This window comes from Photinus pyralis, unplaced genomic scaffold (genome assembly GCF_008802855.1).
Source record: "Photinus pyralis isolate 1611_PpyrPB1 unplaced genomic scaffold, Ppyr1.3 Ppyr1.4_LG3b, whole genome shotgun sequence".
Lineage (NCBI taxonomy): Eukaryota > Metazoa > Arthropoda > Insecta > Coleoptera > Lampyridae > Photinus > Photinus pyralis.
In genome coordinates, this window is record NW_022170510.1 from 16277481 (window position 1) to 16421659 (window position 144179).

At 34.8% G+C, this 144179-nt stretch overlaps 1 protein-coding gene across 2 annotated transcripts; it reads left to right on the forward strand.

Annotated features, from left to right (window-relative positions):
• The first annotated feature begins 6133 nt into the window (after positions 1-6133).
• Positions 6134-77751, forward strand: LOC116166653 (homeobox protein abdominal-A homolog). Of its 2 annotated transcripts, none has more exons than XM_031481688.1 (3): positions 6134-7392; positions 16775-16807; positions 75091-77751. In XM_031481688.1, the coding sequence occupies exons 1-3, from the start codon at positions 6738-6740 to the stop codon at positions 75495-75497; spliced, it is 1095 nt and encodes a 364-aa protein (XP_031337548.1). In that variant the 5' UTR covers positions 6134-6737; the 3' UTR covers positions 75498-77751. The 2 variants fall into 2 exon arrangements, with proteins under 2 accessions (XP_031337548.1, XP_031337547.1); XM_031481687.1 differs by having other exon boundaries at positions 6138-7392; positions 16775-16819.
• Positions 77752-144179: the final 66428 nt, after the last annotated feature.

A 144179-nucleotide genomic window follows, 5' to 3' on the forward strand; every position in this document is an offset into this window, starting at 1 on the left:
AATCTCGTGGGTTGAAAGTGGTCTAAAGTGGTGTTTTGCAAATTGTGGCAAAACTATTAATTTTAGACGAAAATGTTCAATGTAAAAATTATATATATTAAAAAATGAGCAACTTTTGTATCTGCACTATTTTCAGATAACCTCCAATTTTCCTAGAAAAACCGGAAAAACTGTTTTTTTCGTTTTTTATTCTTATTTTTGCGAAAAAAAGTCGTAGGGGTTTGAAATTTGGAGGAAACATAGCTTGTTTTATGATAACAAAGGAGATAATTTGTTGGGTCCGTAAAAAAAACACCTCTTTTTCAAGGGAATGAAAAAGTTATTTATATAACGAGGCGAAGAGGCGCGGGGTAGCGCAGGCGTGGAGTTAAAGGCCGGGGGGGGGGCAGTACACTTCTGTCTGGACAGCGTTACCACATTGGGAGACGGGCTACGTTTTATGCCATTTTTGCGTTAAAAAATTCAGTTCTGTGACATGCGACATTTTAGGCTACTAAGTAAATGTCAAATCCCATCCAAGACAGGATTTTTCAACAATAACAATTTATGATGCTTGCTAGGTACTTATTTGCGGTACCGACCTATTTATGCAAATAGCAAACTTTGTTTAGAAATGTCCGATCGCTTTGACATATCCGTTAGTTATGAACTGAATTGCATGAAATTCAGTATGGACATAACTTTAGCCATATAATACGCAATGCCAAAAGTTGAGTCGAATCGATTCAAAATTTACAGTGCCCTTTTCGCATCTCGACCATTTGTAAACCGAATTGCAAACTTTTTTATTTATGGAAGAATTTAAACGAAATTTGATACATAGGCACTTGGAATAAAGGAAAATCAAACCCCATTTTCAAAATTTGGTTTTGCGCATGCGCAGTGCCCTTTTCGCATCTCGACCATTTATAAACCGAATTGCAAACTTTTTTACTTATAAAAGTATTTGAATGAAATTTGATACATAGGCACTTGGAATAAAGGAAAATCAAACCCCAATTTCAAAATTTGGTTTTGCGCATGCGCAGTGCCAACTTTTTTATTTATGGAAGAATTTAAACGAAATTTGATACAGAAGCACTTGGAATAAAGAAAAATCAAACGCCAATTTCAAAATTTGGTTTTGCGCATGCGCAGTGCCAACTTTTTTATTTATGGAAGAATTTAAACGAAATTTAATACATAGGCACTTGGAATAAAGGAAAATCAAAAGCCATTTTCAACATTTGGTTTTGCGCATGCGCAGTGCCAACTTTTTTATTTATGGAAGAATTTAAACGAAATTTAATACATAGGCACTTGGAACAAAGGAAAATCAAAAGCTAGTTTCAAAATTTGGTTTTGCGCATGCGCAGTGCCAACTGTTTTATTTATGGAAGAATTTAAACGAAATTTGATGCATAGGCGCTTGGAACAAAGGAAAATCTAACGTTAGTTTCAAAATTTAGATTTTCTTATTTAGAAAGGCATTGAAATGAAATTCTTTCTAAAGTGTTTCTAAACTGAAATTGAATTAGCACGTCAAAAATGGATTACACATTTGCAACGCTATCTTTCACATTTGTGGCCGGATTTTTACGATTTTAACAGAAGTTGCATCTTACAAATGGGAAATGAATGCAAGTGGAAATGCGCTTTTTGTAAATCGTTTACGATTACTTTTTAACTTGTTTTAAGGTTCCTCGCTTTTGCAACAGACAAGCCACAAGGAATACGTACTTTGATTTTAAGAATTTGCCACCTAGTGACTATTGGAAGAGAGTTATCTATATTCCAATTTTTGACAATTTAATAGTTGACCTAAAATCTCGTTTTGTCATATTTAAGCTTAAATCGAGGCTTAAATATATTAATAGGTACGTACCCAATGCTCGCTTCAGGCCGTCACCGATAATTACGTTTTAATAATAGGTAAATGAGTACGGAGATCTGCTAAATAACCCGTCGTAAGCACAACTTCTGGGTGAAGTGCAACTTTATAAACAAAATTTTTGCACCATGGACATTGTCTACTACAATGCATTACAAGGTCTTCAAAATTGTGGCAAAATTTATTATCCTACCATGAAGAAACTTTTACAAATTATTTGCACTTTTACAATTTCTGTTACAACCGCTGAAACGAGTTTCTCAAGCCTTAGATTGTTAAAAAGTTATTTGAGATCCACAATGATTGAAATCCGTCTTAACTGTTATATATGTTGGGCGCAAAGCCCGAAAACGGTCAATGGTCGTTTTTTTTGTTCAAGCTTAGGACTGGACTATGTAAAATGGCCAAAGCTCGTATTCTAATTCAATTTCGGGCTTTGGTCGTCCTGTAGCAGCCAAACTTAACTTTGAGTAATTAGGAAATAACCAAAGCTAATACACATTTTTAGTGACTCAATAGAAATTCACTAACATTCAAAATCTTTGGAAAGGCAACTCATAAATGACGTAACGCATTTATTTCGCCCCCCCCCCCCCCCCTTCCCTCTATGTAACAGTTTTGCCAACTTCCCGCCTAAAACTACTTTAACATTTTAAAAACCAACCCCTCCTTTTTATGTACAAAAATTTTTTATTTTGATTTCATTCAAAAATTTTATTTATTTTTCATTTGCTTATTATACAGAGTGGCCCAACGAGAAGTATACAGAGGGCTTTTAGGGTACTATTAAATTTAGATATTTCGAAAAATCCTCGAATACGTCAATTTTGTATTCGAGAGGGACAAGTTTTGGAATACAAATCACGAGCCCAAGTCTTCAATTTGCTTTGCTTTTTAAATTCTATTGATTCGTTTCGGAGAACTGACAGGTTCACTTAAGTTTAACAAACAAATTGAAGCGTCAAAATAAAATTTTAATACAAAGTGACTTAGATCGCATTTATTTTGGTTTTTTTTAGAAAAAAACCATTTTAAATGCGAATTATCTCCGAAACGAATCAATAGAATTTAAAAAGCAAAGCAGATTAGTAATCACGATTAAATTGGCTTTCAAATAATGTCCCATTTGCCATAGGATTCCATTTAAAATGTTAGGGGTTAAGCTCCCTACGTAGAGGGGTGAAGACTTGGGTTCGTGATTTGTATTCCAAAAGTTGTCCCCCTCGAATACAAAATTGACGTGTTCGAGGATTTTTCGAAATTTCTAAATTTAATACCCTAAAAGCCCTCTGTATACTTGTCGTTTGGCCACTCTGTATGCCAATTGTATCTGTCATATGAGATATATAAAGCAGTCTATTACGCCCAAGGGCATAATGGATTGTCACCTCAGTATGCCCTCAAACGACCTGTCAAATATATTGATGGAGTAATATTATGTAATACAAAAAGATGCTACTTGATTCATATGAACCATTTTAATGTTGGACAAACAATAATCATTACATTTGCATATTGGAAATGCATTATTTGGAACGATGAAAAATACAATTTTGTATGCAACTCAGGCATTACTCGATATTTAACGATTTAAAGATTGTAAGGTACCTCCGTAACTCTTTTAAATTTCAAAGGTTTTAAAAACACTGATTTTGTTAGATGGTCCTGAAAAATAAATTTATAGTCTCCCTCTGGTCCTGTTTGCATATCTATAAGATCCACCTGCCCTCTTGAGCAGTGGCGGAACTACCGGTGTTCAATGTGTGCGAAGTACACGGGCCCGGGCTAAAATGGGGCCCGGGACCCGGGATTGTCATACTCGGAAATAATACACTGTTCACGGAAAGACGGAAACACGGAACACGGTAAATGGAACCTTTTGCAGCATACCTCTATCACGGCGTGAGACCAACTGCAGACGATTGAGTAATTTTTTAAATTGTACTGAAAATGAAATGTCAATGAAAATGTACTAAATTTAATTTTGTTGTACTAAAATACGCAGCATAACTTCAAGGCTCAAGGGTACACAAAAATTTGCTATAAATTGTCATGAGTCGTGAGATAACACTATAACCGAACGAATGACTTTCTGAATAGTAAAAGTTAACTGAGAAACTCAGAGAAAGTAAGATTCAATTTTCTAAATCTTGGGAAAATGATAAGCGTAAAGCTGAATCCGCGCTCTGACTCTAAGGTTACCACATATTTTTCCTCGTATTTTTCTATGTTCAGGTTCAGGAACATAAATACTTATCAATTGGTTTTTTTGTAGCCAAAATTCATACCTAAATTAATATTGTTATCAATACTTCGTATCATAATGGGGGCCCAGCAAAAAATTTCGCACACCGGCCCGTGGCTACATTGTTCCGCCACTGCTCTTGAGTTCATGTTGTTGCTCAAAATTGGTCTACGTTTCTACGTTTTCTACGTCCCCAATGGTTAAAATGTCATACCTACCTCACACTGACACTGGAACCGAATTTATTAAACTTTGGTCGTTTCATATTTACACGGTCCTAGGTTTGACTGTTTGGAGACGACCGAAGCCCGAAATTGAAAGGAAATTCGGGCTTTGGTCGTTTTAGATAGTCCAATCCTAAGATTGAGCAAAAAAACGACCATTGGCCGTTTTCGGGCTTTGCGCCCAACATATACAGGGTGACAATTTGAAAACTTACCACCCCCCATATCTTAGTAAATAAACGAGATATTTAAAAAAATCAAAATCCGTTTCGGTAATTCGGAGGGGGAATCACAATGACATAGTTGGCGACGCACCCCCTCACACCCCCTGCGCCCTAGCCACCCCAACTTTTAAATCTTAAATAGTGACTCCCCATGTGTGATACGTCATTGGAAAGCTCTGAAAAAATGCTTTCCAACCATACCAAATACCATTACATTTAGGTTAGTAATTATCGTGCAAATCAAAAAATAAACATGGAAATTCGTATTTAACTTGAACTTCCAAAGCCGACTCGACAGCAACTCATTTTTGATCGCCAGTTATAAACTATTCTCAAACTCTTGTCGAACCTTTTCAAATGTTGGTTTTACAATATTTCGACATTCTTGAATTATTCTCTGTCTTAGTTCGTCTATGTTCGCCGGTTGCGTTTTAAATACGACAGATTTCAAATGTATCATATTAGTTTATTTTTTGATTTGCACGATAATTACTAACCTAAATGTAATGCTATTTGGTATGGTTGGAAAGCATTTTTTCAGAGCTTTCCAACGACGTATCACACATGGGGGGTCACTATTTAAGATTTAAAAGTTGGGGTGGCTGGGGCGCAGGGGGTTGGAGGGGGTGCGTCGCCAACTATGTCATTGTGATTCCCCCACCGAATTACCGAAACGGATTTTGATTTTTTTAAATATCTCGTTTATTTACTAAGATATGGGGGGTGGTAAGTTTTCAAATTGTCACTCTGTACATACATTCACAGAGAAATTGAATTAAATGTAGAAAATGTTATAAACCGATTTGCAAATACAGAAAGAAAACTCGATTTTGTTGTTTAAAAATTTTTTGGTTTGATCTTCTTTTTTTAGTTAATTAAGAATTAGGTCATTATATTTTAATATGATATAAGTACATTATATTCGTATATTATGTCAAAAATGTTCTATTCTTATATCCTCCCTAGACCAAATCCTAAATCCGCCACTGGGGTAGCGAAATTTTCGTAAGGACTTACCGGCAAACTGCGAAATCCGGCATTTTGCAAAATGCTTAGGCATTTCGCGAAATGACGAATGCAACAGGCAAAGTAAGAAACGGAGCTGCACTGCAGTTCGCACTTTGCCTGCCTCTCTTTAGGGATTTCGCGATGAGAAAAGTAGGAAATGAATATTTACTCAAAAATCATAACGAGTTCGAAATGCGGGAAGTTATTGTTGGCGCATCTTGCGTGCGCGTTTTGTTGCTGCCTTGAAAGAGTGGGAAGGGAAAGGTTGACGTGCTATAAATAAAATGGTCGAACTGAAATTAATGAATGTCTTAGATTTTAAAATTCAATTAATAGTCCTGGGATACCTGAAATTCATCTTAAAACGTGCGATGTTATTATAAAAAGTATTAATTAAATTTGCCGAAAATAATGTAATCAGGCCTTATACCAGATTGTAACCCCGCCACTGGTTACTAATTTGCATAATTCCTCATCGTTCATAATTTATGTAGGCGAAAATAGGAAATAGTTTAATAGTATTAACGTCACAATTGTATTAAAACATGTTTTTGTTACAGTTGAAGGAAGGAATTCCGGAATCGTAAAGGTAAGCCCTTTTTATGTATGCTTGCATGAATATAAATCATAGTTGGGTTTAATGAGGTTGTAAAAGGAGGTGATGTAATTGTGGCTGTTCACAAGCGAAATAAAATGTTAGTTTATCTGTTGTAAAACATGTACGAAAATATCAATTAAAATTAAGAGAAACTTCAGAGTTAGCGAAGAGCGTGGCGTGTCGTAGTTTACTATTGAATTCTCAGTGTAGTACTGAGGCACTTAGGGGCCTGGCGCCTGGGCTGGTAGCTATCGAACGTCGCGTGGTAGAGAGTCGATCGGCATTGGACGGAGCCGCACCTGCTCCGATTGGCATCGTCATGGAGGGGCGCCATTACCGCTCTAGTAGTACCGCGGATAAGGCATAGAGGGCTATATACTGAACATACATGGGTCATAAAGGATTCGAAGAAGTATTGGAGAAGAGCGTGTAAGAAATTCGCTGCTATAGGGTTAAACGACATTGTCAAATTGCTTTTAAGTGTGCGGTCGTAAAGCGAGTGCGGTGTTAAAACTATGGACTATGACAACCAGTGCGCGGTGCAGTGAACGGAACATTGCCCACCAGCATGAGTTCCAAATTTATTATTGATAGTATGCTCCCTAAGTATCATCAGCAATTCCATCATCAACAATTATTTCAAAGTCCTACTACGTCTAGTATCGAAGCTAGTCTCGCTTCCGTTGTTAATTATAGTTCTTCCGGCTCTCCTAGTGGCTCTTCACCGCAACATTCCAGTAGTAGTGCATCTTCTACGTCACCCGCTTCAAGAATGTATCCCTATGTGTCCGCAGCAACGGCCGCAGCACATCACCACCATCAACAACAGGCGGTTGCAGCGGCCGCCTTCGGGGCCGCCGCCGCCTCGGGTACGATGGTTCCTGGCGCTTTTACATCGAGCAGCACGGCTGCACTAGCCGCCGCCGCAGCCGTGGATGCCGCAAATGACAAATCGTGCAGGTACACGGCCGGTTTAACTAGTAATGTAGCCCCTACAGATTCAATGGTTAATTACACATTGGGTCATCATCATCAAAACGGGGCCGCGGTGTCGGCTGCAAGTTCCGTAAGTGCAGCGTCGGCATCGATGGCCGTTGCCGCCCAATTTTATCATCAAGCAGCGAGCGCCGTTGTGGACCCGCTCAATTCATGTTCACAACCTACCGCACCCGGCGGTCAGCCACTTCCAGATATACCTCGGTACCCGTGGATGTCGATTACGGGTGAGTAAAATAATCGTTTATTTAGCAAACGTAAACTGACCGGATGGTTAATGAAACCGATGCGTCGGCGGCGGGCGGCGCGCGCTTGTCGTATACCGACGGCTCATTCACATCTCGGTCAAGTCCACCAAATTACTCTCGAACAAATGTTTTGTTTATTTGCTATTATCATGTACATCATAACATTACACAATAGGTTTTACTATAAACGCAATTCTCTGACTTTTGTGTTCTAAAATTCCAATAAAACACACATTTAATGGCCACTTAGCGGGCAATAACAATAAAGTTAAGTCATAAAATGTACTCTCAATGCATATAACAACGTCGATTTCAATGCCCATTGCGCTATACATTTCAATCGTTTTCTGCCGTCTTAAGTTGGATTTTTTATGCCTGCGTAATTATTTAAATCGGTTTCAGGTACGGCGAAGCTAATCAATGGTTAGTCATGTCAATTGCGGAATCACCAATTCGTTTGTTTGTTTTTAAAACAATAGCGAATCGATAATTTTCCAACGACATGCATACATAATGACTACAAATGGGCAATAAAATTAGAAACCACCTCGTCCAAATATCTTGGATTAATTAGCATTAAACATCAACTGTAATTTAACTTTCATGGTGTTTAATCTCATTTTTATATACATTATGCATGTAGATCACTATCCATACTCGCCGGTAACCACCATGGCGACAATATACTACCTATTCACAATTCTCCCCCTTTAATTTATGATGGTAAATAAAAATAAATTCTCCCCCATTTTTGTGACATGAAACATGCAAATCCCATTTCGAAAATTTTACGTGATTAAAGTGGCACATGCGCGTACTTGTCACTTACCTGGATAGGTAGTAGCACTTAAGTTCAATACATCTGACTGTTTGTACTATTGCTTTAATGGCCAAATAGGTACAATTAGTTTTTAATTTGTTCTGAAATAGAACATTTTGCATTTTTGACAAGGTGCTAAAAAGCAGGTGTCGTCACTTGGTGACTTGTTCAGCTTTTGTTTTTCCTTGCCAAGGTTGTCTGTGAAATACAGTGACCTTTAGTCAGGTATTTTGTAGCCCCTGTTTTGGATATTTCTATAGAAACAGTGTTCATCTACTGATTTTCTATTACTGAGGTTTATTTGTGCCAGAAAAGGCTTTGTAAATGGTACCATATTTATTATGGTAGTAGGCGATGAAACAATTGCCATAGTAGTAATTATAATTAATTTTTTTTACATATAATGTAATGTTATTTACAAATTTTAATTGTTTTGGTGTAGTTGCGGTAGTACAGGTGCTAAACCATTACTGAAATAGGAAATATATTCAGGCTGATATAGTATTTCACAATTTCGCACATATTCGTCACATTAAATTCGCAGCTGATGTTAATGCATTCATCTGCATTGAACCCTTTCGCTTGAGAGCGAGAACTGGCCTAATCGCATTTAGGTAGGTATTTTATTAGGGAGCTTCTGTAATTCATTTTAATAGTTATACACGTTATTATCGGAATACCTATTTAAAAAAAAAATGGGTTCAAAGTGGGGGCGGTGCAAAATATTCGTCACCTTTGATTATAGGTGAGGAACTCGGTGAGGAATTACTCATACTATCGATTATTTATTCATGCTGCCGTTTCCCAAAGTTTTTTAGACTTAAAATATTTTAAATATGGAGCAGCTCCCGATTATATCGGAAGTGGATTTCTTATTTCCAATTTTCCAATGAATTTTAAGGAATCCGGAGTGGGACCCTCGCTCTTGAAACTGATTCCCGCGTAAACTCACAACGTTATTATTATGTAAACTAGTATTATTGTATGCAAACTGCATGTAAGCTAGTGTAAGAAGTAAGAAAGTTGATATCAGTTGTAAATAATTTAATTTTTAATATAATCTTTTTGTCACACCAATGGTGCACAAATTAAATTGTTTTCGAATGGTAGGTATATCATCTTCCTATACCTACCCATTTCTACTCATATGGCTTACCTAAACTTCGAAATGACAAAATGTACCTACTTATTTTATTTTTTTTTTATTTTTTCTATTTTAAACTTGCGCTTGTTTCAAAGATCATTTGATTTAGTACTTACTTAAAGAATATAATTTTTTACCAATATTCACCTCGACACCGTAAGGTAGAAGAGGAAGGATTATGTATGTATGTATTTCAAAAAGTAGGGTAGAAGGGGCATCGATCGTAAGTAAACATTTTTAAACCATCGATGCAACAAAGCGGATATGATTCCATTAAAACAAATTAATTTTGCACTTGTTTCAACTATCAAATTTCGGGCGAATTTCTACTTTTTGTAATTGAAATTTTTTTTTTCAATCAGAAATATGGTGTGGACCTACGGTTTATTCGAAATTGTCGGTCGCCATAATTAATCTAAAAACATTGAAACAATTGAAGTCAATAGCACAAGTTGATCCCCTTGATATGACTAGCCGACGGTTCTTGTGAACCATCTTGAATGTATAACCGTTCATTTAGTCTCCCTTAAGCAACGCATCATGTATTTGAAGGGTGAATTATAGGAAAAGTAAATACTGTTCCTTAAAAGGTCTTGTTACTCTTTAAAAAAAGAGCCACCCGATGAGATCGTTATGATAAAAGATTGTTTATGTTCGTTTAAGTGTGGTTTTGTTTTGTCTATACCTACGTTAATTAGACTAGGTATATACAAATTACAACTAAGCAGTTCCAAGCACATTTTCATAGAACTTTGTCATTTGGAGGTATCGATATATTTACGACGTATCAATAAATGAAGATTAAAAAATTCAAGTTTGTTAATTACTAAATTATTTTGAATCGTCCGTGGGAGGACTCAAAGCGACATTTAAAGTATCCTTCCTAATTAATTAAGAAATTCTATTATTTTTCTTCATCATTTTCGTTATTTGAATAAGTTACTAACGAACTACTAGTAGAACAGCAATTCCAAGTATTTTAATTTTATAATTACAACGTTTTACTTTTCTACCGTTACCATTTATCGCTTTAATCACTTCACATTCTAATTAATAACGATTGTTTTTTAATTAAAAAAAATGATTGTTATAGTTAAAGATTGTTTTCGCCGTTTAAGGCTTTTAAATGGTGTTATAACTTCAGTAAAAATTATCTTAATGTGTCAAGTTGCATTTAATGGTCTCGAGATCTATATTTGAAAAATCTTATAGTGCATGTGATTGAAATTTAAAAAAAAAGGGAGTGGATGTATAATCCCAAAGAATCGTTATTTTTCAAATAAACCAATAGCTCAAAAGGTTGTGTTTGGAAAATATGTCCTAAAAATTTGTTGTCTCCTATCCATGTTCCATAAAGACCGTCTTTACCAACTTGCGCCTTTAATTATATCCGCAACAGATTTTTTTAAAAAAATTAACAGAAATTATGATTTTGGTCTGGGTGTTTTTCAACATAAAATAACGAGTCCAAAATTATCAGGATATTGTAATTAGGTAAATTACTAGTTATACTTGTATTTTATATTGATTATCGGTTTGATATTAATATTGTTACTGTATTGCCTATATTGTTTATAATATTTATTTTTTATTATGATAATTTTTTCCGGACTATCCCAAGAATATTAGTTGAACAGTTAATATTTGCAAAAACGGTGCTTAATTTGTCTTTTTCATGTACAAAAATCTTTAAATATCAAATTTCATTTAGACTGGAATTTCTCAAATAAGCGGCTTTGCGAAAAGGTGTTCACTATCCGAAATTACTTACTACAATCACTTATAATCGGGGCATAAGTGATTGCAGAAACTCCCTTGATTTTGATGTCATTTAATTCGCGACCAGAGCAACCCTGTGACATTTATGGTGAGCTGCAGCACATTTTTTGTTGGAGTGGACACCATTTGGAATCTGTTCAAAAAATTTTAAAATGTCTGGAGTTTTTGCTCATTCTGTTTGTTCATAAAAATCTGCCTCGATTTTGAATTCAGAAGTCATTTTGTATAAAAATAAATGTTAAATCAAAAGATTTTTTAAATTTTATTTTTTATTTAAACAAACAGGCTAATTTTTTTTCAATGTTAAAGAACGTTAATCGCGCTAAAATACTATACGTAAACAAAATAGTTCCATTTCATTCTGCTTCTTTCTTATTGCAGTATTTGTTTTCTGTAGTATTTTTCTGAATTTTGCCCATGTAATAAAAACACTCGCTCTACCAAAACGAATAATGAAAATTCCTTGATCAATTGTAAAACATTTTTAACTTGAGCAACTTCTATTTGTCTACCAGTATGTATATTTGGTTACAAATTTATGTTCAGAATTAGAATTAAAAGTATAATTTAGCGTTTAGTACAGGTATCAGCTCGGGTATCAGTGTATCGGGCTTTTCATAACCATGAGGTATTGGAAAAATAAAAATCATAATTTCACCTCCGATCTTTCCAACCCCGCTAAAAATCGTTTTTCGATTTGCAAATTATTGATGTATTAAATCAATTTATTAACACTATTAAATGAGTTAATATGTATGCTAATGACAATGTTTAATTCATGGAATAGAACCCTAATTTCTCCGAGATAGAAATTTAAGGAATTCAAAAAAGAAATAAATTGTTCTCGAAATTGCTTCATCGCCATCGGGGAGATTTATTTATTAAGCAGCAGAGCAAGATTTATAGGGGAGTCGATGGTATCCGTCTGTCCGTGAACAAGATACGCTTCGAATGGAAAATGAGCCAAATCCAATTATCACCGAGGTGCTCTGCCGTTTTTTTAGATCCGCTTTAGGTTTATTATTTTTGGAGTAGGACGTCGATCAAAAGAACAATTGTATGCGTTAGTTTGGAATATTCTACAAATGAATTTCTAGGTTGATTATGCAGGGTGTTACGAAATCGCGCCCACAGAATAGGGGCATCATTCTGAGATACCTAAAACTGAAGAGAAAACCGAGGAGAAAACCCTATTACACTTTTACGATCATACAAGATACCGAGGTTGCAAAACAATTAGAAAGAAATGAAGAATTATCTTTTATTTTAACTAATAAATTATATCTGTTTAAAATGTCCACCATTTTTATTATTTTCTAGAAAGTCTTTTGTTGCAATCTCGTACCTTGAAAAGTTGAAAAGTATTTGTCGCAAATGTGTAACAGGGTTTTCTATTCAGTTTGGTCTCAGAATTAAGCCCCCATTGCCTGTGAGCGCCAATTTCGTAATTGGTCCATGCATTATTAACCATAAGCATCTCATTTGGCCATTGCAGTTTTATTATTTATCCGCTTCAATAGCAACAAAGTAAGCAACAGCGTCGACTTCAGTTTAAATACTCTGTATAGGTACCGGATGAATATAAAAGCCCACTCGGTTATATCTGAGAAAGTAATAAATATAGGGTTTTCTCATAAAATTTTCGTAAAAATGGCAAACAGAAAATGTGGGATTTTATTTTAAATTTTACACGATCACCTCTGTGGGGCGCAACCTAAACTCCAGAGCAGAAAATTGTAGATGTCATAAAACGTGACAATTTTCGGACAAACTATTATGTATAATAGGGAGAAGGGTTCCGTTACATATTTAATGATCTCATCTAACCCCCCTCCTCCACATTTCTTTACTAGAATCTAGATGGCAAAAAATGAATAGCATTTTCTTCTCGAATTTTCGAAAAACCAATTCTATTTTAAATTTGTGAAGAAATGCCCAATTAATTTAATCTAGGTAATTTTATATTCTGTCTTCGCATTTTTTTAAGATTGTTATATCCTTACTCCCTCTCACTTTCATTTGTAAAACTTTGGCACGGTAGCCTGCTCCATCGTCTGATCGATTTTATGAAACATAAATTACGAAAATATTTTTTAATAGTACTATTCCAAACTCGTGTATTTTAAATTAGCATAAATTTTGTAGGTGGCATATTACTATGTTTTTATCTCCATACTAGGTTTATATGTCTATAATTTTATGTAGAATAACTGGCAGATTAAACCTTTTAATTAAGCTAATAAATTTAGATAGTGTGGATAATTATGCTTTAACTTAGAACGAGACTATTACTTTTCACGAAACTTCTTTTTTACAAATGCATTCTGCATATTTGAAATATATTTTGGATTTGAATTTTCTCACAACGTATAACGCATTCAGGGCATTCACCATTAAGGCACACGTGATGTGACTGTACATTATTTAACCATATTAATTACATACTTTTGCGTAGGTGCCGTTTCAAAGTGACAAACATTATGCGAGACATAAGATTACATTCGAAAGGGTACACTATAAGGTACTTCCCTGATAGTTTAGAGAATCCAATCCAAAATTTGTACCTCGATTCGAAAATAATCAAAACGGCGGAACGTTTTGTACTTAAATCAATCATCATTAATAAATAAAAGTGATTATAATTATAATGGCGGCATTCCCTTCGGAGAAATACGGTAATAGTGGTAATAATAATCGGAAGAATGTAATCATAAGTTGTTATAATTACTGATGGAGATTAATAAAAAGTTGCAGATACAGTATGTAGTGAGTATTATTCGCCATAATTACAAACACAGGAGTGAAGGTTAGAGTTCAGAGGTTATCATTTTACATGTTTTAAGTTTTTTCACTGCAGTTATATGTTAATGTTCAATTGTTCTCTGAGATAAACTTAATTGCCTATACCGTTCCATTGGCTTTTTGTTTGTTTACGTTTTATCCGTATTTATATCCGATTTATAAAGATGTTAATAATATTATCGGTGACTTGACACTGCAGTTTAGTTTAACCATTAGCGTAGATTAGGGGAATCGCGATTAGGGGGAGGGGAGCGGGATTTTCACTTATAATTGCACAAGAGGTTTGTATTTTACCGAATAAATTTGGGTTGTTTAGGTAATGAAAATCTGTTGCCTAGCAATTAGACGAGAAAAACTGTCAACTAATAAAAATGCGACACACAAACAGATTTGAATTCCAACAACACAAATTTACTCGGTTTCAATACAAACTTGGAGTGTAATTCGGCAGGACAATTTAACGAACAAGAAATTCACAACATCAATCAATTATTGACAAATGTCATACTATAGCGCGTTCGCACCTCCAGATGCAGTATGGGGTCTTGTGGACTAATGTCTCTCTTACTAGTTTGCGTCATCTTCGATAAAACTATCCTTGTTTCTAACCGCATTGATGTCGAATTGACTTATGATTAAATTGAAGTATTAAAACAATACATAATCTCCTTGCGCTGTCATTGTCACGTTTGGCAACTGGCAAGCATGTACTGTATGTCAATAATAGTCATATCGGAACGGATAATGCGATAATTGGTTAGAAATTGAATAAGTGAAAAAAACACTAGTGCATTTGTCGCTGGAAAAGTTGCAGGTAACTTTTGCCGCTGTCAAGGTGACAATTGCACTGCGACTTATGCGATTTTTTGTACATAAATTAAATTGTCATCGAAAAATTGGTGATGTTCTCAAAGTAGCAGTGATCAAACATTGGCAGGAATGTTTTGTGGATGAGAGGGTGAGCAAAAATTGATAATGGGGAGAGTAGGGCTTATGACCAGAGCTACGCCACTGTGTTAAATTAAAGCATGCTTTAGTTGGTTGAAATCCCGTGCGCTGAAAAATAAAGGCAAAATAAAATATAGAAATTAGTTAATCTTTTTTTGTATTTTTATTCGGATGTCAATGTTGACGTTAATTTTCTCTTTATATTATCCTAATCGTACCGCGAATGGAAAATTAGTGTGCTACAAAACACGGAAAACGTTATACGTACTAGCGCGTATTTCGTTGTTTATCGCTTGGGAATCGCTGTTAACACTAGGCTAAACACAATTCAATTTGCTTACATAACAAACAAAAAGCTTTTAGAGAAGTCTCGAATTAGCATATCATATTTCATTAAAAGAATAAGTCGCGTCCACTTTCATTCCTTATCGCCCTTGACTAATCTTTTTTGACGTGATAACGGCTTGATATCGCTCTAGAAAATTCGCTATAGTGTATCTTCGGAAATAACATGGAACCAGGTAGTAATTGTTTTTGTTTTCAGTATCTCTTTCTGTGAATAAATTTTAGGGGAATTTATCGAAAGGAATTCCCCTCGAAAGTCCCCTTATGTGATGGTTTTGCCCGTCCGTCTGTATGTCTATTCCTTGTCTAACCCGACAAAGAAAAGAGACAGCGACCTTCGCCGTTCGACTTCTACGAGTTCAGGGAGCAGTGGTATTGAATATGAGCCGGATTAAAAGTTGTGTTTCTAAATGCGAGCTCCGTAAAAATTCCCCTGCTGAAAATTGTATGGGATTCTTCATATGTTGTTTAACGGTGTAATGGTTTTCAATAGGTCGCATTTTCCTCTTAAAACAGTTAAACAAATATCCACATTTTTGCTTTCTCCTGTTACTACATCTATTGATCTCGTAGTTAATAACAAGAAAGGTCTCGAAGCAGGTTTACTTCATATGTTTATGTAACAAGCTGTAATAATTGTGTTTACGTTTCACGAGTGTTTAATAATTGTTCTAGTAGCAATCAATGGCTGTGATTTTCTCTTTTTTGTATAAATGTAGGGCCGTCAAAAAATAATGGTTTGGTGTCAACTGTCAACAAATGTTAAAGAAACAAGCATATCCGAAAAAAATTTCATGAAAAATACAGTTTTGGATTTTAATTCATAAAAATCCACAAATTCAAAAAAATCCAGCACATAAAAAACCTCATGTAATAGCTTTTACAATGTGATTTAAGCAATACGTTTCTTGTGGCAACTGCCAGTACAGCCTATGTTACCAAAAAAAGACTATAACTGCAAGTTAAGTAGGTATAAACAAATTCACAGATTTCGCAATCCATGCAACTGTCGGACACATTGGAAATGGCAACCGTATAACGCCATAATGTAAAACACAAATAATTCTTATTCAATCGGGTCACTTGCTGCATTCGCTCGTGTCTCAAACCTCACCCTTCTGAAAATAATAAGCGCCGTAACATTCTGCGAGAATTTTACATTGGAATTAACAAAACAATTCTATAAGTAAGTACCGTATCAACAGTATTCGCGGCTGAAGGAGTACAGTACTAGTACAGTCGTCACTTAATGCGACTCCGTTGTCTTTTCTGCTTGAACGAAACTCGTAACTGTATACTCATATACGAAAATATAAACATTTCCAAGGTTAAAAATTAAATAGTAAAGATGCACACTCTTAAATAACCTTCAATCATTATATGAAAGAAAGTAGTGAATAGGCGATAAAACATACTTTAGGAAACATAGAGGCTTTTTGAGGGCTAATACTTGTGTTTTGTTACAATGTACATGATATTGCCAGTGGGAAAAAAACTAACAAAAATATTTTGGTGTGTTACAGATTGGATGAGCCCATTTGACCGAGTGGTATGCGGTGAGTACAATGGTATTGTAAAATTTTTCTTTATTTTTCCTTAATTTTAAGCAAACTGTATTGAGTGAGCGCATACGTTTTTAATTTTGTTCACATTCAGTATAGTACTAATTTTAAGAACTCTTTAATTAATTTCCACGTTTATACCAAGATATTTATTTCGATCAATAAATCATTTTAAATGTTTTAACGATCGGAAATAATTGAGTTTGGTATTATAATTTTTACCCGGGTGGTATTCTAAATGGTAGTTAGGAATATTTTGTTAGTATCGGAGTGGAATAAAGGCAATCGGTTGTATAAATTATGAGCCATGAATGTCATAAATTACAAAGATTGCTAACGGTAATAAAAAATATTTATTGCCAAGTCCCACTTTATTTCTTGCTAGAAATCGAATTGTCTCTAATTATAGAAAAATGGAAAATCCGAAAAACATTCGTCTACTGGAATGTTATCAGTCGTTTGAAATATTTTCCCTTTTTGGGTATAGAAAACAAAATTTGAATATATTAGTGACTTTCGGTAACCTTCATTAACCGCTATTTCAACGTGTTTTGAATTAAATCTATTTTTTATTTGTTGGATTAGTCAAGGATAAAAAATTAATTGGTGGTAAACATCTTTGTATTTCACTGTTATCCAAAGAATCGAAGTCAAGTTCTTAGCAATACAAAATACCATGACTGTATGGATTGCAAGGTGCAGCAAGTCCACCAATTACTAATTTACCCTATATAATGTATAATTTTTACTTTAACAAGTACAATATACAAGTGGATGTCGATGAACACTGTTTTAAAAGGGAATTTATCTTGACATTTTTGCAGTATGGTAATTTACTGTTAATTTCTAATTAAAATTTGACACTACATATTTAGAATGGTAAAAATAAAATTGCACTACGCGTCATATATTAGGCTAAAATTATGCTAAAAAAGCTGTAAACATGCATAAACTCATTACTTGTGTGCTGCAACTGCTTGGGAACTGGGAACGTGCTGATGGCATGTAATAAGCTGTGAAATGTCATTAGCGATTCATAAAGTAAGTTTCAGTATTCGTAAAATGATCTAATAGTTACGTAAATTCAAGTGGCACATCTTTTGGTGGTGCTATGGCGTCCACTGCCATGTTTATACTCCTTATAAATTTTCTGTTAAATGCAGAGATCAGCCAAAAAAATGATCTATAAACATTTCCTCGAACATTTCATATCAATATCATTTTTAAGTTATCAAGACTCCACCTTCATGGCTATCATGTCCTTTCTTTGAGACAGAAAATGAGAAAATTATAACGTTATCCTGTAATTATTTTTGTCAGTATATTAACAGTTGGGGTTAGCATTTCCATTCATTTCATTGGTGGCTATTTGGTTAAACGTTTTAATAACGAAAAGATAAATAAACAAGCATCTGTTTTTTGTTACATGCGAATCGGTCGCGTGTTATTATTATTTGTTACTAACCACTAAGTGGTGAATCGTAGAGTAATTGTACCAGTACAGAGCTTGTATATCTAAGGAGGTTTTCATAATTATGTAAATGGAGCGATAATTTTTAAGAAATTCTCGATTTAAATCAACCGCCGACGAATGGAGTGTTCGACTGTAATATGCTTCATTAATGCCCCATTTGATATATAGGGTGTATAAGAAAACATGGAGAATATAGTCGTAGTATAGAAAACCAACCTCCTCTAACCCGCTAACTCGTAAAATGGCCCTAATTAGTTTTTTTGAAAATTCCCACTGTAATTCTTGATTGATCGAAGAACAGAAATTATCGGAATTTCTTGAAATTTACTGTATCCACACTTTATATAGTCGTAATCCGTATCTCCTAGCTAGCGTACTTGTGCATGCGCAGATCGATTATAGGAATATCGCAATATTTATAGTGTGTTTCTAGGAATTTGTAGTACAGCTATTTTATATGCAATGGTACCTACTACGAGATCAGAAATGTTTCGCAACTTCTTTTAGAGTACGTAGATAAGTAGATTGGTGTGATTCTGGAACTTTGCTTACAAAATGAAAAATGATTATCATAAAAACCTAGGATTCGTTCTATATTAGTATTAGAAAAGGGAAGAGAAGAAGAATCGCACATTTTATGGATTATCGGGGCGTAGGGGAGCGTTTTGCAGCTTTGGTATATTTAAAAGTGCTTGTTTTGCTCTCTATTTTTTTTGCAGAGCTAACGCCCTGTTCACATTTGAGTGCGATGCTCTAACTTGGAATAAATTCAGTCTCGAATTCAGTAAATTAACGGAAGGTTTTTTTTCGGGAATATGCGCGTACACGTCGGGCTGTGTTTGATGTAATACAATGTTATACAGCGTGTCCCAAATTTGAAATATGATGTCATCGACTGTTTTTTTAAATAGCAACCCTAATTTTTGTATGACTATTGTTAATGAGTATTTCAAGTTGCATATGTGTGCCAATTTTTATTTCTAGTCATTTGATATGTAACAAACATGATTTAAAACGAAAAATTAATTCAATTTCATAGTAGTACCTTTTTGCATTCCACTGTTAAATATTTTCTACATGATAAAAAATAAAAATTTGGTGTAACTTGATATACCTACATAGGCTTTAGGGATAGTCATAAAACTGTTGCCATTTAAAAAATAGTCGATGGCGTTATATCCCAAATTTGGGACAATTTGATACAATATCTAATTATACATAACAGATTTTTGAAAATCTAAAATAAAATTGAATAACAAATATGTAGGTATATGTATAGTCCAGTCAAATTAGGTCTAAAAGTAGTATAAACTGGATGTTGTCATTTCACTGAACGAAATCAAGCGTATTCTATGTAAAAAATCCGCTGAATCGGGAAATCATAGTCCCCCTGCCCGGAAACGCCCGGAACATAATGTTATAGACAAAAACGGAGGAACATTTCACTTCAAATATCTTGTTAAACTATTGCTCTGAGGAAAGAACTGAATAGAAATGAAGTTGTGTAGAATAAAATTTTCTATAAGATACAGTTCGTCTGGAAAATTACTTTGTTATTACTAAGTAAAATTCATTCGATATTTTTGAAAACCCTTAAACAATCTTGTGCCGATGATTCTTGCAAATCGACGGACTGCGCAATTTTTTTTTCAAAATTCGAAGAATTTTCTCAGTTATCAAGTGGAATAATTCCCGAAGTATAACAAAAAAATATAACTCTATACTATAATAGGCGAATGGAAAGCTCTCGGAAAGACCTACATTTAAAAAAATACATCCAAGTTCGATTAATAGTTCACGAGAAATCAGGTTTTCACTTTGAAGCCAGTTTTCGAAACAATCAAAAATGATTTTACGTGTGAAGAGATCTCCTCGTTTTGCATTAGAGCATAAACCGCGGGCAGCAATAAAAACGACTCGGCACATGAGTCGAAGGAGGGTACGCGAGCTGTTAGATGACGATTCTCGTAAAATCTCGCGTAAAATACATAAGTGTGAACGAGTTGTTTGAATTGAAGCATCTATCGAGGCGGCACCACCTCGGCGAAAACCGAGTAACTAGTGTTTTTACGCTTACACTTGATGAGGCCAGCTTCGAAGGAACGCGCCAAACGTTCTAACTTACGCCGAAATAATACGCACTACTTTGAATCACCTACGTCCTTGTTATCAGCACCAGATGTGCATTTTCTTTGAAATTAATTAACTTTCACCTTCAAATTCAAATACAATCATAAATTAAAATATTGTCATATACAAGATGGTCCAGTCATAATGTTTGGTGATGACATGACGTTATTTTCAAAATATATTATATTTTTTAAATATTTAAATAATTCAATGTAATATGATCATTCTTCAAACGAACAAAACGCGTTGTAGTCGCTTCTAAACTGACCATAACGTGTGGTCAATGACCATAAAGGGTACCGCTCACTAGAGTGCAGCGCAAAGCGCAGCGGAACGGATTTTATTTAAAACATAGGGCGCGTTCACCAGACGAAGCGCTTCATGAGCGGTACCTAAGGATGGGAATACTCTAGCAAAATTTCTTGCGCGAGTTGCTGTCTTATAGCACTGTTGAGTTGTAGATACCACTGTAAGTCGGACGTACGGTGATATTTACACTTCGACAGTGCTATTAGACAGCAACTCTCGCGAGAAATCTTGCAAGAGTATTCCCGCCTTTAGGTAGCGCTCATGAAGCGCTTCGTCTGGAGAACGAGCCCATAGTTTTAAATGAGAGTGCGCACACTTGTCGGAAGAGCACCCGATCGGCAGCGCAACGAAGCGGTCTTTTTTTGCTTCTTTGCAGCGCGGAGATTCGTCTTTTTCGCTCACATTGATTTAAATAAGTAAACAGATGGCAGAGTGTTGCTCCGCGTCGCTTCTGAGCAGCGCGCTTTGTGTGTGTAGAGGCACGGAAATGAGCCCCGCTGCACCACCGTGCGATTTGCGTCGCTTCGCTCTAGTGAGCGGCACCCTTAACACGTAAAAACATTTTTGTGAAAGCGTTTCGAAATTGACAAATTTTGATGTTGATTAGAATTTCGAAATGACACTCTTTTAGGCACTAGTGCCTAAATGTGAAAGTTTTCGGCACTAGTGCCTACAAATAAAAATTAAACATAAAAATCAATGAAAATATCTATTTATTATAAATACTAAATGTGCACTTATGTAAACTTTTGAACTGAATGCAATAAGGTGTATAAATTTACTAATCAGTCCAATTCTGTAACTTAAAATATCTTTAGCAACTTATTAAAAAACTTAGTCACTAGACGTGTTGTCTTTGGCTTTGCCTCGTTGGACAATTTTCACGTCGCGTGCCTAAAAGACACTCATTTCGCAACTTATTGTATAAATAGCTATTAATTTCGGTGTTTGGTCATGTACCTGCGACCATAATGCGTTGTGTACGTTATTTTCGCTCATTGAGCTTTTTCGATATTTGTGCGTTATAGGTATATGTTTAACAAAAATTGCAGCTACCCTCTTTGTAAAATTGTACATTTGTACACCGCCGTGGTGCTACCATTTTTCATCCCATGGCAAAACTTGATTAGCTTTACAAATTTAATTTCTGCAGTTGACAAATCGACTTATTATTAGGCAATTGTTTGTTGTAAGATTGATATACATAATTTCCCATTATTCTAATAACAGTTCGAACGCTAAATTCAGAAAAATCAATAAACAAAAAGATGAAACGTTGTCCTAGTACATTGTTCATTTCTGTAGTGTACATTAATGAATGTGCTGCACTAAAGGGGAATGACTGCCATGTTGGCATGCAGACATTCGGCACCATGCCACCACATCGCCATCGAAAATGCATCGTTTGTTCATTTGTTGTGTTTCACAGAACGTGACTGACCTTGTATGCAGCTTAATATATTGGTAGGCACAGATATTGTAACTAGTTACGTGAAAGTTTTAAAATAATACGAGACATTATGACAAGCAACAAATTTATTCGGTTCTTATATTTCAAAGAAACGTCGCGAGATTTAGATTGGAGATTAAGACTCGCCAAAATTTGAGTTACGCTTATTTGTTTTAGTCCGTTGGACCTGGACCATCTTCCATCCATTTACAATGTATCTTGGAAACACTTTTCGTAAAATCTAGATAAAAAGCAGCTTTCAACCGCTTAAAGTATATAAATAAATGCCGTCGTAGGAGGTGTTATTTATTACAATGCATTATATCTTTTAGGAATTCAAACTGTGGATTGCAACATGCGAATCACGTTTATCCAGAAATTCTACCGCCTCGAAATATATAGACCAATTACAGTTTAAATTGGCAGAATGCAAGTGATTGCATAGAAACTGGTGCCTCTGCCACCTAAACGACCTTAAAAACGTTTAATTTATTGCATTCAAGAGCAGACAAAAAAAAATAATGCAGCTGTACGTGGTTTGGTGAGTGATTTAAGAAAAGCGAAATTAATGCCAATGTATCGTGTATCGTCCTTGAACCCATTAAACTGTCTCGTATACTAGGCTCTTGATACGAAACTCATTTTTTAACTGTTTTATTGTTATCAGTACCATCAAATATTACACATAACCGACCTCTATTACACTTAATTGACTGTTTTGATATGAACGTGTAAGATACAGCAAATAAAACACTTAGATGTGATTTTTATTTGGTTAACAGCCAATTTTATATTCAAAACAACTAGTTTTTCTTAACCTTGCATATCTATTACGATAACGAGGCATTATTTCCTTTCCTTTTATCGAGCTGTGGATTTTAAATAATTTAGCATAATTTTATGGCACTGAGTGACTGTCAGAGTTTGCCATCGGTGGATTAGATGTTTGTGGTAAATGGGCAATCAAGTAATCAAAGCAATACGTATGGTCACAAATATTGTTTATGATGATGCTTATTGAGACAATCATTTTATCAGATTTCTGATTTCAATTAGATTTACTGTTGACACCGTTGAGTGAAGGATCTAGGTAGAGAGGCAATGCTTATGTTAAAAGCATAGTGAACGTGGGGTTTGAGATATAGGCGGCCAAGAGTGATCTCAGATCCCGACGGCAACAACCAAGTCGGCGATCCAGATCCGGATTGCATTATTTTATTTTCATATTTTCGCTACCACAATATTAACCTTACAATTACATTATCGCTTTATTAAATTTGCGCACAGCAGCGTTGAGCCAAAGCGAGGGCAACAGGCGAAATATACGGTTACGGTAGGTCCGTATCAGAGGCTGCATGTGGCCCTTGTAAAATTAATTTGTGATCGATGATCGAAACAGTATGTTTACGGTGACCGAAACATATTATTTAAAAGTATTATAATGCACATTTTATATCTAGGTATATTCTATATAAAACAAGCGGCCGCATCAAAAGCAAGCCTTTAATCATGATAGCAGAATAGCTAGATAAAGTTACCAGCAGATTCGCCAATTAAACAAGTTGTCTTTGACCTTCCCGGTTATGATAAAGGAAACACATAAAATAAATGATAATATACATAGTCACAGGTACCTATCATTATAAAATTCAGTAGGTACTGTCTTTTTTTCAAATTGTCACGTTAATTGCGAGAGAGTACCTATACCTAGTAGCGTTATCGGTTTAAAATAAGTCGGTAGTGCCCTAAAATTGTAGGATGAGTGTTGCAAATCATATTTGCGTTTATGCAAATTGCTACATCAGCAATAAACATAGTGATGGGATAAGTTTCTTTAAATTTCTAAATAATACCTACTTTACACGCACAATCGCAAAATACATAAACATAAATGATATACTTTTCGTTGTGATTAGGTAGGTATACTTTTTTGAATTTCGTCCGTACGTACCTGCTGCTTTTAGAACTGCTCTTAATTAGGTATCTGATCCAATAATTATGATAAGGGACTGATATTTTGCAGGCATGAAAATAGAATGACTCATTTTGTTTACGTGTGTTACAACGGTTTTCGATAGTTGCAATTGGAGTTACGCTAAAGACTGATTTCGTTGGAGAGGGCGGCTGGGCGAAAATACTTAATACTTGTAAATTGTAAAGAAGGAAAGCGACGTCGAAATTGTCGGTGGCGTTTAGCTATCGGTGTTGCAAAACGTGGACTCGGAGGAGCAGAGACGCGATGTGCAATAGAGAAGGGACTACCTTAGTAAAAGATCGGAAAGGATGACCGCTTTTCATATAGGCAGGCATTACCACTCTACCTAGATCCTTCACTCAACGGTTGACACATTGGTGTGTCATTTCTCATATGCAACAAGGCTGCGTAGAAGTGGTTTTCAGGAAAATTGTTTTTAACGTGGTACTACTTTGTGCCGCTTTGTGAGAGAATAGGTACATTGAGAAGCCCGAGTCCCATCCCATTGTAACAAATAACAATCAGACGATACCAACTGTACTGGGAATTAGCGTCCGATTTCATCATTATGTACTAAAAACAACTGAAAATTCAAAATTATTGTTTTTGCGCTTTGCAAACTCTCCAGAGAGAATCTTGATGTAGCACCACCAAAAGAAATGGAGTGGAGCGTCAGTAAACAGTAGGTATAACGAATTGGTGGATTACGTATTCAATTCTTCTATTTGATATTTCGAAAATGGTTTGATATTATCATTCTTCGTCCTCCAAATGATCGGTTTAAGCATTTTAGATTTATACTTAGTACCTCTGATTTAGTTTTCCACAGTGCATTTTATTTCAATTCTATTCCAAATGGGAGGCCAAATGTTATTGTTAGTGCATCGAATACCGCTCAAGAAATCAAAGCGATCAATTCTTTTTGTTTTTACTAGAAGTAGAGGTTGTATAGATAATCAGAATCACGTTAGTGATATTTACTATGTCATAATGGCTAGTATACCATACTTAATCATTTGGTATTTGTTGTTGCATGATTATTGATTACGTTTGTTGGTTGATTGTTACAAATTATTAAAAATGTAAATGCAGGTGTCAAGGTAGACTGACCATTTTCGAAATCTCTTTGTTGGAACCATTTGTTCATTGTTTGTTTATTGGTGTCTTTTTTCTCATTTGTGATAGCCTTTTATCTGAATATTGAACCATTTCATGTGATCGCATCTACAAAATAAACAATGTTTTGAATTAATATTAACTAATACCAATACCAATAAAGATGCGTTACCCTGTATATTTGTGTACACTGGGCATGCTGGTAGAATATTCTAGAGATTTGGGCTGTGAAAAATTATCGATAAATCAATGAGAAAGATACTTTCTGTGTTTCTCATGATTGCCCACATAAAATTTTGTTTTTTTTTTTAATTTTCCAAGTTCAGTACCACCAGAAAAAGTTGATTTTCTTCAGTAATTGCAATATCTGAATATATCCATTGGATGTCCTCGGATATCCATGAACATCCTTGAATCTGTACGGTCATCCTTGGATAAATGTTCGATGTGATACACTACAGGAATCATTAGTCATCTTGGGTAGTGTTCGAATGGTTTCATTAGCTTTATCGTTACCACCTGAGTAGTTTCCCCCCACAATTATCTTTCTTTTAGTTTTCTATAGTTTTCAACTATATCAATGAGGAAATCTAATAACTAACGTGGCACGATCTTAGTTTTGTTTAGTGTTGCCCGTATGGGAAGAATTGTTCACTAAATTATAGCTATATCTTAATAGCTTAATATAAACATCTAACAATTTAAATATAATTAACAATTCATAAAAGTATTTGTTTTTCCTTGAAATCGTTTTTACGACTATAATAATTAACAATTGTTACATAAACATTGGTAAACAAAATAAATTTTCAACCTTACGGAGAAAAAAGTGCAGAAAGGTTTATTTCTCGTCTTTTCAATTGTACATATAGCTTGTTTCTTAGCGCTATAAGTTAAAAGTTTTCGTCATAAGGCGAGTAACTTGGGCATTTTCCATGAATTGATCAGTAGTTCCCAAAAAGCCATAGATATGTGCGCTATGTTTTTCCTTACTAGCGGCATATATGGTTAAAATTTCAAAGAAATATCTACATAAATAATTAAGTTGGCACTGACTGTGCATGCGCATATCTAATGTTTGCCATATCAGATATGTTTGCCTTTAACAGAAGCATCTGTGATTAGAATTTCATAAAGATATCTCGATAAATAAGTTGATATTGCGCATCCTGCGCATGCGCACATTAATATGATATTTACAATATGCGATACGTTTACTTTCACTAAAACTAAAAGCATCTTTGGTTAAAATTTCAAAGATATCCCTCCATAAATACGAAAGTGGTCATTGCGCAATCTGCGCATACGCACATCTGACTTTTACTATATGCGATATGTTCCCCTTTACTAGAAGTATCTGTGGTTAAAATTTAAACAAAATATATTAATAAGGTTTAGCGCACACAGGTGTTAATTTTTTCAATTGTATTATCAAACAGTTGTGTACAGTTTACAAAAAAAATAGTAGATATGCAAATTGCCTATTTTCACTTAGTACCTTTGTGCGCTAGACCAACGAAATAAGAAAGTTTACATTGCGCAGCGCCAAGATTTTCCTTGCCTCAGGTGCCAGAGCTATACGCTACCGAATGCAAAAAAAACGAACTAAGTATCTTGGAAACTGTAGGAGTAGTTAAGGCCTCGGCTGGACGGACGGACTGAGAACTCAAAAAAGGCAAAAAAAATAAATAAATAAATAAAGTGGCTGCAATACACCCAACTTCTGTGGAAAATGCCCTAAAATTGACAGCGAGTGGGGGACTAGAACCTCACCAATCGCACCGATCAATATATTACACGGGTGTTATTTTCTCCACAACTGTATTTAATCACACAATCAACTCACTGGGTACTAACTTCTTAATGCGAACTGTCAAATTAATTAATCACTCTAGGATAGTGCTGGTTGACGTAGTGATGTAACCATCACAAATAGAGGTTTGATTTTTTGAAATCACTTTCTGCAGTAGGAATCCCCCGTTCGCAAATTTCCGTTCCCTATACAAGATGGTAATCGGTGGCACAAACTCGTATAGGATATGGAAGTAGTGAATGTATTTACATATGCTATCCGATTTCATGATCGTGATCAATTATGTGTAATGTGAACATTGCACTATCCTCATTTGCATTTTCAAAACATTGGGACCAAGTAATAAAGGGCATTTTGGATAGAGACAAAAAATAATGAAAAGTATGAAATATTTTACGATTTTTTTGGATCTTGGTAATTCCGTCGGACAATCCAGTTTGATTTTGTAACTTTTGAATAATCTTTGATCCAGTTAACTGTATCTACTTCGCAAAATTCGGATCTAAATTTTGTTCGCAGTTCTACATTTTTCTTTGCGTCCTCTTCACTTCACTTCTTTTATAACTTGACACTGTTTATCAAATATGCTATATTCCGCTAGCAAATCACGAAATCGGATAGGATATGTAAAAACATTCCCTGCTTCCATATCCTATACGAGTTCGTGCAACCGATCACCATCTTGTATAGGGAACGGAAATTTGCCCCCCGTCCACTACTACGTTCAGCAGAGAGGTCAAATCCGAATCTGATTATATAAAAAAATTTCTTATTTTTCACTGGTAAATACGCCCTTAAAATGTTTGCACTCAATTTTGAATCACCCTGTATATCTCGTGTCACTTTTGATATGAATATTCATAATGTAAGTTATTTTGGCATTTTCAACGTTTTTTTTCGAAAATACAGAAAACTGCATTACATAATGTTTTAGATAAGCTGTTTTTTTGATTATATTATGTCTGTGATCCATCAGAACTCTAAACTGCTAAAAAAAACTTCAGGAATATTGCCTTTGGCACTTGGAATATGGAAGTCTTTTAAGGGTTGCCCAGAACTTTACTTACCACGTCAACCACATATTTAAAGAAACGTATATTTATTAATAAAATTTAATCGAAATAAAAAATTTTCCAAAAATAATCTAGAATTTACAAAGTTACAACATTCTGTAAACGAGCTGGCAAGATCGCAATATCGCATTAATCATATCATATAGATCCATATTGAAAACTAGGCGATTTCTTGAAGGTGTAAACTACTAAAACGTAGAATAACTTCACGGAAAAATTACACTTTTGAAATTATTTCTTACACAAGACAATCAAGACTTGCCATTAGATAATTTGGTATATTATTACACAAATATAGATCTTTAGATTGACATTTTCTCTCCCAAATGACGGTATAGTTTTAATTTACGTACTAGGTACCCAAATCTGTAATTCTTTCATGTGAAATTAACAAACCACCCCTTCATTTCGGGCTACCCAAACGATAGTATGGAATTTTCTGGAGCTCATTGACCGATTGTTTTTTTTAGAAAAAGGTTTATTTTTTATTGTTAACAGGCCGTGTTAAACGTAATCGATCGACTTTTTACTACGACAAACCATGAGTCAGCACCCTAATGGTAATGATTTACAACTATAACATTGTAAAATCTCAAACTTAAAAATGCAATAAATGTTTACTGCATAAACAAAATCTTGTTATTGTAACGCACAGTCCACGTCTGCTAAATTTATGGGTTTCTTGTTATTCATTCCGAACTAGAAAGGTTCAATTGTGTAGTTAGTTTTTAATTTCACAGATTGTACAGATTACAAATTCCTATTGCCTACCTATGTTCTAGAAGAATATACAACGTACAAGATTCTTATTGTGTATAGATAAGTAACAAATTATACAGAATTTTTAATTACGTGGGATTTCATTGATATGGTACCTGTTCAATTATCTCATACACCTACAAATGTGGGTAGGTAATTAAGAGTGAAGTTTTTGTACACAAACAATTTAGCTCTCGTGATTTTGAGGAGCTAATTGAACATACATATAATAATATAATGTAATTCGCAATTGCTCTCTGATTTTTAGCGCATTTTTGAAAAAAAATACGCTATTATACTCGTTATACCTGGCCGGCTGGCTGTCCGGCTGAGATTTTAAATTTTCTCTAAAAGCTTTCTGTTTGCGTTTATATGTGCAGGCTCTTATCTATTTTGCTAATGAAACACTGATCTGCATTACCAAAAATGCGCTTTCATTATGCATAAGCTGATTTACAACTTGTTTCTAGATGCGTCAGGTATCTAATTTTTTGTGGTTTCGGTGTTGGCCATTTAACAAAGAAAACGATGCTTTTATTCAAACCGCACCGAATCAATCATACATTATCTCGGTCAATAGGTACTAATGCTTCAAAACATGCAATACAACTATAGTAGTGTCCCTATATGTTTACGTTTAATTACAAAGCTTTTCATAAAGATTACGCCACGAATACTTAAACTTCCTTGAATAATATTAAAAAAAGTTTCCTCTCCAGTCATAAAACAAAGAGTGCTTGCCATACTAAACAAAGCAAGAACGTTATTAATTCACATAGGGATTTCTAGGATTTCAAATTAAATTCAATTCATTATTAAATATAATGGATTACATTAAACTAAAATTGTTTAAATACCAATGTTGCTATATTTGAAACGCTGAAGGATTTAATTTATAATGTTACCAATTCTGTTGGATTGAATTACCAACCACGTTGTGATTGTTATCGGACTGTTGGATATGCGTGTAGTATTAGAATGAAATCTTTCATCAGAATTTCGGAGTGGTCGAAATCGACGTAGAATTGCTTTAATGAATTATTTTTGGAAAAATATAGATTTAAATAAATACTCATTCAACAAGAAATGCTTCAGTTGTCGGAATTTTTATGAGCTCACATTTGTATATTGCTATTTGTAATAGGCGGCATCATAAATTAAAGATTTTATAGGTTTCTGTTTGTCAGATTTAGATACAAGAATTATACACCCAAAAAGTAAAAATCTCCATTTTTTTATCCGCAAGGAAAAATAGTGAATAACAACCTGAGTGAAATTCTTGCGAAATTCAAAGTGAATAATTTTCTTCTATCGCATTTCGAATCGTTTCTTTAGGTGCATGTAGTGCGAACTTTGTCATCCCCGAGACGTCTCTCGCGCCCTCTTCAAACTATTTTATAGCCTGCCTCCCCTTTACTCTCCCATGCTTGAGCGAACAAGCTTGATCGAGGAACCGGGATATAAATTACATCCCTCTCTTCCTTCACCGCGTTGCTTGATTCATTTCACGCTAAGAGACCAACCATGTTTTGTTCCTACCTACATTTTCAAGTATCACCTCTTTCTTATGTAAAGCCCACTGTTTCCAGAATAACTCTTTTTAAGTTCATTTATTAAAAAAAAAACTATTTCGCAATTACAATAAAGATATGGTTATCGTTGTAAACGTTACATAAGTATACGCATTGTTGCATATGGAAGTGACATAATTTATATTTGGTGGACAATGTAAAAGCGGCTTCAATTGACTAAACATGTAACTTGTGTGACCATTGAAAAATAACGAAATTTATAGTTTTCTCATATTTTGTTCTTATTTACAAGTTATACAACCGCCTCGCGTAGTTTTACAAGTTTACATTATCCTCAGCTATAAATTATTATAATTTCCTGCTGAGAGTGGGATTATTACATTAAGGATTCCTATATGAATACGAGATCCTAAATCTCGCTGCCCAAGAAGTACAATATTTTAAAATTACTATGCAGGAATAATGTATTGGTCACGTGTGTGCCTTTAGTGCATAACATGCAGACAATTTTTGATATTTTTAACGTTAAATGCATATTATCTCATATAACTTGTACCTATACTTTTCAAGAATAATTTAGCTTGAGTTAAAATGTTAAATTTGGATTTGCCTTCCGTCGAAAACCAACCAATTGAGAACAAACATCAATCAAATTAGAACTAATTATACCAACACGCAACACGTTAGATGTATCTTAGCAATGCGGAAATGACTACGTCAAGTGTTATTCTACTCTTATGTAGGATTCAGAACCCGAGATCTACATATTTGTAACCCAGAGAGTGACGATAATGATCAATGTCAGAAATAAGCTTTTAGTTCTATGTTCCGTGGGTCGGGATGACGACGACATTTTTGTAAATTGGGTACCTACTCATTGTTTTATTTGTTACAGGTTTTTTGTTTTAAATCTGCCTTTACACGCAGATGAAAACTAACGATGTCTGCTCAATGTGGGTTACAGGTAGCACCTTAGCCTTAATTAGTCCCACCCCATAACTTTCCAACCATATTTGTAGGCATATGCATTATAAGTGAATGCCACTCATTCATTCAGTGGTGGTCTCGGTGGTGGTTGTATGTACATATGATCTGTTATCTACCCTATTATCTGTACACCACAAATGCGCATATAATTATTGTAGGGAATAAGTGGATTATATTATTGTTCACTTTTTTAAACACCTAACAAAGGGCACAAGATATCTTGATGTTTAAATGTGATTCGCAAATGCAATTTTTCTTGTGAGAAATCAACACAAAGAAAGCAGTGAACATTTTATATGAACCTTTTCAAAAACTTGTTGTTTATTCACTAATTTTGACAAAAAACCAGATTACATTGCATCAATTCCCACTAAGTGAATTTCATGGCTTATGCCAAAATGTATGTACGTTCGTACGGTGTTCCCTTTGCTCCTCGAAAACGTTTCGATCTTGAGCTCAAAGTTTGACAGGATCTTTAAGTTAGCACCTAATCTAAATTGGTGCAGCGAATACACTTATAAGGTCTTTTTCTATCTTCTGGAACATCTAATCCAACTACTATGCGATCAAAAGAATTTCTGTCGAGTCACCTTTACAATTTCTGATTACATTTTCAACGAAAGATTTATTTTTGAGCTTTTAGAGTTTTAATACAGATTTTGTGTTCTGTTGAAGTAAAGTGTTTTTCTTATAATTTTTTTTTCCTTTTTTTCGTTTTTTCCTGTTCGTGTATTTTATATTCTATCATTCAAAAACCAAAAAGAATTTGATATCAAAAATATATCTATTCATTTCATTTCCCCTACGTGGCCGTAGACGCTTTACGTCCACACAAACAAATAAGAAAGTAACCATATAAAGGTGTTTTTAAAAAAAACGTGGAGGCTGAGAATCAAGATGACCACCGACCTTAAAGTGCGGGAGATATGTGGTCCCGTACGAGTATTTTTAAAATTTGTACTGCACAATTCAATAAGCATCGAAGACTATTTTCGAAAAATTAGAACGGCACAATCCCATATGCATCGAGCACCATTGATTACCATTATTGTTTATTCCATATCTCGAGCCATATCTGCAAAAAACGTGGAAACTAGGAGTCAAAGTTAGCCCCCGAGATTTGAGTGCAGGAACTACCGTGTACCGCAAGACTTAATTTCGACCGGCATAATCCAATATGCCCCGCGCACAATATTCTCTGCCTTTATTACTGATTGCATATTTGTAAACAACGTTAGGGCTAAGAGTCAAGTTGGTTCCTCAGATTTCAGTGCAGGAACTACCGAGTACCGTAAGACCATTTTCCAAAATTTTAACCGCACAATGCAATATGCACCGAGCACAACTCGTTAACGTAGTAGTGAAATTAGGTACCAATTTTTTTTATATTGGGGATGGAATGGAAAATAAGAACACCGATGTCAATACTTACAAGAAGGTTGAAAATTTGGTACTTTTTAACCCAAGTGCTCTTATGCTAAATCTGACTTTGTAACAGATTTTTGAAATGAGTACCTACTTCTTATCGTTCAATATACACTGCATGTTTTGCACGGATGTAAAATCATCTAATCCCACCATTCATCTCATCTCATGCCGTCACGCTTCGTGCGAGCCGAAGGGGAGCTCGGCATTATTAAAACGCATTGGAAAATTATAGCGCACTCGTCGATGTGACTTTGAAATTGACTAATGTACACATTTAAAACGTATTTAATAGCTTATTGACTTTATTCTTCATGGTACTCCCAAAGGGCAACTGGAACGGCAAGACATATCTACTGGCGATGTGAGAACTTAAGTGTCAATATCTAAAAAATAATGTGTAAAAAGAAGGTACCTGCAAAGTGATAAATATAGCATGCTACCTTACCTTATAACCCAATTGTTTAAGTACTAAGTTATTTTGGTTTAAAAAAATGCGCTTTATCTGCACTCTGCACAGGAGTTATGCATATTATACTTGTTTTAAATATGTACCGGGTGACCCAATAAGACTGTTCCTCGGCCATATCTCGAAAACCGTTCTTCATATGACTTAGGGGTAAATAAAATTATTGGGTAAATCGGACATGAAGAATCGCTGGAAAATATTTTCAAGTTCTAAAAATGACCAACAGAGGGCGTAACTGCCATCTTAAATTTTAAAATTGCATTTTCTTTAAATTTTGCATAATAAACTAGAAATTTTTTTTAACATTTTTAAAAAGAACCAGTTTATCTATCGTGTTCGTAAAAACAAAAACTCATCAAGTGCCACTTTCGAGATTTTTCTTGGGGTTAATTTCACAACCGTTTTACTGTATCATTTTGCTATAATACGAATTCAAGCAATTATTTAAAAAGTGCTGAAGCCCCTCCCACTCAAAAATAAAAATAAAATAAATTCAGAAGCTGTTCATCTCAATTAGATTTTAGAGCAGATTAAAAAATCAGTAGAACCATTTAAAACCGAATATTCGTTCCAAGTCTAAAAAAATTTATTTGTCCAAACGCATTCTATTGGGCCCTTATATACATATTCTCTATTTCCAATACGTTTTCACGTAATGATCGACCCGGATCGACATTGAAAACCGTATATTAATCCAATGCGAAATTGTAAGCTAAGAATTTATTAGATTGACTAATCAACTACTTTTTTATAAGGAGTTTTGTAATATTTTCTGATGGTTTTGTTGTATATTGACGAGCGATTATGTAGATTGTTACTAATTAATATGTATAAACAATAAACATCAGACTACCTTGATTTGTCAACACAACTACAAATGCTATATAAAGTCTCAGAACCTTTTGTCTCCCAACTTCGTTTTTAATCTCGATGAGTACTTACTTAATTAGATTGTTTCAAATATAATTTTGCACGATGTACTGGGCCCAATTTTTTCAACACGATTGAAAAAAATTAGTTCAGACATGCTTCAATACAGTATCTATACCAAGCTACGTTCACCCCTGTAGCTTTGGTATAGGTAATTGGTGACACGGATGTCACATTTTTGTGAGTGATATATGAGCAAAAGCGAATTGAATAGTCTGAATATCTACTTATAGTTTCCTTTCACGGACACAAATTTCAAACACCCTGTATACTTTTACATGGTTGACAATTTCATGCTGAATACGCGTTCTTCAAAATGTATAGGTACACGGGGTTGATAAAAAAATAATTAATATTTAAAAAATATTGAACCTTAGATATTAGCAAATGCGAATTATAGTCATGTTAAAAATATATGCCAAGTGTAACCCGGGTGCGCCACTATGATCCTGTTTGAAAAAAAATGGGCAACAGAGTTCGCCACATAGATTTTGAAATTTTAGTGTGGTGGGACGTATAGTAAAAAACTATCATTTCGAGCATTTTATTTGTTTTTACTTATAATATCACGTAATGTCGTGGCGGCACAGGAACATTTCCGGTAGCATAAGAGGTTTCGGTCAGTTGAATTGTGAATGAGAAAACAATCACCACGAGAACTCTATGGTGCACAATTGTTATCTTTTTCTATAACAAATTGTACGAGCTAATAAGTCTTGGCCAAATAATAGATGTGGTTTTCAAAAAATAATTGTTCCTTCACTGGTTTTTTGTCTATTGTCTTTGTAACTTTTGAATTAATCATTGTACAAACAGTAATTTGTATAATACGGCCTCGTAAAAAGGTAACTTGCCAAGGACTTACTACTAACTACTAATCCTATTTGTAAGTAATGAAATCTGCTTTTCCAAAAAAACTGTTGCATCGTAAAGCCAGCAACCAAAACTATTGATTTATTAAAAAAGATGATCCTCTTTATTCGCCTGGTAGGTCGTGGAATTATTTTCTTTCTACTTAGGTATTTAAATCATTATAGAAGAATCGAAGCCTGATATTTAATCGAGCTACGACTGCTGAGAAGGTTAGAAATATTAGAAGTAGTGGTCAATCATTCATCGAAATATTTTATCATACCTACTCTTACATTTTGAACTTATGAAACACCTAATTATATCGTGGCCTTCGCATTTGTTATGATTTTTATCTTATGTTTCACAGTGTTGGAAATGTTATTTTTTAAATATGTGTTATATTTCACAATGTGCCAAACCTTTAACTACCGTAACGTTCAGATTATTGCTTTATAAACAGTTTTATCGCCAAAACAATAATAAATTGTTATGGACGTGTCGTACAATAAGCAGTCGCAAAATATATTCACTTTGCATGCCCTTTAGCCGTAAGAGTGTTGACTTGTAAATTGTTTTAGAAATAAGAAAAGCAATGAACATTATAGACACGTACTTTGCATGCAACATGGCTTGCATTTTCTGTAATACCTAATGCCTTTGGTCCATTTGAGTTATAAATACGCCAATTCATTAACAAAACAGCTTCTCGTGTTTATCCAAAATTAAGAAAAAAAACCCGTGTAATTTTATTATAACTTTGCAGGTTCATAAAATTTTAAGAGTATCATAATCTACAAAATTTACTAGCACAAAATTTTTATGTCCTTTTCAATTTGCATGCAGTGTATTTCTCCAACAAGTACATTGTGACATAACTTTCAACATATTTTTATACTGTCTACATCCCATTTACTGGTTTAATAGCTAATTGTGGCCAGTTTAAAAACAATAAAATTATACGTGATCGCCAAAATAATGCTTTATTGTTACTGACCTATCTCTACTATAATTTATTTTTAGTGACGAACGTGGCAACATGTGTGTTGAATCTAATTTTGCTTACCTTTTTATTAGTACTTAAAGTTAAATACTAATTTACGAGTTTTGTTGTTAGAATAAATTTCCCATAGTGATTTTTAGATTGGATTTGGCGCACTTCATTAACGTAAATGAAATAAGCGTAATTGAACTACTTACAGTTTTATAGGTTCAGTATTTAAACATTGTTACGGTGTTGAATTAATGTGAGGAAAAATTAATTAATTTCCCATTCACATTGATCAAATTATATTTTATCAAAAATTTACAAATACAAGAAAGTATAGTTTGTGCAAATGTTAGAAAAGCGAAGTATTATTGTACACCTGTGTGAATTCCAGTAGGTATCAAGCACCAGGCTGAATCATGATGTACTAAGAATAAATCAAGCCTTTTTGATTGGTGAATTAAATACCAGTAAAAGAAGCAGCAATCTAGAATCTGACCATGAACGTGAGTTCTACACTCCTACAGATCCCATAATGAAGGTTGTTGTAACTCCAGCCATGATTAGGCCTTAACCCAAAGTCTTCAGGTGGGCCCAAAAATAGCCAAATTAGATTGAAAAAGACTCTAGACACTACAAATCTTAACGTGAAGTAGACTTTGATAGAAAAATAAATCACAAGTTGAAAAAACAAAAAAGAGCAATAATTCGGGGTGACACAGTCAAAATAACTAAGAGAAAGAGAATGAAAAATATTGTCAACGACAGTAGCAGTGAAAGTGCGGGCACCTCGGCAGGCACTATGGAATTTATCGACTCAGAAGATGACATAGATCTCGAAGAGGACCACAGTGATTTATATTTAGAAACAAGTGATGAAGGCAGTTGTATATTAGTGAAGTTCGTAGGGAAAAGAGTATAAAACACATCGAAAAATCTGAAGCACTGATGATATTTTCTATATCTTGACGACGTAGCAGTTGTTAAAAAGTTCAACATTGTTTGACACCTAAAAAAACCAATGCATTCTGGTGGAACCAGCCGTACTCAAAATTTTTTTTAACATTTACTTATCAAATTTTCATCATGGCTTTGTCATCAATAACTCGAAACACTAATTCTCTTGTTCCAGAAATGTAAACATGAATGTATTTTTGTATAATGCTCACCAGGAAAGAATGCGTATCATAGAATACCTGATTTCGGTCTACCATCGTATATTAAAGCATACGAATGTAGACTGGCATCAAGTGGTCTGTGACCGGCATTCTCTCCTGGGTCGCGATTCCCGACTTTATTCCTGCAGGAAAGATGGCCGCGCTCCCATGATAACTAAGTTTTGCTATTCTTGAGGTAACCTAGTGTATAGTATATGGGAAACGAATTCCAGTGGAAATCAAGTTATTTTATATTATCTACCTAATTTATTCTGTATTCCCAAATATTAATAAAATAAAATAACTTAAAATGGAAGAAGACGCCGTTGATCAAATGGTCCAAAATTTGGAGGAGGCTGAAGAGTTGTCGAATAATTCGAGATTTTTGGAGTCATTGCACAAATGCTTTTCATACTGCTTAGTCTACTCCTCTTCGCATTTTTTTTAAATATTGATTTCACATATAAGCAAAAGTTCCAAAGGTGACTCGACAGCAACTTGTTTTTGATCGCATAGTACTCAGAAGTAGGTATACAATAAATTACTTTCGGATACCAACGTTGCTCCTATTAGTGCAGCGGAGAGCCGGCGCTAACTCGCTTATTTGAGGTAGTTTTTTTTTTCGGAGTAGAAAGAATTGGGACCCACACCATTTTGTTCAGAAATGTTTGAACTTTCAGAATCTCGCTTTACGACATTTTCCCGTGGTCCTGACAAAAGTTATAGGGCGCTAAAGTTGAACTTTACTCATTTTCGCGCGCGCGACTAGACCACCGAAAATATTTATTTTCTCAGCAACTAAGCGATATACATCAATAATTCCTTTTGTAAAATGAAAGTACATTTATAGCAGAATCTAAAGTATTCATATTTACCTACCTTGTTATGCTCAGTTTTTAGAAAAATGACCGTCAACTTCCAAAATTCGTGTAGCAGATGAAAAGTGCGCACTTTGAACTCTCATAACTTTTTATTTCACGATATCGATTTCCAATATTTATAGCTCATTCGATGCTCCAAAGCATTGTGATTATTTTATTTTCTATAACATTACCGTGAATTTTTCATAATAAAAAAGTTATGGTCATTTAAGTAAAAACCTACCCACCTCGCCGAGTCGGGAGTCGTGAGTGAGACGGAGAGGGAAGGATAGTCAGCAGCGTTCGCGCAACAAGGAGCGATGCGTAAGAGGTTCTACTTTACTAAGAAATTTCTCTCCGAATACCAAAACTAGCTATTTAGGCCGTTTACAAATGCATTCCATCGAGTTGCATTGTAAAATCTCAAACAATTCATTAACTCCATGTATTCGTTTAGGAGCCACCCTCAAAAAAGTGGTAAAGTTTCCATTTCTCCTTTAATTTTTTTCTCAGCAACAGTTACAGAGACTGGTGGTAAGTCTTTGAATAGGTTTTGCTGTATGCCCTTTCCGGTTTTGCAAATAATTTTTCAAAATTCCTACCACAAAAGGGCACACTCCTCAATAGCGGTGCGAAAAAATATTGATTAATTAATAACTTCGACATCAAGGAGGAAACAGTCACAGAATAAGAATAAGTGGGCCATATTCTGTGGAAACAGACGAAAAAAATTCAACGCGCAGTCCTTTTTCAAAAGCGAGACACATCGGCAGAAGAAATCCAAATTCCTCGTTTACCTATCACTAGATAATGACCAGATAACTGACTTTAACAACCTAAGTACATGCGGATAATCCTAAGTAAGTTCCGGTATCTACCATTCAATATATGTATGCCGTTTTTGAATTCTCCACCAACGAGTTACAATACCATCCTAACCATCGTCTAGTGAAATCAAAAAACAAGCCTGAATCTTTGGGACAAAATCATACCGTTGTCACTGCTGATCTGGCAATATACAGCACAGCACAAGAGATACCTATTGTGGAGTAACCTCCAAAATTTACAGGGAAAGGTACCTATTTGTACCTATATATTTCACCAAAGAACTGAGATACATGGAGTTAGGTAATGAATTGTTTGAGATTTTACAATACAACTCGGCGGAATGCATTTGTAAACGCCTAAACGGCCTAAATAGCTAGTTTTGGTATTCGGAGAGAAATTTCTTAGTAAAGTAGAACCTCTTACGCATCGCTCCTTGTTTAGCGAACGCTGCTGACTATCCTTCCCTCTCCGTCTCACTCACGACTCCTGACTCGGCGAGGTCGGTAGGGTTTTACTTAAATGACCGTAACTTTTTTATTATGAAAAATTCACGGTAATGTTAGAAAATAAAATAATCACAATGCTTTGGAGCATCGAATGAGCTATGAATATTGGAAATCTATATCGTGAAATAAAAAGTTCTGAGAGTTCAAAGTGTGCACTTTTCATCTGCTACACGAATTTTGGAAGTTGACGGTCATTTTTCTAAAAACCGCCCACTCAAAAATAAAGGCAAAATAAATAAAAAAATAAATAAATAAACAAGGTAGGTAAATTGAATGCTTTAGATTCTGCTATAAATGTACTTTCATTTTACAAAAGGAATTATTGATGTATATCGCTTAGTTGCTGAGAAAATAAATACTTTCGGTGGTCTAGTCGCGCGCGCGAAAATGAGTAAAGTTCAACTTTAGCGGCCTATAACTTTTGTCAGGACCACGGGAAAATGTCGTAAAGCGAGATTCTGAAAGTTCAAACATTTCTAAACAAAATGGTGTGGGTCCCAATTCTTTCTACTCCGAAAAAATTTTTTGAACGATTTCGCGGCTCTCTCCGCTGCACTATATGAGAAATGCTATTCCAGTTCCGGTCGAGAATCCAAGTGATGTTTCCCATGTGAAACAGCTCCTACTGGGATATTTTCCTATGCAGCCGGGAATCGCAACCCTGGCGAACCTATCTACTTTTTGATTAAAATAGCAGTACCTTCCAGAAGGAATTCTCTTATTTTTATTATTTGAGCAGTGTACCCCGATTTGGGGGTATTTTTAAGAAAATGTATTCTCTTATAATTTTTAGTAGGTGTGATTCAGTGAACTAGTATTCTGGAAAATAAATAGGATTGCATGATACTTTACGCCTACTACAAAACTGGGGAAATGCTTATAGTTAATTAAAAAAATTAAAAGGTATATCGACATCTACACTCATATCTTTACTTTTGCACACTTCATCGTCGTTTTCAAATATTTGCAATGAGATTAGAAACATGTTGCATTGCTAAACATATGCGAACACGTCAATCATTTTTTACTGAACAAGGGTACCTTGCTCGGTACCCTCTATAGAGAATAAAATTTTAAAAATATTATTGGTTGTTGTTTTACAATCCTATTGTCTAAAATATTACCTACAAAGGTTATGCTAAAATTGACGTGTATTAGGCTGTTGTGTAGTTACAAACATTGCCGTCATTCATAAATAATATCGGATTTTAAGATTTTGCAAATACTCTAAACATATGGCCACAGTGCAAGCTAGCGGCGGCTTTGTACATATTTTGCTGACAAGGGATCATAAAGTTAGAAGAATATAAATCTGTTAATCTCTCACTCCCATGGAAGTTTTAAGGTAGTACCTCGAGTAGCACAATAGGTTGTAAAAGCTGCATAAGTAAACAAAATATTTCCCATTTTTCTTTTGGACTATTGCTAGTTTGTGGAACTATTTCCGTGTGGTGTGCTTGTCTCGCTTTGAACATAAATAAAATTTAATTTTTGTAATTCCTTCTTACTAAACAAAAATTGTAACAATTTGTGAAAATTTGAGTGAATTAAAAATAAAATTATCCTGATTTAAAACCAAGATCGAGTGTATTTTAGGGAGATTAATAAAAGATAGTAACTTTCTTAACCACTAGGTACCTATATATTTTACGCATTCCTACGCGCATTTTTATCGCTGATAAAAAGCTACCTAGCTTTTAATCAGATAAAAAATCATTGGTTAGAATTTGCTGATTTGTCGTATATTAAAGGAGCGTATTAATCATATTAAACCATACGATTGTAGATCGGCATATAAAGTGTTCTGTGACGAGCATTCGCTCCTGGCGAGTGGCGAGTATACGTGTTATACACACTTCTAACGGAGGGATTCTCATCCGCAGAGACCCTTTCTTTTTATCTCATAATCCGGATTTTAACTAATAGGTGTTAATGGTGTAAATTGATGCCGATAAATAAATAAACGTAACATGTAGGTAAATAAAACCTTTTGACATAGCTGCAGTTCTATTTAAAAAACATGACATTATTACCACCAAACAGTTATTTATGTATCAAGGACGAAAAAGTTTGAAATTTGATTGCTTAACCGCGTACAGTTACGGCCAGTAAACAGACGAGTCTCCAAAAGGTAGTTTTTCGCGGAGGTGCATCATAACATTTTTCCGTCGGACTCCGATTTGGAAAAAGTGTGACATTGACAGATGTCACCACACACAGAATTGTCAAAATCAAACCATTTCCAATATCGAATGGTTTATTGGGGGCGTACGAAAAGTGTTTCCGTACAGAACAGATTTGCGTACGAAATACACTCAAACAAACGTTTACTTCTTTGTGATGTTTTGTCATTATAAATGATATGTTTTAAGTGTTTTCTAACAATAATTGAATCTTTATTTGAAGAATATATCCAGAATCCAGAACGCTCCACGGTGTTTTCGGGTAGTACTAACCAAATTTCGTAGTAAACTTGAAAGATCGGTGTTTCGGTATTCATAACTTATCGCAAGTATCAATTTTGTAAATTAAAATGGCATTCTTAACTTATACTCCACCAACGTGTCTAACGTTAATTATGTAATTTGTATTTATTATTCATTTTTCGTGCTTATTTTATTTATTTATGCACTTTTATTATGTGTAGGTACCTACTAACATTGCGTATACTCATACAAATTAAGTAATATTAACAACGTAACATGTAATTGATTGTGCAATTTATATCCTATTAATTAATACATCCTACTATATGTACCTAAAGAAAAAAAAACCAATCGTAAAAGTGCATTATGAGAGAGAAAGTAATAATCTAAATTTTGTGTTCGCACCAAAGCAATTCGAAACTGCACGGCGCATATAAATGATCGTAGCAATATAACAATTACCTCTGTCTCAGTAGCTGATTCAGTTGCAAATCAGTTTATGGCTTGTTGACATAGTCACTTTATAGGGGTGTAAAACCATTCCCCACTTTCTTATTCTAACCGTAGAACTATCGCTTTTTATTTCCAAAATGCTATAATTCCTAATTGGAATTTGTATTCAAGAGTCTTTAATTATGTAAATAGGGCAATAAAATGTATATTGAGACCGTTAATATTCCGAAAATGGTCGTTAGTAGAACTTGACATTTCGTATCAAAAGATTTTGATCTACATCGTGTTAGTGCTCAAACTGTATAGTAGACTTTCTTAAAATCGGTCATGTTTTCTTATTCTTTTGTGTTCTTGTAGTAGTGATGCCTCGCTGGATATCTGTGTTTTATGTAGGGTGGAGTTTTTATGAATTACCATCAAGCCCTCTCTCGCGCCTTGTATGCTATAGCAACCATCGTATCATGACATAAATTTATGGCGTATTCAATAAAACGAAGGGTAAATGGATATTTTATAAAGCTGTAAATAAACAAGGCAATTGACAGCTGCCGTGTTATAATTCGCACTTCAAATCCTAACGGCATTAGTGTTACTTTTTTTAATAACATTAGGCAATGAATCTCGACTTCTGTACCCTAAGTTGGATCTTTTTAAGTTTTTAATAAAGATATAATCTCGCTGGTTTAGTTGACCATTATTTGTATTTAAATTTTTATTAAATTATTCAAAACATAAAATGGTGACCATCAAGATCTCATACTGAGCCATCCTCTAACCTGTAGTAGTCGTATGAATTAAGATAGCAGTTGCGAAGATTAATAATATTAAAATTATGTAAATGCAGTCAGTTTATGTTATTTCTTGGTTAAATTTATTCAATAAGTAGTTGTGGGCTTACTGTAAAAAATCAAAGATAATTATTGCGTGGGTGATAATCAAAGACATAAATTTGATTACGCTGAAAACAACGCGTAATTATATAGAAATAAAGCGCTATTAATTCCCCAAACAAGAATTGAGTCAGCGAAAATCACAGCACGGGTTAATTTTTGATAGCTTTTTCATTGTACCAAGTAAAATGAAATCCTTTAATGTTTCAATTACTTTTAAATCTATAATCGATATATAAATATTTGCAGCAGCGTACTTTTGGATGGTAAATGCTTGATGGCACGATGAGGACTAATTCGCGTTCGTTGCTGGTTTTATGGAAATGACAGGATCTACGTGGCGCGAGTGGTTCAACTGCAGCTATAAACATTCCCCTTTAACACACGCACCCGAGCTACATGATATAATTTTCTAGATGAGTCCCCCAGCGACAATCGGGAGCTAACCGACGATTGTCCATCGTGAGCCAAATGGCCAATAGAAGAGATAGTGACCATAGTTTGCATAACTGGCTATGGCTGTATATTTGCCATTCCACGGATCGTTCTCTTTTTATGTCGGATCCCTTCTGCACGAGGGAGAAACCCCTTTTTATCCCGAGGGACTGCAGCTTTGTTAAGCCTGGACGTTGCTACTTTCCCGGCCATTGTTATTATATAATTTAAATCATACGTGATTAAAGATGCTCCTTATTAAGGTGTACAAACACGCATTAGTGGTTTATGGTTCAATCAAAGTAATAGATTATCGATTTAATATTCGTGTTCGGCGCGTCGTGCTTATATGCAAGAAATCACCTATAATTCACCGACCGAAAAAATGTCGTGTCAGGTTGCGTTCTGAAGAGCAAACTTTCTTTTCTATTATAGAATAATTCGCCACACCAACTTTTACCTATTTTTAAAAAATGCGGCGACTCGTTTAGTTTCATACCGTACGAAACCCTTTTTATGGAATCGAGAAATTTAGAAAGTTTTATTGTTCGTTCGTTTTAAAAAATGTTGCACCCTTTACTTGTAGAAGGATTTTGCCGTGATGATATTTTACAACCTACCGGAGAAAAAACATTCTATTGCGGTATTCTCATAATCGAACGTTATTGCAATGTAGCTGTGAACACCCGCCCAGCATAATATAGATATAGGTATGGGATATTGCGAACTTCCACGTTCCACACGGGAGTCGTCTGCAGTAGCAATACCAAGCATTTCATAACATAAACACTCTATTTCCGAGAGCACGTCGATACTAACTTAGTATTTGTATTGCGTTATTTTTATTAGCGAAATTCTCATTGTTTTATTAGTGTAGCAATGGGTCTAAATTGCGGTGTAAGCAATTCCTTAAACCCCCAAATTAATTTGACCCTTTACGCGATGAGTTATGAGCTCGTATCCATTAGATGGCATATTGCCAGGCGATTGCAGCTTTAGCGCAAAGCGGCGTAATTAGAAAGCCTCATCGGGCCAAAAGCGCTCGATAGCAACCGGGAATGTAATTAATAAAGAATTTCGCTGCCACAACTTTCCTGCACCCCTTGGTCCAGAATGTTTGCGACAAGTTAAGAATATTAAAATTAACCGTAATTTACATACATAGTGCTTCCGTATGCATTCTTTAAAAACCCTTCCATTTTTAAAACGGTAGGTGGTTTAATTTTAAAAATTTGCCTCTGCTAAAGTGCCAGATTAGTATCTAATTTTCCATTCTTGGTATTAAAACGGAAAAGCAAATGCAATTACTTGGTCGATTGTCCTTAGTCCCTGGTTTCGCATCAACCCTTGCTGTGACGTCATTAGACTATCAAGAGTCATTATCTCGCACCTCGAACGCACCCCGTTCCTGCTTTAAACTACAGCAAAATGGCGATAAAGTTACACAAAATGGCTCCTTTACGCGTGTTTATGTATCCTTATAACATTCAATGTTCATGTTCTCGAGTAACGTACCAAAGTGTCTAACCTACATTACAGTGGGTTATAATCTACGGCTATCAGAAGCTTAATCAAAACATAAAGTTATGTTACAACCACTCTATTGTTCGTGATTTTTGTAAGTTCGTTTATTAATAATATTGATTAACGATTAACTTACCTATTATCTACCTCTTTTTGCTCATTTATGAAACACCTTTTTGTTTACATTTATTTTTTCATGGAAATATTATGTCCTTAAACAAATCCCTGATTGATCAATTGAAATTTACGGATTTATGTAAACTTGAAATTTGAGCAGTAACACAAACGTAAAATTGTAACCTTGTTCACAGATCAAGATGTGACCGGGTAACAACTTAAGCTGATAATCTCTCCAGGTTTAGTCTTCGAAACAACAGAAGGCCGATTGATTATTTATTTAGGTAGAGGATTATTACAAAAATCTGAAATAGCTCGTAGTGAAAAATGTCGTAATTCCATATCCATAAGTCACTATACATTTTGCATTACTCGCTGCGATTCAAAATCTCTCAGAAATCGCACATTTTTTTGGTTTACCGGTTATACCATTTCTCCTATAAGCAAGGTCTACCCGTAAGTCGGAATGGCAAAGATTAACATCCCAGCATAAATCTCTTCTTAAATGTGTAAGTTTAGTATAAATTTATTTGATTCAGAACCGCCGAGTTTTTGTTTTGTACTTTTTGCGCCAATCCCCTTACCTGATTTCATGGCGGTAAAGAAAAAAAGTTGTTTTTACTATGTCGAAAAATCTGCATCTAAAGTATTAACCCACGTTAGAAAAAATACTGTGCCTACTATAGCGATCTCAAGTCCATATAACTTTTAACATTCCAAGTTGCTACTATATACTTAGTCTTTCTTCTTTGTTTCTTAGCACTATTATCTACAAAAGCTGTTGGTACTAATCTTTTGGTAATGGATGTCTAATTATACAAAAAAATCGCTATTTACTCAACTGAAGTATCAAGTGCAGTTTTTTGACATAGTCTTATTGGAATCGTGGCATTTTCTCCTATTTATTCTATTAATTTTTCTTATGAAAGACGGGAATAGATTTCCATTAACTCTTTAGGCTTATGCTTTTTTTGTTATTTTGTACTGGAAAGAAATCTTGTTGTATTGTTATCGTTTATGGGGCATGAAAATCACAAGGTAAAATGGTTATGCATCCAACGATTTTATTGGCAAAATGTCCTATACAAAATAAATCAATTTTAGGCATAGATTTTGAAGAAAGAAATACATTCTTTATAGTGTGGTTATTGATTTTTTGAGTACTACTTAGATTGACCCTTGTATACGGAAAAGAATGTGTATTGAAAATCATTTATTTTCCCCATAGTATATATATTTTCACCTCCGTGACCCATTTTAAACCAACCAAATTGCCACGCATCTATTTCTGAATGGAAAGCATGTTAGTCGCCGGTTCTCAAATTGGGTTTATTTTTATTGTTTTTGCTTGCGTTTTCCTCACTTGCTTGCCCGAAGTTCGTTTCAAGTAGGTACTACGTGTGATTATGACCTATCCCTTCTTTCTTTGGACCACAATAGTGTATCAAAAAATATAGATTAAATGCTGGACGGGCAGAGCCCAAATAACTATACCTACCTATTTCAATAAAATAAATATGTTTCGACAACTGTACTTATATGGTCAACAAAGAATATATAAACAAAAAAAACTGTTTATAAATCCTTTTTTTAGTCGACGATTTTGAAATCTTTATACTTATAGCAAAATAAAAATAAAATAAACAACATTGAGTAATAGTAGTGGTTCCGGGTGGGCTGATCCCAAATGCACATAACGTCTTACAAAGCTGCATTATGCCAAAGTTGTCAATTAATTTTCAGGGCAGGTTTACTGAATGTATTGTTTACTGTATACTATCGTGAATGTAAATGAGAATATGGCATGAACTGTTTGTACTTATCATTTCATATCATTACAATAAATTCCTTGTTTTGATTAAATCATGATGACTTACCTTAAAGCCTGATAGAAATTCTCTACCTGTACACAGTATATGCCCTGAGTCCAGCTTGTTTCAAAACTTAATATTCACTGTTTAAAGGGTGTTTCAAATTGCGCGTTTTCTTAAAGAATAAATAAAACACATATACTTTCCCTTCATTTTCAAAAACTTTTGATTGGTAATTGAAGTATCAGTTATGACATTTATAGATGTATAGATTGAAATGAAATTGAATTAAATTACGAAAGAACTGACATATTAGGTAGGACTTTTTCTACATATGAAAAATAATAATTCCAAAATGGCCTCCTCTTACAGCCCGACAGAGGCCCCCTTTCTTTGTTAACATTTGCAATGGCATTTTGACATAATTGAAGCCCTATACTTCATCAATGTCACGAATAATTTCATCCCTAAGTTCAGGAATCGTCTGGATTATTGTTATAGACGTGGCTTTTCAGATAAACCCATGCTGTTGATACATTAATTCCAACTTGTTGTGAACGTCGTCTAAGGAACATTTTAGGAACCAAATCAATTTTTTCTTGTGAACGAACGTTACGACTGTATCATTCAGTACTTTGATCTTCCATCGAACCCGTCTAGAATATAGACCATAGCAGCTATTAATTAGCGAAAACTCGATTTTTAATTAATTTAAAAAACCATTGAACATCATACATCAACAGATTCTAAATCCTGATCTGAGTAGATCAGGAAATAAATAATATTGAAATTTAAACAAAATTGTAAGTTTAAACATTGACAAACGTAAAAATTAATTATTATATACTATACAATTATTATATTCTGTGATTACAGCGCCACCTGTTACCATGACAAAAAAATGTTTCGATTAAAATTTTCATCCTTTTTGTGGAGTAGAATAGAGATACGGAATAAAAAATTTGAGTCCGCATTTGAAATGACAAAGCTCCGCTCCCAATTCGAAGCGAAGCTTGACGGGTTCAATTTTCGGGTCATTCGATCGAGAACAACAATATTATTAGGTAAGATCCCTGGGCTATTTCTTAAAAGTTTTGAATCCCCTGGTTATAAGACGGGTGGACGGGTGCTATGAACCACAAACAATTAATACTGATAGAACCCATCTCTCTCGGCGTTTTGAAAAGGAATTTCATAGCAAGGATATGTACAGTCATTGACAAAAGTAATGATCGCCGAGTAGGTAAATCCTGGAGCATACGTAACCAACACTTGAGTATATTGTGCAAATTGGAAATGCGCACCAACAAATTAAGGTATCTCCTCCTTGAAGAAGCCGATGGAGCCCGATGTGATAGGCATGTTGGTTGCTTATGCTGCAGAGTTTACCTATTAAACAGTCATTACTTTTGTCAATGACCGTACATATATCGACAAGTGTATCCTGCAAATAAATAATAAAAAACAATGCAATGTTCCTTTTCCAACAAGGCACAATGTCGCGCAATGTCTTTAGCTATTCTGTGAGCCAGTCGGTACCGCACAGATTTAGGTGTATGTTGTTCATACACACTGATGTTGTGGGGTTTTCAGAAAAAGAACATCCGCTATTAAATAGTATTGCATTGACGTGGAATTTAAACATGTTCTGCTTCGAAAAATTGATTTTGTGTACTTAAGTTAGGCACCGTCATTCTTGCCTCAATTAGAAAGATTTTCTATTTATACATATTTGTAGTAGGTACTTTACACTTTATGTGATTTGCATTGTTTAATATTGCTTGATTAAAAAAGATGGGCTGTTCGAGACCATCTTCATAATAACTCCAATGAAGTTATTTATGAGATAATGAGCTGTTGTCTGTAGTGTTTCCCTTATGTTGTATATAGCGTTACTTAGAGTAAATATGTAATTCGGCGCATTTGCCTTTACCTCATGCGATATGTAAATGAAAGCTCGGAGAAGGATTAAATTCGGTAAGTCACGCGAGCTTTGAAGCGTTAATGGCATCGTAAAGTACCTGGATTACTGGCGGTTACAAAGCTAATGCCATGTAATGAGTCTTGTTATGGTGCGCTGGCCTGCTGGGTCCGTGTGTGTGATAATGTGATAATATTGAAGTGCTATTGAGGGCAATTGGTTTTATTTCATAAAAAAAAGTTATTAGATATCGTCATGCGAAATTTGTGTTAAAGCATTCTCGGCATTAAATTACCTTATATTTATGTAAACATTACCATATCAAAATTAATAACTTATTCCTTTGGGGGTTTTAGTTCAGGATAAAAGGATCAACCTTTTTGGTCATGTTTTATTTATAATCTTTCTCCGTCTTTATTAGCGTGCAAAATTTTGTTCGAAATTTTTAATACCCTAAGTGTATTTGTTGTAATAAATCCTTTTTTCTGAAAAAATTCAACCGTTATGTAGTAAATTAATCTTACCACGCAGATGTCTAATGCAAGTTTAACGCGGGAACCTCAGACTCGTCCAGTTTGCATAACAAGTTTCATACCGCATAGCGTCTCAACTGAATTTTTTATCAGTACAATTTCTACACCATGAGCGTCATAGTTTATCTAGTTAAAAATTCTTCCAACAGCATTGTAATTTACATATCCAATGAAGGTTCCATCATAAATTCAAAACACTTTATTATATTTACTGTTGAAAGATAATTCTTTGTTCTCGTGGTATACAGATCGTTTGCTATGCAAACTGATTCTGCCATTCAGGCAATCTGAATAATCCAGGTTTGCATCTACTTATTAAGTTGATCTCGACGGACCAGTCTTACTTTGGTCCATAAGAGTATGTAAGCCATTAAGTTCTTTATATTCTTACCGCCTTTGTGTTATAAGACAAGGTACTCATTAATCTCTCAGGCGTGGACCTTGCGGTTAAAAGTTCAACCAATCCCGAGTGCATTGTTGGTTCCAAGACTAATGTGTTATCCGGCCCACTCATAAAGAACGGTCGAGACACTGACTCAGGTGTAAGTCGGGACCTCACCGGGGAACCTCGCCCACCCCTAACTCTTAAATCACATGCATTATTTAACAATAGGGAGTGCTTAGCTATCGAATTCCGACCGTTGCAGATACCATCATCGCAATTACAACATGGCGCCTGCAAATTACTTCATCCCCTTCGGATGCACTGATTTACTCTAGCTCACTTTGCGAATTCGTGTTAGGGGAATTTTAATTTTACGGGAAGTAGACGCAAGAGTTGAACAGCTGCATATTTTTCAATTAAATTAAATTTTCATTAATCCCCACAAGTAAACATATCTCTTTTGTTATGTGGCCATATTGAACACTTTGTCTTTGACATCTACGAGTGACTACACACATTTGAAGATTTCTTTGATAGGCTTACTTTCAAACTTTCGATCTCATTAAGTTTTCGAGAAAAGTCAGTAGAGCGCAGAAAGTCGCGAAAAACTTTGTTCAAGTAACCGACCGCATAAGACAGAAAGAGCAAAATAAAATATAAGTTATGTGTTTTAATCTCGGGCCCCGTTACTGTGGGGAAAAGGCCAAACTATGCTATAAATATCACCGGCTTGGCGTGTATTGCTACATATTTTTGTTAGTAAGATAGCGAGTGCAACGGTGCAATTCTTTGCTGTTCGGTAGCCGGAATAAATTCGCCACCCTAGCGCCAAGTGCAGCGCAGTCTCCAATCATCACCCACATCTAACGACCGATGGACACCTTCATTTTTAATGCCCTCATAAAAGTTTCCCGATGCGTGTTTTGCACAAATCCATTTAACACTTACATAAATGGTCTTTTTATTTCATGGTGACTTGCAGTAAGCGCGTTGTTGAAATTCAGATTTTAGATTTATGACATTTTAGACATAGTGCTACAGTTAAATTTAGCTATTGATATTTATGCATTTTCCATCAGCTTTAAGTCATTTCCATGAAGACCGGTTACTTAGTACTCTGAAGCAAGTTCCATTGAACTTACATTTATTTCTATTTAAGTTCTTGTAGCATGAATTGCCGCAACATTGCGTGTAAACGATCTACTTGTGGTTTGTGGAATTACAAATTATAATTTAGATTAATTTTATTTTCTGTAAATTACGCAGTTCTCCATAAATCCTTGTCGATTTTGGTTTTGGTATGCGGGTTTTATCAATTATACAGTTAAGTAATGGCCAGGTATCATCGCATCTTCTCAAGTGACCGATGTCACTTGATATAAAAATCGATTATAAAGGAATGTATGACTTTGGAGATTTTCGGCAATATAAATCGCTAAGATTTCTGGTTTTAGCCTCAAATTTCTCGTTCTTAGAATGTGAACTGGTGCAACATGTATCGGATAACTATTCACATTCTGATTCGAGTGGTTGTACAACTGTAAGGTACGAATAAGGGATTTGTATCTATGGGTTAGGTTTGAAACAAAGAATCCAGGCATTTACGATGCTCCTGGTGGTCGTTCAGCTAGTGAAACATTTGAAGCTATCTGGCTATCGATTGAGGGTGGAAGGTGCTGGGAAAGGGGAAAATTACGACATACGCTTAACGATCTCCGTCGGAAACGATGGGGAAGGATCCCGAATTCGATGTACGGGTTATTTATTTGATGGTTACGGTTGTTTAAGATTTATTTATCCAACTTGTTCAATTGAACACTGCAAGTTTAAAGACTTCACATTCCGTTATATACATGGAAATTATACATGTAGGTAGAAAACCGTATACACGGATCCAAAGATATTTAAAATTAATTAAAGTAATCTGCTTTGTAAATTACGGTCCGTTCGCATCCCTTTTTTTTACTAAAGAAATAAGAACGTATGCCATAAAATATAACTTCTTTCGTACCTACTTATTTGCAGTTTCAGAACTTTTAACCAGTTTTATTGTTTTTTGTGTGCTATCTTTGTAGAACACGGATCGTTGAGAAAACTATATACGATTAGTATAAGTACCTATGGATTAATATATGGTGTGATTTCTTCATTTTACAAGAAACCAATTCCGTCGTGCTGACCTCGTATTGCCTTCATGAGAAAATTTCAGTTTGTGGCGAAGAATATCTCGAAACACCGCCTATCTGCATTTTAAAATCCTTTAGCGCATTTTTCAAAATGAAAGAGGTCTTTTAGTAGCTTGCTTTGCAATGACAGATATAGGTTTCCCATTAAATTAGTTGTTCCAAACTGCTTCCGAATGATGTCCAAGTTTGATCAAAATCCCTATCTATTTTGTCGCGAAATCAGTAAAACACACTGCCTTGTTATCCAAGAGCTCTTTTTTTGGTTAGATTAGTAGAGCAAATTGTTCAGTTCTTCACTAATTTATGTTTAAGACAGCAAAATACCTCGATAGGCAGGAGCATCAAGTTCAATCCTTTCAATTTTTCTTATCCTTGTTTATTTATTATATTGTATTTCAATCTCACTAAATTTTCCTTTATTTTCTTTTTAGACGTGTGTATGTGTAGTACATTGTTTCCATTTTCATGAAATATAGGTACGTTATTATTATAATTATTACTATATCATTATGCGTAATACATGTTGTATAAGATGCGTCCGTTTGTTCATTTGCAGCTTCCAGATCAAAATTGGCGTTCCTTGAGGACCTAAAAGTAAGCATCAACTTGGTCGTTAAACGTTAGTAAGCCATTTTCTACAAATTTAATGAATTTTGTCATCAGAACCTGCAGGAAAATCGCCAAACGGATTGCAAAACTCATATTTGCGACCAATAGCGATTTTCAAATGTGTGAAAAATACATAAAAGCTTTTTTTGGTAAACAGAAGAGAATTTCATGTCTTTTGGCTACAGCAAAATTAAACAGAAAATCTTCCTCTTAAATGCCAACAAATGCTACTGATTGAAAAAGTGGCAAAACATAATTAGAACGGTAGGATCTTTTAAAGGAGAGGTGATTGAAGTGAACTAACAGATATGCCGCGTTCACAACGTCCACTAGCTATTTCTTTTGGAGTACTCTCTTTCGATATCGAGATATATGTGAGAAATTATAAGCAATTTCTCTTATATGGGGTTGGTCTGAGGAGTGGAAAGGATAGTCTTCCCTTTCATACTTTGCGCTTGGTACTTGTCGAAAAGGTGGCCTAAGCCAGTCTCACCATACCACATCTAGCCGTACATACCGAAGTTATTTGTTGGATTTGTCTCGAAAAATCAGACAAGAAAACAAATTTCATTTAAAAAAATCCATGCAGTACCTACTTATAATATTTGAATAAATTAAGGTTAGAAAAAGGAGTTCGACAAAAAATTACAACTTTTTTTTGTTCCCAGAAATTGGCATTGCGCTAGCTAACATTGTAATGTGATGAACTTATTTACAGAAAACTAATTTTGGTAGGCGATAGAGGAGTGTTAGTCGTGTTAGAAAATTTTTGGTAAATTTATTTAATTTTAATATTTCAGTAAGATATTGTAAAAGCGAATTTTCGTGGCCCCTGACAAGTTTCAATATTCTTTCTTTCGTTCGTGGCGCACAAGAAATACGTCATGACCCCCTGGGGCCCATATGGCCCCCGTTGAGAAACACTTAGATAACGTATTACTGCCACTGTCATAGAAGCTAAAATTTTAAAAAGTAGGCATGAAAATGAAGGATTCATCACGATTTTGGGCAAAATTGGTTTCACGTCTCGAAATCAAGGTATGAATAACAATTTTGATTTAAAATACAAGTGATCAACAAAACTGCAGTGAATTTGGTGGATTTGCGTTGACCACGTGCATTTTGGCGAAGAGGTGTTGAAATTGCCATTTATAGATCTCGCTGGGAGAAAGGGGACATTCTCCACAAAGTAAATTTTATGCATTTGCACCCGTCACGTGCTTTTGGACAAAAACGAGGACAAAAATGTGTAAAATCTGTTACTCTTGCATTGATTTACATGGGAGGGCCGAATATTGATGTCAAGAAGTGACTTTCTGGAATATGGCAAAATTTACCATGCGAGTTTCATGTCACAACCATTTATGTTAATTTATGTTAAATCTAATTACTTGCATTGGCACTAGCCTGGGTATCTGTTAATTTACGTACAAGTACAGCAGTGTTTTAAAGTGTTTTGAGCCAACATTACTCAAGAGTCGAGAGTATCGTAATTATTCTGAAACCTTCTCTGCATCCAGGACCTATTTCGTACTACCTACTTCTGTTTGAAACACCATCCTGATACATGACATTTCTCGCAAGAGAAGCGAAATTGAGCAAATACAGAGACGTTGTGGGTGTATGCGAATTTGCATCTTTTACTGATTGAAGCGCATGTTTACATTTTGGTGAACTACTCTAAAAACCGAACCTGGAGTAGGAAAAATCAATAGTAGGTAATCTTTTTTTCGTATGGGAATTAGAGTTCGGTGTTCCATGAACCGCGACAATGCAATGATACGATTATGTTGAACGTGACGCATAATTTGAATTTCCTGTTTCTTGTTATGAATTCCATTATATTACAAATTCAATAAAGTAAGAACGGTAACTTAGATAAGCACGTACTTAACATGTGAATTTATTTATCTTAACACGAAGCCAAATAAGTTCCATAAACGTAAAGTATCAGATACTGCAAGTTGTACAAAATATGTCCGCTTAATGAACCGCTTAACGGTTTCGTAAGTGCATTTCAGAATTTCTAATTGCGTGTACGAATGAGTTGATATTACTTGAAGCATAAAGAAAGTACGAGCACGTCTGCAGTAATAGTGAATTACACTTAGCATAATTCCAAAACTTGCAAGTAGTAGATATGTTTTCATTAGTGGCGAAGTTCTGTATCAGTTGAAATTAATGAATTACGGCGCCATTCCCGAACGAATGTGCATATTTAATAATAGTACGTTAAACAAATAGAACTATTCCTATTACAATAGACCAACATGAGCAGAGCAAATGAAGATAACGCCACATTACTTTACTAATGCGACTAAATTACAGCAGTTTGCATTGCGAACAGTCATCTAGACAGAAATTTCATTATAGTAAATACATATTACGTGTATTGCCAAAGTACCGTACAAAAGTAGAACAGAGATCGCTGCCATAATATCTGTATACGTCTCATTCTCTTTATGTTTAGCAAAATTTTGTATGCAAGCGACCATTGTGTAGAGAATGGTTCATTGCAGCCAACATAATTGGAATATGCAGTAGCATTTTGCCATTTTAGGAATGAACAGTCGCCGCTTTTAGAGAAAACAAACGGTCGCGCTATCACAGAAATAAATCGATAAGTAAATCCGTTTTATAACCACTGTGTGCTCCATCCAAACGATTGGGATAAATAAGAACGATACGCGATTTCAGTGGTATTTGACAGAATATGGGATCAAATAATGGAATATAGTAATATAGTTTCAATGATGTCTCATATAGTGGTAGCATTACATTACAATATTAGATCTAATGCGACACAGATCGAAGAAAGAAGAATATTCGTAAAATTTATTGCACACATTGTAATCTATTTCCAAGCTTTAATAATGTAATCGTGGATACGACATTCGTGAATATTCGCTGCGTGAGTCACGCCATGTAGTTGTTTTAAACGCGACTTTCTCGTACGTGCAATTAATAGCACAACAACATACAGGCTGATAATTTAAATCTCAAAATTTGCATACCAATTTAGTTTTTAAAGATACATCGAAAGAAAATATCATGATCATTTCACTTCCGGTTTTACCGGATGTGGATAGCAACTTTCTTATTTTGAATAGAACACCCGGTATGTTTTATTGCATTTTCGTAACTACATCATCGTTTCAACCACATTTCTCTATACTTAGCATCAAAGGTTTTTGAACATTTTTGACGTTTTACTGCTTTTCTGTTGAGCCCTGTACCTATGACTAAGTTAGCTTGAATTCCAAAAAGTCTTCCGAAATCAACAATACTGACTTGATGCTACATCAGATCAAAATGATTTAAATTTTGATCGCCCTTCTACATGCTTTATTTGCAAACGCAACTTTGGTTTCGAGTTATTAAAATTGACTATTAGTATTAAAACACCATGTAGAATGACGATCAAAATTAAAATCATTCTCATATATAGGACCAAGTCTTATACAGTGCCTATACAGGTTTTTTTTAAGATGGGCCATACGACAATGTAATAATAATAATAATATATTTTAACCTTTTTAGCTATTTAACAATAGATGAGGCAATCCAAAGGCTTTGAGTTATTTAAAATGGGATATACGGAAATTTACATTGAATCAATTGTTTCAGTCATTGTCGTATGACCCACCGACCAAACTTAAGGGTTCCAATTCCAAATGTGAACGTGGAAGTGGTAGGGGCTCTTGAATATTTTGTGTTTTTCCAATTATGCTGGCTGCATAATTAAACTTATTGTACAATATACAGGGTGACTTTTCCGGTCTTTAGTTTAAGGATACCCGAAGCGATGGAAGATAGAGCGAGACGATTGAATGAGAAAGGATTCGCAGTTTTAAATTCCCTTTTTTTTTGATTAAAAAAAAATGCACATCTAAGTAACTCGATATTTCATAACAATGCTTCTTTTTCGTTTGGTGGTGCCTCATTAATGAGTAATGACCCTACAAGAAACCGAAGACACATATGGCGTAGTGCTTCTAGCTGCTTAGAGAAAGTTGTAGGGAATTAAATGCTGCATAATACAGTATAACTGAGATGTTTGTAGGTGTCTCAGATCCCCTCCTTTTATTTAATTTTTTAAAACGAAACAGTCATCAAACAAAATAATGAAACGCGACCATTATTTTCACGTTTTATTTACTTAGCAAGGCATCGAAAAGGGCATTCACATGCGAGCTCGTAAAACTTTCTCTGACTATCCCGCTATCTCTTATAGTTCTCGAGATCTCTATACGGAACATCAACATTTAAAAAAATTGGCTATAAAGACTTCTTCCAAATAAGCCAAGAGTCCAAAATGTTTCGTTGGGGAGTTAACCAGGAATCTTAAAATTTATGTGACTTTATCGTAACGTCTAAAACACATGGAAAAATGGAAGACTATACTATGGAAAAAAATTAAACTTCTACCGAAAATGCTCTCCTAAATGAACATGGAAAGCGTACTAAGTTAGGTACCGAGAGTTTTTTTAAGGTGAAATATTCAATCCCAAATTATTATTTTTTAATTCTAAAAAAATCCAAATAAAATTCTTTGCGAACAAAAAACGGTCAGAATTTTACGACATTTTGAGTGCATTTAACTGTTGTACCTACCACTTTTGAGAAAAGTGTTCGTGTACACGTGTCCAAAATGTGCTTATAACGATAATAGAGTTGTGTCGGTATTCGGTATTTATACAAGATGTGCTTTCCACGACGGAATAATTTGGAATCTACGGCCTGTTTTTAAAGTTTTCGAAAAGCATACCCAAAAACATATGCGAAACTGCAGTTCTGTCATTCTGTATGTTGCGGTGCTTTTGAAAACGTAACTTACAAAACTACTACATATTAATATTTGTAAGCGGTTTTGAAAAAGTACCCATCTTTCCATAACTAAATGATCAGAAGAAATCAAAAGCAAAAACGTAATTGATTTTATAAAAATATGTATTAAACGATTCAAAGAAGGAAACATTTTAATGGCTCTTCGGGGTTTTTTTACTACAATTTTATAAAACCCTCGCCGAGATCTTCCCAGTGGTGCAAATTACTTTCCTTATTTTCAACCTTACATGTTAATTCCGCTTCTCTATTCACATAATTTATTGATTGACAATGACGAATTAACTTTCAAAACATCCGTTACTTCTTCACATTTACACAAGGTCCAATATTTTATTTATATATTCAATGCGTATACTCTCTTTTTAATGCCGCCATAAATAAATGTACCTATCCTTCTGAAAATTCTATCAAAATGAAGGAAGTAATCAGTAATAACATAGCTCTACGTATAGGCAGTATCTCAGATAAACGGCAAGGGAAATTGAAAAACAATTTCCATCATGTACCCACTATTTCGTAAACGCAAGCATCAATTTTATTATAAGTGGATGAGTACGCGTATCGTCAAATGTGGGTCACAAGTTGTATCTAATATGTAATTTTACTGTTTTAACGAAAGAAAATTGTTGTACTATTTTCATATTGGTAAGGTAGGTAAGGTGTCTAGCGCATAGTTGCAAAGCAATAAGTATAAAGTATACGAGATGGTTCAACTAATACATCTGCGAAGTTTAGAATTTATTTTCGTGTCGTAAGATTTTCCTACGGTTCTGAAAATTACTGCATCCTACCTAAAGGTCCATTTCATCTTCCACCCCACCAATCTTGAAAACTCATAAAGAGTGCGAACGGCTCGTCTAGATGGTGCGCACGACCTTGCTTCCTACCTTTCTTCGCACTTTTCATTTCCGTTCTCCCGTTACTTTTATAGTTATCACTTCCTTCACCCGCATCACTCCATATCACTATTCCATTTAGAATTCCTTACACGAGTTTAATCCTACTCAGTATTGAATTTTTTCCAGGCATGTTTTCCCATATTGAATATCTTTATAGAGATTCACCTGTAATTAGAAATAGACAGAGATTAAGATAAAGACGTCCGCGCGCCGCATATTAAACGTTATTTGGTCCCCTTCATTAGTCGGCTATCAGTTATTCAACCGTAATTACGATAAACCTAATTTAATGGCGAGTTTATTATGCAGAAGCTTCTTTCCGATCGTAACATTCATTCAGAGTTACGTATGTAACGACAGTCCATAAACATTCGTTTACGATTAAGACGACCAGTAAATAAAACGGTATGAAATTAATTTCGGTGAAAATGTTGACAGTAGTATACTCCATTGTTGCAATTAAGGGACTGCAAATTGAAAACGTAAACATAAAACGTTCGTTCGTGCGCGAATTTTTGTATCCAATTACGTTTATCCTACACAAAGGTGAATTAAAAATAGAATTATTTTAATGAAAACAAATAGGCTAATTTTCCACACGTTGCTTGCAGATTCATAAATTGTAGGTATTATCCTTTAAATAATTTTTAATCAAATTTGCCTTTTTGGCTGTTTTAGGGGATTGTAGTAGTATATGCATTTTTGAAATACAAACAGAAACAAAGTGCACATTTTTAACATAATATCGTTTTATCTAAGGAATTTACTTTCATTTTTATTTATGCTATACGCTTTCGCCCTTTTAAATGTGCCGCACCTGCTTCATGTACCCCAGTAACGCTTGTGTATTTTCAAAGATTCTTACATCTTTATACAAGGGTGACTTAAATCCCGCTTTGCGAATTTTAATTGAGCACGTCAGTAATAATTACTTTATCAACTGGCAAAACGCATCTTACCCTTTATATAAATTTCAAAGTTTTGTGGCGGAATTCCCTTCCAGATCTACTACAGATGGCTCCGACTTCAATTGCTTCTCTTATAGGTTATTGCTGCATCTGTGAAAAAGAAACCGTTCTGTAAAATTGAATTAGGTCGTTGAAAGGCAAATTTACGATTGAGTTCGCTTGCCTTATGTTTATTGTAAATGTTTTCTACATAAAATTGTCTTTAGTGCTTATGTTCTACTTAACGAAGTTTCACATCAACGTTAGATTCTTTTTAATACATTTCCTATCGATTGCTTGTTTAGCGACAATTTATCAAGGTGCGTTTTTCAGTAATTAAACTCCTAAATTGGTGGTCATAAAAGTGCCATTAATCTTTTTATGATTTGTTTTTGTGTGTCAGAGGAAGCATAAATATTTAAGTAGTGATTTGGTCAATGGTACCAAAAAAGCTAAGCCTTGTACCCTCATAAAAAGTGTTAATGGTGCAGCCTTTTATAACATTAATTTTACAATCAACTTAATAGAATAAAAATAAATTCACATTTAAATAGTCGGAATTTATTTTAATTATTATCTTCTGTCAAGTCATCACTAAAGAATCAGTGACATAATTATATTGTATATACCTTACGCACTTCTATAAATAAAACACGTTGAATGATAATTTCATGAATAGTCTTACCTTTATATTCTACATTGTTCTACATTATGTTACGCTTGCACACTGGTAATGTAATATCAATAAGGTGAAGTTGTGTCTAGAGGAATAATGGGAGTTTTAAAATGCCAAACATTTTACTCGTTGTTAAAGGATATCGTATTTTGTCTGCACCCACCTTCAGTTAAAAAAATGTGTATACCTAGGTATATCTTTTTTGTAATCAATCGCAAGCAATAAATTTCTTTGGTATTTGTCACAATGCCGTTTTCATCTAACGGTGATGTCATATCCCGTTTATTGACGGAAATTACCTCTTATGACTTACGAAGTTTTTCTAGAAATCCAGAAGCTGGCGCAATTAGTGGTGGTGGTGATTCCCTGTGTATGCACTATAAAATTTTACGCAAAATTTTGAAAGATGAAAGCGCCAAATATACCTATATTTCAAAACAAAACCCAGCGAAAAATGTTCCCAACTGTATGTCTGAGGTTATAGAAATATTTGAAATAGGTATTGAACAGCATCAACTTACATATTATCAAAAAGATACTCTTTGATATTATGCATTGATTTTTTTAAATAGGTATACGGGAGTTTTCTAAATATGATGTAGGTATATACGGAAAGGGCTACTTCTAATTCCGCAAAATTTTCGTTACCGATGTATAGGATGTTATAATTGTACCGTACACTTTCCAATTTAAACCTTTAATTTATAAACATAATATGCAAACACAAGATTCAATTTTCAGTGCCAACCAACCAAATAATAAAAACAAGATCTTATTGAAATGAAACCCAAACCAGGCTTACTGTACCACTTTAAAAATTATACTTTCATTTAGCTAACTACCGAATATTGATTTTTATTTTTATTTTCGATAACGGTCACAGGTACGAAACAATTACAAGAGACCAAAAAGTTTCAAAATTAACCAGAAAATTAAACCCGTGTTTCACAATCTACCAGTGGCACACCGAAAAAAAGTTCAGGGGTAGAAAATGGATCATGGCCCCTGAAAAAACAACACCCTGTAGATTCTCACTTAACTTATCAAATTTGAGCGGAATATCTCAAAAACTGTAGGAGATGTACTTGAAATTTTAACACCCTTTATACATCGATAATGAAGCGTTTGCGAATCTATATTTATACATATTATGAACTTTGAGTTATAAAATACGCCAAACAATTAGCCCCTTCCGTATTCCGTATATGCATTTAAAATTTACTTTAGGTATACAAAAATATGCCATTTTTACTAACCAAAGGAAAAACATAAAAGTTTACCAAATGGTTATAGGTTTAGTCCTATTGGGAGTAACTATGGATTTGTATTTGGAAAAACTTGTTCAATGTCACATGGGGCACACTCGGGGGCACTATTAACAGTATTAAGTTCTTAAAGTAAATTTATAAATAAATTACAGAATTAGAAAATTGCTGTCCAATTTGAATTTTTCAACTGATTTAGTACAGTCAAAATGGTGTACAAATTCCCTCGACCTGGGAAAAATTGCAACACCAATGATTCTTTTTGTATTTTTATGTGAAAAGTGTTCATTTTAACATGTTCAAAATCCCTATTAATCCTCGCCCAGGAAATCAGTCAAAATTCAAGATGGCGGCTTACTTGTGTATTTTTCATTTAACGATTTGTAATTTTTGTTCTTTCAATGAAATTTGACAAAAATGTTTAAAATACAAAGATGAAAGCATTACAAAATAACCACTGACTTCATTTTTTTTTCAAAATGGCGGCCATTTAAATATTTCGCTATTTAGTTTTGAAATATTAAAGTGGCGACCATTTATACTTTTTTTTATATATAAATAAAAAGACGATAGGTACTGAATCACTCAAATTGCCCATCATACATCAGAGAAAACTTTATTACACACAAAGGATGGCTCATTTTCCATTATTGAACAAGAATTAAAATTTGTCTGTTTTTCCACAATTATTAATCATAATCTTCATCTGTGCGTATCTATAACTATCTTTGAATGAAACTGTTTAATGTAGTTGAACAACTATGGTGGGTTTATTAATTAGTATCATATTTGATCATTAAGAAATAGCCAATAGAAACAAAAGTTTATTGTGCGTCGCTAGCCAACGAAACCATACATTTGTTTCTATTGGCTATTTCTTTATTATAATAATGATTGCATAAACCCACCATTCGTCTTAATTTAAAAGCGGCTAATATTGACCTGGACCAAACACTCTACGTCTACAGTATACCCTGACCAATTGAGGCTACTTTCAGCTTTGTATTCTTACCCTCTCTCAAGTTTGGCAAGTAATTTGGACCTTCAGCGGTGATAAGATTTTTACTTCCAGGGTATATGTCCTACTAGTTGTATATGAAAACTTAACGTCACAAAAATAAGGAGCTGACATCTTTATCCTTTCTATAATACTGTCCGAGGATTACATCAGCACTTTCACGCAGTATCACTACATTTATTGAGACTACACTTCTAGAGATAATACCTTCTTCAAAGTGTTCAATTATAGATTTTGGCTTATCATGGCTATCATCCGTCTTAGCGTCATGCTCGGAAGGTTAACGAAATAAAATAAATAAGGTTCTGGGAATGTAGCTGGTTTTCTGTTATTCAGGTTATTTTAAAGTAAAGGTTAACGCTATGAAACACCGTACTATATTATATTAAAGGAGATTTGTATAAGATACACAATCGCAGCTCATAGTGAGCATACATTTTTTCAGTCGAGTCTGTATTGAGAAAATGTACTATTAGCGTCTATTCAAAAATCGACTCAGAACTCCAACCCTCTTCAAGAAAATTAAGAGATTTTTCATATTCCAAGAGCCAAAGATAATATGTGAGATCATGATTTGGAATAACGCTCTGGGCAGCTCAGATAGTACTTTCGTACCTATTTGGTTAAAATACCTGGTTGAGAACATTTTTAGTTCACCTGTGGAATCACTCAGGAGTTTTTGCTTCAGACTAAAAGATCTTTTATAATCTTCTAGCAGAACTGTTTTGATGACGTTTCGAGAGCTCCTGAACTATTAACGATATTTTCAGAAAAGGTACGCATTTGTTAACAATGGGTGTTGCGCGAAGTAGCCCCTCCATACTTTCAAAATTATTTAAAAAACTATAAGAAACACTTTAGATTTTTATGGATAGGGCGGTGTGAAATACCTATAAGCCCACATTAACCTTATCACATTTGAATCCAACGGAGCATGGTTATGCTCGTGGCCTAATAAGAGTACTTATTATTAGGCCATGGTTATGCTTATGTCATATGTATTTGTTAAAATTAAGTCTTAATAACATTGAATAAATCATTTTAAAGTTCTTTTCACGAGTCACAAAATTGTAGTGAGGAAAAATGTTATCAACATCCAAGTTTCTGAGAGAAATGGCCAAATGTTAACTTTCAGGGGTTGGAACCCTTACAAAAAAAATTGTTTATTAGGGTCTCGAGAAGCTTCATGCAAAATTTGGTGCGCTTTTATCCTGGGAAATATAATCTAAACATTTTACATTAAGCCTCGCTAACATAAATGTCTGACTGTAACCTAAATAAATACTGTTTCGTGTTACGTGTATTTCCTCGCCAATGTTTTTCCGAAAAAAACACTTTCAATCGGATAAAAAAAGAAAAACAATAAACCCTGACCTGTGTGCGTGATATAGACTAGTCTATTAATAACAAGAACAAGTGACTCCTTACTAGGGGTAGAAAACCCTTTAAGTCCCACATGCCCCATCTATTGGTTGTTCAGGGTGGAAAAATTTTGCATTTCTCACCCTGCAGCGATGTGTTGTTCAGGATGTACTTCTCAGCCTGCAGCGGTGTAATAATTATATTGGTTAATGGTCTTGCTCGATAAACATTCTAAGCGTGCATTATACCAATCTTTATCCGCACGTACTACTTAGTGATAATAAATCACATGGACCGCGGCGCAGGTAGGTAATACGGGTTAATTTGGACGGTTTGTACAAAATGGAATAACGAACGTAAAGGAAAATTAAATAGGTACCTACACAACCCACACCAAAAACAACTTGAAAAGGTTCTGTCTAAACATGATTTCGGTAAAAACTTGAGCTAATTTGAACGAAAACAATCCACAGGTTTGTATTCATTAGTTCTTTGCAACAACAATTGTGATGATAGCATTTAGACAAGGTTCTCTTAGAAGTCAGTGGTGCTCTTCACTCTACTAAGGTCATGGTATGGGTATCGCTCAACCTCCATTTCAGATTTGATCTGTTCAATATTATGACTTCTTGTTATACCAAAAGGTGGCAATCACCCCACACTACGTTATATAAGGCGATTCAAAGAGAATACCACAACCTTTGAATATAACCACAACTGAATTGTATTAAAGAAACAAAATAGAACCATGGGTTAGAAATCAACATGAAGGGTATTCAAATAAGTTTTTTTTCACAAGCCGCGGCCGTCCGGAACATTTCTAAACTAACTAAAAATAATTGAATTTTTTGAAATGACCTTTTCATTAGGCCCATTTGATTGAGATTTTTTTCTTTTTTCGATGATATAACATGTTAGTACCCTTATTCAAGATAATTTTTCAAAAAAATTTAATATACCTAATTAGATCTATAACATTAATCCAGATATCCTACATCAAAATATCAAATCAAATCAAAACAAATGAACATGCACGTTTCTTATACAAAACGAAATTAGCAGTAAAATGGTTTTCATCCCAATGAATGTTCAAAATGTTTACCATTAGCTGCAAGGCAGTGGCATAACCTATCACAAAAAGCTTGAAATAAAAATTAATTTCTTCTACACGGGTGCTAACGTGCTACGTCATTGAAAAGAGAAAGAAAATCTCTATCAAATAGGCCTAATAAAAGTGTGCATTGCTATTTAAAAAGAATTGTTTTTCGCTATTTATTTGTTTTATGAAATAAAAACAATGGAATGCTGCTTTATTATGGGAAATGAAATGTTAAACAACTTTTATATAAAAATATTTTGTATACATTCGATATTTACCGAGATATATACTATTTTGTGCTCTCCTTTTCTTTGCAGAGATTATGGACTTTTAAAGTTCTTGCATTCTTTTTGAATCAGCTTGTATCTGCGGAAGCTTTATTGATTTTTTAAAAATATGCGCCACAGCGTAATATATTTCCCCATATTTATGAATTTTTTGTAACCTTTAGCAAATGTACCTTTTCTGCAAAATAGAACTTAATATGATTTTATAGACCTTATCATTACAATGTTTGTTGCTTTGTGGCTTTTTCGGCGATCACAAATTTTCTGATGATTTCAACAAAACGGTATACTCCCCCACAACGTTTGGTACACATTTCTCGTAAATAGATGGAAGAAGCGATTACGCAATCCTAACCCAAAAACAATTATAATGACAAATAAGCTTTAAAAAAATCTGGTTCTAATACCGCTAAAGCAATCGCATTAAAAAAAAACTACATCGAAAAACATATTAATAAGAAAAGGGAAGTATTACTACTTGAGATCAAAATGAAAAATATCGATACGATGGGCTATCTTATCTAGGTATAACAATAGCCTCGCCTCGCCCCTCTTCCAATTTCAATCCATTCTGATCCACTACTCCCTACTCTAAATACCCACCCTTTGCTCCAGATATAGCCTGTTGCTTACCAATCTCCTTTCTTTCCAGTCAACGTCTTTTCTCTTCAGTATGGTCATGAGTTTGACTCATTTAACACAATCAAATGCTTTCTCAAGATCTATATATAAAGGTACACTTCTTTCCATCTCTCCAGTTGCATCTGTACCAGGAATCTATTGCATCCCTAGTTCCAACCCCTTTCCTGAATCCGAACTGCTCCTCTAGCACACTCTGCACATCACTATTTCCAACCATTCCAATAATCCTCAATAGGATTTTTGCGGCATGGACTAAAAGGCTTATACTGCATTTCTTCGCTTTCACTTTCTTTTTCAGTGCATTTCTGTCTTCAGGAAGTGATGTGACCATTCCTTGCTCTCATAACCCGCGTTGCATTATGATTAATAAATTACAAATAAACTACGTTTTTAATAACAACAATTAAGAAGTTCTAAAACATTATTTAGTTATCTACCTACATATATTTGAAATGACCGATTTGTACAATTTCACCCTACGAGTTAAATATTTATTGAATAAAACTTTTCTGTTTCTGTAGCGAGGTCTCGGATGGTAAAATCTTAACTCTCGTGGGATTTAAAAGGGAAACATGAGTCAATAGGATTGTTCCTGTAAGGTCTTGCTGTGTTAGTTTAGACTGCTAATTTTGTTTTGAAACAGAAAAATTTAATTTCCCTGGGTAACGATTCGGTAGTTCTCTGGGGAACAAATCAGATTTTCATATAATTTTTAACCTGTCACATTTTTCTTAAATGCACCACTACATGTGGAGTCGCTATTGCGGTACTTAATTTGACAATGGATACCTTTAATAATAGATAATTACCTAATATGAAAAAACAAGTTTATAGAATTATCACTTTAGAGAAGGAATTGTGTGATAAAATCGAAAAAGGAACACGCGCGTCGTTCCTATATGGTGCTAATTTTAGGAATACTGTAAAAAAATCGAAACAAATATTTCCGTTTACGAAATGGTGTATACTACATTAACTTCCTAGGCCTATACAATCGAGAAAAGCCGGTCAATTTAACAAATCACTTGATGACTATTAGAAGATTAGAAATTGCTTGTAAAATGGATGTCGTGGAGCCATTTGCCATCATCATTTCGGCTACAACTGCCAGCAGGCAGAAGTTATGGGTGAGACAGAACGCGTAAGTTATGCTTGTAAACAGACACTTTACATAACGAGATGCTCACCCCAACTACGTTGGGGAGTTGTAGAAATGACGGGACGGTCTACATGGAAGTTAAAACATTTTTGGTTCCCAAGTTGGTTCTTTTTTTCGTAATAAAACTAATTAGAGAAACAACCAATTTAAATTCGGGATCATCGGCTATGGTCGAGAAGACGTGCGATTAATAATGATGTTAATATAAAAGGTAAATTTGTCTGTTATGGAGAAAACGTTACAAGAAAGCTAAAGACAAATTCGCAATATAATGTAATATCCCTTTAGTCACGATTTCCGCACCGGGTGTTCTACGGACTTAGGGATGTGAGCGAAAGGCACAAAATACGTGCGTTGAATGCGAAACTCACGTTCAGCAGTCACAGTCTTGGCTAGATTTAACTCTTTGATTTGCATAAAATTGCTCATGAAGCAGATGACGTTAGCATCCCCTGAACAATTAAATAATGATAATCGCGGTCTGTATATAACGTCGGGGTGAATATAAAATGTTTTTCTAATTAACATCCCCACGTGTTTGAACAATTTCAAACAGCCATTTCTTTGATAATTACTATTCTAGAATTTGTAAGTAAAGGTATAAATCATTCGTCTTAGATCTTTCAACCACGCTCTACCCAGGTCTGTTAGTGATTTACGGCTCGTGCTGCAGAGGGGTGAAACCCCGCAGCGAAGGGCTTGTTGTCATGGATACCCGATCCGCCATATTGCTTCAATGGCCATGCCGGAATCCCATTGTGTCGTGTCTCGGCTACATATCTTATCTATAATGTGCATAGCGACAGGCACAACACATTAATAACCCGATAGTGCCTATCTAATACTTGTGCTTAATCATAAGTACCTGGTTGTGTTTTTTTAAAGGCGGCAAAAAAATACCTCACACAATCGAAACGGGCATTTTATACACATTTTCTAGGTAATCGATTTTATCTTAGATAAGTTATATGAGCAGTTTATATTTACTATTGTACTTGTATCCACATTTTCACCTGGTGCTTGAAGTGCGCTTTTCACTTGGAACACGGTCACAAAATCGATTGCTCGTTTCAATTCAAACCAATCCGCTGCAGTATACTGATCACTTTTAATGCATTATTTCCTTACACGGACAAGATGTAGGAGAGCACGCGTGCTTATCCTATAAGTATCACCATTTGATTTGCATACCGTAAAAAAACTGATTACCATTAATCAAGATCCTTGTAACGACAGTGCTATAAAAGAAATGAAAGGAAAGCCATCTTACATTCTACACTTTTGTCTCTACTCGGCCTTCAAAGTTTCAAGTTTGAATTTTCTGTACCTGCCTTAGAGGCAGAGGTGGCATGAATGTTAACGTCACTTATTTTTTGTATTTGATCTGACGCCATTTTGAAAAAAGTTCTAAGTAGGTAAATCTTTTAAGTTTTTCAGATAATTTTTCGAAAATGTTTAAAATTCTCATATAGATAGAGATCGAGATGAAAACAGCCATCATAATCTGTCACTACATAATTTCAATATAATTTTCTTAATTAATTAAGACTGCCCTCCTAGGTCTTGGACCACCTTTATACCTAGTACTCCAATTATAGAAAAACTTCACTTTTTATAAGAATAAATCAATTGAATTTTTGTTGACTTGCCGGTTAATTAGTAGTGTTAATAATAATCATTAAATATCATGTAGTAATAACTCACTCTCACTTTGTTTTTTTCCTAAAGGAGAAGTATGTATTGGTTTCACCTGAAAAACATTTTTAAAAAATTATGTGTTCCGATTTCTCGCCGAGAAATATACAAAAAAATTCTGTTACAGTGTCGTTGTCGGACTTTTTCTTGTTTACCCAAATAGTAGACTTTTGTTTTATTTAACACAGTAGTCTTGAGTCATCTTGATCGTGTTCTTGTTCAACACTATAATAGTGCGAGTTCATAAAGAATAGGTTGCTAACATACCTGCCATTCTTGTCCTTATATTAATTCCCATACAGAAAACGCATGTATCAGATCCAAAACGTATATACACAACATATAATATAGAAGATCCTCGTGAGGAGGTACAAGATTTATACATAAAGGATATGTGCCTAAACATCCATAGCACATCCAAAATGATCTTTATAGAATATCCATACTGGACATTAAATAGATACATAAACCTCTCGCCAGGAAAGATTGCCGGTCACAGAACACTTGATCTCGGTCTACAATCTATGTTTTTCTAAAGATGTGAGCGACTTCCGGGATAGTATCGTGTCAATGTTGAACAAAAAGATTTTTCGTTCAACTTTGGCACGATCCTATTCCGGAAGTCGCTCGCATCTTAAGAAAAACATAAGATTGTAGATTGACAGAAGGTGTGCTGTGACGGGCAATCTTTCCTGGCGAGAGTTATATCTCTATAATGCATATACATAGTATATATATATATATAAGATGGACAGGATATTCCCTGTACATTATGGATTTAAAATGTATAATATACATTTTAAATTATGTATATTATACGAGTACATAAGATATCGAATGCCATGTGGGTAGTACGATAGCCTGTGGTACATAAGAAACATACATTTTATTGATCCTTCTACTCTCTACAAGGTGGTGCACAATTGCAACCTAATTATGACACTAGATTACCGCAAACAGAAATAAAGGTGGGATTGGTAAGCACTCATATTCCTCGTTAAATTACAAGTAAAACATGTCACTCTATGCTATGGTAATAATTAGGTGCCTAGGGGTTGGCGTTGGGTGATATGGAAATTCAGTTCTTTAGAGTAAATACCAGTCTGTGTTCCTTCCATTGTTTTAGATCCATCCGTTAAGATAAATATGTCTGGTTTGAATTCTACATCCTCATCAAAAAAGATGTGACGGTTTTTCCCTAATAATTGAGGAGTGAGTGAGTCCGATCGCAATTTTAGGATAGGCCACCTCAATACTTCTGTTAGTTCAGGCAGGGGCGGATTTACATATAGGCACACTAGGCACGTGCCTAGGGGTGGCAGCTTTAAAGGGCGGCATTTTTTTGCACTATATTTATTTTAGGTAATATCTTAAGTTTTAGACCCCTAACAAGTTCCAAATGACAAACATTTTTAATTAAAATGAATTAAATTGGTATTGGTAAATAGTTTAAGCAAACTGTAAGAACCACGTGTGTGAAAACTTAGGTCTTAGGTATAGGTACTGTATTTCTTTTCATATTAGTTTTAAAAATTATAATGTGATTTTTATTAGCATCTTAAAATTTATTGCAATTTAAAGATTATTTTTTGGAGGGGCGCATATCTTTCGGTGTGCCTAGGGGCGCAAAAAATTTAAATCCGCCACTGAGTTCAGGGCGATAATTTTTTGTGATAATGAGGACATTTTGTTCGGCGTGTTTTGTCCAAATCTTTCATTAAGCTAATTGGTTTAACCTCGGGTTTAACTGAATTCGTACATTTTGCTATGTACCTATACAAGAATATTGCCACAATTGTTCCCAACAAGATGATTTCTACCAATCCGATTCATTTGGTTAAAGTGTGTCAGATCTTCCAAGTACCAATAGAAAATACCAAGTGCATCTTAAGTCCTTAAATAGCAATTGAACCACCACTGGGAAAAAAGAGAAAGAGAAACAATTACAAAACATCCCTCAAGGCACTCTAAAGTAACACAATGTCGCTTTTAGTGCCACAAGGGAAAGTCGGATTCATAGGAAAAACTAGAATATCGCGAGAGGGCCAAGATTGAAAGTATTTATCAGTCAAAAGCTGATAGATTGAGATTTTCTTAAAATATTAAATAGAATACTGTATATATTGGAAAATATAAACATTTTGGTGAAAAATGTTGTTTTTCCTGTCTTGTTAAATATCGGGCGATTTTTATTCCATGGATTTAAAAAAAATTGAGTTTGTTTAGAAGTCAGCACATTACACTAGCGGTGGACGTATGATATTGAAAATAATTTCCATCTGTTCTCTTGGACAGAAGTAATAAGAATTTCGAACCTCGTTCTTTTATTAATTTCGAGGACATAGCGATTCTTTTAACTACCCAGTTCTAGAAGCGATAGGCACATGTCTTGAATAGCTCCATCAAGTTATCCCCAGCAATTAAAAACTTATATGTGTAATGAAAATTTTTTAATAGGTACTGCTAGGGTTGTGCTAAATTGTGCTGATTCAATTTTAATTTGTGGTGATTTAGAAAATCAGTTTTCTTTCAATTGAAATGCTGGGACCAATTTGACTCTCAGCCCTCCGGGTTTTTAAGGGACAAATTCCACTAGTGCAGTAATAGGCCAGTCAAAATCGACAATAAATCAACAAAACATGATGTATCTCTGATTTTTTAGTATGTTGTTTGGACCCATTAGAGTAGTGTATACTTAAGTTTGCAACTCTCTAAAAGTTGTGGAAAAAGTGTAGTATACGAAAAACCGCGACATTTTCGGACTTTTTGCAGTGTTTGCGTTATATTTCCTTAACTATACATTTTTCGACGAAAGTCACTATATACGTTTTTGAAGAGTATTAAATGTATAATAATTTGCGCCTAACCCGAGCTCTGTAGGTCAATTAGTTACCGAATTACGGCACTTTGAAGATAGTCATTTTTTTCCAAAAAGTGAACATTTGAGTTTTACACCTTCTTTAGATCGAAATTGCGGCTAAACTATTAATCCTACGAGTAGAACTTATAAAATATACATTGTAGATAATTTAATTAGCTTTAAGTTAAGCGTAAAGTGGGGTCTGCAGGTCTCGTAGTTCTCTCTAAATCTCAAAAAAACCGATATAAGGTAAAATCGCATGTATCCATACCTGCTTTCAGGCATGTGCAGCCACCTCTGCACCTCTGCCTTCTTTATTGTTTTTCTGTTTTAAAGATGTTTTTCTTTCGCCTCTTTAAAAAAGTATTTTTTAAGGCTCACTAATTTTAATCTAAAAATAGGTATAGGTATCTTAACTGAGTAATAAACAGCCCTATTAGCGAGCATGTTTTTGGCTCATAAAGATGATCCTTATGTTATTGTTAGCATAGTTGTCGCGAAGTTGTCATAAATAATTATGCGTGGTCTTACCAAGACTCGAAAAAAGTCATTTTTAGTGATGAATCTCGATTTGATATCAGTGTAGGCGATAATCGAGAAAGAGTCATCAGAACGGAAAACAAAGCATATCACAAAGATTGCTTAAAGTGGTCTGTAAAATTCCCCAGTGGTGTAACGGTGTGGGGTAGTATGTCTGCAAATGGGCTGGGACAATCGCACTTTACAAATGGTAATGTTTATGCTCAGAAATATCAAGCAATTTCAGAACAAAGTTGATTGCCTTCACTTGCGACATTTTCACCTGATGCAGACTTTGTTTTTTAACAAGACGGAGCATCATGTCACAGCAAAAAACGACTAAGAAATGGTTACAAGACCATAATAATGGTGTTTTAGAGGTGCCCTCATGCAGTCCAGATCTCAATGTCATTGAGGCAGTGTGACATAAAATGAAGCAACGTTTGTGTATTCATCCGCAACGCAATATTGCTCTTTGAGTGAAAAGTTACAAGAGATTTGGGGTACCTTTGGCATCGATCAATGTAAAGCTCTTGTGACGACCATGCCTGCACGAATCCAGGCTGTTATTAAAGCCAAAGGGGTTGTAACTCATTATTAAGGAATGGTGTCCGAACATTTTTGTGTCACTTTAAATTCTAATTTTATGGTGTTTTGTGTTATTTGACATTTGTAACAGTTACTAAATATGTTTAATTTATAACTATAGTAAGAAAAAAATAATAAAATAACATACAATGAATTTAAGTTACAATATTTTGAGTGTCCGAACATTTTTGTGTTAGGGCTCGTATTAGGTATGCACAATGATATCATTGCGGCACCTTCCTACGACTTACTCAACTTTGATTTGTGCCTTAAATTAAATCTATGAAATTGTTGGATATTTAAAATTGACTCTATGCAGCAAAAAAAGTGATTTGACACATTGCTTTTTTATTTCCACACCAAAAAAACAAAAGATAAAAAGTTTGTGGAACATTTCTGGAAAAATACAATTTTACCTTATATCGGTTTTTTTGAGATTTAGAGAGAACTACGAGACCTGCAGACCCCACTTTACGCTTAACTTAAAGCTAATTAAATTATCTACAACTTCTATTTTATAATTTCTACTCGTAGGATCAATAGTTTAGCCGCAATTTCGATCTAAAGAAGGTGTAAAACTCAAATGTTCACTTTTTGGAAAAAAATGACTATCTTCAAAGTGCCGTAATTCGGTAACTAATTGACTTACAGAGCTCGAGTTGGGCGAACGGGGAAAACGAAAATAGTCTTGCGGTGCACGCCGCACGGTAGTTCCTGCACTCAAATCTTGGGGCGGGGGGGGGGCAGCTGGACTCTCCCCCCTAAATACCTACCTAGCAAAAGATATTAAGATAAACCATTATCCGATTACAAACGATGCGAAGTTGTCACTAATTTACTAGCTATTTTTCAGTATGACTGAGAGTCAAGGAATAATTAGTATTATTTTTGATACTCGTGAAATAGTATTTCCATTATTGCGGATTTCATATGTAAAACGACGTGGGGACTGTGAGTAAAGTTGGATACTATAATATGAGTATTATTAGGATGAGTATTATTAATATCAATAATATTTATACCTATACATTTTTTTAATTTGAGGGGGGGGGGCCCAACTTGATGAAGCTCTGTCCTGAAATTTGACATCAATCACTGTAATTTTTTTCTTGTTTTCACCAGAACTTATAGTAATTCTGAAGTCATAAGTTGGTTGTATCTTTTTTTTTATTTTTACAAATCACCTTATCAACCTCATGATACAGTTAAATAAAAAAATTCACAGATTTCGCAATCCTTGCAACCATCGGAGACATTGGAAATAACCGTAGGTATAACCTATAAAGTCATAAATAACCATTCACACGAAATAACGTAAACTTTCTGAATAATAAGCGGCGTAAGTACATACTTGTATTACTATCACCGGAGATGTGCGAGAATTTAAAATTCGAATTAATAAAACCCGTATCGACAGTATCCGCCACTGTTCCTGAATCTACCGATTGCAGTCGAGTACGGTACAATCAACACTAGACACGACACCACTGTCTTTTTCTACTCGGCAAACCTGGTAAATGCATACCCATACAAAACATAAGGATTTCCAATGCTAAAAACTACCATTTTCTAGTCTCAAATCGCGAAAACCCAAATGCAAGAGAGTAGATGCGCTTCTCTCATTCAACTTTTAATTTTTACTTACTTTTTTATTTTTCAACGAAATACATACGACTCGTAAACAGAATTTACAGTTAACATTTTACGGTCACGTCAATGTCACCCAAATGAACAGATCCCAATATTTATGTTACTTTTTTTAGAAGGGAAAGTTTTACCCTTTTACTGCTTTTGCACATTTTCTAAAAATACTTTTTAAATCACCTACATAAAAATATAAAAGAGGTATAAGTTAGTGCTTTTATTGTTTGTTAAAGAGAAAGTTTTCTGTCATATGCCTTTCTTACACTAAATTGCTTACACTACACCGTATTACGTTTACAATTACAAATTTCTCTTATCTGATAACATCGTTAGCTTGTACATGGATTATCAAATGAATCCACCAGTCTTACTAGTCATTATGTAATGCCAATGCAATGATTTAGCGTATGTCGCGGCGAATTAATATTTAATGCTGAGGGTCTGGGTTTGTATAATTAATAACTAAATCTATTGCTTTTCAGAAATAGTTTGTCAATATTTAAAACGATGGTTGCATACTATAAGTGATTTTTCCCATATGTTTGGCAAGTGTCCCAATACTTTGCCGGTAACAGATTGAAATTGCATAGCGTAAAGTACGAAAAATGTTTTCTACTCACCATTATAATAATAAGACTAATTAAAAATTAATGGCGAGAATTATGAATTTGAAAATGTATTTTTTTCATGTTTTGAAATTTTAATATGCAAATACATAGGTATGAGGTAACGCACCTACGATACTCTCTGCCTTCACTCCACTCCATCTTACAATAGGCATTTAATTTAATTACCATTCAAGATAAGCTGACAACCTTAGTAATAATTAATTTTTTTCTATTGTTTCAGGTCCTAACGGATGTCCGCGACGCAGAGGGCGACAAACGTACACACGGTTCCAGACGTTAGAATTGGAGAAGGAATTTCACTTTAATCACTATTTAACGCGAAGACGACGTATTGAAATAGCGCACGCACTTTGTTTAACGGAACGTCAAATAAAAATCTGGTTTCAAAATAGACGCATGAAACTAAAAAAAGAATTAAGGGCGGTAAAAGAAATCAACGAGCAGGCGAGACGAGAACGAGAGGAACAGGATAGACTAAAACAGCAGCAGCAGGAGAAACAACAAAAAATGGATCAACAGCACCATTCTTCCACTCAACATCAGCACCACCACGATCCTATGAAAATGGCCCTCGATAAATCCAGTAGTAACGATCTCTTAAAAGCCGTGTCTAAAATCCCAACATAAAAAGGCATTTCCTCAATGCTTCATTAAATGAAATCTAAATACGTAGTAGTTTTAAGGTGCATAGACGTTAAATTAAACCCAGTGAACTGTGCGATAGTAGTGTAAAGTGTATACTTTTTCTGTGCACAGTCGTGATTGCGGTGCGCGTAACTTTCTCGAAGATTTTTTACGGGAACTTTTATTTTATATACAGCGTAGGAGATAATGTTTTGTTGACTTTGTGTTGTATTCTTTGTACATATTATACATTTGTTCATGTTATTACGCACTATTTAAATAAGTGATATTCTTCTACGGTTAGCCCTGTAAAGTTTTTTTTGTTACTGTTCGGTTAGTATTGTTGTGATTGCATAATGCATTTAAGTTTGTAATAAGTTATAAGAAGTTCACGCTGCTTGTGACCAGCCATGTTACAACACTGATTTATTTATTGTTTTTATAAAATATCTACTACTTTTTACTCACAGTGATATGTGGCGCAGTCAAAGGTGTGCTAGTGAAATGCGTGCCAAGTATTCCTTTTCTATAGTATAATTTATAATTATTTCTTTAAACTACTTTGAATATATCCGTGTCATAATATTAAAACACGAATCCGTATCCATTACAAAGGCAGTCATGTTCCGATCTTTCTAGTACATAATACGTAATTTGGTGTCAGGGTAGCAAGCCTAAAAATTACATTTAATACAATACCTATACTATTTACTCCATTGACATGATCGTTCATTGTATTCATTATTTATTCCTTCTTCTTCTGTCGTACCGTCGTATATCTTCTCGTGTAAAATATTATTCTATTAGGTCGTTGTCGTACATGTCCTATGTATAAATAGTTAAATTGTGTGTTTGCCTATTCTGCAATTAGATACGTAAATTGTACAATATTTCAAAAATACAAACAACTAGAGTTTTTCATACAAATAATGTATTTACGTACAGTATTGATTTCTTTCGAAATTTTATTTTTTGACTTGTAGAAAATTACTACGTATACGCTGTGGAAAACAAAGATGTACAGGTTAATTTACGTGTTGATTCATCTTGTTGACTGTTGATCGGTTTATCAAAAACTTCAGTTTCCGTGAAATATGTAACAAAAGATTATTTATTTGTTTACATTCTAAGTAACTGTACAGTAAAACTTGTAAATAGTCAGAATTAAATCTAGATGAAGTAGTATTAGAATTCCATATAACCCAGCAAAAACTTGGACTGATATTACTAATGCTTTTTAAAAATTAGGGCTAAATAATATGCTTTTATAGCAAGACGTTGTTTTTTTAGAGTAAAGGAATAATTTTATAGTACAAGAATACAAGAACTTGCCATACTTTGTATTTATTAAATAATGCAATAAGTGCAATTGCTTACAGCAGCACTTTTCCCTAAAGATAAGTAAACTCAAAAGTTACGATTATTTAATGCAGCAATTAAAAATTGTTCATTTATTTCTAAAACTCTTCATATTTCAGATATGCAATTAAATTGTGTAGCTCTCTTTAGCCTGTGATAGAAAGAAATTCTTTTGTAACTTTTATCCGACCTATGCTTTCTTTGCTGGTCTTTTCACATGTATACGCGTTATAGGAAGATTCAATCCTATTAGTTTGCACTGATTTTGTTTTACGGTTTTGGTGACCAATGTTATGTATGCCCTTTGGTATGAAGTTTAATGTTGAATTGTATTCCGTGCAATATAATCTGTAGGTATTATTAATTACAAAAAGTTGTTGGATAATTCATTTTTTTAAATTTTTTTTATTAGATGTGTAAATCTTGGTGCAATGAATCGATTTCTGCATTACGCAGAAATCAACAGAGCCGAGTTGGGTACAATTTATTGTAAGTTTGTTATAAATCAGTGCGAACTAATGGGAGTTAAATTATGCTTTCAAAAAATTGTTACAATTTTTTCTTAAAAGATTCATATCATCAAAATTACTTAAAATTTAGTCGGATCATTCAGCAAATGGAATCAAAGGAAAGCTGGAAGGCAGCTAACATTTGTGTAGTGTAACTAATAAAGTATTAGGTAGTCTAAGTGTTAGATATTTTATGACCTAGTTGTTCATCATACGTGCTCTCGAGACCGAATTATGACATGCGATGTATCATAAAACAGTCGACAGTATCATTATTACAGTTGCTACCTACTGTTGCTTTTGATGCCATGTGTCTTATTACTTGTGTAATCCTATTATATGTAATGTACAGATTGTCTGAACTGAATAAACATTACTTTCGAAAATTATCATGTTGTTCGATTCCGACATAATACCTTCAAAAGTAGGTATGGTACATCTTTTCAATGTGACGAATCGAAATATGAAAACTAGTAGAAACGTAAGCACTAGTGACCTATTAAACCATATTGTTTTGGTTGTTGGTAGCTCTTGCTCGCAAAAAATGCAAAATCAATTCCTGGGCAAATGAATCAAGTATCAACTGCACAACTCTTGTGCAGATAATCGCATTTTTTTTAATCGAAATGGCCTAGTAGCATGCTATATTCATTATCTTTACATAAACATTTAAAGGCCGCCTGGCTAATATTCAAAACCGCTATATAAAGCAAGAAGGATCAAGCTTCCAAAATGGCGAGGTACTAAACGCACAGTCTGACTATTATTCAAATAATTTGATTATTGCAATAGTTCTCGTTGAAAGATTTTTCAAAGCCGCGCATAATTCTGATTCTTGAATCGGGGAAAATACGACATTACTGTTCTCATGTAAAAAAAAGTTTAGAAAATAACATTCTACCCTCTATTACAACGTGACGGTTACGAACCGGTCAAGAGGTATTCTTGTTTAACTCTTCGGTTGAAAAACTTAAACAAATATATATTTTGGAACTAAATTTTCTAATAAAAAATTCAATTGACAATACATTAAGCGTTCTTTTAAGCGGCCCCTACACGATCAATATTTACGTCAATATATTGTACAATAGTATTACTTGGCCAACCCACCCGGTGCAATATTATTGTTCAATAAATTATTTCGCAGGGTGATATTTGTGCAGTCAACGTGGAATAATAAGAAGACAGTAAGTTGTGTGGCTATAGCTTTAGTTATAGCTTAAAAAAAAGGAAAACAAGAAGCGCAAGTGGATGAAGGAATGGTTTAAAAAAAGAAATAAATACACTCATGAAAATCTGGTAAATGAACTAAGAATTAATGAACCAAGTGATACACCTCGATACATTCTAAAATGAACTTTCTTTCTTCATCTTTCCCCTTATTTGTAGCCATGGTCGATGTTTATTCCTACTCTGTTAACACAGAACTGAAGTGGTATTGCACAATATTACCAACAGACGCAGCAATTTACTAGATTGCACAATAAAAATCAAACAGTTTTTGATTGACTCAATATATTGCGCAATCTTTCAATGTGCTCTACAGACGCTCAATACTATTGTGCAATGTAAATTATTGTGCAATATATTGGATTGTGTATGGACCGCTTTACACGGGAATGCTGTATGCGAGATACAGTATGTCGTCAGGATTCGTGTCCAATAGCATAAGTAAGTACTAAACTGCTCTTGCGCAGTCAGGTACTTATTTTCGCGAAGTATTTTCAGTGCTAATGAAAAAATAACTTTTTAAAATAGCAATCCGGGACAAAATCAGGTTTCAAGTCTTGCCCATAACATTTGAAAAGAAACAGATAATCATTATTATACATTTACGATTTTATTTATTTCAAAGCTTAAAAAAATAATGGTACAACATAGCAAATAGACATATAGTAGGCGTTTCCGCGCACGTCACCGGTATATTACATCTGAATTAGGTACGTTTACATAGTATCTGTAATCGATAGAACAGAATAAGTATGTAGGAAATCATACGAACAGTGCTGCATTATGCTTAGTATACCAATTAGACCAACGATCTTCTACAGTATGCAAACCCCAATGCGGCACTGTTTGCATCGTTTCCTACATATTTATTTTGTTCTATTGATTTCAGATACTATGTAAACGTACCTAATTCAGATGTCCATAATACACCAACGTGCGCGCAAACGCAAACTTAGGAAAATCCTACTATACGCTCTTATAGTTTATATCCATTAACTATCAAGACTGGATAAAAACAACGGCGATTAAAACTACCTAACACAATGAAAAGCGAAGTTATAGACATAAATACTATGCAGGTCAGTCGTCAGTCACCATTACGCTTTGAATAAAATTAATGCAATTCAAACGCGGTCGACTTGCGCAGTGGTCGTCCATTGGATGGAATATAACCGCGAGCCGAGTTAAAATACGCGTTGGTGTAAAAGCTTTGCTTCTCTTCGTTTGTTGGCGTTGCCTTGTTTACGTTGATTTGGGCAACACTGTTACAAGAGCGGGACATATTGGTTTTAAGTCCAGGACATATTTATACCCGGCTTTATGGTTCAGTGGTAGAGTGCTAGGCTATAAATCCGGAGGTCGGGTTCGAACCTGGGTTGAGGTGGATTTTTCATCTGTGGCAGAGATGGGAATTACCTTAGACCAGTTTCGAGCATTCTGCCGGCTACTCCGAATTAGGTTTTCCTGCAGTTTTCCTAATTCGTAAGGTAAATACCGGAGTACTACAGAACAACGTAAGACCTTCTGCAGAGGCACCTCTAAAAAGCATTATGCGGGTCACTCTGTAATTGGGCGCAAGCCTGTTGAGGGCCCAGAACAAGAGAGGGATAATAAATAAATAAATAAATTTATTTTTAGAATGCGGGATTGTGTTTGCCATTAACCCATTACGGGACCGTCCCGCCGAATACTGGACGGTTGGCCGATGAATTAATATCCCATCAGTCCTCCAAAGTCGTAAAATCGCTGGGCGACTGGGATTCGCGAGAGACCGAAATTTAGTTGCCGATGCTGTACCTATGTGGGACTGGGAAGTGTGCTTGTGTGAACAGGTCCATAAAATGCAATGTTGCAGGTGTATCCGAGATACCTCTGCGAGCGACTGTATCCTCGTGTAAAAGCGGTCTAAAACTGCAGTCCTGGCCATCCTAAACAAGCTAGAATTAAAAACAGGTATTCATTGGGTCCCAGCAGGTTATTTTTATCAACCTTCAAACTCGGGGCTAAAAACTTTTGAACCAACAGTTGACATTCACCCACATTGGGTTCTTTTACATAAAAAATTTTTGACGGTACTTATTTGAACCAAGTTGTATGTTTGTCTACATATCTATTGTCCACTCAGCAAATACCTCAAAACCTCTAAAATTGTAAAATGTCCAATCGTGAGTTTCAAATACCTTTCCTGAACTCTATATTCTTAGATTTGATCAGTTAATTTCCAAGTTATTTCATATTTTATGGGACGATGTTTTATTTTGTAAATTACAACATAATTAATGCAAGGATTAGGTAATTGTAGTTCGATGAACTGAATGAGAAGGGTACAATTTACGCATTAACCCATAATTAATAGGGTGTTAACTGTTAAGCTATATTATATTCGCAGTTTTACTGACAAGCCGGCTCCCGAATGTACGGATCAAGTACTGTTTGCTGCTCAAATCGGGTTCGCTGGCGAATAAAATTTCGCGCAAATGAAGCTGTTGGTGATGATTTGATAATAGGCTCCACTGGTCAACTTGAGACTATATTAAATAACTGACCGGTATTTGAATTAAATGCGTGCAATCGCGATTTTTGTAATAAAACTCGTCCACTGGTGAAAATGTGATAGACCGAACCGATGTTTCCCGTTTCTATTATATATATTGCATGGATTAAAAATACATCAGTATATGATCACAGAGTTTTGTTCTAAGGCGCTCAATTCAATTTGGAAGAGGATCAAATTTATAGCTAATAATTCGGATTAGGTGCAGTGAGTTACTCGACTTATAGTCATTGTTCATGTGATCGGTGTGCCATTCCTTTATGTATCTTCTAATTTTGAATTTAAAATCGTAACCTAAAAATATGTTAACTCATACAGGGTGTTCCATAGAAGTTACGCGTATGTCTTTTTTGGCCGCCAGACTATAACAGCAGAAGCATCCTAAAACTATAAAGATTTCCATAGCGATCAGATTTCGATCGCCACGGGAATCGCTTTGAACTTGATCTTCAAGCATGAGTGACCTCCGTACTTAAGATTTTGAAAAGGAATCAGTTTCATCCGGATTGCCTACAATTAATTCAAGAATCGGAGGAAAATGGTTTTCTACGGAATCGCAATTTTTGCTAGCGAGATAGGCACAATCCCTATTTCTTTGTCCCGCTAGATCACCATCAGCATCGTTGGTATTCACATGTATGGGGAGTAATCATTGGAAACTATCTGTTATGGTCTTATCTCGGGTCTTATTTTAGTGAAGGGAATGCCCATCCATTTTTAGCTGCCAGGATATTTTGATGACTTCCCATTAGCCCTCAGAAATAGGTTCCAAATCACATTATTATTTAACCCTTAATTAAGAACCGTCTAATAAAATGTTATTTCACTCTAAAATTCGATGAACTCCCAGAGGAACTTTAGACATTAAAATTAGGCTGAAGCGCATTGACACTACTACTATTTGGCGAATCCGATTCCGATCAGAAGATGGGCATAACTATTTTTAAAAGGTTGTATTCAAACTTTGTTCATTAATCAAATCCGGTCAATAATTTCAGTTGTCATTTTGTTTTTAATTTTGAAAATGTAATTTTTGAATCGTTTTTGTAGAGACTGCAATTTTAGCATTCCAAACGAAACTCAGAATCTTAATAAGTACCTACTTATCTCTTACATACGTATAGTATGCTCCCAAGTATGAATTTACCTATTTTGCTTGAGTTTGTCTTTTTTCAAATCACAAAATTGTCAAACATATATAATAATCTAATGGACAGATTAAGAAGACATTTTGGTTTGCCATATAGAAAACGAAACATAATATTAGAAAGAAGGTTAACTTTCTGGAACAACTTTTAGGATTGGACGAGGACTATTCTCAGCTTATGGTTTCATGGTCCATCAAATTTAATATGCTTTGTTTCCGTCTCACAGATATAACCTGTCTCGTGAAAACTTTACTCGTAATAAAATTGGAATACCCTTTCTTTTATAGATTATGGCTTATTCATAGCGATAATTACTTTTTTCTCTTTTCATATTTATTTAAGTGTTCCAAGTCCCGGAACTAAAATACCCATTTTCCTTGAAAATAAAAATCCTTGTGCAACGTGAATGATTTGGAAGAAAAAATAATAGAATACATGGGAACAAATTTTATTGAATAAATTTTGAATAGTAACTAGTGAGAGCATATTTTGATTATAATGAAGTTGCCTTATACTTACATGTACAGCTTATATTATTATTGTTAGAGATTCGGGATTGTGTAAATCATCAATCGATAATTACTAGAAAGTATTTCCAAGCCTAACGAATTAATTTATGTAGGTATTATAATTATATATAATTAATTATATTACATAATAGTTAAATTAGCTGCAAAAAATTAATGAAATTCCAAGTTGTACAAGAAAAAAGGAATTAATAACGTAGGTGGCTATAAACGAAAGTATACTCTTAAAATATTTCTGTTTTTTTTTCGTTCTCTTGTTTTTATGAATTGTTTTATACTATACAGGATGTTACATGACCGCATGTAAAAAAAATCGGGTGATAGAGGGGATCAAGACAAGCACCTTTTCCAAATAAACCGAGGGTCCAACGTGTTTCGTTTGGGAGCCACCCCCAAAGAATGGTGAAATTTGGATTTCATTTTTTTTTCAGCAACCATAAGAGTTACAAAGATGGGTGGCACGTCTTTGAATAAGTTTTCGGTTATACCCTATCCGATTTTGAAAAAATTTTTCCAAAACTCCTACCACGAAAGGTCACACCCCTACTTGGGGGTGCGAAAAACGCCGAAACGACGAAATTTGGTATCTGGGAGTTTTTGAACATGAAAATCAGTAATCCTAAATTAGTTTTTGAAAATTCGAAAAAAAATTTCAATTAACTACATTAGATCACTCGCTAGTAGGCGGGGGGCACTTTGTAACCCGAAGGCCCAATCTTCAAATGAGTATAACTTTTGTTTGAAAAGTTATTTAAAAAAACTGTTCGACAATTTTGTTCCTTAACTCATCAAGTATGTATACAACAAATTTCGTGGAATTCTCTCCATTCATTTTCGTTGCCCGGCCAAGAATTGCAGTGGAACTTTTTTTTCGAATTTTCAAAAACTAATTTCAGATTCGTCATGTTTAAAAGCCCCAGATACCAAATTTCGTCGAAATCAGAATTTTTTCGCGCCCTCAAGTAGGAGTGCGCTTTTTCGTGGTAGGAATTTTGGAATAATTTTTTTCAAAATCGGATCGCCCACGTGCAGGTTCAAAGACGAGGCGCAAGGCAGATGAAACTTAAGCTAAACAGAGTCCTATCCTTTGAGCGGAGTGGGCTCTGAATCTAGTTGCGAAAGAGTGCGAAGAAGAGTGCTGAAACCCCGCCCACTCAAAAATAAATGCAAAATAAATAAATAAATAAATAAATAAATAAATAAATAAATAAATAACAACATCGTTGCCGATGCTTGTTTCCGTATCAACTAGCCCAAATCACCCCTGATATGCTTGCAAACCCACAAGCTGCCGCAGATGAAAAAACATCATTTCCGGATTTGAGCTGGACAGAAATCTTATTATACGATGGCTCCAACCTCTTGTGTGACAACTCAACTGGTTGTGAATCTCCCATATCTACCTCCACAATACCGCCATCAGTTATTCCTGTCAGGGGCGGTTTTATACTTCCACTCGGGGGGGGGGGGGGGGGGGCGAAAATAAAAAAGCTACAGAATTGCAGATGCAGAGGTGCGCGGGAATTTTTTTTTGTAGCTTTGACCCAATTTCAGCTGTTTTTTTTTTATTAAACTATCTATTGCCGCATTAATTTCCGAATACTGACAAAGACAGAAAAAATACGAGAGGCGATAATGATAGTGCTAAAGTACAGTCGTGAGTCGCAGTCTCGACAATACACGATTCCGCCCCCACCTATTTTATTCAATTTTACTTTTCCGTCAGGTGGTTTGTGGTTAGGTCTATTTAATTCGATTATTGTGAAATAAAAAAACAATTGAGCAGTATGTTTAGGGGCGACGTCGCCCCCCCCAAACCGCCCCTGATTCCTGTCACTTCCCAACCTGTCTCATCGTGGTTGACGTGGTTCTGTTGACTTAGTCCGTCGACGATTCATATGGAAAGTTAAAAGGTTTCGAAACACACCACTACTCCAACTACAAACATACCAGTACCAACAAGATATTTTGGTCAGTTAAACATTGACATAGTATGCCCCTTACCTGCCTGCAACCACTAGCGCTATCATGTAACCGATTTGATAGACCGATTCACTCGATGGATCGAAGCAATACCGGTCCAAGATATCACAGCTGAGACCGTGTGCCAGCTATGGTGTACCAGACACCATAACCACAGACCGAGGAACTCAATTCAAGTGCAATATTTAAAACCCTTAGCAAAATTCTTGGCGTTCGCCATATCAAAACCACAGTTTACTGTCCAGCCGCGAATCGTAAGATTGAACGATGGCATCGCACGCTAAAGGCATCATTCAAGGTCCACATGACATAAAACTGATTGGATAAGATACCAATTGCACTCATGGCTCTCCGTTCTTCCGTTCACCGGAGTACAATGAAACTGCAGCAGAAATGGTCCATTGAAAAGTTAAGCGACCGTGTGAAGAAACTAAGACCTGTGGCGATTCCTCGCAGATCTGCACAAAAATTTTCGTTCATCCTGAACTTGTTCCCACGTATTCATACGACATGATGCTATCCGCCGTCTACTACAACCCCTGTATGATGGTCCATTCTAAGTTCTCCGCCGTTATTCCAAGTTAATTACAAGTTGCGATTACTACGAGGCCTCGACCAGGTGAACATCGACCGTCTAAAACCTGCCTTTTTACTCTCCGAAGAGATTCTGGACATTTCACACCGCGTAAGTGTGCCAATCAACACACCTCACCAGCAGGAAAGAGCACCCCTCGATATTTCACTAGGTCAACTCATGCCGGAGAAAACAGAATCATCAACATTCATACAGGAAGCAGCAACCACTGATCAATCCGAACCACAAGCAAGAAGCATGCCACATATTAAAAAAAGCCCGTTGGGAACGAGCAGTCCACTTTCCGAAATTATATCAAGATGCTATCAATGAAACCAAGCTTCTCCATTAAAATGGATGGAGTTACAAATAATTTACAAAAAGCGACAAGTGAAATGTAATTAAATACGTTAATTAAAAAAACAAATTTGAATCAGAGTTGCCCTTTCGTAATCACACGAGAATAATTCTAGGGACTTTATTGATTAGAAGAACGGAAAAAAGAGCTATTGAAAACCTTCCCGGATATGCACTCACTTACTTTCTCACTTTTTTTCAATCTGAATTTCACAATTTTACATTATAATAGCTTCCAACTCGGTTTTCAACCTGTACGACAACATCGGAGAATTTTATCTCTCTCGTAATCGCGACTACACCGATATTTAAAATACTGTACTCCCATCTTTCACGGACAAGAAATTTTTACTAAGACTGTTATGTAACGAAGCCCGACATCCACGCCAAGGGCTTACGGTACAAAGAATATGGGTAGAGCTGAGGCGCATGCCATTTCGGACAGGACAAAACCTGTCCCAATTATAATAATAAATTAGGGGTTTCGAGATCCATTTCATAACAGTTTTGATATAACATAAAAAGTGAGATATTCAGGAGAAATGAAAAAGTATCACATGTGGCATTTATGCAGAATAAGATAGTGGAAAAATATCAATCATTGCAACTGAATTCTAAAAATCGTACTTGAATTTTGAAGTCACCTTCCTGCAAATCGTTAAAATTAAAAATACTTGTGAAAAGTTACACAGGTACTCTAACTACGTAGGTACACAAAATATCCCAGATACCCTAAATTATCTAAACACACTGTATATTAATCTCAAATGAAAGTAACCTACACCTATGGAAAGTTGCAATTGAACTACCTACGTATCAAAACTAAAATATACTTACCCAAATTGTATTAACACCCTGTAAATTAATCTTAAACCTTACCCCTTAATTCGTAAATCAAACATACACTACTCCGTTCCGCCTCCGATAAAACTTCGCTACCTTCTCATTCTCGCTAGACCTGAAAAGCATACTTTTTCTACTTTAATAAAATGCATAAGAGCAGGGGCGATAAAATTCAAAAACTGCCAGGACATCACAATACCATGCGAACCTAACTAGTCTACCTTCATGGTAGAATCCATGTGTACCTACACGAATGAGAGGGGTATTGAATAGTTGCACATTATTGCCCTATTTTCATATGAGTTACGCAAAATGATGTCTCGTTATTTTATATTTTCGTTAAATTGCCAAAACCTCACGAAAATATTGTAGCCATTAAACGATCGATATGTCGTCCCAAAAACTACGAGATTCAAATTCCCCACTGGTCTTTAAATCTACCTCGAAACGTTTGGTTCGGCGCTTTTCTATTTCATGTTTCCCCTTTGTTTCAATCATTTTATGGAAATGAATGAATCGATTATATTATAATAGGTGCCGATTATATCCCTACATGTAAGTAAATAACGTCTGTTCGGTGGTAATTTGAAACGAACTCTGGAAAACGAGTATTACCTATCCCAGAGTTTATCGTAATTTCTGTGTAATGCAATTTAAATTCAGGTCACAGTTTTATTAGTATTCTAAAAAAAATTCACGTATTATCCATTGAAACAGTTTAATTTTACAATTATGTTATCACCGTAGAGAATTTTCAAATAGGCAATGAAAAGAGAAACATAACAATATGTAGCGGGCATCAGCGGCATATTTTCCTGGCTTTCGTTTCCCTTTACTACATAATAAGACCCTTACACTGAGCTAGATGGGTCGTGCAGATCGTGTCTCGATTGCACCCCGCATCAGCACCGGGATATGCTGAGCTCCGTTAGGCTGAATAGACAGACCATGCTGGGGCTAAATTGATCAATTCAATAACCTCAATGTGATACTAAAGCCTCTGCCTCCGCTGTTATGTTTACATGCTTGTTTATTGCAGTTTTTTTTGAACACACAAATGCAAAATGCTTTTATGTTTGTTTTCAACCCGAGAACTGATGCTATAATTATTATGAATGATCGTTATCCTTTGTAGCTGCTCTGCAATGCGCAAATGGAAACTGTTTTTCGACTATTGATTTCCTAGTTCAGTTTTCTGCAAGTAATTGGTTGTGTCTGAATGCAGATTACATTAAAATTTGACACATTCGCTTTAAACTTAGCATAAATGCCGTTACTCTAGCCGAATGAACGGATGGCAAGGTTACTTTTATTAAAATGTGCTGCATACATAATTTATAAAGTTTTAATCTCACCATTATACAGAAATTGATAATATACCTAGACACGCTTTTGCGGATGTAAGTAGCATAACACTGCTTACATCTGTGTTAGTACCTCATAAAATTCTTAATTATTACGCGATATTTGCAAATATATTTGAATATTTTGAAAGAAGTGAGATATTTACCTAGCGTATTGTGTTTTTATTATAATTTACATTTTAGTTTAACACCAAATTGAAAAAAAGCAGATAAGAGAAATAATTTCCTGCTCGGTGACTCGCTACCGAAACAGTTTGGACATAGAGAAGTAGGTACGTTATTTGTTATAGGTACTAACCATTAAATAAACCTGACAGATACATCAGCCACTATGCTAAATATTTTAAGTTGGGACACCTTAAAGTACGCACCCTTATTGTACATTTTCTTCCACACACAAAATATTCAAGAACAACCGTGTTGTTTGTGAGAGCCCATTTAATTAATTTTTTGTGATTCGAGTTATGCAAATTACCCAGATTAGCCTATAACAGACAAACGTATTTTTTTCGTTTAGGTAATGCTGCTAACTTTAATATAATTTGATAATCTTTTTTATTTGTGCAGGCATAGGCGGGACGAAATAGTCAATTCAGTGTCGCCAGCACGAGCAAAAGTAATCACAGCAATATTACCCTCGAAACACTAAAAACCATATGGGATGTGAACATTAAATTGCTATTTGAGTTGGATCTTAATGAATATAAAATTAAACTTTTATTGTAACCTGGAGAAAAAATTAATACTCTACGGCAAATTAGTTTTGTGCTGTCACACACTTTGTCCTGTATTGACAAAATGCTGCTTCTGTCGTTCTATTCTAACCCAAATGTTATTGTTATGATAAAATTAAGAGACCAATTTTTTTTGTGAACTATAGGCGTAAAAAACCCTTTTTCTGATATACCTACACTAAAACACTGTTTATCAAGCACTTTTTATAGATTTATGTTGTCCTTGATGTGGGTTATGCATTTTTTGAGAAAAACTTGTCGAATACTCGAATATTCTTTAAAGTATTAAAAAAAAAGTTTCTGATTCTTTTAAACAAACTTTGGGATTAAAATTAAGTGAGTGAGCGAAAAAATCAGCCCAAGCAACCCCCTAATTACCACCCTAATTAAAATTAGTCCTTCCCCCTGTCCAATTTTCTTTAATTACGTATTATTAATACATTCTAGAAGTGTGACCAGTTTGGAAGGCTTAATTTTGAAACAATTGAAGCTAAAAGTGAAAAACGAATTTGTGCAATTTTGTGAAAACCGTCCTTCTCTTAAAAATAACCACAAAACATCTGAAGATACGTAAAAAATGCTACAGCATGCAATTGTAGCATTTTTAATTTCAAACATTTTCCTCACCGGGAATTTTCTGTACGACAAAAATTAAGTGAGATATAGATGTTTAAAACTACACTACCTTGTTTTAGTCCTTTAGTAAATCAGCCAACTGATTATTCCCATTAATATGTTCAAGCTTAAGATCTCCATTCAGGAATCTTCCCCTACGTAGAAGTGACGAACCTCTGTATGTTTGGATTTTCGATGATACGCTGGATTCTTGGATAATTTCACTGCACTAGCATTATCAATATAGAGCGTAGGGAGTTTGTCCTGATCGCTAATTTCCATTATTTCAGATAGCAACCTTTTCAACCAAATCAATTCTTTCGCTCCTTCACTTGCTGAGATCAGTTCTGCTTCCATGGTGGATGTTGACAGTGACTTTTGTAATTGACTGGTCCACGATACGGCTCCCTGAGAGAGATGCGATATCACCGGCCCTTGATCTTCTCTGTCCTTGTCACCTGCGGAGTCGGCATCACTGCAGACTTTCAAATCTTCCTTTTTTTTAGACAATTCCGTAATTTATTGTCTTCTTCAAATACCTTAAAATGCGTTTCACTTCGTTTAAGTTTTCACTTGTAGGATCTTTCATGGTTTGAGCGACTTTGTTCACTGCAAAAGCAGTGTCCAGGCGTGAAGCTGTAGACAGATATAGCAGACAACCCACCGCTTCGTGATATGGAACTTTAGCTGCGGTCTTCCTTCTCTCCCAATTGGAATAGATATTCCATTCGACTCTGCCATTCCAAATCTTTCTAAGACTTACCTCGGAACATTTTCTTGATTTATTGATATCGATCCGTCTTTACTTTGCTGTATCTTCATACCCAAGAAATTGTTGAGAGACCCTTTAGTTGTCTGGAATTCCAGTTGCAACATTTCCATGAACTCGTCAATTTCTGCCTTGTTGCTACCTACAACCAATCCATCATCGACATAGTTTGCAATATATAGACAATTTTTCTTCTTCTTGCGGTAGAAGAGACACGGATCAGCATCACTATTTTTGAATCCCGTTTTTATCATGAATTCAACGAAACGCTTGTTCCAACAACGCGGTGCCTGTTTCAAGCCATACAGTCTTTTCTTCAGTAGACATACTCGTCTGTCAAATTGGCCCAGTTTAATTTTATCTGCAGCAGCAACCGCTAATAAAGTTCGAATACCTTGCAACAGGACTGAATGTTTCCTCATAGTTGATTCCCTGCTTTTCTAGGTACCCTTTGGCCACCAGTCGACTCTTGAAGCGAATTCTCCCACTATATATCTGCAAGTTTCTAACGTAAAAGCCAACAGTTCTTCAAGACTTGTACATCATTTGGACGATCAACTAATACCCAAGATTCATTCTCTTTTAGAGCGTCCAATTCTTCATGAATGGCCTTTATCCATTCTTCGCATGTAATGAATGCCATTTCTTTCGCCCAATGGCCCTTTTGGTTACATTTATAACAAGCAAATTTCTGCTTTGCACGATCAATATCGTTCTTTGGCTAATACCTCGTATAGTTTACTTAGCATGTTCAACAGACAGATAGGTCTGTATAAGTTAGGTTTGCGTTTCGGTATATTGGCATAACTTTGGCGTTTTCTACTCCTTTGGGAACTTTTGTGTTAACCTTTAAAAGCCAATCCATGCTTGTAATTGCTGTTTCTCTTAAAGCTTTGGGAGGAATTTGATCTATTCCGGGTGCCTTTTCTGTTTTTATTTTCCCTATTGCTTTCTTCATTTCTTCTGATATTGGACAGCGTCTTCTAGAATTTCTTTTTCTGGTTCTTGTGATTTGAAACTCGGTTTGAAATAGTTTTCTTACTATTTCATTCTTTGGTTTGTCAAGTAATTTGGTATGACATTAAATTTTGTAGTCATTTAACTGCTATTTTGTAACCTGGCTCCCAAACATCTTGATTGAGTTCTTCATACAGATTTTCCAAAAGTTTCTCTTTGATTGCCTTATTAATTTAAGTTCTTTTCTTCCGGTATTATACTCCTCGCCACACTTGGGGAACACCAACGTTTTCACAAGAAATATTTCGATCCCTACGCGCCTACGACATTCTTACTAGAGCATTTCCTCAAAAACAATGCGCAATAGCGTGATTACTTTTTCCGTCCGTCTGTTTTCCCCTTTCTACGGCTGTGTCCCTATTAGATCTCTACATTAAGAGCTATTATCTTGCTGTTTTGGCTATTTGGTTCGTTATGGTGTCAAGCAAAGAAGGAATTTTTCTGTGCACCTATCGAAAAAGTTCAAACAAATTTATTTTTTTCATTTGACACAATTTTACATTAAATGCATTGAATGAAAAAAGGTAGCGCTGTTGTTGCTTGGTTTTACTTGGGCCATTGTTTATTATGTCCAGTTGTAAAAAAAATGGATTGCCCATGCTCAAACTTCCTATTTGTGGACGGATTTTTCCGAAATTTTAACTAAAAACAGAATTTGACATTTTCGCAAACAACGTGAAAATGATGTCCATGAACTTGCCAGGCCTACTACAGCAGACCATGATTCTGCTTACTCATATCGTTAGTGTTCCGTTAGTGCACGTTAGTGCCGCTGAGGAAATCGTTAGTGCACAAAAGGAAACTTACTATTTTTAAAAAATATTTGTGGGCCTGCTAACTTCATGCCAGCAGACCCATTTGAGAAAATCGATTCAATCTTTACACTAGTTAAACTAGTAGCTTTAGTACTCGTTAGTGCCGCCAATATAAACGTTAGTGCTCAAAGTGTAACAGCTCAAAACGTTGTAAAAAGGGGCCTGCTAACTTCATGCAGCAGACCCACATTTGTCAAATTGTCTCTGTCCTAATGCGAATTTGAAGCGGCTCGTTAGTGCTCGCTAGTGCTTCACATACGAACGTTAGTGCTGCAAGGGATCCGCGTCAAAAAGGCACCTAACCACCTGCCTGCCTGGCAAGTTCATGGACATGTGAAAATGTGCTTTTTGTAAATCGTTACTGAATTGAGAGGATCGGCTTAGAATGATTTTTTCAGTCACTGGTACACCCGACTAAAAAAGCATGCTAAATGCAGAGGAATTATGGTTCAGTTATGGAGGTATGTTCTATGCGTTTTTTGGCAAACCGCAGTCTCAATTGACTACTGACGAACGATTGGAAAATCGTCGCATCTTCAAAAATCCATCAAGTTTCAACAAACAAGTTGAGCAAATATTACACTAGAATCTAGATCAACGAATGACGAGAAGTTTGCCTAAAAATTTAAATATACATAAACAAATAAAATGGTATATGCATTCAATTTAGCACAGTTGTAAAGTAGTATGACTTTTTAATGTGTAGGCTGAAGATGGTTGATTTGTAAACCTCAACATATTTTTAACAAAAATCGCTTTTAACTTTAAACAAAAATGTGGTTTGCATATCTTCAAAGTAGTCCAGCGAGAAATGGCTAGACGTGACGTACTTGTTTGTTTACATGAAGAATGAATGGAAGATTTTGGACTAACGAGAACGACGCTATACCTAACAACTTGACACCTGCTGACCCGAGTGCTGGAACAAACTACAACTACCGTCAGCTACTATGTCCTGTTGTCTGTGCTACAAATATGGGTTTAAATTTGTACTGTACGTATACCTATATGAAGTGAATAGGTCCAGCCACCAATGATCAGTAATTTGTTAGTACTCTCGCTAAAAGAATCTGACTTGAAAGCGCCCAATAAAATTTACCTATACCTAAGTGGGTATAAAACAAACCAAATTCTCTCAGGTGTAATATAGTCGCAGTTTGTTAAATAACGCTGTTAGTATATTTTATTGCATTATCCAATACCTTTCATTTTATTAAATATCTTTCTTAAACAATGAATTCTTTCGTTTAATATTATAAACGATGTTGAATTTCTGGTTTGTGGACCTACCTACTTAAGATATTTAGTCATTTCTATAAGTTAAACTGAAATGAAATAACTATGTTCTCTTTGTCGTTTCAGATTCGCTTAGAATACTGAGATTTATTAATTCGCATTCCCCATGGGTAAGTTACATATTCTCACAATAATAGTATAAGTGTTTCTGGATAAATTATAAGTTATTTTAATTCCTACGCTCGATGCGAAAACCTTAAAACCAATTCTGGTGATCCGATATTATAGTTGAACCCATAAAAAAAGGTTTATTAGATTGAACCCCAGTCGCAAATAAATAATAATTTAGAATAACATTCCAATCAAACACCTAAAATTGTTCATACCTATTCCTTTCATGTATACGTCATATTCACCTTATTCGGATGCATATTAACTAGTCAAACGCACACCGAAAATATTTTATACTCTTCACATCCCCCATTAACACATAAAAGAACTAAAAATGTCATAAAACCCATAACAAAGTGGCGTCTCGTGTTATATTGACTGTTCGGGACGCTCTTTAATAAATATTCTTATTTTCTATAGGAGCTTGGGCTCCTTGGGGAGCTTCTAATTTCATGGTCCGACACTGGCACATCTTAACCCCTCTTTCCAATTTCCGAACCCCTGTATCTAATTACAGTATATCTCGTTGAAACTGAAGCTATCCGCACAGAAAAAATACGTACCGTAAAACAAGGTAAGCTTGATTTTGCTTTTTCTGTCTCGAACAATACACATCTCGCCTGTGCAGGCGAGTTTTCTCTTTAATTAGCGAATACCCACCTAGCAAACTTTACGTTATCTGACTGCAGTGTTCATCCCTCCCACCTTTGAAGTTGAAAATATATTTTACTGAAACGGCCACACACATTGTATACGCTTTTTTATTTCCCTTTCGATTTGAGAAGCGGAATAATTATGTTGATTACTTTATAACATCGAACTGTACGGGCGAAATTGCCTTTATAATAAAATATATCCTAAATATATACCTACCTATAAGGCTATACCTGTTTTACAGAAAGACTTATTACTTCGCGTGCGGATGCAACAAAAAATTTGCAGGGGAATGTATTTGACAGTTAAAACCTAATTTGTGACTCCCCACAGCAATAGGGCAATCTGAAACTTTCGGGATTTGGGAATATGAAAATAAGAATTTATTACAGGGAATAAACTACGTGAGAAACAAAACATATATTCTCTTTTAGTTAGTTTATGTATTGTCAAATTGAGTTTTACCTCGCTTAAACAAAGGTAATCCATTTTGTGCATTTCGCTCTGCTGGAGCGTAATAAAAAATTGAAGAACCAAACCCTTTAAAAATGCTTTAGTGTAAGCCAACCCTCACCGCGTGCGGGATATACAAATAACGCGCCTTGCAATTATAAAATTGCAATGTGGGCCAATTTTGAAAACGGTAATTAATTGCAAATTGTAGTTACCGTTTATGGCGTAATAAATAAAGTCCTAGCAGTAATAGCTTCTAAAGTGTACAAAAAAAACTGTTATTAAACACTTCCTTATGGTTTCTTATTAGACGTTATTATTTTGTTGTTGCGTAAGGTCACAAGAAATATGCACATGCACATCAGAGAAACATTGTTGATTAATAGGCACTTAACTGTGAATTAGTACACCATAAATAACACAAACTCGCGCATTTACGGGCTTTTCCATTAATTTAACGTTCCCATTGTTATCTAAATTTAAAATAAATTTGCAATAAAATACCTATTTATGTGCCATAAGTAATATTTCCATCTAAATAAAATAAAACATACTTCCTTTTCTATTTAGCCAATACATCTTTCCATTTCATGACAGATAAATTTTAATAGTGCCCCGCGTACGATACAATTCCATTCTGCTGTTTCAGTTTGGAAATTTCGGTACTTGACCATCAGGTTTGCTCTACGTTGATCGATTTCATCGGACATAGTCATCACAAACCATTGATTCGTAGTCATTGATGAGTTCTTTTACTCTCAATGAGCAGATTTGTCGAGATTAAAAAAAATTGGCCAGTTTGTACCAAACTACTCATCTTTGCGCACCTGCTAATGTTAAACTTTAGATTAGAATAGAACACATAGGTATAAATGACACGGAAATTACACCAAAAGGCGTTGAAACTTTTTGACCAAACATGGGTCAGACGGGTAATCCCTACCTACTTAATTGAAGATTTAAAAAGAAATCCGTTCAACCGGATGGGTAAGGGTATTTTATAACAGATGTTAAGCTGACATTTTAATAGGTCTGAATCAGTAGTCTCTCTTTAGCAGTAAGAGTGGTTAAAGTGATCTCTTTATCTGCAAAGGTAGATAAAGTGAAACAAATGATTGTGCATTGTACCGACAACTGTCATTCTTATTAAAAATGGGACGTGCAGCACGGAATAAAATAAAGTTCAGAATAGATATCAAAACTATTGCCATGGAAACGATGGAAGAACCCAACCTTGCTATTTTTGGCGTTTTAAATTTAGAATTTTCGGAAGTTTTACAATGATTTATATGGTTTCTGCTATAAAATAAAGTTTTGTACTCTAGTCATAGAGAGAAACTAACCATAACCATCTCGTTAAAGTTAATTCACTCATGATGTAACCATTCGGAAATTAACATCTTTCATGGTTTAAATATCTCATTATCGTCCTGTATATGCAGTGTGTCTGTTAGGAAACTTGTAATGCTCCATTTTAAAATGGGGAAGCCAGAAACGATCCCACTTTCAATTTTTTGAGGTCAATAAATAGTAACGTCGGATTTTTAATATAAAAAAAATACCTATTTTTATTAATAACGCAGAGCACATTTGAAAAAAAATGATTGTTTCATTTCTTACTAACAACACAAAAAGAATTTAATCTACATTTTCCGGTCTTTTCTGATTTTATAAGAATTTTCTAAATACCTACCACAAAATGGTGGATGGATTTTCAACATACCTACAAATGTACAAATCGAAAGAAATCCAATAGCCAATAGAAATGGTAAGGTTGTTACGAAATTAGCGGTGAGGGTCTTGCACTTAACAAAAAAGCTTTCAATTACATTTCGTGTACGAAAAATGTGAAAATTTTGAAAAACTAAGTTTCATTTCGTTATTCTTATGTAAAAAAGACTCCAGATACCAAATTTCGACGAGTCAAAATGATTTTGGCAATCCCATTTCAAACGAGACTGAAACTTTACAAATTGTAATATGTATCCGAAATGACAAATTCAAAAGCCTGTAGAACCTGTAGTTACATTTTCAGAGTGTTGTGGTTGCTGAGAAAAATTGTCATTTTTTCTTCAGTTTTCAGTTTCCGTTTTTGAACCCGTTTTTTTATCTGCAGTTTCGTATTTCATGAGATTTGTTATCGAGCGAGGATCATACACTGTAAAGCATTTTTTTTTCAAACATTACCAAATGGTAAACATGTACCTACCTATGTAAACTGGTACCAAACACCTTTAACAGGATTATCTTCGATTTAGTAATGATAATCAAAGATAATAATTAACGAAATTGAGGGAGAAATTCTACCTATTACGTCAGTGACTCACAAATAGAGTTGTAAGTTTGCGACCTACCTTTCTTGAAACTGATCCAATTTTAAGTTGTGTTGATCTGGAAAATCTAATTTCCTTCAATTAAAACCCACACGGTAAAAAAGGTTTATGTAATATTCCATAACGGTTGGCATTTATAACCAACGTAAAGTTCTGCGAAAATACCTAACGATTTGTAAATTAATTTTACTGTAATACGTAACGTAATTTACCATAAATATTCACAGATTAATTCATGATTGATTTAGGATAGTTCCAAATTTTATTACTTATTGCATTTTCCAAGGAGCTTCTAAATTAACGTATTTTGTAAAGTGATTTTCCAGTCCTCAACTTGAAAAAAGCAATACTTCATACTGTATTTTTCCGTAATATGGGAAATTCACTATTTAATTTTCCAGAGGACATCACAAAACAATCCATACCTTTTTTGGGTAGGTTTCCTGTTCCTATTATGTTTTATTACAGTATTTCCACTAGAATATGTTACGTATGGTATCATGGAAACCGAAGAAATGCAACTGAAAACAACCGTCCAAGGGTGTATGGCGCCGCATATTATCCACGGCGTTACCTTCGCAGCATGATAGGTACTACATGTTTTGTAGTATCATGCCTTTTAGCAGTAACATGGTGCTACCCGTATACGGTGCACTTTTAATACAAAGTAATAGCAGTTGAAAGGTGGAGTTGTAGATATTGCTTGCTCAAAAAGCGAACATAGGTACATATAAAATCGACATAATGGCTAATGCTAATCTTCTTATTTATTTAGTTATAAAACGCCATGTGAACGACTATAAAGTTGTATTTAAAAATCTCCCTTCCAAATAAAAAAGTGCAATTAGAAGCAAATTGTAGATGTCATGCGGGACTCTTTATATTAGCTACTTCGCTTCCATTTATACGACTATAGAAAAGCATTGTTCCTTTGAAACGTGCAGTCGGTCAGTGTTTTGTTTTGTATAATACCTAAAAATAAATAGTAAAACAATAAAATAAATTTTATGGATGGCACGACCTCGTAAATTATGTTAGCTGTAAAAGTGCTCCCACAGATAGTTGTCATGGACCGACAATTTCTCACATTTCTTGAGGAAACGATAACGATTGTTTCGATTTTCATTTCCATGTTTAATGGCGCAGTTGCAACCTTATTACTGGGTACACCACCTAATGATAGACAACTCGGTATTTAAAACTCATTGTAGGTATGTCATAATACAAAAAATCATGGCAGATCTTTACACTTGCATTGCATTGGCACGAGTGGCTAAAGTGTTTTTTTTATACACGAACTTTAGTTTTTGATGGAGACTCTCAGATCCAACTCATCATCCTTGAAGTGACCTTAATGTTTGAAACAACTAAGTGACATTTTTTTTAAAAGGGAACGCGAATCGAGCCTGGCTCCTCGAGCACCATGGTAGTACTAGTACCACATCACTTTCTCCTCGCCTTTATACTTTATTAACGAGTGGAAAAAAGCTAGTTTATGATTTTGGACTTTCTGTCCGTCCGTCCGTCCCTCGACACGATATCTCACTAACGGTTCCGAATCCAATTCTGTTTTTAGCAAAAGGGACTAATTGATTAAATTTTGGTCAATATTCGTCAACCGGAAGTGACTTTGTCGCTCGTTGTCTATATTGGTGCAGTTTATTTTTACTAATAAATAATCGGTAGCTAATTTTTTTATAAACAAAGAGAAAGATGGGCAGTCTTTAGATAACGACGATAACTTTTTGGACGAGTTTCTCCGTTTCGATGATGAGATCTAAAACATTTGGACGGATATACGGAATTCACACATGTGGTATTAACTAAGTATTATTTATAAATAATTGGAAATAGTCCTCTTAAAGCTTCATGTTTTTTTCTGAAATTGCAATGGATATAATTGTACCCTCAATAAAACAAATTAAAAACGTGGTCATTCGCGAACGACGAAAGCGCAATTTCCCCGCACAGAATCAGTAATAACTCGGGAAGGAAGTGACCAATCCACATAAACTTTTGTCTTTCTGGCCTCTGGGTTGTACTACACCGCATAAAAAAGAAACCACAACGAAAAAGTAGTGGTACAGACACTAGCGTCGGTAAGAATTCTGGGGCCCCCTGCAAAAAATCAGAGCCCCCCCCCCTACAGTTAAAAATGTTTATTGAAATTACAAAAATTAATTGTTTAATTAGGCTACTTTAAAACAGAAATACTGTATAGCATTTCATGTATGGTAAGTTTATATACGCTAACTTTACACTAATCTACACTTAAATTAAAAGAGGGATTATATAAAAAATTTCATATGCAACCTTAGTTTAATGTATTTATAGAAACAAAGAAACAGAATGCTGTACTGATACACAATTTAACAATGTTAAAAAATCAAAATGTGATATTTAAAATTAAAATTTTATTTAAAACCTGAAAAATATGTCAGTCCCTTTCGGAGTCGGGGTCTGCGGGAGCCTTACCGACTCCACTGGGTACAGATGGACAGACGGACAAAGTGCGGACAATAGCGTTCATTTTCCTTTTGGGAAATTCGCTAAAATTGTAGGTATACAGGCTGTTTCACGCAAACCGTTACCTAAAAGTATTTAGGTTTTCATTGATAAATTAAATCTGAAAATGTGCATACTTTTTTACTTGTTGAGTTTCAGTTCCTCATCAATCGTCATCATGTGCAGTGTCTTTTGTTATACGTGTGTAAAGCGATGGGGTATACAAGAGGGAATTCTTTTTTAAATATTGATTTATTAAAAAAATGTATTCTTCATGATATTTTTTGCTTGCTTTGAAAGTACCAATAACGTTTCGATTGTTTGTGGTTTGATGGCAATAGGCTATCTTGATTATAATGTAGAATGATATATAACTTTCAATAAAAAAAATTAATTTTATTATTTTTCCAGATTTCTATAAATAAATTTTAGATTATCGAAACGTTATTGGTACTTTCAAAGCAAGCAAAAAATATCATGAAGAATAAATTTTTTCATAAATAAATATTTAAAAAAAAATTCCCTCTTGTATACCCTATCGCTTTACACACTGTATATATCTAAATGAAATTTTGTGTTTCCAAAATTAATCCGAATTTTTTCGGATTGGTCTGATCTGGATTTTTTAACATCTTCTGATTACCTCGGTCCCTTCGGTACCTACGTTTTATAACCAATCCCGCGAGTTGCGATTATTAGGCTATTAGGTTTAAAACTGCTTATACATAATTTCAAACTTTCACGGCGGTTTATGAAAATCACTTAGAAGACGGGAGGTGTAAATTATAGTTTCTTTGAAAAATAAATGTACACTGACCTTGTTTTTTAAATGACGTATACCTACATTGTGTTGGTTGATTAATCGTCAATTCAACCGTATAATAATAGTAAATTACCATAACAGAAACATGTATAAAAATCACATTTCCTAAATTTATTCGACAATTATCCTGTCTAATTATATAGATAAGTATTAATTTGGCAACGATTAGAACATAATTTAAGCAATAAATGAGAGCTTCACGTTCGTTACCAATAATCACATAGATAGATACCGACTTTTTTGCCTTTTATATTCAATGTATTATTATTAAGTTCTGGATCAAGCGTATAAAAATCATTTTAAAAAATTACGTGTTAGATAAATCCCCTAATATCTATTAGAATAAAACACTAGGTATAACTATATGGTAAACTTTTAAATAAAAATTGATGTATGTGTGATAACCTTGGTTTATTTTGTTTTTTGATTCGATTTACCCCGACGTATTATTGGGTAAATGGCGCTTTTCAACTTCCATATAAACAAATGGTGCCAATAAACAAATATTTAAATTATCAAGATTTTTTCATGGTAATCCCTGTTTTTACAGCCTAAAATTATATTATTTCAATATATCTCCGCTCACTTTTACTAATTTTTAATGTTTAGTTAATAAGCTTGCTTATTTACTTAAGCTTATACCATACTTAAATATCGAACAGAAAAAATATCGGTTATATTTTTGAATAGCCCAAAATATAAGCAATTTAATAATACCAAAGCTTCCTACAGTTGTAAATTAAAGAAATGAAAAGTGAATAAATTTTTACGAAACCATTAGACGTAACATAATGATGTACCTACTACCTACTATCAAATATCTCCAAATCTTTTTGTAATTCTAACGACAACCAAAGTATTAAAATTAAATGGCCCATTTCAGACATTACTTAATTAATATTAAACAAACTATCTAAAAAGTGAAACTGCTTTTAATTGTGTTCTGAAAATACTTCTCTAATTTAAACGACTTCTATCTCTGATCGTTTTTAGAGATCTCGTAGGTATGTCCACATAAATTGGTTGTCACATGACACATTGTAGGTATAGGTAACAACTATGACTCTTGTCAGAAACATAAATGCGTTAGTATGCGCATAACCATCAGATTTTATCATTTAAATTGTTTAATATAGACGAATTGTATTGATCTTGTCGCAGTATGAATAAACCTTACAGGTATCCCAAAAGGTGCCATGCCCAGCCCAGCTTACTGTTATAGTCAAGTATAAGTGGATGCGTTTTATTTATTTTTGTTCATTTACACAAATGGCACATAGAGAAAATGCTGGGTACATAGTACTTACCTACTTGAAAAATCTTAATGCGTATCGATAAATCGTAAACAATAAAAATTGAAGCATTCGGTATATATTATACGATACCAAATTTCATTAGGTGGACTATATAGGGTATTCCTAAATATGATGTGGATAAGAGGCTAATTCTTTGGCGTATTTTATTATTAAAACTTACCTAATATATACATAGGTTTGCAACCGCTTCGTTTCCAATCTACAGGGTGTTATAATTTCCTGGTTTCTTAAGCTTTTTCATTATATCTCCCGCAGTCTTTGGAATAATTTGCTCAAATTTGGAGTATATGTTACGCTGAACAGCTTACACCAATGGTAGTGAGAATCTACAGGGTTGTACAGTGTTCCATTTTTTTAGTGTGCTGATGTAGATTATAAAATAAGAAAGGAATTGTCTACTTTGTTTACAAACTTTTGGTCTCTTGTAGTTTTTTCGTATCCGTTAACGAAAAAAAATAAAAATTAATTTTCGGTAGGCAAAATAAATGTAAAATTTTTACAATGGCCCAGTAGGCCCTGGATTTATTGGTATAATTGTTTTTGTCAGTTTTGAGAGCTGGCATTTAAAATTGTATCTAGTGTTTGCATGTGTTTATAAATTAAAGTTTAAATTATAAAGTGTACGGTGAAATTATAACACCCTGTAGATCGGTAATGAGGCGTTTCCGAACCTATATTTATATGAACTTTTAATCCTAAAATAAGTAAAAAAATTGGCCCATTCCATAAGTACATCATATTTAGGAACATAGCTATTATACACATTTATTTCGCAAAAACCAGGAATTTCGTGAAATATATTTCCGGTGCATAGGTAACTCTAAATCATCGATTCCTTCATGATATTCAATATACATACATACACGATACACTTTTTTTGTATAAAGTCGCATGATATATCACCTGTACCTATACCTACCGTTAGTTACTTTGAAAATCTTTTGTAGATAGTATAGGTAGGTAAGGGTACCTAATTAATAGCACTATGTACATACCTACCTAGGTAGGTAATGGCTAATGTAACTCCGTACTCCTTCAAAAAATTACAATTAATATCTAGCACGCTATTTGATATTTGGATAGTAAGACACACACAGCCACCAGAAATACAACGGCGCGCGAGCTTTCGGTGCGTGAGTGCAGCGTCTACATTTTAGTCACAGAAATAAGCAACTATTTTATTATATTTTAAATTATTTTGATATACCCCAGTAGAGAAAATAAATTGACGAAGTACGTTTTGTGACAAAATTTTTATTGTTTAAATTTACTTTAAATAGGCACGTGTAGAAAGTTAATTAAGGAATGTCCCCGCGGCCGTAATTAAAAAAAAACTGACGTGTAAACAATATTTAACACTTAACGGAATTGAAACAATTACTCTGATTAGGTTAAGATAAGAAATACAACATGCATACAAATTGCATTTAAGCACTCAAAACTTGAAAACGCTCGGAAGTTAGTATTTCTCCAATTTTTATACCTAACACCATTATAATTTGACCATTTCATCACAGTTTTAGTAAAATATAAACGGATAAACGGTCACGAAAAGATTGCTTGTTTATGGACGTGCATGTTGTTGAGATAGAGAGAGGCCTAATTGTAAATAACGCACATGAGACATTATTCCAAGCATTCGTCTAGACCGATTAATTTACATTAAACTGTAGGTTATTTAGCGTCGCAAAAAAACAATTGTTATTTTAGATACATAAATTCATTCCTATGTACAAAAAAGATATATGGCATAATTAAAATCTGGATTAACAAATTAAAATTATAATGCCACCGTTTATATGCGCCAGGCTTGATATCACATTAGTACGTGCTAAAGAATCTGGAAAATGCCAACTTTTTAACCTGAGCAATTAATTAATTTGCTTGCGTATTACACCTAAACTATGCCAAGTGTTAAAGAAAACGTAATTTGAGTGCAATCTCCTATAGTTCGTAGTGTATAAACATTTTGAACGGATGCTATTCGACCTTTAGAAGAGATTCCCTGAACAATGATCGTCTCATACTTGTGAAAATAAAAGCGCACACTAAGAGGGGGCTGGTCGAGAATGACGTCACAAAGTCAGTGCCGCCTTTCCTGGAAAATGGGCGGGAAACAAATAAAATTTATGATGTGCTATTTAACTGCTATCTGGCGGCAGAGTAACGAAGCGTGCGGAGGCCATTACGACTTTACTATTGGTTGGGTTGTGTATCACGACACACGTACTTTAAAGTGGTTTAATTCTTCCGTGCTACGAGCGCACAGGCTTCCGAAAAATATGTCGTTACTTGAATCAGGTATTGTTCCCTAAACGCTTGTGCGGCTAGAGTTACGACATCCAACGATAAATTTACTGCTTTTATGTTTGCGTAAAAGAAAGCGACACGGCTATAAAATTTGATCTGCGTTTTAGTTTTACGTTTTTGTGCTCCATCTCTTCGCGGGTTATTCAAAATGCCATAATATACGTCTTTTACATTTTTTATTAGCTTGCCAAATAATATTCGAAAGCATTTATGTTTTTCTTGATATAATTGCCGAAGTGTTTTTAGTTTATGTTAGATTCGGTTCGTCGATCTGATACTTTTCAGGTTTTTTTTTCAAGTTGGGAGGTAAGACTTGCTCGATTTTGATAAAATACTAAATATATAAATCTATCGAAATAGAAAACGGTTGTTTCCCTTGACAGGGCGTTTTAGAGTGGATCGTAAAATCTTCAAACCAGCTCAGGGTAGGTAGTTGCAATAAAAGTAACGTTAAAACGACTTTTACTGCAGTTAAAACTGTAAACGTGCGTCCGAATGGCCAAATAAAATACGAGCTTCTCTAGGCACGTGCCTCTATCATCAACCACTGTTTATGAGATAACAGTAATAATAAAAGACCAGATTAAACTGATCGTTAAAATAAGTTTAAAACCATATAAACGCCACTTTTATACTTGTTGTGTTTTATGATTCAATTCATTGATGATATACCTGCCTTTAAAAACCTTTTTTTATTTGGCAATGGCTTTATTGAAACTTCCGCATTGGTTTAACGGCTAATTTATGATTATTTTACAGCTCGTAAATTAAAATAAGTTCCCGCGCTGTGAAAGCCACCTATATACAAAAAGCGGCAGCGATTTACGCTGTCTGCCAACTTTACGCTCTATCCGATAGATGTAGCATTAAAATTGTAGTAAACTATATTACTTACTTATCAAATATTATGTAGTTATGAATCTTGCCTTAAAGATGTCACTACCGAAAATTTATTGGTAATAAATTCTTCTTGCTCTAAATAATGCTTTCCTTTACGCTCACGTTGAAACTTTTATACGTATTTTCTGGCGAAACATTATAGGAATTCTTTCATTCTCTACCTTCGATGGCTGGGTAATCCACATTGTTCTTATTTACACCAACTTCACTTGCACAAACTGCAACAACTAAATCTAACTTTAAACTGAAATCAAAACCCCTTTCCTAGTGCAGGTATTGCAACAAGTATATAACCGTAAAGGATTATAAATAATAAGAAACCCAAACTTTCTCTCAGTTGAAGTTTTATTGCGCATTTTATGAGGGTACCTTAGCTTCTTTTACTTATTTTCGTTTTTTATACTACCTACAACTACATAAACCCTTTTGTGTATACAATTTGTGAATTTTTTTAAAGCTCTGATTTATTGGGTTCTTAAAATTCCAAGCTTACTTTTAGGTACGTTCACTATGCAGGTAGGTAAAAGCTTGTCATTTTAATTTTTGTTATATCACTGTATAAATGTAGGTATTTATTTAAATCTTTTTTTATAACAATATACAAGTTAGACTATCGTAACATCTCTTTGGCTTTCACCTAACAGGTAAAGTTATCTCACAGTTAATTTTCATATAGGAGATTATCCAGAAAATAAATTAACCGGAACATTGTAAACCGAGCGTACGGGTTATAGTACTTAATTACGTGTCTGTATGCGATCCATTGATCCATCAATATAGGTAGGTACCTATATGGTAGTATGGTATAAGCATTATTTACATTAAACATTTCATATTTTATAGTAGATAGATGTAAGTGATGTGATTATTTATTATTCTCTGATATACAAATAAATGTCACGTAACTTTTATGGAGATGAAACTATAACCTTACATTTTTTAATTTTAAACTAAATTGTATAGGACTCCTAATTTGAAGTGACTTTTATCATGACCTATAGGTACGTCACTTAGAATGTCTTTCACTTTCTGGAACAAAGCGATGCAAGCTTTATATAGGAAAGTGGATGGTGTCCGTCTGTCCGTGTACACGATAACTGATGTCAAACGCTTGGATCGATTTGGTTCAAACTTTGCACAGTTGACCTATATGCCATAAGTAATAAGCCTACTGAAAATGGGTCAAATCCAATGACCCCTTGGGGCCACGGCTCTCTGTCCCTGCCAAACGTTTGAACCTATTCGGTTCAAACTTTGCACAGTTAACATATATTAACCACATTAACAATCCTATTGAAAATGGGTCAAATCCAATGACTCCGTGAGGTCACACTGAGGTGCTCTGCCGCTTTTTTAGACGCTCTTTATGGGTTTATTAGATTTTGAGGAATTCAAACACGTTCATACGGAAGTCTTTCAGTACAAAATAAACACGGTTAGGTGACATAGGTAAAAAGTTGTTTCTGTTTATGCATTGTAATGTATTGTTCACCATAAAACAAATGAAATTATTTTTATTTTAGATATTTAAAATATACCCACACCATTATCTACTATCTAAAAATATGTTAAATGACGGCTATTGAAAATCGCTTTGCTCTGCCGCTTAATAAATTCTCAGTTGACCTATACAGGCTGATTCAAATTTGAGAGCCACCATGGAGATCTCGGAAACTGTAAGAGGTAGGTAGGTATAGTTAAAATTTTGCAAAGTTGCGTATTTTGATGCTTAAACTAAATTAAACTAAAAAAATTCCGGCTACTTTCGTAGATCCTGAAAAAAACAAACAAAATACAAAATCGGTTTAATTTTTACCGAAGTTATTTAAAAAGAGATTTCAAAGCAAAGCTCCTTTCAAATTCTTAATCGCCCTGCAGATCGTAAATGTTAGCTGATTCGGTCGAGATTCTCACCTTCGGTTCCTATAACTACGTACCAGATGTGAACACTGTCACGTATGGTGTCTCTTCTGCACCTTTTTTAGTCATTAGAGCTTTGTTACAAGTTTACAACTCGCAGACCTTGGTCAGGAATAATTCCTTATGGGCCCAGGGCATTCGCACTAGCCCTTATGCTGATGAGTTGCTGTGTGGCGCTTCATAAGTAGATGCCGTTAAAACCTTCCTTGTAGAATTGGTAAAACTTTTCGCTCTGGGTTGTTTTGAACTGAACCCGTTCCAGAGATATTACATACCTAAAATTATCACATTTTGAAAAAATTCGAACGAAATTACTCTTTGAAAATATCTCAATGACAGAACAAAATACGGCCTGTTTGACTTGTACTTCCACGTACTTGATTAACATGTTAAATTAATAAACAAAACATTCTGTCCAACCGTTCACTTTCTTATCAATATAATATGTTAATTTAGAGGACTTCAAGTGCTAGTAGTGAAAAAAATAGTATATATACCACGGTAGAGAAATCTATTATTGCCTTCGCACCTTACACTCTTCGGCGCAAGCGCCTCGAGATGTAATCTTGGTGCTCAGGCAATAATACTGGACTTCTCTACCTTGATATATAATGTACTATTAAAACTGTAGGAGTAGTTATTAAGGCCTAGGACGGGCGGAGAAAGTGGCCATAATAGCTTCCAACATGAGCTTAAAAATGCGCAAAAATGGCCAGGTTCCCTAGACTGCATATCTCTGATTTGCCTGGATATGAAACACTCCCAAGTAGGATCGGTACAGATTTTAGAATGAAATACAAAACAACTGTTTGGACGAATTTTGAGTCGGACTATGGGGTATATTATGATAATGTTCAAACCTGGACTACCGGAGAGGTGCAACACTGGTAGGGAGGTATGGTGATGAATTAGAAAAAAATCAGCCTGAACGTCAGAGGGAAGATTTTGAGAAAGGTCAGAACAGATGTCGAGAAAATGACACATAAGCTCAAAATATTAAGATGATAAGCATCCATGGCAGGAGCTATGAAATGAAATGCTCTAGACTAGATAGTGATATCTCAGAGTAGGGTTATAAAATCGTTCCCAACTTGTAGTGGAAGTTGTACCTATATCTTGCTGAATGGAAGAGTAACAAGCGATACTTAACAGCATAAGAACAAAGATGTGGGATACCAGAAAATGGTCTTACTGAATGAGGAGTGTATGTACAGTAATTTCGCTGAATGTTAACAATCAGAACTAATGCGAGGCTATAGAGGATCAGGATTGACGTCTAGGTTAAGTGATTCAGGTCGGGAAGTAGATGTAGTATCCGTCGAATAGTGTTTTATGAAAACGTGTCATAGATGGATGGTATATGATACATCGGGGAAAAAACTAGGCTCTGAGTCGGCTCACGACCAATACTAGAGGTGTTGGTATAGTGTCCAAAAGCAAGGAGAAGGGACTCTGAAAAACCAAAACACTACATAGAATAGCTATGTATAGAAATAAAAGGCACTGTGAAGCTGTTTGTCGGCCAATATCAAGAATCATCCTTAGTATGGCGAAATGTATAGAAGTTCTAAATAATATATACATATAAGATTAAAAAAATTCTGCATCGTCCAGAAATCGAACCCGCGCCGCCCATTTTCTAATCATCATGTTCTAATGATATTTAACATGTTGACCATATAAGAGTCGAAGCGAAACTGACTAATCTTTATAGATTTGGAGAAAGCCTACGACACGGTACTTAGAGATAGAGGTGTATGAGGGTTAAGGGAGTGCTATAACAGTACGTGCGGCTGGTGAAGAACATGTATATGATGAAACTCATAACAGACCAAGATCAAGTATTGGAATGACGAATAGGTTTTCCTGTTGGAGTTGGGAGTACATTAGGGATCTGCTCTCGGCCCATATTTATGTAATATAATAATGGACGTGCTGATGGGGGAAGTGCGAGAACAGGCCTTTTGGATCATGTTCTTTTTAGATGATATACCTAGTGCTCGTAGATGAGAGCAAAGAGAAAATGTAGGAAAAGCTGGCAAGATTAATGCAGACAGTCGAGGATGGAGAACTCAGGAATAGTAGAACAAAAACGGTACTACTAGAACAGAGATGCAAAGTTCACATGCCTCGGCTCCTACTTTACTGACAAGGGGGAAGTGGACAGGGAAATTAACTACAGGATTCAAACAGGATGGATGAATTGGGAAGAGGTGGCGGAGATCATCCCATGAAAAGAGATTGGAGGTGGATGAGATAGGATTCGGAATGACACAATAGGGGATGGACTAAGTGACTGAAGTCGCAAGGAAGGTTCAGGAGCGAAGACTGGAATGGTTTGGATATGTAATGGGAAGGGGCGAGGGATATGTTGGAAGAAGGGTGAGCAGAATGCAGGCGAGAAGGAGAAGGCAGCAAGGACGACCAAGGAGAAGGTGGAAAGACTGTGTCTTGGAGGACTTAAGAGAGAAAGGGTTGGCTGAAGAGCATATGTGGGATAGGAGTGCGTGGAGGAGGAGAAAAACTGAAAATGGAGGAGAAGAGTGGAAAACGTTTAGGACGATCATTATGTGATATTAATCATGGTAAAAACAAAAATTTTAAAAATGACGGTCTAATAGCTATCCTGAAGACAAATGAAGTTAAGAATAAAATTGGGTGTCATTAGGTTATCTCACGGTGGGGATTGATCTACAACATCATTTACACCTATTGCGGTCCAATATACACCCTGTGTTCCAGGGGCGTGGCAAGGTGAAATTGCGCCTAGTGCAAAGTTTGTCCGAAGCGCCTTTTTTAATAATAATAACAATAATAATAATGTGGTCTTTGCATATTTTTTATTATAAATAATACTCAATAGAACTCATTGCTAAGTCATTTAAACGCAGTTGAGTCATGACTGATCGAAGAAAAGTTTTAATCAATTTTGAGAAACTGCGTTCCCTGGGTAGCAACAGAGACAGGTAATGGCAACAAAATTCGCAACGCAATTACAACATTTGGGAACACAGATTCGTAGCCATTGGTTGAAATATAATTTAGTGCTCATTGACCTTCGAGCCTGTACGCTGTACGACTGTTGCTTAGCTTGCTTTTATTTATTTCTCTTATTCACTATACTTATTTTACAATTATTATATTATTTATTTACGATCAATCCTGACTCAAGTGCACTTAAAATTGCAAAATAAAAACTTTGTAAAATACTTTTGTATAATTTTTATTTTAAAAAATCTTAGGACTTTTTGGCGCCTAGCAAAATTTGCCCGGTTGCCCTACTGGATGCCACGGCCCTGCTGTGTTCTCTTATTTTATTCGTTCAAATTTAAACGTTCTGGAATATTGATTGGGAGTAGATTGTCGTGCAAATGTTTTTCAAATGCCATAAGCAACAAACAGAGCGAATTTGAAGACAGACAACAAATTTTGGAAGTTAAACTATCATTTCCAAAAACAATTAAAACCTTTGGGTTATTTCAAAAGATATCTCTCTCGATTTAAAATTGACAATGTTCTCGAATTTTTCGACAATATATGCACAATTGCACACTATATGTGATGTTTTATGTTCAGTATCTGTATACGTATATCTATAAAATTAGGACAAAGTTTGTAGGTACTAGATAACTAGTAGATCATTGCTTTAAATAGTTTACCCCAATAAGACCGATAGCATAAGAGTAGATAACGTACGAACGGGCGGAAAATAGCTACGTATCCCATATACTCGTACATTAAAAACTATCTTCTGAAATGATGCAAAATCTACATGATCAACGGTAATACCATACCACAAAATATAAAGCAAATAGGTAGTGACTTATAGTGGTTGTTAGATTAGGATGCAAAAAGTGATATATACCTATACATAGATGAACAGTAAGAAGTTTAGTATTGCCTTGTTAGAATTCTCTGCTATGTTATTATCCATATAACAGTGAACTAAAGACATATGTCATTAAAATAATTTCTTATAACAAAGGTGCTATTATGCAATATATAATATCTATGTTTAATGTTTAAATTACCTATATTTAAATTATTATAAATAGTGAAACACTTTTTAGATCATAAAAAAAACCAAACGACAAAGCGCGATATTTTTAGAATACTTTTATAAGAACAATTACCTAGACCTTAAAGCATGCTTCAGCAAACAATGGTATGCAACTAAAATAATACCCAAATTATTCATATGGGAAATGGAATTAGGGATACACAAAAAATATCTATCTTTTACTTATCTATAAAATTGAAAGAATGCAAAGGTGTAATGAGAAAATTACAAATTCAAATTACCAAAATAAAGCAAAAATCTCAATAATTAATGTGATATGTCTAGATCCACCTGCTACCGACGTTTAAATTTAAGTGTATCAATTTCGATAATTTTCACATCATCAGTAGGTATACGATAATTACGTACAATATAATTATGCCAATGGTATTATTATTGCTGTACTTAAATTAGGTACATAAACGCATCACTAATATTATGACTTATTTATGATAGGACGGTTATACTTTTATGCAAAAACGATCTTGAGTGGCATGCGGTGCATTGATCGATGTTGATCCTGTGTTTTTTGCTACAAACACGAAACTGGCGTGACTGATAATGGGTGCTTACAGCAATTATTATGCCATTAACCGGGGCCTTAATTTAAAATGTTTTGTCGCTTACGTATATACCAAATGTTACTTAATTATAGGATACCTAATGGTTCCCTAATGAACCAATTGTTCGAATTCCAGGCTAGATTTGCCCTACCCTAAATAATTTCGTTTTTACGTTTTTCATTCGGTTTAAATACCTATATAGGCGGATAATTAAAAGTTAGGCGAAGAAAGTTTAAAAACACAACTTATTATTAAGATTCTTTAGAGAATACATAATTTAGGCTTTTTTACTTATTTTCTGACCCACCTTGACGTAACTTAGTAATTTATGTCCGAAAATAATGAGATTCTAACAGAAACTACGGTCGGCAAGCTACCATTTGATTCATCAGGCGCTGTCAAGAACGCCATTTTGAATAATATACTTGTAATTTTATTGCGTTATGAATAAATTCATTTAAATTATTTGTTTGTAATTTTGTAGCTTTAATATACATATAGTAAATTTAGCGGGGCGCGTATTTTATGAGACGTTTGTCTCAATTCCGAATTAATTATTACCTACAAATCTATGGCCCAAATAAAGTTTTGTGATTTAGTATTGAAGTATAGTATCCTATAGCATATTGCATAATAACATTTTCTCACAGGAAGATTGAGAATACCTAACCTTATTAACAAATTACATGATACTTTTATGAATTTAGTAAGTATTTTTATGTGATATTTCGCAATGCATAGGTAACATAATAGTAGCGCACGCATAATAAACTGTAATTGCAAGCAGTGGTCTCATTATAGTCGACGTTTATTATCCCTTAAACTAGCTAAGTATAACCCATCTCTTACATGCCACCGAAACGAACCTTATAATAGGTGTAATTGTATAATTAGTGGTAATTACAGTACTCTATTTTACTAATTTATAGATGATTAAAATATTTAAGACGCTCTAACTCTAACTTTTAGCACAATAGGTTGGTGCCATGATGAATTATAAATTATAACATTGTAATAAATTGCGCGCACATATTAATCTTATTGTAATGAAAGAACAACCACATTTTTTGATAAAAATATTTTTCTTGAGTTCCTATACCTAATGTATAATGCATATGGACAAACGGTTGCATATAACTATATTTTCCTACTGTCTGGATTCCTTTAAATTATTTGGAGAATGCTGGTTTTGGAACTTTTAGTCCTTTTGCTGACCCTTCTGCTCGTTGGTGGTAATTTCCGTACCTACAAAAATGCGAAAAGTTAGTATGATGCGATCATTATGAATAAAAAACTAAAAAGAGCTTAAGAACTATAGATAAAATTGAGATGAACGCAAATTTCATGTTTACAATATGAACAAGATTTAGAAAGTACACAGCCAAACAGGCAGACTATAGAACAGTTCAGTTGGTACCACTGGAAAGAAAAGCTCATAAAGTTTTGTTAACGTTGGTTTGGGTACGTATTAGCTGTGTGTTATGCCAGTTCTTGTCAGTATGCGTTAAGGTCCAAATGATCCCGCTCTCTTGAACTGGTCTCTAAGATCTCCGGATATCGCCCTCTGTGATTTTTATTCTTGTTCATTACCAGAAAACGTGCCTAAGATACAGTAAAGGATTACCAATGCCATCGATCAAGACGCTCATGTGGCAAGAGCTGGAATGCAGGTTTGACATCTGTCGTGTGACAATGCGGGTTCCCATATCGATATTTACAATTCTGCGACTCTGTGATGAAACGTTTTGAGTTTTCCTTAAAATGTCTCTGTAGGATAAATGAACCTAGATTTTTATACACTTGAAAACATGAACATCGATTCGGCATGATGTCCGTTTAGAATCCGTTAAAGAAGCTATACAGCGACTTATCCCAAAACCTAGGTATTAGGTAATACATAGGGGTGGTTTTTTTGTAGATCGCGGAATTTTATCCATTTACACCTTTACCTTTACATTTTCATTAAACGCAAATGTCATCACATCACAGAAGTTCTCGTGTAATGCAAAATAGCTTACGCACCACACTCATTTTTTCAATACTTTGATTGGTTTTTAAAGCTGGAAGTCGATAAACTTCCAAGATTTCCAATATAAGATCGACCGATACATACATATACCCATATAAATCCAAAAATATACGGCAAAAGCTAAATTTTTTACTCCTTTTATTAGCTTTGTAACCTATGAGCAATTTTAAATGTAATATTCTGGATGACGTTTTCCCGCCTTCAAAATTTCTATTGGTTTAGAATTACCAGACAACCTATCTAATAAAACAACCTTGACCATGACCACTGTTTTACACCCGGAGTCAGACGGATGGTATAACGCATGGGTAGGACAACGGGGAAGTACTTGTCGAAAGTTGTGTCCGACCACCAACGTGATTAGGATGAATATTTGAACTTGGAGATCTTATCGTCGCCAGAGGATACCCGGCCTATCCCCGGAATTATAAAGAGCTAGGTAAGGATGTATCCTCGTGAAGAGGATGAACGAGTGGCGCATTGTGCGCAATATGCTGGACGTGGTATTCCAGGGTACCGGGGTGGAAATATTGGTATGTTGCTTTAACCCCAGAGGAACCCCGCAATCGATTCGTAAGACGGTGGATTGCTTACGAGATGCAACAGTTTAAAGAGGAGGGTAGTGTAGCCAAGATATCAGAAAACTCGATAGACATCGGGGCGCCATGAAAGATTAGCCATCGGTGATAAAGAGCGAAGGTAGATGTGACGCAATCCTTCCGGGAAAAATGACGTGTTTATAACAGAACATTCCCAATCTTCCTGAGAACAGTCTAGAACAATTGTCGTTTACGCAAATTGTAGTGTATTTCAGTTCAATTCCAACTTCGATGCCCTTGTGTTATGTTATAAATTGTAAGTAATAAATAATAATTACTGTTATAAGTGAATCCATTGTAAGACCGTTAAATAAATGTATTGTTAGTTAATTTGTAAATAAATAAAACCGTCCTGCGGTGGGGGTGTGATACAATTTTCTCTGACAAAACCTGTGATACCAGGATTCTTCCAAAATCATTTACATTTCTTATTCTCTCCGAGTTTTTTGCACCCCCTTCGTCACGATTTGCAGCCGCTTTTAAAATTCACTTGTTCAATATAGTTTCATTGTGGGGACGACTAAAACTTTCTTCAAGTTTCTCCCCACACAACAGACACATATATGTGCCAACAACACTATCGTAACAAAGAATCTGTACAGGTGCACAAAATTTATACCTACTGACTACTGAACTTGAACTGAAATGGTGAAATGACTGAAAAAGTGAAAAGAGAGACTAAAAAAATTTATTTTCTATAAAGGCCATTTTACGAACTAAAATAGCTTAGGATAGCGGGGAAGGGTCTAGGCGTAGTTCATTAGTGTAACATAATTTTTAAGTCTACCAACGCAACGTACGAAATTGTATTTTTTTTTTCAATAAAAGGCAACGACAACAAAGGTCTTACGCCTAATTTATTCTTGTTAATTGTTACGTTACTTATTTATAGCGTTTTAAATAAATTGATATTTTTTAGAAAATCAATTACTTTCTTCAGATTCTCCTCACTTCCATTTAAGATTTCAGTAATGTTTTTATTTCCCTGTTACATTCCTTTGATCTGCGTATTTTGGACACTCTCCTAAGATATGGTCCACAGTGACTCTATCTCGACATACCTACATCGCATACCTCTCGTGTAGTTTTTCCCAGCAGATGTTGATGTGTCATACGGGTATGACCAATACGTAACCTCGTGAAAACAATTTCTTCCCTTTTAGATAAGTGGTAATTTATTTTGATTGCTTGTGTGCTGTTTTGAAATGTATACAGGTAAGTATTTGCATCTTGCCAAGCAGAGTTCCATTTCTCATGCATTCTTCTTTTCAGGTATTTTTTGAGATCACTTGGATGTATAGAGATTCCATCATAGACTGTGGAGTTCGTCGATTCTTTTGCTGCCGTATCTACAGCTATGTTACCGGCAATCCCAACATGACCTGGGATCCAGATTAATGTCACCCTAATATTAATATTTACTAGGTATTGTATACGATCTTTTATCATGCATATCAAAGCATCTACAGAATTTGCTTTATTGACTAATGCATGCATGGCACTTAATGAGTCAGAACATATAACTACCTGCTTGGTATTTTCATATTCACAGAATATAAGTGAGTGCCATATTGCGTACAGCTCTAAGACATTGACACTGGTGATGTCTGAATGTCTCCAAGCATAGCTTTTCTGGTTGACAAACATAGCACTAGCCGTTCCCCTTTCTGTTTTAGAACCATCCGTGTATATAATTGTAGCATCCGGATATTTTCCTATAGTTTCCCTAAAATGCATTCTGTATACAATATTTGATGTTTCGTTTTTGCTGAACGCCGATATGTCCAGTACCGTATCGATATTATCACACAAAATCCAGGGAGCGTAAGGTGTAATCGCATATTGCATTAAATTGGGCCTTTCTTCACCAAGTGTACCTAATATATATATAGTTCTAAAGCCCTGATTATTGCAGGTCTACTTATAGTAGGCCTTCGCTGGTACTCTAGTATAGTGTCATTATCGTTTAAAAGAATGGCATTTCGATGGTTTCTAACTGATAACATCTTAACAAGATAGTTGCATAACAACATCTCTCTACGTATGTACAGAGGCGGTACACCCGAACTTGCATATATAGACTGTAGTGGACTAGTACGGAAAGCGCAAATTGCTAGCCTAAGTCCACTAGTATGCACTGTGTCCAGCATCGTTAAAGTACTTTTTCGCGCAGAAGAATATACGATACTGCCATAATACTGGCATTACGAAAGATCTATATAGATGTAGTAACGTATCTCTACCACAACCCCAGTTAATGTTACATAAGCATCGTATTAAATTTATTCGTTTTTTTCATTTAGCTGCTAACTGAAGGGTGTAAATTTTTTTTGGGTATAATTGATATATCTTCTGAACTATAGATGCTATAGAGAATCACATGAAATATGAAATTAATAAATCTACAATTTTGAATAAAATATAATTTTACCTAAACATTGCTGTTGGTGGCACTCAAAGTTCTGTCTACACCCATAAATTTGTCTCCTTCGGACCTTCCATTTTCTCTTGTGAGTACGCTCTTCCCACCCGACTCGTTTTTGAGGTTTTGACAATACTTCCATACCTACGTTTCAATTGCTCTTTGTGAGTAGGTATATCCTGCTCCCATATTCTCCGTTCTGGTTTTGACATCGCCCAGACGTTCATTTATTGTTTTTGTGCCTGACACTCCATTCTCGAAATCGCGATAAGGACTAGAGGAGGAAGGCGGTGGTTGGAAGGAATTTATTTCTTTTCATTGAGACATTTCATTAGAATTAGAATGAAAGATACAACCAGCTTGTAACTCTATCAAACAGATGGGGAAATATAACCGATTCATAAGGGGAGTAGTTGGTGTGAATCCATTTTTATCGTTCTCTCTCTCTGTCTGGAACATATTGAAGGTATACTACCTTTTTTATTTTAAGAAAATTGCTAATAACTCTTTATAGTGGGTATAATTTTCCATTTGTTTCGAAAAAGGAAAATTGGCGCTCCCCTATTTTTCTTAAAATACCTTCTTATAGGTAACTTTATACTTTTTACGCTTTTCCCTTTTGTTGCCGTTAATTATTTGCGGAAAAAACTTTTTTGAAATCGATTGATTGTCGATTATTTTTTCGTTCGTGATTTTGTAATCAAAAAGTCTTTATTTCCTCGAAAGAAAATGAAACAGACAAAGGAATATATTATTGGTTGTGTTTTGTTTGTCCGTCTGTTCAACTGTCTTACCGTTTGCCCGTCCACACCCACTTACACCGTTTTGAATTATTTTTAGAGGAAGTGTCCTGAAATTTGTCGCAATGCACTTCAATGTACTAAAACTTTTTCTCATTCTACCCAAAAAATATTTAAAAAGTGATACCTACGAGATATTATATTAGTACGACTAAGGTAATATATTATTTATTACTAACCAAGAAAGAGTGAATTTAAATGTAATAAGTAGTAGATAAGTGATTAGGTAACGGATGAAGAAATCAAGTCGTACTTTTCCTCATCTTACACTATTACCAACATATTCATAAACTGTGACTGTATATTATTAAAATAAAGCTAATTTACTAGAATATTTGGAAAAATGGTGAAAAATTGAAACGATCTGCCGATCGCATTCACGGCGTAGGTAATTCGCAATACGCTTTATAGGAGCACTGATCTGGATCAAGGGTAGGGGGGGAGGGTCAAGCTAAAAATCTCACTTGTCATAGGAAGGCATTATATTTCTACATTAGATATTTAGTTATAAATTCAATTAAGAGAAGCACAACTTTAAGTGGCAGTGAATACCAAACGATCCCCGACATCTTCACGCATCCATCATTTTTAGAACACACCTTAAGGGGTTGATTCTCTCCCACCAGATCAGCAGAGCTTGTAAAATAAATTGTTTGAATCGGCATTATAACTTCTACTCGAGGTGCCTACATGCAAAATTTCTCTTAAATCTCTTAACAAACAAACAAACAAAAAGAATGGCGCATGCACAAAATAATTTTTTTTGATTCGGCATTAATTTTACTTTTACTCGAGGTGCATACTCATACATACAAAATGTCGTTTAAATATCTTAACAAATAAAAAAATTGGGTTGCGTAGTAGAAAAGTTGGAATGCGTATGCGCAATATTTTTTTGAATCTGCATATTTGCTTGAGGTTTAAGGAATAATTACTGATACAGAAAACCCCGCATTCATATGTTCTTCGTAACAAGAATTATAAAAAATACCCTTTTCTGGAGGTTCGGGCAGTTTTTGAACTGTAATTTTTTGGCCCGTTAGTCTAGGTAAAAAAACAATAGCGACGTTTCTTATACCCTTAAGAATATGTGTACCAATTTCAAAGTGATTGGACGTTTCTAAACAAAGTTATCGTGCACACGAACAATCAGAAGGACAGACAGACGGGCAGACGGACAGCAGTACAAAATTATAAACGATCTCGAGTATCGTTAATAATATACTACCTATTCTTTCTGTCACCATGAAAAAATGCCAAAAGTGTTGGGGAAAAGGCGCCTATAGGTTTTTGTAATTTACGGTTACTTACAGACTATGCTTCTTTGTTCATATATGATACATTAGGTAAATTCAATCCAACACACAACTAAAATTTTCAAACCCAAACCTCTACCATTAGTTTTCAGGAATTTAGAAAATAATGCTCGTTCGCATCAAATTTGTATTGAAATGGTAAATTTAACTCATCGCCCCCAAGTAATTTGGCAGTCCAATTAACAAATCTAAATGGCATAATGTGTCGTGACCACGCCATTTGAATGTTTATTTGATTCTGATCAGATATGATCATGATATGATATTAAGTTTTATTTCCATTACTGGAGGTGTATAGTAGGCATTGAACTTGTAGTATCACTAACTTTTATTAATTATTTTAATTATATCAATTGAAAATGAAACAAATGGATCTGCTTCGCGGTCCTCCAACCCCCAGCTTCTGAGAATCTTTCATACTTGCAAACAGCACAAAATACAGAATCGTATTATCTTTTTACCACGCGCACGTTAGTAAGGGAGGTATTGCATTGGGGTTAAAAATGACCCCTCCCACTTTTTTGACGGAAATACACGTTTTGAAGCACCAGGAATCCGATTCAAAGAAAATTTGATGATGTCGGTTTGCGTGTCGGTCCGCCTGTACTTTCATTTTCGGCTAAACGGTTTAACCGATTGAAACCAAATTTTATTCTTAGACATAAAAGAGCAGAATCGCGCATGGGCAGGTGTGCGGGTGGTATCTGCGCTCGTCACAGCACATTTTTTTAGTTAGTATTTTTCCAAATTTTGGATTAATTTTCTAACTCATCCAAATTTCTTTATGTATTTTTGTAGTGATTAGGTAATTAGGATGCGGTGCAGTTATACCTATTATTATAATTACCTAAATAAAATTTGTATAACGTAGGTATTATACCTATGTTTACTAATACATCAAATCTTCACTTTTCTTTTGTTTACCGGCTGCAGGGGCGGACTGGGTACTTACGGGCCAGGTGGAATTGCATAGGTTACGGGCCATTAAAGTATTAGTGTAAAAGATGGGGGGGGGGGGGGGTCTGCGGTGCGACACAAAAATTTTTTGCTTCATTTTAATGTACCTATTCCTTTCTCGAAAATCAATTACAATACAGTTTTTTTTAAATTGCAGCTGATAATTAAAAGTAACAAAATATACAATCCAAACGAGGCGCGACGCCTATAATTGTGTTTCAGCACTTTCATGATACGACAAAAAATGATACATTCATTTTAAAACACTTAAATAAAAACAGAATTTTTTAATGAACAACCTAACATCAACCCCGATTAGAGAACCGTGTTAATAATTTATTAATACTGCAAGAAACAGCACATATTTATACATTTCCAACGGGCCATTATGACCCGGTGGCAATCGCCAACCCCCCCCCCCCGGGCCAGTACGCCCCTGACCGGCTGTAAACCTGTTACCTATATTTACTACTTATATTCAGATACCTTGTCTTATAACCACAAGTGGTATATGATTGTCGTTAGGTCCTTAAAGCTCTAGAACTAGAAATGACTGACCTCCTATGTTGCAATAGGTTTGTTACAATTTTTTAAGTTTATTAATATTTAACTGTATTAACCCTAATATTCCCGCAAAGGGTTTTGTAATGTGATTAGCAACAATTTAGTAATTGTATAGGTCGTTGAAAGTAACGCTTATAGTAATTTTGATAGTATGATGGCTCCTTGAAGTGCCTCTTTTAATTTAAGCCCAATTTTACATTTTATTAGCTTTCATAAAACTTTTACGTCTTCCGAGTTATGAATTTAATATTTCAGAACAATGACTATATTTTTAGTAATTTCCCAAGTCCCTCATCTTAATATAATTTCATGCACCTTTAATAATTGGCGTGCGGTTCGATATAAAGTTTTTTGTTCCAGTAGGTGTGAAATTTGCGTGGCGTATTAAGTTTAGTCTGGAATCTTTCTGGATTTGCAGAAACGGCATAATAAAAGTAACAAAACTCATGTAAGATCAATAAAAGATGGAGCACGCGTGACATCGTATATGTAATTTCGTAAAATCCTTTCGGAATATCAGCATTATAAATATTTCATACCGTTCGCTGCTGTTTTTTAAAAAACCAATTTGAATGTCTCCGAAGATAGGCAACTACTTGAAATCGTTAATTTGAATAAAAGCAACATTAAAACATCTCAAGGTGGCAATGAATCAGTTTGGTGCAGCTGAAGGATTCAGCGTGTTCCTCCTTGTTACCGTGGAAACCGGAGGACTTCCACCAATCCGCGAGCTGCAGGAGGTGGCCGCGGATGCTTTAAGACCCAGATACGCATTCTTCTTATTTCCAGCATTCCCATTACCGCGGAATCCCCTGCGATGCATCCCTCTGGCTCGAGATATTGTTCTTGTTTCCTTAACGACTTTTCGGACAGTGACTTATTTTCTTTTATACAGCGAGCGCTTCGCCTTTGGTCCAGTTGGTATTCTTATTTTACTTTTCCCAGTTATCTTAGATCTCCACCATCTACCAGTTCTCTTGACAGCTAAAATAAACAAATACATCAGTCGAATACTTCTGCTACAATAATAAAACACAATTTATATATTTTGTAAGTAAATAAGGGTTCTCTTAGCATAATTTTTTGTTAAATTATATAGCTACTACAAAAGGCGGCAGCTAGTGGGAATGAAAAAGAGATTTGTCAGATCATTTAATTACAATTACAAAAACTCTTGTGAATACTAAAACGCCGCAATTTACATGCAACTTTATGATTTAGGAATAATAAAATTTGTCACGGTTACGGTTATATTCTCGTGGTTAAGTACCGAAGCATAATGATAAATGCGCGGTAACCACTTACGATTTGAGAGGGGATCAATGCACAATCTTAGGTCTATGCAACGAATAAATTGCAAATGATCCATTGTTAACGTTACCATTTAAATAAAGCTTTGAATTCATTACCTGAGAAGCCGTTCTCTTTTTTTCGGACGGATAAATAATTGTCACCGCTTTACATAGGTTCTTTTAACACACAAGGACGCGTACCTACCTAGGAAGGGTTTCCATAATCAGGATAAAACAATTTATTCCCATGGGTAATGCTATACATAAGAGTTACAACTTATACAAAAAAAAAACTTAATAGAAACATTAATCTATCAAACCTGTTTTTTTGTAAACAAAACAAGAACCTCCTCTTGGCGGCTGTACGCGGCACATAATTTCTCTGTTGGATATCTTCATCTCGTGCCTTTGTTAGTATGTCCGACTACATCATTCGTCATTTAAGGGGGCCGATCTAGACAGGGAACAAAATTCCTAACTTGAGACAACCGTCCATCATTTTTTCTATACCTACGTTCTTTTCTATTATATTCCCTTATTTAGTGCTGACTCTACATAAATTTGTTAGAGGGTTCATTTACGTATAAATCTGTTTCTTTATAGTATTTTTATTCGTAATGATATGTAATATAAATTAATAGCTTACAAACATTAAGAAAATTAAATTATAAAGTAGACTTAACCATTAGGATTGTTATATCTCGTTCGGCATATCTTCACAATGGACGGGACCTATGTTCTAACTTTGTCAATGATACCAACGTCTTTATTAAAATTAATTTGACTGAGACATCACTTTTAGTATATTACCTTTACCTATGATATTACTTACTGTTTCAATGTTTCTTCTTCGCTATTTTTCATAGTTGTATGTACCTAGGTACCTATCAGCCGCACATCGGTAATAACATCATAATTTGCTCTTGAATTTTTGGTTACAAATTGTTTTTTTTTTCAAGATGGCCATGTTATTATATTTTTTTGTTTCAAAAGTAGCTTGAATTCGTCTCTTTCATTTCGAAATTTTTAGTCATATAATAAATGATGATCGTTTTCTATTCCAAGTTCACAATCGCAACCAGGTGATTCACTTTTTCCAATCCAGTGTGAGTAACTTTTGAAGAGTCCAGTATCAGTTATAATTTGGGTAGATCCTCTATTCGGAATCCAATTCCACTTTAATCTTCCTTTTATGTCCGGAATGTAATTAAAAGTTTCTCTACATTTTTCTGGATTTGTCCAGTCGTTTTGCCAATAGTTTAAATATTCTTGTAGTACAATTTTCTTCATTATTTTTATGGTTATCATTTCCTCGTTATTGGTTTCTTCATTAAGTTTAAACGCTATCGTCGGATGGTTATAATCTTTCCTTAATTTTCTCTTCTCATATTCATATTGAATTGTTATATTCTAGAAACTAAATGCTTTCATATTTTATAATTTTATTCCTTTAATTTTATAAAACTGTGGAGAACAAAATCGTCGCTTTTAAAAAAACTGAAAATGGTTTTTTTTAATACTTGCTGTATGACCAATCAAACGCTAAATAAGAAAGTTTCACAGTCAAATAACAGCAAAACTATGCATTTTCGTGAAAAACTTGCTACATAATCCAATTGTAGCATTTTTAATTCCAAACATTTGCCTCGCCGGGAATTTTCTGTACGACAAAAATTAAGTGAGATATAGACGTTTAAAACGTGTATTTATATGGGAGCACTACCTTGTTTTAGCCCTTTAAGCTCATCCCATTTTAAAACTAAGAGTTTTAAAGGGATTTGATGTAAATAGCTTTTGCAAAATCCTACAAAATGATTTTTTTCTCCAACCACTTGAATAAGACGCTATTTTGTGACAGTGTTCGGTACGTAAAATTGACGTTTTGCGGATTAATCGCTTTCACCATGGCAACTGTACAAAAAGTAGATACTTTTGGTCCTAGTACCAAAAAGAAATTGAACTTGAAAGTTGGCCAATTAAAAAATTACAATCACGGAGATATGTCACATTGACATCGTTTTACATTGCAGGTTGTAAGATATTTCTATACATACAAATCAAATATTTTTGCATATTCAATGCAAATAATGCTGTTACCTATACGTATGTACATGTATTGAAAATGATTTACGCTCGCTATTTTTATTTAAACCATGTGTAACGTAATTTACATATTCGGTGAACGTAATTTTAATACGTATACAACCCGCCGTCGCGCGTAACGCCATCTACTTCAGACCCATTGCACTATTATCTGTCATTTTGAATTCAAAATTTGAAAAAGTTAATTGCAATTAATTTTAATTAAAAAACTGTATGGTAAGTTTTTTATTTCAATACAAAATATAACAATATTAATTGTGTATACAATAGAAATGACTGAAACTGATAGCGACATGGATTGCACTCCGCCACAGATTATAGAAACGGCAGAAGATGCTACCTTAGATTTGCTCCCTACAAAGTCGCGAGAGGTGAGAAGTAAGAAGTAAGAACGAAAAGGTTATAAGTTAACCTAAAAACTAGAGTGGCATGACACGTGAGGACAAGAAAGCAGAAGTTCTCATTTCTAGTAGTGAAACGGTGACTGAATCTAAATTCGAATATAATTTGAAGTAAAGGGGGTTGGAGAAAAAATTTTATGTTTTATTCGTACAAAAAATGCGTTTTCGGGACTCGGAAGGTTGCTGGACTCCGCTAACGCGTCGTCCAGCAACTATCTTCCTCGTCCCGAAAACTGACATTTTTTGTACTAATGAAACAAATAACTATTTTAATACACTTTCTATCATAAAAAATAAAGGAGTTATGATTAAAACACGAATCACAATCCACCGAATAGTAAAAAAATCTCGAGCAGCTGATTTAAAGTGTATACATATGTGTGCGAGGCAGATGGTTAAACAGCTTGCTGTACATGTATTTGGGAAATTTTGCATACAGTGTTGTAGCGTGATGGGAGACAGAGAGATGGTCCGCATATCGTGTCTGCATTCCACTGTCAACCTCCTTGTTACTTACAAATTCATGGCGGTTTTGAAAAAACGTATAGCACACATTTATAAATATATATTGCGTGAATAGTCATTATCTTGAGTCGTTTTAACAATGGTCTACAGTACTCCCGAGGCTCACTATATAGCAAATATGGAGAATGATGCATTTTTGGATTATGAGAATTCTACTGCTAGCGGGAGAATTTCCCCAGATGGTGAGGGCATATGCTAGATGACTCTGTATATATGCACAATAATATGTAATAAGAGTTATAACTTAATAAGTAATTAGAGAGTGTGGGGTTAATTTTTCCTAGTAAATATCATTTTGTTATTTTTTTAGTGTAAAATTTTCATGTTTTCTGTTCTGCTAACATATCTCCAGATTGCGCCATTTAAGAGCTAGCGCCACCAGGGGTAATCTTTCCTAACTCATCTGACCTAATGCCACTGAAATTATTTTCTAGGAATGTTGTTGCTTTAAGTTTCTTAGACATTGTGTGATTTTTTATTGCTTAGTATTAGTTTTAAATCACCTCCGCTTGTTTCATCATTTTTATTTCTTCTAATGACGATATGTATGTGTAAAGTCCGTACTTCTGATAACCTTATTATCGAGCTTCTCAGGATGGCTCTGAACAAGTCAACAAAGCATGTGGATACTCAATATAATATTTTTTTAAATGGTAAAGGGAAACTAAGTTTTAAAAACCAAATAAAATTACAAACCAGAGAAGTACAATTAAGATATGGAAACGTGTGGGTCGTAATTCTTTTGTTCTTTAATGTTACTTAGTTTCCCTTTGTTGCTGTAATTTTTTATTGCAATTACATTTCATTTACATTGAATGTTTACTACTTTACAGCTCTGTCATTAATTTCATGCTATTTTAATTCAAGGTAATTTGTAATATATAAAAAATAAAGTCCGTTAACTTGCCCCCTCCCTACTTAGAGATTTGATGTCATAGTAATAAAAAAGTAATGCGCTCGTTATGTACTCACATGCGCCACCGATAATAACTCTTGCGGCATGATTTTTACAAATCCGAAAATACATTGGGGAGGGTTCAACTACCGTAGCCCCCCCCCCCCCCTATACCGGGTGAATATTTTAAAACCGAACGCAGGGAATTAACATGGGAAAAAGTTTTTTGCAGATCGTTGCTCCCCATGTTATCTGAGAGGGTTTATAGTGACACCAATCGGAAGAAATTTTTTTTCTCATTTAATTACATGTGAATTAGTTCATTTTCAGGTGTATTTCTCATTATTTTATCAAAAATTCGGCACTAAATCCAATTAGCAAAATAATGTTAAGCCATGGAAATTGTTTTGACACAGTCAGAATGGGGCGCTAATTAAAATGCACGGAAAACAAATATCGCGTACTATTTCCGCTGTAAATGTTGTTTATTATAAATACTTTTTCCTCAGTGAAATACATTTAAAAATGTTCCAAAACCCACTCGTGGGTATTGCCGCGTAACACAAAGTATTGAAACGACGCATCGTCACCAAAAGCACACAAAATGTCGAATCTGCATATTGAAGCACATCCACGTCCAGAGAAAGAGAGGAGTTATAAGTTATACAGTTTCAAAGAAATATTACCATACATAAGAAAGTTGGCTATGAGCAGCCTGTGCAGTCACTGCGTATGCCCACATAATTTTTACTATGTGCGAAATGTTTGCCTTTACTAGAAGCGCCTGTGGTTAAAATTTCAAAGAAATATCTCCATAAATAAGAAAGTTAGCATTGCGCAGTCACTGCGCATGCCCACATAATTTTTACTACGTGCGAAATGTTTACCTTTACTAGAAGCGCCTGTGGTTAAAATTTCAAAGAAATATCTCCACAAATAAGAAATTTGGCATTGCGCAGTATGCCCACACATCACTGCGCATGCCCACACATTATTTTTACTATGTGCGAAATGTTTGCCTTTACTAGAAGCGTCTGTGGTTAAAATTTCAAAGCAATAATACATCCATAAATAAGTAAGTTGGCATTGCGCAGTCACTGCGCATACCCACATAATTTTTACTATGTGCGAAATGTTTATCTTTACTAGAAGCGTCTGTGGTTAAAATTTCAAAGAAATATCCCCATAAATATGAAAGTTGACATTGCGCAGTCTGCGCAAAATATGGAGTTAAATGAAACTGATCGAATTGGGCAAATATAGACCATAACAGCTATCAATTAGCGAAAACCCGAAGTATCTAGGTGGCCCAGGGGCCGAGATCTCGATGGAACGGACGGACGGACGGACGGAAACACGAGCACATAAGCTTTACCTCAACTTCGTTGTGTTACGCTAAAAAAAAATTAATACCAGTTGTCATAAATTGATATTGATTTCGACATGAATAACGTTTGAATCTGCTTTTTGTCTTACTAGTGGATTTAATGCCGAATTTTCGATAAAATAATGGGAAATACACCTGAAAATGAACTAATTTATATACCACTAACATGGGGAGCAACGGGTGGGGGGGGGGGGCTGACTTGACGCCTTTAAAAGTTTCATGTTTCTATACTAAATTTTACTCTTAGGTATGGGAAGTTTTGAAATACGTATCAGAAATGTTGTGACCTGCGATTGTTTTTAAATTGACTTCTGATACGAAAGTAGTTAGATAGATCTTGCCGAAGACAACCCGGTCGGCATAAAATTTCGACGTCCCGTTCATCCGCAATTGCCGTTTGAAGTTTTCACTCCACCATCAGTACGATTTTGTCGGGGGAAACCACATTTCTTTTGTAGGTACCCCACTACCGATTCCCGTCCACTCCCAATTCTCGTTTGAATTTTTGACTCCACTATCAGTAAGATATTGTCAGGGACAGCCACATTTCTTTTGGCGATACCCACTTCCGACGCCCATTTCACTCGCAATTTGCATTTTGGTGGATTTCGCTAAAAGCCCTCCACAATATAGTAATCAATTTTTGGGGCACTTCTCATAGCTCCAGTTTCTATGGGCGACACGAGAAAGAGAGACCGCGATTCGAGATCGCTCAAAGTCGACTACCCCTCGAAGACGCGCGGCTTGCAAAAGGTGGTTAATTTCGCCTCTAGGTATAGGAAGATTTATTTAGAATTGTAAAATTCGGAAGGGAGTGGCCAGAACTAGAATTTCAAAATTCTGTAAATCAGTATGCGTAAAGCAACCATCCATTTTGAACCGAATTTTAAAAAACGAATTTACTAATACAAAAAGCTAAAAACGGAAGAAATTGGACATTAATGGACATTACAAAAAATGTTTACTTATTTTGGTTGGGGGACGTCCTAATGGCAGATCAAGACGTTTGCAACGAGTTGGTGGGCCACGATAGTTCAACGTCATTTCAGTTGACTATCATAATGAACTGATAATTATTGAATTTTAACCAATCAAATTTCTTCGTTAAGTCAGTTGAACTGGTGTTGGGCTATAATTGTGATACAATTATAGCGAGATGACTTGCACAACCCTAATCGTTAATTAACCTTAACATACCAGATGATAATTTAAGTCAATGCAAGCCGAAGGTATAGGAAATTAAATTCACTCGCGTGGAACAATTTAATTATTGTCCAATACTGTTGATATATTTTCACAGCTAGCAAAATTTATAATGCGAGCGTCTGTCTGTGTAAGGGACAACAACATGTTCGCATATTGTATATTTTAATGAAATTAATACCTATTAATAATGATTAATATTACCAATAAAATCAATTATAATAAAATAAAGTATTAATTTCAAACTTGTTTCTGTAATTCCCTGAAATGTCCTTTTTGGTGTGTGAAGATCTTTACGTTCTTAAACAAGTTTTTAAATACTCTCTAAATGTAGTTAAACCTGATTTAGCTACTGTCAAATGGCTTCATACAATCAAGAAAATGTTAAAATAACGATCGTTGTGAGAGGTGGACGTGGAAGTGAGATGCCTATCTTTCGCCTTCCTAATATCGCTATCGTTACTGTGTCTTGTCCATACCTATATCTAATAAATAAGCAATGCCTATATATAGATAAGCTCGTATTACAAAATAAAATTAAAGAGGATTCTTTTAATTTATCATTTTAATTTGGTGTACATAAATGAAGTTGTGTTCGCAGAAGGAATTTTAGATAAATATTACACTGACTTGAAGAGTTGAAGCTCGACACAACGAATGTGTCACCATCGTATAAAAAGCATCTACATATACTTCAGTATCTAGGCAGACTACCCTATTCAGTCAGTCATCACATGAAATAGTATTTGAGTGAGCATAAATGGTCTGTAATCGGTAATACAGCTGTAAGTACCTTTTGAAAGCCAAAGGTTTTGTAAATATTGAAGTTTCTTCAGTCTTAACGTAAACCTGTTTTATGTGCAAATAATAACAATAGACGATTTGTTTGCGAAGTCGCAAATAAAAGCTCAGACTATGAACTGGAAACTATATGGGGAAATGCTTTATCGTTTTGTTTTCGTTTCTCATTGCAGTTTGCGCAAGTCGTCGGGCGCCTGGAAAAACTGAGAAAAGCGTCATATAATACCCGAGTTACGAATATTTTCCGTAAACGAGCAAGTAAGCTCATTTCGTCAGACAGTTATATGTGTGAGTTAAGGCATTTCTTTTCGTTTTATCCTGCCGCTTATCTTGCCACTAAATTTCTGATTTTAATGGAATTTCTCTGCAGTGCAGCGAGTACGGTGTACGCGCCAAAAGCTATACTTAAGTTTTATGTGACCTTTTTAAATTAGGTCTATTGTTATAGGCCGTTTAAAGCAATCTTGGGCGTCTGGAGAATATTACGCATTTGCGATGGATTATACTTTAAATGAGCTGAGGGGAAAATTTAATATTACTTTTTCGGAGACTAACGACCATAATAAATTCTAGTTTAAGCTTTAGTAGACAAAACGCGAATAATCAAGGAACTCGGTTTTATTTCTTGTGTTACACTTCGAGGAAAAAGGGAATACATTTAATAAAACCAGTCAGAGGGTGACATAGTTCTGTAAGCGTAAGAATCAAATACACAATAAATTGAATAGTGCCCGTAAGCGATGAAAAAATATCGCATTTTCACAAAAAAAGTTCAATATTATCTGTATTCCTTTCCTAATGCCCATCAACACTGGTGGCTATAGGCTATGTAAATTCAACGACCGCAAGTTTTCCAGAGAATGACATGAATTTAAATCGCGATATAGTGGTAAAAAATGACAAATTATGAATTAACATGATGGGTTTCCAAAAATAAACAAATGCCATACATCTACCTAATTTATACCTAATAACCTCACGCAACATAGGTATGTTGAATATTTTTAACCCAGCAACACACGTGAATCTTGTGTAAATTTTCATTTAAAACAACCCGCCAAGAATATTATTAAAACATTAAAATTCAAAACGATTTAACGCTAAACACAGAAACCATATGTAGGTACCGTATATACTAATTCGTAAAAGATGGTAATCTACAGAATCACGTAATAACGAAAAGTAAGCGAATAGGTCAAGGATTTTTTATTGTATTGTACGTACTCATACAATTTATACTGTGGACAGCTACTTAGGAAGATTGCAATTGAGAAAGGAATTTTAACAAGTTTAACGTAACAAATGAAAATATTTTTTTTTTCAAATCAACCAAGCTTCCAAAATGTTACGTTTGGTAGCCACACCAAAATCTCTTCAATTTTTCTTCAGAATCTCTTCGAAATCTCTTGAGAATCTCTTCAAATCTTTTCAGAAATCTCATCAGAATCTCTTCAGAACTACTTTAAAATCTTGTCAAAATTTCTTCAAAATCTCTTCAGAAGCTCTTCAATTTCTCTTCAGAATCTTTTCAAAATCTGTTCAGAATCTCTTCTGAATCTCCTCAGAATCTCTTCAGAATTTCTTCAGAATCTCTCTCAATCCATCTTTTTCGAAGTCTCGTATTTTCCAAATCTCTTCAAAATCCAGAATCTTTTGAGAATCTCTTCAAAATCTTTTTAAAATAAACTTTAAGACGCAGAAAATGAAACAAACGACTATGCCAAGGTTTTTAGATAGTTCTTTGCTATAATAGTTATTTATGTATTAATAATTAATGTATCACATAATAGTGATGTTTATATTCTCGAGGGCGACAAGTTAAAAAGCTCGATCCCGTCGAGGGCCTATGGCCCGAGAGCTATTTAGTCGCCCGAGAGTATAAACATCAGCTTATGCCCGTGGTACATACAAAATTTTATGTTTTACAAATAGTTTTCTTCCTCAAAGTAAATATTCGTTTACAAAATAATTCATTATGTTTGATTAAGTATGCGTGGTTCGAATTTGGGCTCCGTTAACTTAGCACCACCATTTCAAATTTCTGACTAAAGATAGATTGCGCTAGAATCTCTATAGCTAGCGCCACTTTGAGTTCAGCTAGCGCCATTATAGATTTTGCAGAAAAGCCCTTGGCTTTCGGGGGGTGCTATGTTAACGCTAGCACCACCATTGCGTCCGATCACTTCCAAAAGCAAGCGCTGTGTTCGTCAGACCTAGCGCCAGCTAGCGCCACCCCCCAATAGTGAGGGGAGCAATTTTTCCTAGCACCACCATTTTGTCTTTTTATGTAAAATTTTGACGTTTTGTGTGCTGCTGACCTAGCGCCACTTTGAGTTCAGCTCGTGCCATTATAGGTTTTGCAAAAAAGCCTTTGACTTTCGGGGGGTGTATTAACGCTAGCACCACCATTGCGTACGATCATTTCCAAAAGCAAGCGCTATGTTCGTCAGACCTAGCGCCAGCTAGCGCCACAAATTTTATAGCTAGCGCCACCCCCCAATAGGGTGGGGGGGGACTTTTTCCTAGCTTCACCATTTTGTTTTTTCGGGTAAAATTTTTACGTTTGGTGCTCTGCTGACCTAGCGCCGGCTAGCGCCACTAATTTTAGAGCTAGTTTCCCAGCACAGTAAACGATGCGTCTCCGCGCACTAGACTATATAAACATAGCAGTGCGATACGAGAAGGTGCTGCGCTCCAAATTCAAGGTTTCGCCTCACCTCGCGACACTCGCGGAGGTTATTTTTAGTGTGTAGCTTTGACGAGATTTTGAACTGCATCTGATGCAGCCCCAGCTCGGTTATCGTGAGAATTGTTACTTGCAGATCAGTTTTAAAGTTTTCGCGTATTGTTATACGAGTTTATACCTACCTATTTTTTGTTTATTTTAATATTCGCATTAGAAATTGATGTCATTCCTAGTTTATTAAACGTTAAAAAGTTTATAAACAACACCTACGATCTACGAAAACAAATTAAATTAAAACAAGACGGACGTCCATTTCGCCTATATTTTCATTGAAGAAGAAGGCTCGAGTGATAAACAGTATATAAAAGACAATTTAATCGCGAATTGTATGTACTTAAGAAACAAATCGATATGTGGGTGCCATACGAAAAATGCTCTCTTCTCTTTCCGTGTGCACTGTTTGGCGGAAATAAATCGTGTACACAAATTAGTCACCGATATTTAACACATTTGAGTAAAAAAATAAGGAAACATGCCGACCCTATTTACATAACACGCTTTACTAGGCACAGTAAATATAAGAGAACAACTAGATTCTGCCTATTGGGTAAATATTAAAAAAAATTAAGGAAGAAATGGCAAAATCGGTGTGTTTTGTTTCCTCTATGGTTTTGTCTAACTAAAGTGATTGACTACATATAAATTTGTGAAATGTTTGAATTGGCACTGCGAGGACATGAAGAGACGAGCGTCTCGGAGAATCCGGGAATTTTTCGGGGTTCAATAAATATTAGTGCAGAGCTTGCAGAACCTCTGTATTTGTAACACACGAGCCGCCACTGATCGTTCTGTTTAAAGTAAAAAAGTTCCAATAAAAATACTAAAATTTGTATGTAAAGTAACAAGATTGTAAATATGAACATCATCCCTTCATTTCAAAGTAAACAGACGGTTAGGTATGCAGGTACAAACTTACTTAAATCCTGTATGAATGCGCAAAAGTTGTAAATTATTTGTCACATCAAGGGTTTACAGGCGCGTCAATTGTGTAAAGTTTGGTATATCTGTATTGTTAAAAACAACACCTTTAGATAGTAGTCGACGCGACGTACATAGGTATATAATTTATCGGGAGCAAATACACAAGAGCTTGAATCGGATAATTTTATTTTTACACGAAAGTTTTGTTGCCACCGAAAAAACTCGAGACCAAAAGTGTGATAAAATCGCGACAGTTTTAGCTGAAGCGATTTTATTAATATTATCCTTTTCGAGAGTTTTTTCCAGGAGGCAACAAAATTTGAGTGAATTAAAAATAAAATTATCCTGACTTAAAACCAAGGTCGAGTGTATTTTAGGGAGATTAATAAAAGACAGTAAATTTTATAACCACTACATATTTTACGCATTCCTACACGCATTTTTATCGCTGTTAAAAAGCTACGTGGCGTTTAATCAGATAAAAAATCATCTGATTGGTTAGAATTTGAAACAATCACCAAGCTGATTGGTCGTATATTAATGGAGTGTATTAATCATATAAAATACATATGCCTTATGATTATTTGCACATTACACATAAGTATATAAGAATCTACTTTGTTTTTAGCAGAATTAACAAATAAATATGCTGATTGATGGGAATACTTTCAAAGATATTCAAATACTTTCAAAAATACTCTAATACTACCAAGTATATTCGAATACTATAAAAAGTATTCGAATACTTGTCACTCAAATACATTAAAAATTTAAAATAGTACTAGATAAAAGTCTTAATAATACTTAAAAAATGTCAAGTTATACTTTGTATAGAGGCAACATGGAAGAGCAGCGTTTTATGCACTGAATGTAGTCCCTTTCCCTTAGCTGAGGTTAGCTTTTTTTATATTTCTATTGTTATATACAAATTTAAGGGGAGTAAAAGCGTATTATTGTTACTATATTATTATATAAGAGGTACCAGGACCTGTCTTATATCAGTTACATCCTTAAAAATACGTGTACCAGTTTTTAAAGCGATCGTACGTCGTAATTCTAGCGATTTTGAAACAGATCCTTTTTTTGTCCGTCCGTCTGTATCGGGTCAAAAAGTTTCACTCCAGGATCGTTCGGTATTCATGTTGTATCGGATTTTTATATTTGATTTTATGATAACGGAAACTTCCTCTAAAAATTTCTAAATAGTTGTCAAATATTTTAATTACTTAAAAGTATTCAAATACTATGCGAAGTATTCCAATACTTCTCAAAGTATTCAAATACCTTGCGACGTATTCAAATACTTTGCTAAGCATTCGAATACTAAAAATTTGCAAAAGTATTTGAGTTACAAATACAAATACTGCTTCCATAAAAGTATTTAATTACAAAGTATTTGAATACTAAAAAGTATTTACAAAATCGAATACTGCCCAGCTCTGGTTATGAGTAGGTACGTTCGTTGACATTTTCAAATTTTGCACTGCGCTGTGCTCTAAACGATTTAGCTCGCAACATTGTGGTAGTGAAATTAATACTGTGATTTACAAAAAGAATTGTGTAGTGAGTAGAGCACAAAACGGAAAAATTTCACAAGAAACCGTAATATGGAAATTTTAAAATTAAAAATTCATAATAAATGAAAATTTTCTTCCACGGGGATCGTAGTCCCCCCATTACACTGACTGGTCGCGTTACCTGCACGTTGTATGGCAATACTTAAATTTGTCGTAAGTAAGTGGTAGCTCGGGGTTCCCCAGTAATATTGGTAATGCGTTTTCCCAGGTTCCAATGTCACTACTGCGAAAGGTATAAAAATGTGGTTCTGTTCTATAATTGAACTGTATTTCCTTATTTTTATACTTGCCGCAGATTCAGCTACTGCACCACTGGTTTTACTCGAAAATGAATCCAAAATATTTCAGCGGCGCCAAGTCATAAAGCTAGGAAAAACTGTCCCAGACTACTTGGGTGTGGCGCCAACTCCTAAGATTTTGACTCTATCTGGGAGATATATCAGCAAAACACAAAATAGCAAAATTGTACACGAAAAAACAAACCGGTGGTTATATAAAAAAGGACCCCCCCACAATGTTGGGGATTGGGCGCCAGCTCTGCAATTTGCAATTTGTGGCGCTAGCTGGCGCTACGTTTAAAGAACACAGCGCAGCGCTTGCTGTTGGTAGTCATCGAACACAATGGTGGTGTTAGCGTTAATATAGCACCCCCAAAAGTTAAAGGCTCTTTGCAAAATCTATAATTGCGCTAGGTTATCTTGAGCGCTAGGTCTACAGAACAGAATACATCAAATTTTTACCCAAAAAGACAAAATGGTGGTGCCCCCCCCCCACACACTATTGGAGGGTGATGGAAGCTCTAAAATTGTGACGCTAGCTGGCGCTAGGTCAGCAGAACACAAAACGTAAAAATTTTACCCGAAAAAACAAAATGGTGGTGCTAGGAAAAAGTCGCTAGCTATAAAATTTGTGGCGCTAGCTGGCGCTAGGTTCGATGAACACAGCGCTTGCTTTTGGAAATGATCGGACGCAATGGTGGTGCTAGCGTTAACATACCACACCCCGAAAGTCAAGGACTCTTTTGCAAAATCTCTAATGGCACGAGCTGAACTCAAAGTGGTGCTAGCTGGCACTAGGTCAGCAGAACACAAAACGTCAAAATTTTACATGAAAAGACAAAATGGTGGTGCTAGGAAAAATTGCTCCCCTCACTATTGGGGGGTGGCGCTAGCTCTAAAATTTGTGGCGCTAGCTGGCGCTAGGTCTGACGAACACAGCGCTTGCTTTTGGAAATGATCGGACGCAATGGTGGTGCTAGCGTTAACATAGCACCCCCCGAAAGTCAAGGGCTTTTCTGCAAAATCTATAATGGCGCTAGCTGAACTCAAAGTGGCGCTAGCTGGCGCTAGCCATAGAGATTCTAGCGCAATCTGTCTTTAGTCAGAAATTTGAAATGGTGGTGCTAAGTTAACGGACCCTCGAATTTGTTAATGTGATTGAAACCATCCAAACGTCAAACGTAATTTTAAATAATTCAATTCATCGTGAATGGGCAAGAAGTTCCAGAAACTATACGAAATAAGGCCAATCTTGTGATTTAGTAGGTATTGACAATTAATAATTGACGTTTCTAATTTTCAATGACCTGCAAATATTTGTTTGTTTTGTCATTAAGTATGAATGAGTTGCTATGGTGATACTTAATGCCCTACGGCATAAAGTGGTACTTTATGCCCGCGTATCACAGATATAAAATGTGCTACGATAGGTTAGTAAGACATAAATTTATTTTATAAACGTTCACACCCTAGCTAATAAGATAGCACAACTAAAACGAGAGCGGTACGAAAATCCCAATAAAATTTGTTATGTGGACAATCTGCTTCTACAGTTCTACACTACTCCAGTGTTGGATTTTGGGGTTAAATGACCTTCACCGTCAGTAATCTTAATGTTTATTCGAGTTTCTAGGAGTATATCGAATGTAACACCTAACAGCCGGATTTGCACCCAACAGCATTTTCCAGTCAGCATCGCAGAACACTTCCAGTGTTTATTTTCCCTTAAAACACAATACAACTTCAGTGCACTGGTTAAGATATCGATTGACAGGGTGTTTTGCGTTGTTACGGAATCGAAGCACCCACAGCTATATCAAATCGCGTGGTTACGGCTAGATACGATACAATAAACCAACTCCTTTTCTTCTCGTTGTTCGAAATTTTAGCATTCACCTCCTTTCTTTTGTACAGGATGTTCCAAATTGCTTGTTTTCTATGTTTTTCGGGGATGTTTTGAGAACTAAAAGAGATATGTCGAGAACATTATATGTATTTTGTATACCATTAATTATACTAAAGGGGGATGTTGCAATGTTGTTGATTCTTTATCCTCTAATCTAAAGGGTTGCTATGGATTATACGAGGTCCGTACTGTTCTGGCATTGTAAGTTACTTATATGAGCTGAAGAGCCTTCCCTAAGATGGACAATGAAATATTGAAATGCCCTAAAAATTGTGTCACGATGAAGTTCAAGATGACGTTTTCTGACTTTTGTTAGATGCGGCTGTCATAAGACGTTTTAGATGAGTAAGAGTTGGATTTCCACAATTAGATATAACATTGATATACTACTGATCTACAATGTTGATTATGTGGGCATCGACGCGAGTCTCAGAAAAAATCCCAAGGTTTGACATCAACCGAATCAAGTTCAACCAACTCCTGCTGAATCAAGAGACTTTATTCATAAGGTAAAAGAAAATATTTCTTTATACGAATTAAATCCAACGGCGTGCGCATTTTAAAACTCGCGGTCATTTTGCGTGAGAATTAATGACAATTTATTTACGACGTTCGAATTTAAACCGGGGACTGAGGTGCTGAAGTAGTTCAAAAAAATTAGAATTGTTTAGGTAGTTCAGGTTTTCTTTAGGGCCAACGTAACTGTAATTATTTGTTTTATTTGTGTGTTTAATTAAAATAAATGTATTCACATTAATGTAATTTTTTGCAATCGTAATTATTACAAACACTAATCTTCACTCCCAGTCACAAAAAGATTCTAAAATTCAAACGTACACCGAATTATGAAAATTGCGTAATTCCTCCAGGCATACTAGAGTATCAATTTCGGTAGTAATATATTTCCCAACTTTTGTTTATTATTTGTTGAAATTAACGAAGTACCTGCGAAGATCAAAATTGACTTAATTATTTCTTATTAGTATTACTTACCCATTTATTTACCTGAGCTAGCTCGAAGCATGAAAGTAAAATTAAGGTAAGTTCCGAAATACTCCACACCGACATCGACACCGAAAATCGACGGATAAGAAGAATATACCCGTAACCCGGTGAATCATCGAAAATTTGTAACTGTCCGTCCGTTACAATGCGAGGGGAGCTAATAATTTCACTATCTAATTATGGTGCGGATACGGATTGAACACTATAGGCAAAAGTTCGTCGATATCATTTCAATCAAATTAGTACGCTTTAAACACTTCGTTCCATTTACTCTAAGAATCTGTTATATCGATGTAGAGATTATTACTTAGAATTATAAAGTTTGTATTCAAGACAAGAAGAGTTTAGAAGTTAACGAAAAAGTGTACCGCAAAACTGCCAGTATTTAGAAGAAAGAAATCAAGCGATCTCTATAGAAAAAAAGGTTGACATCTGAAACCTAGGCAGATAATTCTAAATATGTGAACAGTTGGAAATGTGCGGGTAGTAGGAGACATGCTAATTTAATTTCCTTACCTATTCGATTCGATAGACTCTTATCTTGCTTTTGCTGATTGAAAGAAAACTCATTTTATTGTAAAAACTCCATTAACTTAAATGTATTTGTTGTACGATACAAGCGTTCATTTGTTTTCTTTTTCCAATATTCGTTGAAACGTGCAACGCTTAGTGTCTTGAAGCATTGCATTTTCTGATATTTACTGCTGCCGTTTAAAAATTTTCTCTTTGTTTGTTGGAATTCCATTTGCCTAAAAAGATCATAAATGGTTTAGTATCAATTTAATGGCTTTATTAGCTAAGAGCTTTTACTACAGCTTACAAGATTCAACGAAACATGTCAGATTCAAATAATTACTACTTTCGTACAGTGTTGCCTGTCGGCGAATTACACAGTAAAAGTTATTACAGTATAGATTGTGAAAATTATCCCAGATACGCGCTCATTCAACTAAGATCTACCTATGCTATCCTATCATAGCACCGTCGTTAAATAACTCATAACTGTAGCATCCATAAACAAGTAACGGGCGTTCAATAATGGTTCTGCTAGTAGTGGACTGGTAGAATATAACGTGCGGTCAGAAACACAACGTTTGAAAACAAAGCGCATTTTTTTAAAACCGAAACGGCTTAGTAAATGGTTATAAAGTAGTAGCATGCTATGGGTGTTCTGGGTAGATGATTAATGGGGAGGAGGCTCTTTACACATAAACATTTAAAGACCGCCTGGCATACATTTAAAATCTTCCGATACTCGATTCTGCAGATATTTGCACTGAAAGCTTTGACATCACCAATAGAAATGTCTCGTCCTGACGTTCCACTTGCCTTTTATGAGTACCCTCTTCCGACACTTCGTTGTCAATGTATTTGCTTCGACTTTGCCAATAGATATTTCTCGTCCAGTCGATTAATTTAGACTTTTAAAGTACTTTCCTCCGACAAACCGTTTTCGAGATATTCGCTCTTAAAGTTTTGACATCATCAATGGATTTATTTCTTCCAGACGTCCCAAAATGTAGAAAACGGCTTCCACACTGCTCCCATTGCCAATTGTATTGCTATCTCGATTGCTATGATCATGTAGCTCGGTAGTCTATGGCAAGTGGATTAAGTTAGCACCCTTAAATCGGCACCCCAATTTGTTACTTCGCTTCGGGTCAGAAATTAATTTGATCTTTCATGGTATTCTAATTAAAGTTCTCAGCGAAAGGAACCGTTTTCTACCAACTACCACCCTTCTTTCTGACTCTTTATAAAAGAGGGGGTGGGGAGGGAGGCTGGTTTTATCCTTCATTGTACTCTAATGAAAGATCTAAACGAAAGGAATTAATTTCTACCAACCATAGTCCTCCTCCTCGACCCCTTAACGTAATCGGATATATTCCCTTATATCTCCAGATCGGATTGTCGAAAGAGGGTACTCACAAAGGATGAATAATAGAGTTGGCTAAGGAAATATTGGTTTATTTTCCCTTAATAACAAAGTTCAAGCTTGTGCAAATAAACTCAAAATGAAATTTCCCCAAAATAATACATATAACAATAAACCCATAAATAGCGTCTTAAAAAGCGGCAGAGCACCTCGGTGTGATCCCACGGAGTCATTGGATTTGAGCCATTTTCAATGGGGTTGTTGCATTTACATGTGGTATATATGTTAACTGTGCAAAATTTCAACCGAATAGGTTCAAGCGTTCGGCAGAGACAGAGAGGCGTGACCCCAAGGAGTCATTGGACTTGACCCATTTTCAATGGACTTATTACTTGTAGCGTATCGGTCAACTATGCAAAATTTGAACCAAATCGGTCCAAGCGTTTAATAGTTATCACGGACAGACGGACAGACGGGAAACATCGACTTGCATCGCTTTGCTCTGCCGCTTAATAATTTATTATTGACGACAGTTGTTCAGTGTGCATTTCGAACAAAGTATGGCGTTGGTATAAACATTAAACAGTTGATAGAGTGTTTGTGTATTTGTGCAAAAATTTAATACTCGCTTCATTTTGATATAACCCATGGTTCTATTTTGTTTCTTTAATTATTAAAATTCAGATTTTGAAAGTGGTGATATTCTTTTTCAATCGCCCTGTATGAAATGGATGTAAATATGTAGTACCTATACGAAATATATACCGGTAATGTAGCATCATGCTTCGATTTGTGCTTTTAGAATTTTTGATTCGTTTTATAATCATAACTCCTTTATTTTTTATGATAGAAAGTGCATTAAAATAGTTATTTTTCTCTGTTTCACACTTCTTATTTATTAACCGTTTAAAAATCTAGTTCTTCGTGATTTGAAATACGTCAGAAAATGACAGGATTTTTTGACAGTTGTAGAAAAAACCATTTTGTAGGTTTTTACAAGAGCTAGAAGGCTATTTGCATCAAATCCCTTTAAAACTCTTTGGTTTAAGATGGGGTGAGCTTAAACAGCTAAAACAAGGCAATACTCGTATATAAATATACGTTTTAAACGTCTCTATCTCACTTAATTTTTGTCGCACAGAAAATTCCCAGTGAGGACAATGTTTCAATTTCAAATTTCACTTTCAAAATTAAGCCTTTTAAACTGGTCACATTTCTAGAATGTATTAACAGTACGTAATTAGAGAAAACTAGAAAAAAGGGAAGGAGTAATTTTCATTAGGGTGGTAATTAGGGGGTTGTTTGCGCTCATTTTTTTGTTGAAAATAATACGGATCTACCTTATTCTTAATTTCCATTCCAAAGTTTATTTTTTAAAAAAAAGAAAGGTTTTTTTAACTACTTTAAGGAATATTCTAGGTACAAGTTTTTCTCGAAAAATACATAGTTTTTTTTGTTATTTGACTATCAAACTCGCTAATTTAGCGTTCGACGAACAAGAGTTAACCCTTAAACAAGCCACAACTCGATTCGTATTGGTCACACAGCAATTATTCCCCATTTTCTTTGTTTTTTTTAAAATCTACGATTTTGTTCTCGACAGTTTTTTTAAATAAAATGTATACTTTTCCAGTTTTTCGCGAACAACCAATTAAAGACATTGATCTATTTATTGAAAAACTCATACTGTCGGTAGCGAATAACAGGGTATTAACTTTCCAAAAAAAATGTATAGGACACTTTTTGTTTTGCTTAGAATTAATTTTTCTATCTATTCCTGTGTTAAAATTACAATATAAAATTGCCACTCCTGAGATGGAATGGCAACCACTCCCAGGGTGAAGGCACAAAGGGTATGATGTAGATTTTGATCCCTAGGCTATATAGTCTACCTACTTACTGTCAAAATTTCATCGATTCATTTTGAAAAAATTACCAGGGCAAAACCTTCATTTCCTGGACTTTTATGCGAATGTTGTTTGTGCTCCATATATACTACGTCCCAAACTATGTCATATACAACGCGATTTAGAAATACCATCATTTAAAGTAGAGATATGAGCTGGCAGTATTAAATATTGGAGACGAGTGAATACGTATCCTAACACACAACCACATCAGAACTGTTCCAAAAAAATTATATTATTACAATGTGTTTATTGGAATGCCCTGTGCCCGTCTTTCTTCCACCTTGTCATATTGATAGTGCTGTTGAAAATTGTAGAGACATTGCTAAATAAGTAAAGGAGTTTCAAGGTAACTCTTTTTCTAATTGTGATTTAAAAATAAATTTGCTATTTATAATTTACCTCTGAAACCTTGTCGAATTTATTACTGCTGGATAAAATGTTGATTTGATTCATTTTATGGTAATATACGACCAATTACCTTCCTATTTGTGGTTACGAAATTGTAAGTTACAAGTTACCTTACGGTAGAGTGTTGCAAATATAACAGTCAGGATGCCAAATGGTTCTCAATATTTCAGTTACGTGACAACAATAGATATTAAAGTTGTATTGAGAACACAAAACATTAAAATTTAAAAGAATTACAATGAATACGTCTTACGACCGTAAAATGAGGGTTGTATATCTTGCAAAAGATCAACGAATATATAGGCTAGGAGTCGCAGGGAACATAAAGCAAATACTACTGAAAGCGGTAACCATAAACGATCATCAACAAACCCTGACTTTTACTGATCGTAAAATAGTCGTAACTATTAATAACTATCTGTCGTAAAATTGATTGCTGTTGACACATTTTTAAAAGACAGAAGGCGTTATATTTTTACACCGTAGGCTGTAACATGCATTTTATTACGCAAAATTAGTTTTAGTGGTCGTAATTTTTAATATCTATACTACCAGTAGTATACAAGTGGTTTCGGTAGCCGAGGAAGATTTTATTATGGTGGTATCATTTTACAGCATAGTAAACATAAATATAAATACCACTTCAACGAACCATATTATTTTAATAAGGATGGCGTTATTATGCTTTTTAGAACTCTATAAAAAAACTTTTGAAAGAATTTTGTCTTCGATTTTTTGCGTTGTCATTGGGATGCATACTTTATCATGTACGCACAACAATATGGAAATGTATAAAATGAAATGTGCTCGGGATCTGGATTTCATTAACTCTGAGTTCTCTCCCCGAAGTTTTTAGTCACGAACTGTCTATCTTCTGGACATTTAGTGGTAATAAAACTGCTGTAAAGATCGTAAAGCGCATAATAAATTATATATACTAAACCTTGATGTATCTGAGCTATTAAGTAGTAAATCACATCAAATGTTGGAAAACGATTACTTTCGAGCGTATTGTTGCTGAATACATCATTGCTTCCAGGGAACGAAATTAAAAATACGAACTGGAATAACATCTTTTTTTTAAATTTCGGCTAACAACAGCGCGCTGAGAGTAAGCCATTAAAAGCGAGAATAACACAAGGAAATAAATAGCAATAAATACTGTGTTAATTGTGAAACGTGGAAAGTGTAGTTGGTGTGTACCCTTTAAATTAAAATTCAAATTGTACAATGTTCCCCTCGCGTAATCCAACGTCCAATCTTCGGCGATATATGATTATATGCTAGGTTCCGGTCGATCTCTCACCCTGGCCCCTGGATGTGTGGTTATGTGAGGACATACCCGTCCATCACCCTTTATCGCTCGAACAAATACAACCCTCGCATAACTGCCGGTCCATCTACTACCCGTGTCCGCCTTCTAACCCAGTGATGAACATTACTGATCCTTTTGTCTAAAAAGCGATTCCGAGTAATAAAAATAAAAATGAGTTTCATAGTTTCGACAATTCAATTTTATGCACAAAAATACTTATTAACAAGTTTCGAGTGGGAAGTGAGTTCAAATTTCATCCCACTTCCATACTACTTCATAAAAAATTATCCTAATAAATTACAGGAAAGTACCGAGTCCCCTCAAAGAAATAATTGTTTGCTTGACTGTAGCACTTAACAGCGAGAGAAACTTAATTTTATGATAACACGAATAAAATAAAATTACATTCTCCCACACGGGCAAGTTTCCTGGGAGCTTTACGCATATTACATAGACATACCTAATGTAAATATGACCTCTTTACCATGAGCGTCCGAAGAAGTCGCAAATTAAGCAACATTTACAATTACTAGGCATTTTAGAGATTATCAGTCGATTTTATGAATCTGATTACGGTATTCGCTCCCTAAAATTAATTTATGACTAAAGTTTACATGATGACACTCTTTTTACCACTGAAATCGGTTGTCATTTCCAATACAGAAGGTTGGTCAGATCATCCTTTTCGGAACAATTTTGAGGGATAATGTATAGGTAGGCAACAATAATTGTCATTATTTATTTGCTATAACTTCAATCCTTACGTAGGGGAAGGTCTAATGTAAAGCAAAAGGAATTTTGTTTTTGAATCGGATTTATAATTTGCGGCACGGATCAAAGACACCGGGTTGTAATTTATCAAGAAACCGATCAGTGACTTTATTTAATTAGGAACATTTTTTAAATTCTATGTAAAACTTGCAGAAATGGTTAGTCTGTTATCTGTATGGTGTAAAATTGTCAAATAACTAAATTAAGGCACAACGCCCGCAATTCCATCATCGACTTGCAAAATTTGTATTTTCTCAAGGCACTAGTTTTTAAATTTTAAATTGTGTCGGATACGTAAAAATTCTACAATTAAAACGCGGCTATTTCACATTGTATATTTACTTGTGTATAATGATCTTATCATGAATTCATTATGTCACAGATTTGTGATTATGTATTTCCAAGATCTCGCTTCCCGCTTCCTGACCTTCCTGTTCCTGAACTGAGCAGTTCAGGCACAAAGTACCAATTTTACCTCAATTGTTTGTGCCTTAGTTGTGCCGGTTTGTGCCGTATAATGTATGTTGATAGACCCAAGCATAAACAATTTTTGGACAATCCAAAATGCACACGAAATAAAAACACAAACGACAGATCGTGTTTGTGCTCATTTAACGTTAACTGGCACTATCACACTCAATTTATGGACATGGCAACAACACAAAGAAGCATTTTAGCTAGATGGGTACAGTACAAGCGCCATATTCTGTTAACTTCGTGAACGTGCAATGCTCCACCAATATTGATAGAAATGCTAGTCTTCAAAATTCAATATAAGTACAAACAAAAACAAGTATTCATTGTGAGGGTCGATAAAGCGCATTTTTTAAACCTAAATAACTTAGTAAATGGTTGGGCTGTAAGGTAGTAGCATGCTACCGATGTTTACTTTCTTGGTAGATGATTAATGGAGAGGAGGCTCTTTATACACATAAAGATTTAAAGGCCGCCTGGCATGTATTCAAAATCCTCCGACACTCTATTCTGCAGATATTTACACTGAAAGCTTTGACATCACCAATAGATTGCCTTAGTA

Bases quoted from the DNA above. Each gene is read 5' to 3' on its own strand.
- LOC116166653 (XM_031481687.1), top strand. From the start codon at position 6,738: ATGAGTTCCAAATTTATTATTGATAGTATGCTCCCTAAGTATCATCAG. The intron at 7,393-16,774 runs GTGAGTAAAATA...GGTGTGTTACAG, and splicing joins CCCGTGGATGTCGATTACGG to ATTGGATGAGCCCATTTGAC. The intron at 16,820-75,090 runs GTATTGTAAAAT...CTATTGTTTCAG, and splicing joins GGTATGCGGTGAGTACAATG to GTCCTAACGGATGTCCGCGA.